General features: G+C 43.9%; 3 protein-coding genes across 6 annotated transcripts; 1 reads left to right on the top strand and 2 right to left on the bottom strand.

The window, feature by feature from the left end:
• Nucleotides 1-4,972: 4,972 nt before the first annotated feature.
• mRpS10 (mitochondrial ribosomal protein S10) lies at nt 4,973-18,513 on the bottom strand. The gene is made up of 5 exons (XM_068377703.1): nt 18,356-18,513; nt 15,931-16,095; nt 6,861-7,000; nt 5,684-5,882; nt 4,973-5,090 (listed from the first exon to the last, which is right to left on the bottom strand). The coding sequence occupies exons 1-5, from the start codon at nt 18,404-18,406 to the stop codon at nt 5,034-5,036; spliced, it is 612 nt and encodes a 203-aa protein (XP_068233804.1). The 5' UTR covers nt 18,407-18,513; the 3' UTR covers nt 4,973-5,033.
• Nucleotides 18,514-20,731: 2,218 nt separating this feature from the next.
• On the top strand, nt 20,732-70,265 carry LOC137645623 (26S proteasome non-ATPase regulatory subunit 10-like). Its single transcript, XM_068378434.1, has 5 exons — nt 20,732-20,956; nt 58,361-58,459; nt 59,387-59,533; nt 66,844-67,013; nt 70,045-70,265. Exons 1-5 carry the CDS (start codon nt 20,837-20,839, stop codon nt 70,196-70,198), a joined length of 690 nt encoding a protein of 229 aa, XP_068234535.1. The 5' UTR covers nt 20,732-20,836; the 3' UTR covers nt 70,199-70,265.
• A 7,600-nt stretch (nt 70,266-77,865) lies between these two features.
• Nucleotides 77,866-143,734, bottom strand: Strip (striatin interacting protein). 4 transcript variants are annotated; one of them, XR_011045317.1, is made up of 18 exons: nt 143,598-143,734; nt 125,200-125,319; nt 122,679-122,840; nt 122,379-122,500; nt 112,621-112,770; nt 103,171-103,364; nt 102,673-102,818; nt 100,059-100,230; nt 99,614-99,768; nt 97,967-98,083; nt 97,380-97,507; nt 95,558-95,785; nt 88,154-88,457; nt 87,069-87,185; nt 86,780-86,914; nt 84,701-84,745; nt 79,523-80,479; nt 77,866-79,220 (listed from the first exon to the last, which is right to left on the bottom strand). XR_011045317.1 is itself a non-coding variant. In XM_068378432.1 (17 exons), exons 1-17 carry the CDS (start codon nt 143,673-143,675, stop codon nt 80,321-80,323), a joined length of 2,532 nt encoding a protein of 843 aa, XP_068234533.1. In that variant the 5' UTR covers nt 143,676-143,734; the 3' UTR covers nt 77,866-80,320. The 4 variants fall into 4 exon arrangements, 2 of the variants coding, with proteins under 2 accessions (XP_068234533.1, XP_068234534.1); XR_011045318.1 differs by having other exon boundaries at nt 77,866-79,817; nt 80,088-80,479; XM_068378432.1 differs by having other exon boundaries at nt 77,866-80,479.
• Nucleotides 143,735-144,179: the final 445 nt, after the last annotated feature.

Raw genomic sequence — 144,179 nt, 5'->3', positions numbered from 1 at the left:
GCATGCTGTATGCAGAGCATGTTGTATGCAGAGCATGCTGAATGCAGAGCATGCTGAATGCTGAGCATGTAGGAAGTAGAGCCTGCTGTAAGCAGAGCCTGCTGAAAGGAAAGCAGAGCGTGTGCATGGCGTTTAACATTTCTCAGAAATTCCATGACCAGTGCTAGAGTGCTTAATGCATGCTTGCATGGGGTTTAAACCATGGTATGCTGAACAGCAGAGTCAGAACGAGCTGGAACAACAACAGAGGTTTCCTCAACTTGAGGGAAAACCTGAGGTTCAGACTGCATAGGCTGAACAACAGACGGAGCAGAAGGCAGGTGCAAGGGTGAAGGAGGTTGACTCCTAGCAAGAGTTGCACCCAAGGATTGTACCAGCTGAGCGGAGGACGGAGGCGGAGTAGTCCGTTCCTGTCCCTGAGAGATGAGTGGAGCATGAGAAGGTTGAGGCTGCGCAGAACAAGGTAAAGTTCTAGCAAGCTGAGGCTCCTGAGGCGCAAGTGCATGGTGTAGATGAGCTTGCCTAGATGAGGGTTGAACTCGGTGCAGCGCTGGTTGAGCAGACAGACTCACGGAGGGGAGAGGTTGTTGTACCCCAACCGAGAGTTGCACCACTGGAGGAGCAGCAAGGGGAGGAGGAGGAAGAGTGTAACTCTCCTGATCCCAAAGCAAGGGTTGCCTTAAAGAAGGCTGAGGCTGAACAACACTGTGAACAGCAAACTCCGAAAGTGGTTCAACATCGTACGCCTGGCAGATGGAGCTGCGACTGGGTGCAGCGAGTGCAGGCGGGTGCAGCACAGGCTGAACGGGTGCAGGAGGTTGGTGCACCACCGGTGCAGGCGGGTGCAGCATAGGCTGAACGGGTGCAGGAGGTTGGTGCACCACCGGTGCAGGCGGGTGCAGCACAGGCTGAACGGGTGCAGGAGGTTGGTGCACCACCGGTGCAGGCGGGTGCAGCACAGGCTGAACGGGTGCAGGAGGTTGGTGCACCACAGGTGCAGGAGGTGCAACACTCTCAGCACGACACTCACGCATCAAGTCCGAAAGCTGTGCTTGCATGGACTGTAGTAGAGTCCACAACATCATACGCCTGGCAGATGGTACTGTGATCAGGCGGAGCGAGTGTAGGAGGAGGGAGTGTAGGCGGAGGCGGTGGAGCAACACTCTCAGCCCGACACTCACTCATCAAGTCCGAAAACTGTGCTTGCATGGACTGTAGTAGAGTTCACAACATCGTACGCCTGGCAGATGGTGCTGCGACCAGGCGGAGCAGGTGCAGGCTGGGCGAGCACAGGTGCAGCGAGAACAGGTGGAGGGAGTGCAGGCGGTGCAACACTCTCAGCCCGACACTCACGCATCAAGACCGAAAGTTGTGACTGTATGGACTGCAGTAGAGTTAACTTGGGGTCGGTAGACACTAAGTTCTGCTGAGGTAAAGCCTTAACAGCAGAGATCTGTTGTGGCAGAACCTTACTCCTCTAAGTCGGAGTGTAATCAACTGATGACTTAGGAGAGTCAGAGCTAACCCAACGACTGCATTCGGGTTGTGAACTTTAACTTCGTACGTCTGGCATAGGTCTGGACTTAACGTTTAAGAAGTCTTGAGACCTGAGACCAGCGTTACTCTGCCTTTATTTTCTCCCCTAATCTCTTCTGCAGACGAGCAAAATAAGGGCTCAATCGTCTGCGGGTGGGAGTGACGGTCTCGGTAAGACACGCCCACAACCACCGAGAATACTTCTGTGCGCCGATCAAGGCCTGCTGAACCCTTATGCCCTTCGACATTGCTTCTCCCCTGGGCTTGGGAGCTTGCAAGAGGTCCCGGACTGGGAGGACGACTGGCGCGCACAAAAGTACCCTCACGCACTAATCACTTATCACTTTGATTTCTGTTTGCACTTATTTCACTGAACTCGAAACTTAAGTGGTTTGTACCTGAAATACGCAATTCTATCCTTTCTCAAAGTTAGTAATTGCGAAAACAGAATTACAATGTAACAGAAAAATCTAATGAAAGATAAATCAGTGGTTGGAAAGAGACTAAACACTAGATCACTCTAGAAACGTTTAGTTTCTTCCCCTAAAGAGACTAGGGAGAAGAGCAAAAATCGATAATGACGTTACTCGTACGCCTGGCAGGCTTGAATGAAACGTTTATCCTCTTTCTCCCTCCGTCTCTATCTCTCTCTCTCTCTCTCTCTCTCTCTCTTGACTTAGAACCTGAGAGAAGAGCCCAATCATATATATCGTTAAAACATATTATTGTTAAAGGAAAAAACTGAAAAGTTCCTTTATTAGGATCAAAACCATTAAGTTAAGAAAGAATGAACAAAACGCTAGACACGGTTACTCTTACTGCAACGTGAAACCGTGAACATTCTTTCTCTATCGTAACGATAGAGTGCAAGTTGAACGTTCTGAACGTCAACAACTGCAGAGACAAAACAAAACGTTAGTTCAGCTTTGAAAACAGTACGAGACTGTCAAAGAAAATCTTTCAAACTCTGTGGCGGAAATAGCATAATATGTTAACAGGTAAAACCGAAATGACGGGCTCAAAGTTTATTAACTTCGGTAAAAGACCGCCTATTATTAGGAAGGTCGAATATAAACAAATATAAAAATTAATTTTAATGAGTTTATAATAAAAGGAAGTTAATCGAAGAGGCCTATAAGAGGCGGAGAGATATAAAATAAATCTATAACTTTGTTAAGCAAAATTAAGAAAGAGAGTCTATACTCTCTTAGACACCAACACTTCCGTCTAAGGGAAGGGTCGGCCATTGAAAGGTGAACGAGAGTTCATACTCTCTCGTCACCAAAAATAATCAAAATTAATCAAATTAATTCCAAAAGCTAACTAAGCTAATATAGAAGTTTTCCAGTAAAGCGACAGCCGAAATCAAAGAGAAATACTTCACCAAAGTCGTGAAAATACTCCAAGAACATAAGCGTATCCCAGAACGTCTTGCCGGAAGCACGACAGAGGAATAATTGAGGAGGTGTCAACAAGAAGTACTTGAGTACCTGGCCACAGGTGGCGCTGGTAAATACACCCCCTTCTAGTATTGTGATAGCTGGCGTATCCCTCCATAGAATTCTGTCGGGCAACGGAGTTGACAGCTACATGATTATCGGGTAAGTTTAATATTGAAAAAAGCTTGTTGCTTATGCAGATGATGCTACTCTCTTTACATCAATTCCATCTTTGGAATGTACTAGACCTGTGGTTGTTGAATCCCTTGGCTAAAATTAGTCAGGGATACCAAATCTCGCTATCCATCCTCAGAGTAATACAGATGTACATGAGTCAGACATTGCAGTTTCTGTGGGAATGGCAGTCGATGACAGTAAACAGGTAACGATGTCCATATAGGGTCTGGGAGAATTAGGGCTTATGGCCAGGGTACCTCAACTCTTATAAAGACAATACAGAAATAACATGCCATGATGGTCACGTCTGAATATAACTTTAGCTTTGTTCCCATACTGCCTGGCAGCTAAACCCATAAATCTTCTTCTTTGTCTACATCTTCTCCCACTAATATGTGGGGTCGATGTTCCTGGTCAGCTTTCTCCCTCTGTCCCACACTTCATCACCGGTTAATCCCTTTGATCGAAGGTCATCCTTGATACAGTCCATCCACCTTCGCTTTGGTCTCCCTCTCCTTCTCGTTCCCTGTACCTCCATTTCCATCATTCTCCTCCTAATATACTGTTCATCTCTTCTCATGACATGACCATACCACCTCATTCTACTTTCTTGGATCTTATCTGATAGTTAATCATGTGTATTTTAACCAGCCTAAAGAGTATACCATAAATACATCGTTTTTGACGGTTGAATTTTATTATTATTGAAGAATTCAATGAGACTGTCATAAATACTAGATAAAGATACAGGCTTTAGTGGGAGGTGAGGAATGGAAGGTTGGGGAAAGAGATAGAGGTGTGTTGGAATCAGGCAAATTGGAAATTCAAACTCATGAATGTTAGATAAGTTAGGTCATTTAAAAGGATGAATAAAAAGAAAAGAATGATTCTTGCGTTAATGTCACTCATCATGTACTCCATGGATCGCCTTCCATTTTCATAACCTAAATGCCCAATTTAGATGAAGTACAGTATTGAAGGTCTGATCTTATGTACAATAAGAGACAACCCAGCTAATTTGAACTTATTATGGAAGATTGCTCAGTTTCTACATTCAAGGTTAATTATGGTTATTCTCATTATTGATTTTACATCATATTAATTCCCTTGCATGTTATCCTCTTCATCAGCCAATCAGGGTGACAAGCAAGTTATTGTCAGATGAAATATAGCTATCACCTCACGGCAAGAGAAGACACATGGACCTCTCCTCTTATTTGTTGTACTTGTACTCTCTTTCAGCAACATTTAGTTTGGCTTCTTTAATTCCTTGAGGTGGAAACTAGTTTACTGTACACTATTCTATGATAACTATTACAGTTATAGTTCCAGACTTCACTAACAAGGCTTTGTTCCTTATGAGACTCTTTGTTAATCTACAATAGTAGATTCTGTCTGCTGAATATTTCTATTCAAAGTCATAAACCTCCGCACTTACCTAGTGATAAGTATTTTATCACAACTCCATCCTACCTAAATTGTTACCAAAGCCAATGTCTACTGATGGTATTTAGTTAAAACAAAGGACATTTTTTGGAAAAGAAAATTTAATCTTATTAATGAAAATCCATCGGTTTGCATGTTTAAGCTCTTGCCATCCCAACTCTTATACCAGAATAGATTACTGGTTCTTTCTTTGAGCCTGTCTGAAGGATTGGATTAGATTTATCAATCTCGTCTGTTACTGGGACCTGGAAGGCCATTCAGTACCCATGTGCAAACAGCTGAAAAATCATTCGGTTAGAGTACTAAGTATCAAAATCATGATGGAAGAAAAAGTTTTATAATTATAAAACTTAGGCAATAAAATAAACACGAGGTACTCATTTACTTTTATTTACAAACATACGCAACTTTAAGTTTAATGCTTAGGAGTTTCTACTACTGAATAACTTCTGACGATGGTGTCACATGCTCGGGAAGTTTTTGAAGTTCATGCTGTAAAGATGTAAATTGAGAAAATTAATAATTCAACAGTTTCCATATAGAATTTTATATACCAATAACCATCAGAAAACTACATTAATTGCACATTTAAACTTCTCATCTAGTTTTTCCCTGTTTCCTTTTCTCACAGGGCTATTTTTCCCTATTGGAGCCCTTGGGCTTATAGCATCCTGCTTTTCCAACTAGGGTTGTAGCTTAGCTAATAATAATAATAATATAAATAATAAATAATATTAAATAAATAACAATAAATAATAATAATAAATAATAATATTAATAATAATAATAATTATTATTACTAATATTAATATTAATAATAATAATAATCATAATCATCATAGAACAATAATAATAATAATAATAATAATAATAATAATACAGCTTGGCTGGCTGCGATAAGAGCAAGTAAGAAGTAATACGTAATAAATAATAATAATAATAATAATAACAAATAATCTTAATCATACTAAAACAATAATAATAATAATAATAATACAGCTTGGCTGGCTGAGATAGGATGTACAATTAAGAATTAATTTTTGTTGTAAGAAAGTCCTGTATTGTAATTAGAAAATAATTCTTACCTTTGTAACTTTCATTGCCATACCCTCTGGCAGGTTTCGCTGAATGTACTCTAAGAAAGTATCAGCAGTGGACCCCGTCAGCTTCACAAACCTCATGATCAGGAAATGAGTGCGAATTTCATATTGGACACGATGTTTCTTGTAGATGTGTATTGATTTCAATAAAGTCCATCTTACGATATGTTTCTTGGGCCATTCACTATAAAATAACAAAAAGCTCAATAAAGATTATGGTAAGGTTAGCCTAATCCTAAATGGTTCTCAATGCTCCAATGTCAACCACTTCCTAAGGTCAGCCTAAGCCTAAATGGTTCTCAATGCTCCAATGTCAACCACTTCCTAAGGTCAGCCTAAGCCTAAATGGTTCTCAATGCTCCAATGTCAACCACTTCCTAAGGTCAGCCTAAGCCTAAATGGTTCTCAATGCTCCAATGTCAACCACTTCCTAAGGTCAGCCTAATCCTAAATGGTTCTCAATGCTCCAATGTCAACCACTTCCTAAGGTCAGCCTAAGCCTAAATGGTTCTCAATGCTCCAATGTCAACCACTTCCTAAGGTCAGCCTAAGCCTAAATGGTTCTCAATGCTCCAATGTCAACCACTTCCTAAGGTCAGCCTAAGCCTAAATGGTTCTCAATGCTCAAATGTCAACCACTTCCTAAGGTCAGCCTAAGCCTAAATGGTTCTCAATGCTCAAATGTCAACCACTTCCTAAGGTCAGCCTAAGCCTAAATGGTTCTCAATGCTCAAATGTCAACCACTTCCTAAGGTCAGCCTAAGCCTAAATGGTTCTCAATGCTCAAATGTCAACCACTTCCTAAGGTCAGCCTAATCCTTAATGAAATCTTCAGTTTTTTCTTAATGACTTTCTGATTCTAGAACCTAATTTTACTTTCCTTCTGCTATTGTCTTGAAATAGCTACATAATGTATATTGTAGTGCTTTTGTTGTTGATTGCAAATTACACTCCTCTCATTTTCATTTTCATAATTTCATTTCCACTTGTCAATAAAACCTCTAGCATCATACAAGATGCCAGGTCTACATTGCAATGTTATACTGTCCTGTTTTAACATTAAATCTAAATAAAAAAACATGCTTGACATAGTATGCTCCATCAATAAAAAATGATAACCCATCATTAGTTTATACAAATTAAAATATACAAAAATACTTACACTTCTTGTAAATTGACATCCAAATGGCTAGCAGCTGTAGATACAAAAGTTAGGTATGAACGAAGGACTGCTGGTTCATGCCCTCTACATTCAACTTCTACCATACTGTACAGTTTATCAGGCTCTGCTGGAGCTAAATCCTAAAAAAAGAAAATACATAATCATTGGGAAAGGTATGTGAGGAAAATACAATGAGCAACACTTAAATGTAAAGTGAAGCAAAAGATTTATTTTGAATAATTCTAAAACGCAGTAAGTTTGGCTTACGAAATCCTAAATTTTTTCCATGATAGTTTTGGGAAGGATTTCCTGATTGCCTATAGAGTACAGTATACTGTACAGCAATACAGTACGTCGTTTTAGGCTTTATGCCGTTCATCCTTCAGTATTAAATACAAAGATAAAATCCACTTTACTCTACATTACCTGATTTTACATTGATTTAAGTTGTACAATAACGATGAAGCATCATATGATACTTTACATGGAAGCTCATTAATGTAGGTATCTGATACTGTATTATAAAATGTTAGGTCGTAAGTACTTTTTCACGTTAAGTACAAGTACAGAGATTATATGTCACTTTATAAGGCAAAATTCTAACCTATGACAGTTCGCTTGGAAAAAGTTAACATTGTAAAGCGGTGTATTACTGTATATAATTTCCATTTATCCCTTAAATTGTTTTTATTATTTTAAATAATATTCCCCTATATACATATACTTACTTCAGGTAGGAGCTTGACAAAAAAAAAAAAAAAGTGGGGAAATGAGTTGGCTTTGTTTTTCTTCTCATTAACGCGCCCGTTGGCTTTGTTTATCTTCTCATTAACGCGCCCGTTGGCTTTGTTTATCTTCTTATTAACGCGCCCGTTGGCTTAGTTTATCTTCTCATTAACGCACCCGTTGGCTTTGTTTATCTTCTCATTAATGCGCCCGTTGGCTTTATCTTCTCATTAACGCGCCCGTTGGCTTTGTTTATCTTCTCATTAACGCGCCCGTTGGCTTTGTTTATCTTCTCATTAACAGGCCTGAATTCCTAACACTTGTTTACAACCAGCCTTTTTGCATCTTGCTACTAAGGGGCAAACACAGATTCCATACCAAGACTGAGATGCAAATTCTGTAGTGTGTTCAAAAGTTTATTCTGAATTACAAGACAAAGACTTTTCTACGGGGTTGCCATCATTACTTGTAATTTGAATAATTTTTTAAATATCTTCTCATTTTGTTACAATAAGCAAAACGCAGCATTGTGTTATCAAGTATGACCCTCCCTCAATGTGTATAAAATGTGGAGGTCAGGTTTGCAATTTAAAGAACAGATGTGAGGGTTGTCATGGGTTTTCTAATAGTGAGATGTTATCCCTTATCAAATATGAGGATTGGTGAGCAAACGATTTAATTCAACTTTTCAGATGATTAGATTTCAATTATTGTTCTTTCTCCCTCCAACCTTACGTATCCCTCTTCTTCTTTTATTCCTGTTTCCTTTCACCATCATAGTCTCTTCCTAAAATTCTTCATCAAGTTCAAGCTATTGTTCAGCAAGAATTTTATGCTAAAGGAAATTGTAAGAAATTTGAATACTGCTATTGTAATAGTGTGCGTCAGTGTCCAGTTTTTAGTTTGCCATAACACTAGTCCTGTCTGCAGCGAACACTAGAGAACAGAACCTATCTGTAAACACTTCTCTTTAAGGAAGATTATGGAAAGTGTGTGAAATCTTTGATTTATCAACAGCCACTGTTACTGCATCAGTATTCCTGAAAACTTTGGATAGTTTACAGGCTGCAAGATATATTTGTTGGCTTTCAACTCTTTTTGTTTCATTATCTTTGTCTGACATTGTTTATGAGCCTTCTTGCTTGTTTCGCACTGCCACAGCTCAATCAATCAGCACATTCCTGAATCCTTTGAGTTTTAAGACTTCTGTGCCTATTTTTATTCCTGCCCTTGGGTTTGTATATAACATGATCCTGAATTTGCTCCTGCTTTTAGCCATGCACTTCCACAAGTGGCTACTCATGTTCATACCTCAGCAAGTTCCATGTTACCTCCTTCATTGGCACAGGCAGTTGTGGAATCTCTTGACTCCTGCCTTTATACTTCTGAAGCAGAAATGATATTTTAATTATAAAATAAATTTTTGAATATACTTACCCAGTGAATATATAGCTGCAACTCTGTTGCTCGACAGACAAACTGTACAGAAAAAAACTCGCCAGCAATCGCTATACAGGTTGCGGGTGTGCCCAACAGCGCCATCTGTCGGCCAGATACCAAGCTCTATGTAAACAAAGACTCAATTTTCTCCTCGTCCCACTGCGTCTCTATTGGGGAGGAAGGGAGGGTCATTTAATTTATATATTCACCGGGTAAGTATATTCAAAAATTTATTTTATAATTAAAATATCATTTTTAAATATTTAACTTAGCCGGTGAATATATAGCTGATTCACACCCAGGATGGTGGGTAGAGACCAGTAATATATGTTTACATTTTATGAGCTAAGAGTTTTTATTTCATTTTAGAAGTTATCAAAATAACAAAAACAAAATAAATAGGTACCTGGTAAGGAAGTCGACTTGAACGATTACTCTGCCTTATAAGTACGTCTTCCTTACGGAGCCTCGCGATCCTCTTAGGATGCTGATCGACCCCTAGGAGCTGAAGTATCAAGGGTTGCAACCCATACAACAGGACCTCATCAAACCCTTAATCTAGGCGCTCTCAAGAAATGACTTTGACCACCCGCCAAATCAACCAGGATGCGAAAGGCTTCTTAGCCTTCCGGACAACCCATAAAAACAACATTAAAAAACATTTCAAGAGAAAGATTAAAAGGATCTGGAATTAGGGAATTGTAGTGGTTGAGCCCTCACCCACTACTGCACTTGCTGCTACGAATGGTCCCAGTGTGTAGCAGTCCTCGTAAAGAGACTGGACATCCTTTAGATAAAAAGACGCGAACACTGACTTGCTTCTCCAATAGGTTGCGTCCATTATACTTCGCAGAGATCTATTTTGCTTAAAGGCCACGGAAGTTGCAACAGCTCTAACTTCGTGCGTCTTCACCTTAAGCAAAGCTCGGTCTTCCTCACTCAGATGTGAATGAGCTTCTCGTATTAACAGTCTGATAAAGTATGATAAAGCATTCTTTGACATAGGCAAAGATGGTTTCTTAACTGAACACCATAAAGCTTCAGATTGGCCTCGTAAAGGTTTGGTACGCTTTAAATAGAACTAAGAGCTCTCACAAGGCATAAGACTCTTTCTAGTTCATTGCCTACAATCTCCGATAAGCTGGGAATATCGAAAGATTTAGGGCAAGGCCGAGAAGGCAGCACATTTTTGGCTAGAAAACCAAGTTGTAGCGAACAGGTGGCTTTTTCTGACGAAAATCCGATGTTCTTGCTGAAGGCATGAATCTCACTGACTCTTTTAGCTGAGGCTAAGCATACCAGGAAAAGAGTCTTTAGAGTGAGATCTTTCAGGGAGGCTGATTGTAGCGGCTCAAACCTGTCTGACATGAGGAATCTTAGTACCACGTCTAAATTCCAACCAGGGGTAGCCAAACGACGCTCCTTGGTGGTCTCAAAAGACTTAAGGAGGTCTTGAAGATCTTTATTGTTGGAAAGATCTAAGCCTCTATGCCGGAAGACCGATGCCAACATGCTTCTGTAGCCCTTGATAGTGGGAGCTGAAAGGGATCGTCCTTTTCTCAGGTATAAGAGAAAAACAGCTATTTGAGCTACAGAGGTACTGGTCGAGGATACAGAAACTGACTTGCACCAGTCTCGGAAGACTTCCCACTTCGATTGGTAGACTCTAATGGTGGATGCTCTCCTTGCTCTAGCAATCGCACTGGCTGCCTCCTTCGAAAAGCCTCTAGCTCTCGAGAGTCTTTCGATAGGCTGAAGGCAGTCAGACGAAGAGCGAGGAGGCTTTGGTGTACCTTCTTTACGTGAGGCTGACGTAGAAGGTCCACCCTTAGAGTAAGACTTCTGGGAACGTCTACTAGCCATCGAAGTACCTCGGTGAACCATTCTCTCGCGGGCCAGAGGGGAGCAACTAACGTCAACCTTGTCCCTTCGTGAGAGGCGAACTTCTGCAGTACCTTGTTGACAATCTTGAACGGTGGGAATGCGTAGAGATCCAGATGTGACCAATCTAGGAGGAAGGCATCTATATGTATTGCTGCTGGGTCCGGGACTGGGGAGCAATAGATTGGAAGCCTCTTGGTCAGCGAGGTTGCAAAGAGATCTATGGTTGGTTGGCCCCAAGTGGCCCAAAGTCTCTTGCACACATCCTTGTGGAGGGTCCATTCTGTTGGAATTACTTGCCCTTTCCGACTGAGACAATCTGCTATGACATTCAAGTTGCCTAGGATGAACCTCGTTACTAGGGAGATGTCTTGACCTTTTGACCAGATGAGCAGGTCCCTTGCGATCTCGTACAACGTCAGTGAGTGGGTACCTCCTTGTTTGGAGATGTACGCCAAGGCCGTGGTGTTGTCTGAGTTTACTTCCACCACTTTGCCTCGAAGGAGAGACTTGAAGCTTTTCAAGGCCAGATGTACTGCCAACAGCTCCTTGCAGTTGATATGCATGCTCCTCTGACTTGAGTTCCACAGTCCTGAGCATTCCCGACCGTCTAGTGTCGCGCCCCAGCCCACGTCCGATGCGTCCGAGAAGAGAACGTGGTTGGGAGTCTGAACAGCCAGGGGAAGACCCTCTCTTAGGTTGATATTGTCCTTCCACCAAGTCAGACAAGACTTTATCTTTTCGGAAATCGGGATCGAGACCGCTTCTAGCGTCTTGTCCTTTTTCCAGTGAAAAGCTAGATGGTATTGAAGAGGACGGAGGTGTAGTCTTCCTAGTGACACAAATTGTTCCACGGATGACAGCGTCCCTACCAGACTCATCCACAGCCTGACTGAGCAGCGTTCCTTCTTCAGCATCTTCTGGATGGATACCAGGGCTTGATCTATTCTGGGGGCTGATCGTCTTGTTGTTCAGCAACGTCCTCATCAGATAGTTCCTCATCCGAAAACTGATGAGGAAACGGCAACGGAGTGGGCAACGTCTGGCTCGCTGAGTCCGGTCGCACTGGTGCATGCGTGACGGAGCCGGACGCAACATCATGGAACTGCTGCACAGTCTGTGAACTGTCAACAACCATGGGTGCGCGAGGAAGCACAGCGTCCACCCGAGACTGTCTAGACCGTCTGGGTTGTGCAGTCAACACCATAACGGGTTGCTGAGGTTGACGCACTGCGTCAAAACAAGTCACCTCTGCTGGTTGTTGAACGTCCTGAACGTCAACAACCACCTCCGAGCGTCGCTTAACGTCAACGTGCGGCTGGCAACCCACACTGGGTCGCATCGGTGGAGGAACCACCTCAACTGGCAGACGCGAGAAGGTTACCTCAGCGTCAACAGGACGCATAACCGACCGGTTGGAAGGTTGTTGGCCAGAAGGTTCGGCAGCAACCTTCTCCGCATTAAAGTCCTCTATCAAGGACGCAAGCTTGGACTGCATGTCTTGCAGTAAAGCCCATTTAGGGTCTACGGGAGCAGGTGCGGCAACAGACGGGGTTAGCGACTGAGGCGGTACCGCTTTCCATCCCTGAAAGCCTTGTTTATGCATGACATAATTGTACAGCAAAACTTCAAAGGCTCGAAAACAGCTGTGAAGTTGACCTGTAAAAAACTTGGAGCGTCTCCTGGCCAGGCGCCAGGGAGAGTCTACGAGATTTGAGAAGTCTATCTGGGCAGAGGCATGAACTCCCAAGCCGAGAACTTCTCTCGTATCATATCAGACTCTCACTCTATAAGCCAGTTTAAAAGAAGGGAAAGCAAAGGCTGTATCCCCCAAACTCCTCCTGGTGATAAACCAGTCGCCTAGCAAACGTAAAGCTCTCTAGGAGAGCGAGAGAGCACTAGCTTAAAAACAACGGCTTCGAAGTAGCTAGGCCTAGTGTAAGCTCTGACGTTTAGGCGAACGAGGAGCAGCAGTTACAAAAAGATCCGGACAAAGATCCTTAAAAAAAAATCATCATGATTTAATTAAAGTCCATAGAGGGCTAAGCAGCTTTAGGCTCCTCTCCATCTGACAGAGTCCTCAAGGTAATATCAGTAGGAGGGGGAACAGCAACTTCCTCATCTACAGGAACCTTGTCCGATAAAAGCTGAGTCTCAAGCAAGGGAGAGACCTACCGTGGTGGCAATGCTTTACAAGCAGAGTCCACACTCACTGGTGCATTAGTAGCGGACCAGGACGCAACGTCATGTAACTGCTTGACAGTCTGTGAACTGTCAACAACTGAACTGTCAACCACAACAGGTGCGTGAGGACGCACAGCGTCCACTCGAGACTGCTTTGACTGCCTAGACTGAGCAGTCAAAACAACTCTAGAATGCGGAGGTTGACGCACAGCGTCAAAACAAGTCAACTCCGATTGTTAGCGAACGTCTTGAACGTCAACAGGAGCATCAGCAAGTGGCCTAACGTCCAAATGCGGCTGAAAATCCACACGAGACCGCATCGAGTGTGGTTCTAAACAACCTGACTGACGTGACTTAGCTACGCCAACGTCAACAGGAAGCACAAAGGAACGTTAGGTTGGCTGAAAGCCAGGATATCAATGAGATAAACGGCTAGACTCAACGGACTAATCGGCAGAATAGTCTTCCATAAGGGAGGCAAGCATATTCTGCATGTCTTGCCGTACAACCCATTAAGGATCAACGGAAATGGTTGTGGTAAGAGACGAGGGTAACGTCTGTGACCGCAACACTTTGCCAACAAAAAAGACTCTCGGAGTCTGTGTTACGCTTTTGTTATGCGGCGAGCAGTTATCCGATGACTGCATAGGGTCAGAGCTGTCCTAATGGTTGTAACCAGGACGCTGGACCTGTCCTGAAAGGACTGACTTTCGCTTAAGGGCTTCGAAACCTTGTGACAGGTTTCTTATGCGAAAAGCCTTCGGATGACGAGGAGAAAAAACGTCTCTCTCGTCTTATGGTAGGGGAGATCTTGGTAAGATACACCCGATACCATAGAGGGAAACGTCTGTTCGTTGATCAAGGCCTCTCGAACCCATAAGTCGTTCGACATTACTTCTCCCCTGTTTGGGAGCTTGCAAGAGGTCCCGGACTAGGTGAACGACAGGCACGAACAGACGAACCCTCGGACGCAACACTGTAACACTTTGCGCAATATCACTTTATCACTTCGATTTTCTGTTTTGCACTTATTTCACTGAAATCGAAACTTTTACTGATTTCTATCTGAAACACGCAATTCTACCCTTCATTAAAAGGTAGTAATTGCGAAATCAGTCGTATAATGCAAGCTCATTAATACCAGCAAAAAACAGAAAACATATTTTAAGATAAAAAATTCAGTGGCTGGGAAAGAGACTAAACACTAGTTCATATAAACTACGTTTTCAATCTCTCACCGCACATAGCCTGGGGACGAGAATAAAAAACTAAAAACGTTTTATCCTTTCTCCCCGTACAGAGACTAGGGACGAGAGTAACTCGAGAACAACGTTACCCGCTTGAACGGAACGTTTTCTCTCCTCTCTCTCCCTCCGTCTCTATCTCTCTCTCTCTTTCTCTCTTGATTTCGCACCTAAGAGAAGAGCCCAATTACATTTCGTCAAAAAAACATGTTATTTGACCAAAGGAAAAAACTGAAAGGTTTTTCAATTAAACAGTTCCTTTAAAAAAGAATTTAAAACATTTAAGCTTTGAAAGAATAATGAACAAAACGTCAGAATCGATTTACTCTTTCTGCAAAGTGAAACCGTGATACTCTCTCTCTCTATCGTAACGATAGAGCGCAAACTGCGTAGTATAAATAAACTAAACGTTAGTTCATCTTTGAAAACAGTACGAAGACTATTCAAAGAAATTCTTTCATAAAATATTTATTAAAAATATTCATTTAAAAGGTTTTAAATCATTAGCTCTTTAAAAGCTATTTACGATTGCAAAGGGCTCAACGTTGTTAAACTTCGGTTTCCAAGTTAGGACCGCCTACTCTCAGGAAAGGTCGCATATAAACAAAACATTAAAATTTATTTTTATATGTTTATAATAAATGGAAAGTTAATCGAAGAGGCCTAATAAAGGCAGAGAGATATAAAATATATAGAGGAAAATCTATAATTAATTTATAACGTGATAAGATAATTACTAAAAGCCTAAACCCACTTCCGTCTAAGGGAAGGGTCGGCCATTTAAAAGTGAAAGAAAGTCCATACTCTCTTTGTCACCATAATTAAATCTATCCAAAACGAGTTCAAGATTTAAGATGAAGATAAAACACCTGCACTGCGAAAGCTCAAACCAGAATATAGTACTTCACCAACGATGATGGGAAAAACTCCAGGTTTCAACAGCGAGTAAAGTACGTCTTGTCGACACGTCGACAGAGAGAAAATTGAGTCTTTGTTTACATAGAGCTTGGTATCTGGCCGACAGATGGCGCTGTTGGGCACACCCGCAACCTGTATAGCGATCGCTGGCGAGTTTTTTTCTGTACAGTTTGTCTGTCGAGCAACAGAGTTGCAGCTATATATTCACCGGCTAAGTTAAATATTTAAAAAACCATTTTTCCTCCCCTTTATGTTCCTCATTTGAGTGTTGCTGCTATTGTAGCTCCTATTGCTTCTGCCTCTCAGTCTACAGGTATGGGCCCAGTTTTGATACTTGCCCCTACGCAGACGAAATTAGATTGTGTCCAGTCATGGCCTTAAAATCCTTCTTGTTAAAAACTTTGCCTTTTAGAGACCAACGTCTTAGTAGGCACTACCATATTATCAATGATTCTAATGTTGTCTCCCAACTGCTGTCAGTCAAAAAAAAAAAAAGAGAGAGAGAGAGAGAGAGAGAGAGAGAGAGAGAGAGAGAGAGAGAGAGAGAGAGAGAGAGAGAGAGAGAGAGAGAGAAAACACAACATGGTTAAAGCATGAGGACTGCTAGGTCAGATTCAGTAATATAAATTTCTTTATAACAATACTATATGGTAATCAAATCTTTTTAATTTACTTACATAAGAATATTGAGAATATTTTTGGTGAGGGTATCTTATTGAAAGTGCTGTCAAGACATTGTGTTTTGTAGGACGACATATTTGGTTTTCATATAAGGAGCCTGGTCCAGGAGCTACTTGGCTGAAGTACTTTTGCGCAATGCATCGCCCGAGTAATCTTGATAGCTGGAAATGTAATATAATATTTATAGTTAGAAATTCATTGCAGTAATGAATTATTTTTTTCAAAAAAACTAATAAAATACATCAAATGATTTTAGACTGCAGACTAAAACTTTAAAAAACATCTAAAAAAAATACTGATTTTTTCAGCATTAAGAAACAATTTTTCTTTAATGATATTAATGTCATTGTTTACTGTATATAAACCCATAAAATATTTCACATGTACTTTAGCAAGTAAAGATTGATTATTAATATTATTATTAATAATGTTACTATTAGTATTAATATAAAATTAAACAATAATTGGTTTTATAATAAAATATATTAAAGTGCAGTATTAGTTATGACATAGTAAATGACATAATTGAACAAATCTCTCCAAATCCACTATTTTGAATCCCATATCCTATACGTAGTCAGCTGCTACTAACCCTAGAAACTTATTTCTGCTAAAAGTTCCCTTTTACAGTAATTCCCTTTTATTCTTATAAAAACAATATAAGTTTTGTCTTTATCTTCTCGCCTGACATGGGAAGCCCCTGAAAACTTAATAAAATTCACTATAGGTAGTGTTCTGTCCCGACTTTGATTCCTAATATTCTGTATTATTAGTACTGAGAACATTTTCAATCACCAGTCAGAGACATTTTTACTGTCAGGTGACTTTTTCTTGACCAACCTCCTACCTCCACAACAAACTAATGCTAGCTTTAATTTACTTTTACTTCAAGGGCTACTTATCTGGTCCTGCACAGCAGGAGAACCCCACTCTCTACAGGACCTCCACGGTCGTTTTATGATGTTCATTCGGGAGCATTTAACATTTCACAATGCATTTTATTCGCTTACTGTTTGATCATCACTGTCAAAACACTCGCAGAATAAGAAAGTCTTCAGTTTCCTCTTGAAAGCTTTAATATCTTCAATTATTCAGATGTCTTGTGGGAGCCTAATGTATAGTCTCGAGGCCGCATATTTAAATGTTTTAGAGCCTACAGTAGACATGTATCTAGGCTCTAATAGTTGGAAACCATCTCTGACTATGAAAATGACAAATTTGAAATTGTTCTCATTTGCTACTCATCTAAACAAGATATGTTTGTTGGGAACATTGTTCTTTTGAAGGGGATGAGAAGTGTTAAGTTAATTGATGAAAAATTTACATGTCATGTTTTAAGGCCGGATTAAACTAGGACATACAGTATGTATGAAAATCCAAGTTTCAGCAGTGAAGCTATTAAGAAATTAAACACAGATTTGTTTTAGGATAAGTTAAGGACACAGAATTCTAAGCAGGTAGGTAAGGATACAATTCGTTAGTTAGGTTAGGTGGGGAACCGTAGGTTAGGTTCACTTGTATTGGATTCACTACTAGAATTCTTAAAAAATCCATAATTTGACAAATAGTGATTTCTGCCAAATATTTTAATCATAATTATTCAAAGTACCTTAAAAATACACCAAGAACACCTCTCAATTTCTTCATTAGGGTTACTGTACTGTAATATAATTTTACCCAATAGGAGAGGGTGAAATGGAATGGATTTATGAATTTAGGCTCTAAAGTCCAGCAATGGGGGCCATTTAGTGGCCAAGTTGGACAGCAAGAATTAAGAGAGGAAGGGGAACGGAAGCAAGTGCAGCTCGAGGCTAAAGGAATGCTTCATGGGCCTGAGTAATGCCTGGAGTACACTGATGGCACTGCCGCCCTACGAGGCAAATGTGATGAAGTGTGAAACCTGTTCGTAAAAAATCCATACTGACCCAAAATTTAACTTTGCATAAACTTCCCAACCTAACCTAACCTACAAGCCGTGCCCTCACCTACTTGCCTAACATTCCTCTTAAATTGCCGTATTCTGAGTGATAGGGTTGAAAATAGGACAGTTATAGGAGGCTTTGTATATCAGTGGCCAGTTCCTCCGAGCATAAAATATGGACACCAACTAAACTAAACTTTCCCCCATAACCTAACCTGCATGCCGTGTCCTTACCTAACGCCCTGTGAGCCTCTTTACCCTGCTATATTCTTAATCAGCCGTCATCATACATACATGTGACCCCTATACACCCCATCTATTTGAACATGTTTTGGGGTGAAAATGGCTTTTATTATTTATAGTCTACATGGTACAGTAGCCAGACAGACAATACAGCAGACTTATATTGAACATCGTTTAGAAGTTAGGCTAAACTATGGTAGCAAATAAGACTTTTTTCATGTTAGACTATTACATTAAAATGACCTAAGCCTACTTACAGTATATTTGCTTTTGACATCGAGGAGAGCACCTGTTAAAATACTCGTCATTGTTAATATTTACGGCAGAAACACAATAGAATAAAATATTGTAAAAGGTAAATTGGATTTTGATGACGGTGGTGGACTCGAGGGTTATGCCTCTGTAACAGCCCTTCTCTACCTTTAGGCTCTAAAATGTTTCCATCTTACAGGTGTTACATGTATTATAAAAAATTCAAGCTGACTTAAGTGTTTTTATAGTTTATTTACTATGAAATATTTGTTGTAATCTTGTTAATGTTTTAAAAATATTTTATTTTATTTGTTCTTTACTTCTTATATCGTTTATTTAGTTCCCTATTTCCTTTTCTCACTGGGCTATTTTTCCCTGTTGAAGCCCTTGGGCTTATAGCACCTTACTTTTCCAGCTAGGGATGTAGCGTAGCTAGTGATAATAATAATAATTATAATGATGATAATAATAATAATAATAATAATAATAATAATAATAATAATAATAATAATAATACTAATATTACCATCACAATTCACTGTTGACATTTCTTCTGAAATATCCGATATAGTTTTATATATATATATATATATATATATATATATATATATATATATATATATATATATATATATATATATATATATATACAGTTTTGATGTTTATACAGTAATTTTAACTTGTATCTTAACTTTATAACTTATCTTTTATTTTAATTAAATATGTCCTGTTGTATATAAAGTTTCACGATCCACTTAACCATAAATATTTTATTCAAAATAAAAAGATTATTTAAAATCATTCAAGTTAAAGTTGTTCTTACAGTTATTTTATTATTATTATTATTATTATTATTATTATTATTATTATTATTATTATTATTATTATTACTAGCCAAGCTACAACCATGGTTGCAAAAGTAAGATGCTGTAAGCTCAAGGGCTCCTACAGGGAAAAATAGGCCAGTGAGGATAGGCAATAAGGAAATAAATAAACGATACAAGAAGAAATTAACAATAAAATATTTTAAAATCAGTAACATCAAAACATGTCATAATATGCTTATAGATAACTGTAGGCCTAAAAAGAACTTCAACTTGAATTATTCTAACTAACCTTTATTATTTAGAGTTTAGAACTAATATAGTGTTCGTTTTTTTAGCTTTAATGTAACTCCAAATAATTTTAATCTGATTTTTAAAGATTATTTACCATATACAGCATTACTTTTGTTTGTAGCCATATGTTCGCCATTTTGATTCCAGTAAAATTCTACATCCTGTTGATCATAGCTGTTATTCTCTCAAATAACTGCAATCCTATTTTATCTCCGTATAGATAATGATGTAATCACTTTCTTATGTGACATTGTCACAAAATATTATTTCAGCCGTTCCCACTTTTCTTGTTGTTGGGGTATTAAAGCCAACACTTGTTGTTGGCACGGGCCTTTCCCTTGGTTGGCCCGTAGGACTTTTCTTCCTTCTTGCTGTTCAATATCTTGGAACTTTGACTTCATCATTCAACTACTGTATAGCCCCCCCCCCCCTGTTGCATTCAACCCCTGAATGGTCTCACAAGCCACAACGCTGGACTATATAGCTCAAATTCATAAATCCAATTCTAATTTTTTGATAATTCGATGGTTATGAATATCACAAACTTGAAAATCTAGTTCCCTGCAAGTTTTTCTGTAAACAAAAATTGTTTAAAATCTGTTTCTGAAACTTAAAACTGAATTTATATATAAAATTTAAATGAATTTTCTGTTATAAACTTTTTACTTTATTTTGTCAAAGCCGCGTAATTATATTTGCAATTATTCATCAACGAAATGTATTGCTTAAAGGCCTGTTACTTAAACATAGTTGGATAATGTACAGTATAATATCATGTTCAATTATTCTTTATTTATATGCTAGTATGTGCCACTGTAAAAGAAAAACTCGCCAAAGTTATACTATAAGAAAAAAAAAATATCTGGGATTTATGTGCCTACACAAACAGCTTCAATTAAGCCGAATCATTTGTGAACGGTGTATAGGAAATGATCCTATTGTCATGCTCAAATTTTTTATTTGAATGAAACTTTATGAAAGCGGATTTTTATTTTATTTTGTTCTCAAACAAACACTGTAAGAAAAAAAGTATTTGACAGTCTTTGAGAGTCTGGGACAGCTTTTAATTATGCCGAATCATTCGTGAATCATGTATAGGGAACGATCCTATTGTCTTGCTCAAATATTTGTATTTAAATTCAATTTTATGCCGATCTAAAGAAAGATTGTATTTTATTTTCAACCAAGCACTGTAATAAAAATATTTTTATTTACTAACACAGACAACATTTTATTATGGCTAATAATTGGAGACTCGTGTAGTTGTAGAAAACGACTCCATTGTCAACAAAGTCAAATTCCCTAGTCTGTAGTCTCCAAATTCAACTGATCTTTGTACAGAAAACACTTATTACTAAAGTTTCCAAAATGCAAATAATTAATGAAATTAACACGTTCAATGTACACGATGCTTGTCGTTTGGGGAAATATGAAGAGGTAAAGACAAGAGTATTGAGTAACAATCGTCTTCTGACCACTACTGACGACGTAAGTAAAAAATCTATATGTGATCTTAATACAGTGAAATAATATATGATAATTTAAGGCGTAGGTTATTTGGGGTAGTTTGTAGCGCTACGGCCAAGCGTCCTAATTTGCTTAATGTCTCTCCGACTGTTATCTTGTATAGAATAAAAACGTTTGGAAATGGTCTACGGATCTTAAATATGTTGTGTAAGGGGGGGTCCGGGGGGCGCAGCCCCCCTGGGTAAGGACACGGCTTTTAGCATAGGTTAGGTGGGTTTTTTAAGTTAGCTTCTCCCGTCGTACTCGCAGGTAAGGAAACTATTGTGTAAGGGGGGGTCCGGGGGGGGGGGGGAAGCCCCCCTGGGTAAAGATACGGCTTTTAGCATATGTTAGGTGGGTTTTTTAAGTTAGCTTCTCCCGCCTAAATCGGTTTTAGAACGACGGCCACAGTTCAGAATATTCCCGTTTTCTACGAGATCTGGCCGTCACCCTACAAAGGCTCCGTTATTTGTTCCCCTCTTTATGCCCTCCAGCAGACGTGGCTTATTCCAAAGACAGTTTCCCACTGTTTATCCCATCATTGTTTTATATAGTATATGTTTACCCTGTTACTGACATTGAAGGGTAGATATGTGGCATTTTAATTCTAGTGTATTTATGTTGACGGCCATGTCCCATAACTTCCTCCATTTAAAACCCAATTGCTAAGAATATGGGAGTCTAAGGGGGGTTGAAGGGGGTTGTTATCCCCCATCAGCTAAGTAGGTAAGGACATGGCTTGTAGATTACGTATGTCAAAGAAATCCTGACCTGCTGGTAAATATATGATACTTTAATTTCTAGCGAAATACCTGAACCATATATTTTTCCTACTCGCTATCTTGTGTTTTATGCATTTCTGACATTGATTATTGGGGCAAACCACCCGTTCGTGAGTTTTTGGATCCCCTTATGTAAAGACTATTATGGGGGACCCCAGTGGGAAACTAGGTTATTTTGGGTGAGGAAATGTCATAAACGTGTGATTTTCAACAATAATAATGATCATAAATTCGAAATAAGTATAAGATAACCAGTTGGAAAAATATATGCTTTATGTAAATGGTTGAAAATAGGCCATAACATGATTAGGTTCCATTGTAGTGTATTACAGGGCAATGTAACCTAGAAAAACAACTACTTTTTCTTATAGAAAAAATTACGCTCTCTTCGAAAATGACACTCGTTCCCGTCGCAAATTAATAGTTTCAGAAATATATATACATCTATATCCTCCAATAATGGGGGACCCCCAATGGGAACTCGGGGTTTTGGGTGGGGAAAACATACTGGGGAATCGATATATAAACGTAAAACAAGCCTTTTCTTCTCTATACATTACCTTCTTGAAATTATAATAACCGGAGGAAAATACGAACCAGTATATCTGGATAAACTTTGGAGGCGCCGTTACAAAGATTGTGTCATGAAAAAATACAGTAACCAGTGCTGCCAACGTCTGATGTAGATCAAATGTTATTTTGTGACCTGTCATACTACTAGGCTAGGTTAGGTGGGTTTGTTAGGTTCTGTGCCCTTTTTGTACTTTTTATATATTGAGTAAAAGGAGAAATTATTTAAAATACATATGGAAAAATCTATCATTACTATCTTTAGTAATGTCAGCGTGCCGTTGGTAACTCTGTGTACCATACGTCAACGTTGGTAACACTGTGTATTATTGGTAACGTTGCTAATGTTATCGTACGTTCGTAAGAGAACCGTGCAACTCAAAGTTATCCGAATTGGTTGATCTGTTTGTTTCCTATTGAAATGAACATCAAATTCGGTTAATTCACGTTATTTACTATAGGAAAACAATTATATATCGTTTCCCCAGTATGTTTTCCCCACCCAAAACCCAGAGTTCCCACTGGGGGTCCCCCATTATTGTAGGATATAGATGTATATATATTTCTGAAACTATTCATTTGCGACGGAAACGAGTGTCATTTTTGAAGAGAGCGTAATTTTTTCTATAAGAAACAGTAGTTTTTTTCCTAGGTTACATTGCCCTGTAATTCACTACAAAAATACCCACGATTATTTAACTTTGGAGATTTGTTAAAAGGTACAGAACCTAACAAACCCACCTAACCTAGTAGTTCCCAGGTCACAACCCCTAGCCCGGGGGCAAACCCCCGCACCCCTCTTCCCAGGTCACAACTACTACCTGGTGCAAGCCCCCTGGACCCCTCTTCCCAGGTCATAACCGCTAGCCGGACACCCCCTTCCCAGGTCACAAATTAGAAGTAAATCACAAATAAATCCTTAGATTATGATAAAGTAAATCACAAATAAATCCTTCCATTAAGAAAAAGTAAATCACAATGAATTCCTTACCTTATGATTGATATCGTCACCTTTTTTGTTTTCTTTGCAATCATTGCAAAAGCTTTGCAGTAGAGAATGTGCTGGCCTTCCCTGAAAACTAAGTCAGAATCTGACCTTTGAGGCATTATTTCGCTGATATTCTTTAATTTCCCATGAGTAACAATAGCTTTACACTGAAGGGAGAGCATTTCCATCATAATCAATTGCTGATATAATCGTAATTACACTTTCGAAATAGATTGATGTACAGTGGAACCTCTACACACGAACGTATGTACATCAGAATTTTCCAACACCCGAAGTAAAATTCGAGCAATTTTTCGACTCTACACCCGAATTTGATTTCGACACACGAAGTAAGCAATTTTCGTCGTACCGATTGTATCCGAATTTTTCGACACGTGAAGTACAATTCGAACACGTTCCTACTCTACACCCGAATTTTATTTCGACACACGAAGTAAGCAATTTTCGTCGAAACGGTTGTATCCAAATTTTTCGACACGTGAAGTACAATTCGAACACGTTCCTACTCTACACCCAAATTTTTTTTCGACACCCGAAGTAAACATTACCCGTACACGTAGATGGTACTCATAGTGCCGGATGTATTTTTTATTTCCGCCGATAGAAGGCAGCATTTCTACCTCGGAGGGACCCTCAATTAGCGTGGCTTGGGACATTCCTCTGTTCTCGTCGGCTTCGTGTGGTTGTGCCTTGTGCGTTCTGCTATTAACTGTGTTTTAATCGGGATTTTTTACGTTCATCCTTTTACGATATTTTACGTAAATCATGGGTCCTAAAAGGCTTAGTTTCGCAAGTGGTAGTGGTAGTGGTGAGATAAGGAATAAGGAAATGCTTTCTTTAGAAGTAAAGCAAGGAATTATTGAGTGAACTTGCAAAAGAACATCACGATGAACTTACTACAGAGGAGCTCAAGGAACTCCATGCTATGTCTGAGCACATGAGTGATGACAAGGAAGGGATCGAGGAGGTAGAGCATGTGTTAGGTTCGGCGCAAATAAAAGAGGTGTTAGGTAAATATCAAGACGTGGTCGACTTCATCGACAAATACCATCCAAAAAAATTGCAGGTTTGTCGTGTAGTTGCGCAGTTCGATGATGTTTCCCTAACTTATTTTCGAAACATTCTGAAAAGCTGTACCAAGCAACTTTCTATCGATAGCTTCTTTTAAAAAACTACGAAGCGAACTCGTGATGAAGAGGAAGGAAGTGGTTCAAAGAAAACGGCAAAGAGTGAAGCGAAAGAAAGTGAAACAAAGAAAATGGCAAAGATTGAAGAGAAAAAAATTCAATCAATTTTAAGTGTAGAGTGAAAGTGATTAAAATTAATCATCAAAAAGAAAAAAAGAAAATGTAAAAAAGAAATATAAAATATAAAAATAAAAAAATAAATAAGCTAAGTTAGGTTAAAGTTCACTTAGTGTAAGTTAGAATAAGTTACGGTAGTGTACGTTTATCGTAGTCACCCTCTCTACCTCCTCGCCGCCCGTCTGTCTCCTCGCCGCTCGTCTGTCTCCTCTCTGCATACCAAGACCGACACCTGCGCTGGACTTTCTAAGGTAAAGTGACGCTAAAAACCCGTTTCTTATTTATTATTTCTTTATAATTATTATTTTTTACATGTCTATTATCTAATTTAGTGTGCATTATTGTCATGTGTAATTATGTGTAGTAATTTATTAAGGATTTATCATAGGTTTTTGGGCTCAACCACGGATTAATCCCATTTCAATGTATTCTTATGGGAAAATTCGTTTCTACAACCGAACATTTTCTACACCCGAAGTCGGTTGTGGAACGGATTAAATTCGTATGTAGAGGTACCACTGTACTTTCCTTAAGTTCACCCTTCCAGACATCTTTACGAGATGGTGGTTAACTTAAAACTGAAGGCAAAGGTAGGAAAAAAATGGCTGTTGTAGAACAACATCCGGGAACTTAGGAAGAAGTAATTGTAAGCTGTTAATTGGTGTAAAAAACACCACCTGACAAATACGTCATTGTAAATGCACAGAAAGCGCCGCAATCCATGGAAAAAACACATGCACAGTAAGTCCCCTTCAGTCCCTCAAATGTAAACAATGGGCTTAGAGTGAAAAACATACTTCACATTTAAATCGACTGATATGTAAGTTATTATGCCCCAGCCCCCATTAAACATATACAGTAGAGAAAAACAACAAGCTAGCCAGCACTCATCCATTTCTTATAGCATATTTCATTTTCGCTAGCAATTAAACTATCATATATTAACCCTTCTGCCTATGACCCCCTGTACAGTACCCTCCAACCCTTCTTCATTGATTTCCTCTGAAACCCATTTGAGTAAGAATGATGTCCCTTTAACCTTACAGCAAACTTGAGGGGAGGAAGACTTTTGGTAAAATTATAGTTACAGATGGAACAACATTTTGAACAGAAAAAATAGTTTGTTCCGTAACCGAAATACAAACCACGCTTTGTTCCGTAACCGAAATACAAACCACGCTATTTACAAAGGGTTATTACTTTTAGCGTAGCTGAAATGGCGAGCCATTAGAATTTAACGAGGGTGTATTACCCCCGCGCTAGTTAGCGGGGGGGTAGGGGAGTGGTAGCTAGCTACCCCTCCTTCCCCTCACACACAGGTGAATACTCACTTTCACTTTTGGCTCGGACTGTGACAGACGTCTCTGTCTTGGTCCTCGCTTGGCAGCCATTGTCTGTTTTGTCTTTACTTAATCGCTTACTTTTCTTTTACTCAATATATATGTAAACATGTTTTCATGTTTGTATATATATTTGAGTATAGAAATAAGTAAGTTTCCTTTTCAGATGTGTGTGTGTAGTGTACGATATCTACGTGGAGGCCTCGGCAGTTAGGCCACCACGGCCTAATTTTATGGGTTGCGATCGAGTTTGACTTCGGTCTTTCTCTCTCTCTCTCTCTTGAGGTCGTTCACCCTTTTACTATGTTTTACTACGCCCTTGTAGCTTCCTTCCCGTGTGGGTGGGGTTGCTACGCCGTACATTTTGTCTCAATTAGTTTATGAATCTAATTGTAGTTGTTAATTTTTCAGCTTGTAGAACGATTCCTTTCGGGGTTTTCGTTTTTTCTTTAGTGTTCATTCATTTTTAAATTACATAATTACATAGTTACATAATTATAATTGTTATAATTCTGTTTTGGTTACAGCTCTCCTTCCGCGAGTGTAAGTGGTTGTGAGGGCACGTGCCTGTTGTGTAATTCTTGTTCCTTTTCCTCGGGATTCCTCTTCGGAGCCTTCCCGGGGGAATGAATGTGTACTAATATTATTTGTTTTATTTTTTTACAGTTACCGATCTAGTTCGTTTCTGTAATATAGCAACGGTGTGAGCTGTCTGGTTGAGTCCTGGGGATTCGGCTGTTGCTGCCTCCCCCCTTGTATTGTCGTCAGGGGCGTGTCTCCTTCTACTGGTAGTACTCCCGTGTCGACGGACAGCTCTCCAGTTCATTTTAGAACAGTCAGGAGGCTTGCCTCCTTGGGCGGATAACTTTCCTTCCGAGGGAAGTTTTTTTTCCTGTCCAGGCTTGAGCTTTTCCTCTTTTGGGGGGTTCTTCTCTTGCCTTTTTTTCGTGCGACTATGCTCTTGGTGCTGAGCGGTCGCACCTGCAGTTTCGCTCAAGGGGCTGGGCAACTGCAGGAGCTCCTCTTCGGAGGATTGCCCCTTTTAGGTCACTGGCTGACCAGTCTCTTCCACGAAGTGTTTCTCTTTCGTTCGCGAGAGAGTACACTCATAGAGACTCCTCTTCGGAGGTTTCTTCTGTTGCTGTTGGCCTCCCTCGCCGTAAGGCCCTCCGTCCGCCTCGTCGTAAGGGCCTCTCATCTCCCTATAAGGGTGCTTGAGGCGCCTTTTTGAATCTCCGTTTGCAGCCTACAACTTCTTTTTCTCGATCTTCCGTCTTGGTGCAGATGGACAGCAGTCTAATCTCGTCTTCCGACGGGCAACGGTCTTCCCGACGGACAACGGTCTTCCCGACGGACAGCGGTCTTCCGACGGACATCAGTCTCCCGGCGGACAACGATCCCTTCGGGGCAAAGGGTTGCCCCCCCGGGGGTTCTTCCCTTGCGTGTCAGGGTTTCCCTGCGCGCCCTTCTGTTCGTCAGCGCGCTCCTGTTCGTCAGCGCTTTCAAGATGATCTTCCCTGCGGTTCCTGTTACGTGCCCTGTGCGCCCACGTTCGCCCTCGCGATCTAGAACTTCGGTTCAGGTCGGGGTCAAGGCCTCTTCTTTGCGCAGGCTTCCACGCGTAGCCTTCTGCTCGTCAGCGATCATCAGCTCGTCAGCGATCATCAGCTCGCCAGCGATCGTCAGCTCGTCAGCGATCATCAGCTCGCCAGCGATCTCCGGATCGCCCACGTGTGTTACAGCTGGCACGCCAACGTTCTCCAACACTTCTGAAGGAACATGGTTCGCCAGCTACTAGCTCAACTGCGGATGCTGATCGCCATCGCGCGACCCTCAACTGCAGATGCTGATCGCCATCGCGCGACCCTCAACTGCGGATGCTGATCGCCATCGCGCGACCCTCAACTGCGGATGCTGATCGCCATCGCGCGACCCTCAACTGCGGATGCTGATCGCCATCGGATGCTGATCACCATCGCACCCTTTCACGCGATCATTTACCTGCGCATGCTGCTCGCCATCGCACAACCCTGAACGATTGCCCGCTTACGCATGCTGCTCCTCATCGCACCACCCTGAACGATCGCCCTCCTGCAGATGCTGATCACCATCGCACCCTTTCACGCGATCATTCACCTGCGCATGCTGCTCGCCATCGCACAACCCTGAACGATTGCCCGCTTACGCATGCTGCTCCTCATCGCACAACCCTGAACGATCGCCCTCTTGCGGATGCTGATCACCATCGCACCCTTTCACGCGATCATTCACCTGCGCATGCTGCTCGCCATCGCACAACCCTGAACGATTGCCCGCTTACGCATGCTGCTCCTCATCGCACCACCCTGAACGATCGCCCTCCTGCAGATGCTGATCACCATCGCACCCTTTCACGCGATCATTCACCTGCGCATGCTGCTCGCCATCGCACAACCCTGAACGATTGCCCGCTTACGCATGCTGCTCCTCATCGCACAACCCTGAACGATCGCCCTCTTGCGGATGCTGATCACCATCGCACCCTTTCACGCGATCATTCACCTGCGCATGCTGCTCGCCATCGCACAACCCTGAACGATTGCCCGCTTACGCATGCTGCTCCTCATCGCACCACCCTGAACGATCGCCCTCCTGCAGATGCTGATCACCATCGCACCCTTTCACACGATCATTCACCTGCGCATGCTGCTCGCCATCGCACAACCCTGCACGATTGCCCGCTTACGCATGCTGCTCCTCATCGCACAACCCTGAACGCTCGCCCTCTTGCGGATGCTGATCACCATCGCACCCTATCACGCGATCATTCACCTACACATGCTGCTCGCCATCGCTTACCGCCAGCGATCTTCTTCACCTACGCGGCAGCACGATCCCTCGCCGTCACGCCCATTCGCCTGCGCGCCCGCGCGATCGCTCGCCTGCGCGCCCGCGCGATCGCTCGCCTGCGCGCCCGCGCGATCGCTCGCCTGCGCGCCCGCGCGATCGCTCGCCTGCGCGCCCGCGCGATCGCTCGCCTGCGCGCCCTCGCGACCGCTCGCCTGCGCGCCCGCGCGACCATTCGCCTTTGCGCGACCGTTCGCCCTCGCGCGACCATAGTTCGCGGCGAATTCCACAGCCGGTGGTAGCAGCAGGGACGCGTGCTCCTAGGCGGCACTCGGGATCACCTCCATCCAAGCACAGGTTGGTAGTGCAGGACGAAGACAGGTCAGTACAGCATTCTTCCCACCTTTTTTTCAGGCAGGAACCGTCGTGTCCTCTCCAAAGGATCGCCCGATCCCTTTCACCTTAGCGAGGATTTCGGACTCTGTGTCCTTGGAGCAGCAGACATGGTTTGATCCGCTGGCACGGGCGTTAATGAGGGTTATGAAACCAGCACTCACCGGCCAGGGTAACAAACCAGCGGCTGTCTCTCCTACGCTGAAGAGAAAGAGAGGAGTGGACTTCGTGGTGACTTCCCCCAGGGCGAAGTTGGTTCCCAAGAGGTCGGTCTCGAGGGTCCCCTCTCCTGCACGAGTACTCTCTCCTTCTCCCGCCCTGGAAGGATTTTTGGCGGGGGGGCTTTCCGTTGAAGATTTCTCCATCGGACAAGGGGTGACTGCTTACCTCTTCCTCTGGGAGCTTACCAGGTTCTTTCCCTCCTCGGTTACGGCCCGAGGTGTGGTTCAAGGAAGCTACAGGAAGATCAAGGGTACTTTCCTCCTCTCGAGCTCAGGCACCTTGGCCTTTCGTCGTTAAGTATCTACTTGCGGACAAGCTCGATGTTGTACCATCTGGACGCACTGACTGAAGGCTTCCTTCGGGTGTCTCATCTGTGGAGGTCAACGACCTCAGACACCCTTTCCATCCTTGAGAAGAGTTTTGTCTTTGCCCAAGGACAGAGACTTAAACATCTGCTGTGCGGAGTAAATCGACTTCCGGTTTCACTCCTCCAAGGCGCTTTCTTCCAGACTCTGCAGGGCTCCAGCTCCCTTTTCTTTCAACCACGTCGGCCTAAGTTATCGGCTACGACAACTGGGACAAGGTGTCCAATTGCAGTTTCCTCCTGTCAGGAACAGATGGCACGGGAGACTCCCCCGGGGGGGCATAGTCCTAAAAGGAGTTCACGAACTCTAGGATTGCAGGTTTTTTCGCTGGGAGGATGCTTAAGGTTACTCATCCGAATGACAGCTTCCCGATGCCCATTCCCGCACAATCTCTGTGAGTAGCCAAGGATATCGCGCCTGCCGTCTCTGTCAGCGAATTCAGTGTCTCTGAACCTCTATGCCATAGCATCAGCAGAGTTGCCCGGTTGGGCAGAATGATCCATACCTTAGGCGAAGGTCTTCCTTAGGATCATCGACGGCTTCACCCCCGGCCCCCTCAGTCGATCCTTTCTTGTAAGGAAGGATCTGAGAGGGGATGTCCATAGTCGACCTCTCAGCCCTGATCAAGTTTGTCGAACAAACTTCGGCCAGCGTAGACCAGCAGAATCGATCAGACTGGTAACGAGGCGACAGGACTCCTTTAACCCTGGATCGGAAGGACGGGTACTTTCAGTTTCCATTCCATCCATCTTCCAGGGTGCTCGTCGAATTCAGCCTAAACTGCAAGTATTCCTGCTTATGATGCAGTGTGGCTATCCCGCCGTGGCATAGCAGGTTTGTTTCCCCAGAGAACTCTCCCTGCCTTCCTCTTGGCCGCTCAGGTGCAGACTTCCGCCTCCTCTGCTGTTTGGAGGGCTGGTCAACTCCGGTAGGCTCGGGTTTCGACCTTCTTCAGCGCCGGGAAAAGCTTCCGAATGCTGACCATGAGTGTGGGCTCATGGTATTTTGCTTGGAGCCTTCTCTTCCTCTGCCTCAACATCTGGAGTATCTGGCCATGATATTGAGTCAACCGCCTTACCACGTTGGAAACCCCGCTTCTCGTCCGTCCAGCGAGGTTAAGCAACGTCGGTACTTGGATGGGTGACCACCTGGGGACGCCAGATTCTGTTACCACATCCTCCGAGCCTTCCTTTCGGTTGACTGTGGCAAGACTGAGGAGAGTCGCAGTACCTGTTCTCAGTCAAGCAGAGTTTTCAGCCCTACCTTGGAACGTTTCCTAGTTCTTCTTTCCTCATTGACCCGTTTATAGTCCGAACGGTCGCCTCAGGATAAGTTCCATGTGGGGCGATCCAAGTTCCGGTGGCTTCAGGCAATGTTTAACCGGACTCCCTGGCCCTATGGGACCAGCGGAACTATTAAACCTGCAATGGGTGTTGACCTATGGAGCCTCTTGATGGTACAGTGAACCCTCGTTTATCGCGGTAGATAGGTTCCAGACGCGGGCGCGATAGGTGAAAATCCGCGAAGTAGTGACAGCATATTTACCTATTTATTTAACATGTATATTCGGACTTTTAAAACCTTCCCTTGTACGTAGTACTGTTAACAAACCACCCTTTACACCCTGTAATGTACAGAACACTTAATGCATGTACTACAGCACCCTAAACTAAAACAGGCACAAATATTAAAGGCGATTTTATATCATGTGTTTCCTAAACACCTAAAAAGCACGATAAAAAATGGCAACCAATGTTTTGTTTACGTTCATCTCTGATCATAATGAAGAAACAAACTCATTTAGTGTACACATATATGTACGTATGGTTAGTTTTTGCATCGATTATATTGATTATACAGTACTGTATGTTGATTTTTTTATTACCAATGTTTTAGTTTACGTATTTTTCTTAGGACTTCCAAATGAAATCTTTTTCTTTATGACGCCGCCTGAAACGACGGCGTGTACGCTCAGTAAACAACCACGCTCAGAACAAACAAGGCATTTAACACGCATGATGATAGTGATAAATAATGATACAGTACATACAGTATTTACAGTACAAAGCATTTACAAAATATGTTACCTTACAAATATAAATTATACAGTACTTGTACGTAGCAAAGCAGGAAAACAATTTGAGAGAGAGAGAGAGAGAGAGAGAGAGAGAGAGAGAGAGAGAGAGAGAGAGAGAGAGAGAGAGAGAGAGAGAGAGAGATTGTTTTACGTACGTAAATGTAAATTTTAAACAAAAAAAATATGATAGGTTACAACATGTAGACTTTTAAAACCTTCCCTTTAACTTAATGCATACAGTACGTACAGTACTAAACTATAAAACAGGTTAAAGTAAAAAATAAAGATTGTTACTGTACTCACCACGAAAGAAGTTCCAGAAAAACTTGAATGACGATGGCGATGAATTTGCTGCACAGTAGAAATGATGATGATGAAGCTGATGATGTGTTCTACTGTGCAGTCAATGATAGTATTTTACGTCTCTTCAGACGGAGGTGTCTTTTCCTGGGACACCTCTTCAACTTCTTCAATTTCTTCCGAAGGCGTACTAGCAGGAGGAACTGGCTCTTTTTTGCGAGGCTGAAAAAACATTGTGATCGGAAGTTGTTGCCGCTGCTTCTTTTTTCGATCCAAGAGCATCCTGTAGGGAGTCGTGATGTCATCGACCTTGTTGCAGAATTGCATCGCGCGAACCATATCCTCGTCCCACTCTTGCAACATTTCTTTCGCCTCCTTCATATGGTTGCAGAACTTGGCGAGCCGTTCTAATGTTAAGCCCGTTTCTTCTACATTTTCTTGGGTCTCTTCCTGGGTACCCTCACTCTCTTCCTCACTTGCCGATTTCGTCAGGTCTTCGAGATCTGCGTCAGTTAGGGGCTGGGAATGGCAGTCCAACAACTCGTCGACGTCTTCAGTCGTCATGTCGCCAAACCCGTCACCCCCAATTATGGCAGCCAACTGCACAGATTTCCGTATTGCAGAGTGTTGGATTTCCGACGGAGTAAATCCCTTGTCGTCGTAAACAATATCGGGCCACAGCTTCTTCCAGCTCGCATTTACAGTTGCAGGTTTCATCTCTTGAAGTGCCTTTTGAATATTCTGCAGGCACGTGGCTATGGTGTACTGCCGCCAGTACGCCTTCAAGTTGAAGTCTTCATCCTCGTCATCTTGGGCAGCATCCACACACGCAACGAGGTCCGCCAAGGTATTCTTCGTGTAGAGGGCCTTGAACGCCCTGATAACCCCCTGGTCCATTGGTTGAATTAATGACGTGGTGTTGGGTGGCAGGAACTCAACCTGAACGCCCTCACGCGACAGGTCAGTTGCGTGTCCACCAGCGTTATCCATAAGGAGAAGGATCTTGAATGGCAAGCCCTTCTCTAAGAGATATTCATGGACTTGCGGGATGAAACACTGGTGGAACCAGTTGGAGGTCAGCATCTTCGTAATCCATGCCTTTTGATTATGCATCCAGTACACGGGAAGGAGATTCTTATTTTTGTTTTTCAAAGCGCGAGGATTTTTCGACTTATAAATAAGCCCCGGCTTTAACAAAAATCCAGCAGCATTGCCACACATCACGAGGGTAACGCGATCCTTGAATGCCTTAAAGCCAGAGGCTTTGGCTTCCTCTTTGAACAGGAAAGTTCGCGACGGCATTCTCTTCCAAAACAAGCCGGTTTCATCCATATTAAAGACTTGTTCCGGCTTGTATCCACCTTCAGCGATAATGTTCTTGAAAGTCTGGTTCACGTAAGTTTCAGCAGCGGCAGTGTCAGCGGAAGCAGACTCCCCATGCAGGGAAACGCTTTTCAGGGCGAAGCGTTTCTGAAACTTCGCGAACCATCCTTTGCTGGCGGAAAAACGTTGTTTCTGACGCTGGGAATCAGTGGAGGTCCCTGGTTGAGGATCATCTACATCATCATCTTCTTCAGCATGGTCGCCATCGTCGTCATGAGGTTCCTTTGCCGCAAAATTCTCATACAAGCTCAAAGCCTTTGTTCGGATGGTGTTCGTATCCAACGCTATGTTCTTCTTCCGACAGTCGGCAATCCACACAGCTAAAGCACCTTCCATGCGTACGATCGTTTTATTACGCGTTGTAACGACTCGCTTCGCTGATCTGCTAAAGGTGATTGCAGCAGTCTTTCTAATGTTCGCCTCGTCCTTCCTGATGTAGCGAACGGTGGATTCGTTGATGCCAAAATGGCGGCCGGCGGCCGCGTAACTTCTACCATCTTTTAACATGTCGAGAAGCGTAACCTTCTCAGCTATCGTCATCATTCTTCGGTGGCGTTTAGGCTCACTACCAGCCTTACTAGAAGCAGAACGCTTGGGAGCCATTGTAACAGAAAGTTCAACAAAAAGTTCAACTTAAAACAGTCGCACACAGCACAGATTCAACTTCACAAACTTAAGAACGTCTACTCAGCAATACGCGGAAAGAGAAAGTGAACGATGCAGTCCCGCGAGAACTCTGATGCTGCGGGTTGGAGATGCGGGCCAAACACCAATCACAGGCTAGATAACAAAACTTGAGTTTTGATTCGTCATCTATCAGCGCTTGAACCAATCACAACCCGTCTTATACAGTACTATGGTGCGTTGGTTACTCATAGAAGATGTCCCGCGCACACTGAACGTACGTAGATTAAGTACAATACCGTAATAATAATAAATAATGATAATAATACTGTACAGTAATAATAATAATAATAATGATTAATAATAATAACAATAATAATTTTATTAACAACAACAACAATAATAATAATAATAACAATAATAATAAAAATTTACGTACGTACGCTATTTTACGCCTCTCTCTCTCTCTCTCTCTCTCTCTCTCTCTCTCTCTCTCTCTCTCTCTCTCTCTCTCTCGTACGCTTACAGTACTTATTCGAAATGTGATTTTTGCAACAAAGAATATTATTGGATGCAGTACTGTACTACGTACGTATACATACAAAAGATTCATGGAAAAGAAGCACATCCATTACAGTACACACCATTCTAATATGGTATGACTGCATCTGATTTGCGTTTCATGTTCGATTTAATTTTACTACGTACTGAATTATCGTATGATCACATTCTCTTTTCGTGTTTTATTTCTTTCTGTGCTGAATTATATATCATATGTAATGCAATGAACAATCAGTAAGAGCAGATATTACTATAATTACAGTATTAATGGAATTACAGGTAACAAAATATCGTATTTGGTTATCTTCAGATTTCGCGGTATTTTCGAATTTTCCGGAAAATCCGCGATATGTATATATATATGGGTTATGGGAAAACCCCGCGAAGTGGTGAATCCGCGATTGTCGAACCGCGAAGTAGCGAGGGTTCACTGTAGTGGATATTCTCGTCCTTTCCCCACATTCTTGATGCGGTTCTCGGACTCGTCAAAGGAAAGGGGGGGGGGGGGGGGCATGTTCCGGTCCAGGCCTATGGTCAAGACCTGAAGGATACCTCTCCATCATTCAGGCAGGCTTATGGGCCTTAGTCTGGCCCCTCTTCAGATCCTACCGCTCCTGCCAAGTCGCCCCGTTGCGTGTCGACTTCATGCTAACCAGCAGGGGACGCATTTTCACACCTTCACATCTTGCAGTAGAGATACCGGGATGATTGAGATTCTCTCAATTCCACCATCGGCTCTCTCATTCCAGGCAGGGGAATGTTTCTCTCAGACTATCCGAGCAGAGCCTCATAGAGAGAGTGTACCTAAGGGTCTTTGACCTTGGGTAACCAGCAAGTGCTGGTCTGGGGGACCTGATCGCGACAGCTTGGAACCTCAAGCTTCCGCTAGTTTTCCCCCCAGTCTCAGACCCCGAGACTCTGGCAAGATGCATTCCGGTGATGGTGGGACAACTTCGACGCCTGCGTCTTCCCTCCTTTTTGTCTGCGGACAATGGGTCTCGACAAAACCAGGTTGTCTGTCAACCTTTCAATGGGAGAGCTCCACTGGGACTATGCGCAGAACGGTTTCTGGACCCTCTGCTTCCCCTGACGGAACTCCCGGGAGAGCTTCTCCCACGGCGCAGACTACTCAAGCAACCACACTGCGACATCTCTCCCGAACCGGGGCGTCGCTTCGGCTTCATGCCTGGAGACACTACGCTTCCTCCTCTAGAAGAGACAACCCGCTACAGTCGCGGTACGGAGGTCGCGTCATCTGCGATAGTCATCCACAGGGGTCTCCCAGGCAAAGTGAAGAGTCTAAGGTGGTTGGTGCCGTGGGAGATATACCTCTTCCCGTGAGGCCTCTTCTCCAGCAATAACGGTCTTATTGCCTTTCGGCGGGAGGAAACTCCTTTCCGCTCTTGGCAATGAAGCCTGTCGCTCAGCCTTTCCCTGACCTTCAGGCTTAAAGGAATAACTTTTTCCTGCCCGCTGGATCTATCCTCGCTCATGCGAAGCTACGATCGTCCCTGCCCTAGTCGGAGGAAGACCTCCAACTTGGAGCATGGCTCGGACTTTTAGTCCTTTAAGAGATCTTCTCAAGACCCTTTTACGACAGGCCTCGGATTGTATTCCGCCTTGGGTCTTCTGCTCACTCTGGCCACGGCCAGTGTGTAAGCAATCTTCTTGGTCTCTTACTACTCCCCCCCTTTCTAAGGAAGAGGGGAAGGCAACATTCAGGCTCGCTCCTGAGTTGTTGGCTAGACTCAGAATCTGAGGGTCCCGACCCTTCGGTCCGATTCATTCAAGATTTTGAGTCTCCATTCTGTGTCTGATGTCCCAAGACCTTCTCTTTCTTGCCAGTACAGGAATCGAGAGGTTAGCGCTGGGAACAGCTGCAGTTTGGCCTCAGTTGCAGCCGATTTGGGAACACAAGGAGGACATGGGGGGAGAGTCACCAGTATACCTCTTCAGCCCGGACTCAAGGACATTCATCTCGACCTGTCTTCAGACCCTCCCCCGTCACGTCGCCCTACAGCACGATGTTGGATACATCGCAACGTCCCTCGCCTTCGAGTAATACTACTCTGTGACGCAGGTGCTACAAGCTGGAGTCTGGAAGCGTCTGATGACCTTCGCAGCCCGCTTCCTGCAGGGCGTGACCCACAGGAGTCTCGATACGTTTTCTATCGCTCTGTGGTGGCTACACAACAGCTGGTCTAACCTCAGGCTCCTTTTTGGACAGGTAGCAGAAGGTTGAGGGCATTGTTATCAGGTTTTAGTCTGCATGAACGAAAGAAGTATGTCTGGCCCTTACTTCTTTCTTCATCATCCCCTCTACGGGGAAGCAGCATCCTGGTCTCTGCATAGCTGACCTCGAACCTCTGCAGGTAAACCATGCTTCCTTGTGTTCCGAGTATTGAGTCAATACTGTCGCGTCCCCCATACCCTGACGAGGTGGTATTGGGAACGTCCTAACCCAGAGTTCCTTCTGGAACTCCAGGTCAACTGCCTAAGACGGGTCACACTTCTTCCTTCACACACAAGCTTACGTAGGCCACATGGTTCCTTGCGGTGCAAGGAACTTGTGAGATGCAGGGACTCCTTTTCTCGAGTGCGACTCACTCGGATTCTGAGTCCCCGGGTAAAGCCAAAGCCAGTATGGCTGGGGACTTTCCACCCTTCCTAAGGGATAAGTCACCCTTTGTAAATAGCGTGGTTTGTATTTCGGTTACGGAACAAATGACAAATTCGAAGATAATTTGTATTTTTCCTAACCATACAAACCTTAGCTATTTACACATATTTGCCCGCCAGCCCTGTCCCCCAAGACAAGTCCTACCTCTAAGTGAAAGTGAGTATTCACCTGTGTGTGAGGGGAAGGAGGGGTAGCTAGCTACCACTCCCCTACCCCCCCGCTAACTAGCGCGGGGGTAATACACCCTCGTTAAATTCTAATGGCTCGCCATTTCAGCTACGCTAAAAGTAATAACCCTTTGTAAATAGCTAAGGTTTGTATGGTTAGGAAAAATACAAATTATCTTCGAATTTGTCATACAGTATTTACATTGGGTTTACCTTTTAGCGTAGCTGAAATGACGAGCCAATAGTTTTTAACGAGGGTTAATTACCCCCGCGCTAGTTAGCGGGGGGTAGGGGAAGGTTAGCTTGCTACCCCCCCCCCCCCCACACACACACACACACACACCGGTGATTTGCTTCACTTCACTTTTGGCTCCGGCGATGAACAGACGTGTCTTTCCATTGTCCTCGTTGACAGCCTTTAATCTTTTTTCTGCTTTTTCTTTACAGTGTGTGTGTGTGTTAGAAGTTGACCACCTTTATTATTACTATGCGTACGTGCCCTGGAATTACCGGCCGCCCTTGTGGTACCTTTATGTCGGCCACGGACACGGATCCTCACACCCTTTGCCCGCAGTGTCGAGGCCGACGGTGTGATCAGGAAAATATGTGTAGTGAGTGCAGGGAGTGGTCTGCCTCCCAGTGGGAGAGGTTTGGCCGCCGGCATAAGAAGAAGTCCAAGAGAGACCGTTCTCCTTCCGGGGTTGCCTTGAAGGAGGAAGGTTCTCGGGACTCTTCTTTCGCCGCCCAAACCTCCTCCGAAGCTCCCCCTCGTTCGACTCCTAAGGAGAGTCGGCCGAGTGGGAGCGCAGGCCCTAGTTCTGTTTCCCGTCCTTGGGTGGGGGGAGAGGGCGTCGCCTCCCATAGCGGGGCGGTTCCTTCTCCTCCTCCGGGGAGGTTATTGATGAATCTTTGTCTAATGATGATCTTTTACAGATTTGGGCTTCCCTGGGGCTGAAGGGCTTGCCCTCCAGGGTTGCCTTGATTGACGTTGTCCAGTTGGGGGCCGCCGTTAAGCAGTCGCCGGTGATAGCAGAGGTAGACCCTCTGTCTATCGTCGACGTCGTGGTGGCAGAGGCCTCCGACGGGGCGGGGCAATCCTCTGCAGATGCAGTTGGGGATGTTGGTGCTGACGGCTCTCCTCCCCCTTCCGTACATCCTTCGAAGGGGGAAGGGAGTCCTACGGGCTCTTCTGCTGTCCAGCTTCCCTCTAAGGGGAGTGCCTTGACTGAGACTCCCCTTTGGAGGACTGATGGTCCTGACGATCTTCCTCGTGGCCGCCTTCGCCGTAAGGCTCACTGTCCGCTGCGTCGCAAGGGCCTCCCGTCTCCTTATAAGGGTGTTAAGAGGCGCCTTTTTGGATCTTCTTCCTCCGAAGGGGACTCTCCTCGCCGTAATCAGCCTTCAGCTCCAGCTTCATTAGACCTCTCTGGGGATCGGTCTCCTACGCCTGGTAGACCTTCTCCTTCTGGGGCAGATGTTCAGCAACCTGACCTCGTCACCCGACGGGCAACGGTCCCTTCGGGGCAAAGGGATTCTTCCCTTACATGTGCAGTGTTAGCGCACAGGCGCTCTCCTGCTCGTCAGCGCTCACCTGCTCGTCAGCGCTCACCTGCTCGTCAGCGCTCTCCTGCTCGTCAGCGCTCACCTGTTCGCCGGCGCTCTCCTGATGTTCGTCCTTCTTCTCGCCAGCGCTCTCCTGAGGACATCCTTCAACCTGTTGTTCCTGAAGAGCGCCCAGCGCGCCAGCATTCCCCTGCTCGCCCTTCTGCAGTGTTAGCGCACAGGCGCTCTCCTACTCGTCAGCGCTCTTCTGATCGTCAGCGCTCACCTGTTCGCCGGCGCTCTCCTGATGTTCGTCCTTCTTCTCGCCAGCGCTCTCCTGAGGACATCCTTCAACCTGTTGTTCCTGAAGAGCGCCCAGCGCGCCAGCATTCCCCTGCTCGCCCTTCTGCAGTGTTAGCGCACAGGCGCTCTCCTGCTCGTCAGCGCTCTCCTGCTCGTCAGCGCTCACCTGTTCGCCGGCGCTCTCCGGATGTTCATCCTTCTTCTCGCCAGCGCTCTCCTGAGGACATCCTTCAACCTGTTGTTCCTGAAGAGCGCCCAGCGCGCCAGCATTCCCCTGCTCGCCCTTCTGCAGTGTTAGCGCACAGGCGCTCTTCTGCTCGTCAGCGCTCTTCTGATCGTCAGCGCTCTCCTGTTCGTCAGCGCTCTTCTGAGGATCATCGCCCTTCTGCTCGCCAGCGCTCCCCTGTGGTCTCCGAATATCCTGCAGTTCCTGTTGTGCGCCCTGCGCGCCATCAGTCTCCTGAGCGCTCTCGCGATCCTCAGCTTGTTCCTGCACAACATCGCCCGCGTTCTCCAGCGCGTGTTTCTAAAGCACATGTTCGCCCACGCGCCTACGCGCTTCCTGTTCCTGTTCGTGAACGCGCCGCGCCGACTGTTCCTTCACAGGATTCCACGCGTCGCCCTCTTGCTCGCCAGCGATCACAGACGATTCAACAATCGCCTGCTCGTCAGCGTTTTCCTACGCGTCAGCGATCACCTGAACATCGCCGATCTCCGGATCGCCCGCGTGACTTATCGCTTGCGCGCATGCGTTCTCCAGCGCGCCGTCGCCCAGAGATTCTGGAAGGACATGGTTCGCCCTCTGCTAGCTCGCCCTCGCGCGATCATTTGCCTGCGCGACCCACGCGCTATCGCTCGCCAACGCGCCATCGCTCTCCTGCGCACCAGCGTTCGCCAGCGCACCGCCGATCGCTTGCTCGCAATCGCTCTCCCTCGCGCTACAGGTCTCCTGACCAACGGCGCCAGCGATCTTCGGAACGTTCTCACTCGCCCACGCGGCAACGCGTTCCCTCGCCATCGCGCCAATGCATTCGTTCACCGGCTCGCCCACGCGCTCGTTCGCCTATACGCCCTCGCGCCCACTCGCCTGCGCGCCCGCGCGACCGTTCGCCTGCGCACGACCACCGTTCACTCCGAATTTCACAGCCAGTGATAGCAGCAGGAACACGTGTTCCCAGACAGCGCTCTGGATCGCCTCCATCGAAACGCAGGACTGTTGTGCAGGACAGGGAGGACACTTCAGAGAGGTCAGTGCGTCTTTCTTCCCCCTTTCCTTTTCAGGCAGGTCCAGTGGTGTCCACTCCGAAGGATCGCCCGATCCCTTTTCCTCCAGCGAGGATTTCGGACTCTGTGTCCGTGGAACAACAGACTTGGTTTGGTCCTCTGATGCGGGCGTTAGTGAGGGTAATGAAGCCAGCACTCGCCGATCAGGGCAACAAACCAACGGCTGCCTCACCTACGCTGAAGAGGAAGAGAGGAGTGGACTTCGTGGTGACTTCCCCCAGGGAGAAGTTGGTTCCTAGGAGGTCTGTCGGGAAGGCCCCTTCCCCTGCTCAAGCGTTTTCTCCTTCTCCCGTGGACGAGGCTTTTCCGTCCTCGGGTGAGTCCAGTGAAGCGATAGTAATACCCTCAGCACCAAGGGGGGAGCCTTCTCTTCATGGAGGAGAATCGTCTTGTGCGGAAGGGGCTCTTCGAACCTCTTTGTTGGGATCCTGTATCCCTCCCAGGAGGGAATCCAAGGACTCCAAGACCATCCCGAAATCATCTTCAAGGATTCGCCAGGAACCCGCTGCTCCCCGGGGGAACGTCCACGCTTCGCCCCAGGAAGAGATTCTGGGGACAGGAGACTTAGCTGCCAGCCCGCAAGGAGGAGATCAGCAGGAATCTGAACATGCCTTCTGGCAGGTCCTGAGCCTGATAAGGCAACTCAACGGATTCATGGACCCCGTGATCGCCCCCCGAGAAGGCAAGGACACAGTCTTGGACGAAGTGTTCGACGTTCAGAAAGCCCCTAAGTCCAGTGCGGCTCTGCCCTGGTCTCGGGGTCTGAAGAGTGCCAGAGCCAGGGCCAATGCCCAGCTCGCGATTCTTGCCTCTTCCAGTCGTTCCTCTGCCGGGAACAAACTCATCCCTCCTCCTCGTCTCCAGCAGAGGAGGTATTTTGAGATCTTGGGTGAGTCCAGTCTCGCTCTTCCTCTCCATCACTCCGTGGAGGAGCTGGCTAAGGGAGTTCCCCTCGAGAAGCTCTCTGCCCGGCAGGTGTCGTTCTCGGCGTCGGAGATCCTGAGCTATGAGAAGGTCGCGAAGTGCGCCATGCAGGCCACTTCGAGGTTGGATATATGGCTAGGAACTCTGGGCATCCTATTGCGCTCCGAGGACTTGTCTAAGGAGACCAATAGGAGGGCCCTGGAGACCTTCTTACTCTCGGGCACCCGCTTCATCGAGTTCCTGGCGCACCAGGTCACCACCCTGTGGGCCAACTCGGTGTTGAAGCGGCGCGATGCGGTGACCGAGAGATTCCACCCGAAGGTCCCCGCCGTGGATGTATGTAGGCTCAGACATGCTTCCCTTCTTGGGGAGAATCTGTTCGAGCCATAGGACTTGGACGAACGGCTGAGAGGTGGAGGAAATCTAGCACGGACTCCCTCCTCCATAGGGCCCTTACAGCTCGGCCCTATAAGCCTCCAGCTCTGCCGCAACAGCAGCAGTAGCCTCGTAAGGCTCCGAAGCAGGTACCGGCAGTTCAGAAAGTGGTGTCTAAGCCCCAGCCCTTTCCAGCCAAGGTCAAGAGGGGCGGCAAGTCCTCTAGGGGAGGCAAGGCTCCTAGGGGTAGCGGCCGCGGCCGCAAACCCAAGGGGTGGCAGTCCCCGTGCGTGTCCACCTGTGGGGGGATGCCTTCAGCGTTGCGTCCGCAGGTGGAAGCAACACGGGGCCGATGCTTGGACGGTTTCAGTGATCGGCCAAGGCTATAGCGTCCCGTTCACATCTCAACCTCCCCTGACAGCGAATCCAGTGTCGTTGAGCTCCTATGCCACGGGATCGGCAAAGGGGCTGGCCCTTCGGGCCAAAGTCGAGACCATGCTCAAGAAGGGTGCTCTCCAGGAGGTCGTCGACGGCTCCCCAGGCTTCTTCAGTCGACTCTTTCTTGTAAAGAAGGCGTCTGGAGGCTGGAGACCTGTCATCGACCTCTCAGCTCTCAACGGGTTTGTCAAGGAAACCCGGTTCAGCATGGAGACAGCGGACACGGTCAGACTTGCGGTGAGACCACAAGACTTCATGTGCACACATGATCTAAAGGACCCGTACTTCCAGATCCCAATCCATCCGTCTTCTAGGAAGTACTGTACTTTAAGATTCTGCCTAGACAACAAGATCTTCCAGTTCAAGGTGCTGTGTTTCGGTCTCTCCACAGCTCCTCAGGTGTTCACCAGAGTGTTCACCCTGATTTCATCTTGGGCTCACAGGAACGGCATTCGTCTCCTTCGTTTTCTGGACGACTGGCTGATCCTAGCAGACTCGGAGTCGACCCTTCTTCGGCATCGAGACAGGCTTCTAGGTCTTTGCCAGGATCTGGGGATCGTGGTAAACCTCGAGAAGTCCTCTCTGCAGCCGTCCCAACGACTGGTTTATCTAGGCATGCTGATAGACACCAATCTCCACAAAGCCTTTCCATCAGACGACAGGATAGCAAGGCTGAGGAGGGTGGCGGACCCCTTCCTCAGGCGAGAAGAGCTCCCCGCCCAGTCGTGGTTGCGTCTCTTAGGTCACCTGTCCTCCCTGGCTCGTCTGGTTCCAAACAGCCGCCTCATGATGAGATCCCTGCAGTGGCAGCTCAAGTCCCGGTGGAATCAAGGATCCGATTCCCCGGACATTCTGATCCCGATAGGATCTTTGGAACGGACGGACTTGCGGTGGTGGCTGGTCGACGAGAACCTGCGAAAGGGAGTGAGTCTTCTCGTCCTCCCCCCGGAATTGACTCTCTTTCGGACGCGTCAAAAGAAGGGGGTGCCGCACGTTCTGAACCAGAGGACCTCAGGCCTTTGGTCAGAATCAGAAAAGTGCCTGCACATCAACCTGCTAGAGTTGAAGGCCGTCTTTCTGGCTCTTCAGCAGTTCGAACGGACCCTGGCGGGTCACTCCGTGGTGGTGATGAGCGACAACACCACGGTAGTGGCTTATATCAACAAGCCGGGAGGCACTTTTTCGCAGCAGCTATCCCATCTTGCAGTAGAGACTCTGAGGTGGACCAAAGTCCACTCGATAACACTATCGGCTCGCTTCATTCCTGGCAAGAGGAATGTGCTCGCCGACAGTCTGAGCAGGGCCTCGCAGATAGTGAGTACCGAGTGATCTTTGGATCCTCAGATAGCCAACAAAGTCCTGACTTTGTGGGGTTCCCCGACCGTGGACCTGCTTTGCGACAGCGTTGAATTTCAAGCTGCCTCTGTACTGCTCCCAAGTCCCGGACCCCAAGGCACTCTGGCAAGATGCTTTCCAGCAACGGTGGGACAACATCGACGCGTACACCTTCCCACCGTTCTGTCTGATGAGAAGGGTGCTCAACAGGACCAGACTATCGGTCAACTGTTCGATGACTCTGGTAGCTCCGCTATGGCATCACGCGGAATGGTTCCCGGACCTTCTGCAGCTCCTGACGGAGCTTCCGAGGGAACTTCCTCCATGACACGAGCTTCTCAGACAACCCCACTCCAATGTCCCTCACCAGGCCGTGGCCTCGCTTCGGGTTCACGCCTGGAGACTATCCAGCGTCTCCTCACGGAGAGAGGCTTTTCGCAACAGGTTGCGGAGAGAATGTCTCGGCACCTGCGAAGGTCCTCTGAGGGAGTCTACCAGGCGAAGTGGAGAGTCTTTTGTGGTTGGTGTCGTGGGAGGGGTATCTCTCCACTCGATGCCACTATTCCAGCAATAGCAAATTTCCTCGTTTATCTGCGGGAGGAAATGCGCCTTTCTGTCTCGGCAGTGAAAGGCTATCGCTCAGCCTTAAGCTTGGCCTTCAGGCTGAAAGGCGTGGATATTTCTTCCTCGCTAGAACTCTCTCTACTCATACGTAGCTATGAGCTTACCTGCCCCCAGTCGGAAGTGAGACCTCCTCCTTGGAACGTGGTTCGGGTCCTCAGGGCTCTTAAGAGACCTCCCTTCGAACCATTACGCCAGGCCTCCGATCGCCACCTGTCTTGGAAGACGGCTTTCCTGCTCGCTTTGGCTTCGGCCAAGCGGGTTAGTGAACTTCATGGTCTCTCGTACGACATCGCCCATTCAAGGGGATGGGGGTAGGTAACGTTCAGGTTCGTCCCTGAGTTTGTAGCCAAGACTCAGAATCCTGGAGTGCCGGATCCTCGGTTCGACTCTCGGGATCGCGAGTCTCCGCTCTGTAACAAGCGACCCAGACCAGCTGCTACTATGTCCAGTGAGGTGTCTGAGGCACTACTTGAAGAGAACGGCTGCAGTCCATCCTCAAGTGCGAGCATTGTTTGTGAGCACAGGCAGGACGAAGAGGAGGGTCACCAGGAACACCATCTCAGCTTGGATTCGAAGGGTTATCCACCATGCCTTGAATCCAGACCCTCCTCCGTCACGTCGCCCTAGGGCACACGATGTCAGGGGTGTTGCTACGTCCATGGCCTTCAAGAGAAACTTCTTTGTGACGCAGGTGCTTCAAGCTGGGGTCTGGAAGCGTCAGACGACCTTCACAGCCCACTACCTGCAGGACGTGACCCACAGGAGCCTCGATATGTTTTCTATCAGCCCTGTGGTGGCTGCACAACAGCTGGTCTAACCTCAGGCTTCTTTATGGACAAGTAGCAGTAGGTTGAGGGCGTTGTTACCCGGTTTTAGTCTGCGTGAATGAAAGAGTATGTCTGACCCTTACTTCTTTCTTCATTCTCCCCTCTCTTGGGGAAGCAGCATCCTGGTCCTCGCATAGCTGACCTCTGCAGGTAATCCATGCTTCCTTGTGCTCCTAGTATTAAGCTTAATACTGTTGCGTCCCCCATACCCTGACGAGGTGGTATTGGGAATGTCCTATCCTAGGTTCCTATCTAAAGGTCTCAAGGTCAACTTCATAGGACGAGTCACACCTTCCTCCACACACAACTTATGTAGGCCACTCGTTCCTAGCGAAGCAAGGAACTTGTGAGGTGCAGGGGCTCCTTCTCTCAAGTGCTACTCACTGAGGGATTGAGTCCCCGGGCAAAGCCGAAGTTAGTAAGGCTGGGGACTTTCCACCCTTCCTAAGGGGTAAGTCACCCAATGTAAATAGCGTGGTTTGTATTTCGGTTACGGAACAAATGACAAATTCGGAGGTAATTTGTATTTTTCCTAACCATACAAACCTTAGCTATTTACACATATTTGCCCGCCATCCCTGGCCCCCAAGTCAAGTCCTACCTCTAAGTGAAATGAAGCAAATCACCGGTGTGTGGGGGGGAGGGGTAGCAAGCTACCCTTCCTCTACCCCCCACTAACTAGCGCGGGGGTAATTAACCCTCGTTAAAAACTATTGGCTCGTCATTTCAGCTACGCTAAAAGGTAAACCCAATGTAAATAGCTAAGGTTTGTATGGTTAGGAAAAATACAAATTATCTCCGAATTTGTCATTTTTCCTGTAGCAAATAATTTGCTTTCACTGAATTTAACCTTCGTTTCAACAGCAAATAAACCAAAAATGTGTTAGTCCGTCTAAGAACGGGGATATTTGTTAGAAATCTAATGGTTTTTTGCTTCGCCGTGCACTTGCTTCTCTCGCGGAAAAAGAAAAACATCATGCTCCTTTGTACTGATAAGCAGTAGATGCTGAGTTTCTTACGCTAACCCCAATGATTATTGTTTCTTAGATAATTAAGTTTTTATTTGCAGTGAAAATAAGTGTAATTTTTTAAGAAAACATGTTTTTCTTTAGGAAATGCCTATTTTTAGTAGTAAAGCTTTTTCTGTCTGTAACTTTAATAAAGCCAGACTTTTAACCTTAGAGCCAACTTTGGGGCAGGAAGAGCTTCCCGTGTCCCCTAGCAAATCGGGACAGCTTTCACTTTGGTTGGAGCCTTCTCCTTGGATTGCAAGGGCCTGTACCAACCGTGTGTCACACGATTGTACATAAATTATTTTGTATATATTATGCTTGTATCTGCGCTCTTCCCTCGCACTAAAAAGAACCAGAATAAACATGTCTGCGTTTTTCCTCTTTAACATTGTCTGTTTCTCGAACATGAAAATTCCTGTTGCCTTGAGGTTTTGTATATAAAGGAGAGTGTTCTTTAATAAAGTTACTCAGTTGATTGCATCCCGCCTTTGAGTTATAACCTTCTCTCGGCCGTCACAGGCCTCCTTCCAAGGAGCGATTAGTGGAGGTGCTTGCTTCGAAGGCACTACAGAAGTTTCTGCTCCTGCTGGAGACATGTAAATGTGTGTATATTGATTCCTATATGTATGTTCATGTGTGTACAGTATGTTGATACCTATACATGTGTAAGTGTGTGTATGTTGATTCTGAGAACGGGGATATTTGATAGAAATCTAATGGTTTTTGCTCTGCCGTGCGCTCGCTTTGCTTGCGGAAAAAGGAAAAATTCATGTTCCTGTGTACTGATAAGCGGTACATGCTAAGTTGCGCATGGTAACTCCATTGATTATTGTTTCCTAGATAATTAGGTTTTTATTTGCAGTGAAACTAAGTGTCCTTTTTGAAGAAACCAGATGTTTTTCTATAGGAAATGCCTGTTTTTCAGTTGAAAAGCTTTTTCTGTTTGTAACTATGATAAAACCAGACTTTTAACCTTAAAGCAAACTTTGGGGCAGAAAGAGCTTCCCGTTTCCTCTAGCAAAACAGGACGACTTTCACTATGGCTGGAGTCTCCTCTTTGGGACTGCAAGGGTCTCCTACCAAGGAGCAATTAGTGGAGGTGCTTGCTTCAAAGGCACTGCAGGAGAGTTCCGGCTCCTGCTGGAGACATGTAAATGTGTGTATGTGGATTCCTATACATATGTACATTTGTGTACAGTATGTTGATTCCTATAGTGTACATGTGTGTATGTTAATTCCTAATGGTACAGGCAAAACGAAATTGTTTTAGAGTCGTGATAAGATGATGGCCAAAAAGCGAACATTCTTACATAGTGTATTATTCCCTCCTCCTTGGATGTTTGCACATTGATTGGTGGTACATTTCAATTTTAAATATTTAACTTAGCCGGTGAATATATAATAGCTGACGTCTCGGACGGCTCGACAGAAACACAAAAACTCGCGAGCGATCGCCATGAAGGTTGCGGGTGTGCCCACCAGCGCCGACTATCGGCCAGATACCGCATATACAGTGAACCCTCGCTACTTCGCGGTTCGACAATCGCGGATTCACCACTTCGCGGGGTTTTCCCATAACCCATATATATATACATATCGCGGATTTTCCGGAAAATTCGAAAATACCGCGAAATCTGAAGATAACCAAATACGATATTTTGTTACCTGTAATTCCATTAATACTGTAATTATAGTAATATCTGCTCTTACTGATTGTTCATTGCATTACATATGATATATAATTCAGCACAGAAAGAAATAAAACACGAAAAGAGAATGTGATCATACGATAATTCAGTACGTAGTAAAATTAAATCGAACATGAAACGCAAATCAGATGCAGTCATACCATATTAGAATGGTGTGTACTGTAATGGATGTGCTTCTTTTCCATGAATCTTTTGTATGTATACGTACGTAGTACAGTACTGCATCCAATAATATTCTTTGTTGCAAAAATCACATTTCGAATAAGTACTGTAAGCGTACGAGAGAGAGAGAGAGAGAGAGAGAGAGAGGCGTAAAATAGCGTACGTACGTAAATTTTTATTATTATTGTTATTATTATTATTATTGTTGTTGTTGTTAATAAAATTATTATTGTTATTATTATTAATCATTATTATTATTATTATTACTGTACAGTATTATTATCATTATTTATTATTATTACGGTATTGTACTTAATCTACGTACGTTCAGTGTGCGCGGGACATCTTCTATGAGTAACCAACGCACCATAGTACTGTATAAGACGGGTTGTGATTGGTTCAAGCGCTGATAGATGACGAATCAAAACTCAAGTTTTGTTATCTAGCCTGTGATTGGTGTTTGGCCCGCATCTCCAACCCGCAGCATCAGAGTTCTCGCGGGACTGCATCGTTCACTTTCTCTTTCCGCGTATTGCTGAGTAGACGTTCTTAAGTTTGTGAAGTTGAATCTGTGCTGTGTGCGACTGTTTTAAGTTGAACTTTTTGTTGAACTTTCTGTTACAATGGCTCCCAAGCGTTCTGCTTCTAGTAAGGCTGGTAGTGAGCCTAAACGCCACCGAAGAATGATGACGATAGCTGAGAAGGTTACGCTTCTCGACATGTTAAAAGATGGTAGAAGTTACGCGGCCGCCGGCCGCCATTTTGGCATCAACGAATCCACCGTTCGCTACATCAGGAAGGACGAGGCGAACATTAGAAAGACTGCTGCAATCACCTTTAGCAGATCAGCGAAGCGAGTCGTTACAACGCGTAATAAAACGATCGTACGCATGGAAGGTGCTTTAGCTGTGTGGATTGCCGACTGTCGGAAGAAGAACATAGCGTTGGATACGAACACCATCCGAACAAAGGCTTTGAGCTTGTATGAGAATTTTGCGGCAAAGGAACCTCATGACGACGATGGCGACCATGCTGAAGAAGATGATGATGTAGATGATCCTCAACCAGGGACCTCCACTGATTCCCAGCGTCAGAAACAACGTTTTTCCGCCAGCAAAGGATGGTTCGCGAAGTTTCAGAAACGCTTCGCCCTGAAAAGCGTTTCCCTGCATGGGGAGTCTGCTTCCGCTGACACTGCCGCTGCTGAAACTTACGTGAACCAGACTTTCAAGAACATTATCGCTGAAGGTGGATACAAGCCGGAACAAGTCTTTAATATGGATGAAACCGGCTTGTTTTGGAAGAGAATGCCGTCGCGAACTTTCCTGTTCAAAGAGGAAGCCAAAGCCTCTGGCTTTAAGGCATTCAAGGATCGCGTTACCCTCGTGATGTGTGGCAATGCTGCTGGATTTTTGTTAAAGCCGGGGCTTATTTATAAGTCGAAAAATCCTCGCGCTTTGAAAAACAAAAATAAGAATCTCCTTCCCGTGTACTGGATGCATAATCAAAAGGCATGGATTACGAAGATGCTGACCTCCAACTGGTTCCACCAGTGTTTCATCCCGCAAGTCCATGAATATCTCTTAGAGAAGGGCTTGCCATTCAAGATCCTTCTCCTTATGGATAACGCTGGTGGACACGCAACTGACCTGTCGCGTGAGGGCGTTCAGGTTGAGTTCCTGCCACCCAACACCACGTCATTAATTCAACCAATGGACCAGGGGGTTATCAGGGCGTTCAAGGCCCTCTACACGAAGAATACCTTGGCGGACCTCGTTGCGTGTGTGGATGCTGCCCAAGATGACGAGGATGAAGACTTCAACTTGAAGGCGTACTGGCGGCAGTACACCATAGCCACGTGCCTGCAGAATATTCAAAAGGCACTTCAAGAGATGAAACCTGCAACTGTAAATGCGAGCTGGAAGAAGCTGTGGCCCGATATTGTTTACGACGACAAGGGATTTACTCCGTCGGAAATCCAACACTCTGCAATACGGAAATCTGTGCAGTTGGCTGCCATAATTGGGGGTGACGGGTTTGGCGACATGACGACTGAAGACGTCGACGAGTTGTTGGACTGCCATTCCCAGCCCCTAACTGACGCAGATCTCGAAGACCTGACGAAATCGGCAAGTGAGGAAGAGAGTGAGGGTACCCAGGAAGAGACCCAAGAAAATGTAGAAGAAACGGGCTTAACATTAGAACGGCTCGCCAAGTTCTGCAACCATATGAAGGAGGCGAAAGAAATGTTGCAAGAGTGGGACGAGGATATGGTTCGCGCGATGCAATTCTGCAACAAGGTCGATGACATCACGACTCCCTACAGGATGCTCTTGGATCGAAAAAAGAAGCAGCGGCAACAACTTCCGATCACAATGTTTTTTCAGCCTCGCAAAAAAGAGCCAGTTCCTCCTGCTAGTACGCCTTCGGAAGAAATTGAAGAAGTTGAAGAGGTGTCCCAGGAAAAGACACCTCCGTCTGAAGAGACGTAAAATACTATCATTGACTGCACAGTAGAACACATCATCAGCTTCATCATCATCATTTCTACTGTGCAGCAAATTCATCGCCATCGTCATTCAAGTTTTTCTGGAACTTCTTTCGTGGTGAGTACAGTAACAATCTTTATTTTTTACTTTAACCTGTTTTATAGTTTAGTACTGTACGTACTGTATGCATTAAGTTAAAGGGAAGGTTTTAAAAGTCTACATGTTGTAACCTATCATATTTTTTTTGTTTAAAATTTACATTTACGTACGTAAAACAATCTCTCTCTCTCTCTCTCTCTCTCTCTCTCTCTCTCTCTCTCTCTCTCTCTCTCTCTCTCTCTCTCTCTCTCTCTCTCTCTCTCTCTCAAATTGTTTTCCTGCTTTGCTACGTACAAGTACTGTATAATTTATATTTGTAAGGTAACATATTTTGTAAATGCTTTGTACTGTAAATACTGTATGTACTGTATCATTATTTATCACTATCATCATGCGTGTTAAATGCCTTGTTTGTTCTGAGCGTGGTTGTTTACTGAGCGTACACGCCGTCGTTTCAGGCGGCGTCATAAAGAAAAAGATTTCATTTGGAAGTCCTAAGAAAAATACGTAAACTAAAACATTGGTAATAAAAAAATCAACATACAGTACTGTATAATCAATATAATCGATGCAAAAACTAACCATACGTACATATATGTGTACACTAAATGAGTTTGTTTCTTCATTATGATCAGAGATGAACGTAAACAAAACATTGGTTGCCATTTTTTATCGTGCTTTTTAGGTGTTTAGGAAACACATGATATAAAATCGCCTTTAATATTTGTGCCTGTTTTAGTTTAGGGTGCTGTAGTACATGCATTAAGTGTTCTGTACATTACAGGGTGTAAAGGGTGGTTTGTTAACAGTACTACGTACAAGGGAAGGTTTTAAAAGTCCGAATATACATGTTAAATAAATAGGTAAATATGCTGTCACTACTTCGCGGATTTTCACCTATCGCGCCCGCGTCTGGAACCTATCTACCGCGATAAACGAGGGTTCACTGTACATGTAAACAGCCTCAGTTCTTCTCTGTCGGTCTTGTCGACAAGTTGATTCCATTACTCGCTGTTGACCTGGAGTTTTTCGTCATTCTTGGTGAAGTACTTCTTTTTGGTTTTGAGCTTTCGCAGTGCAGGTGTTTTTATCTTCAATTAAAACTCTTGAACCCTTTTTTGGATAGCGTTTATTGTTGATGACTTTGGATTGTTTTTGGATTTTCTTTGACTTTTCAAAATGGCTGACCCTTCTCCGATTCCTAAATTTCGTAAATGTAATGCTAGGGATTGTAACAAACGTCTTCCAAAGGCCTCTCTCGACCCACATACCGTGTGTTCTAAGTGCCGGGGTAAAACCTGCCAATTAGGAGATCAGTGTGATGAGTGCGTGGTACTTTCGGAATTCGACTGGCTAGAGTTTGATAAGTATTCTCGTAAGCTTGAGAGAGATAGGGTGAGGAGAAGTTCCTCTAGATCATTAGATTTTTCCTCCTCCCATGCCCCTGAACCTAATCCTTCCCCTGTAGTAGTTGTGCCTGAACCTTCTACTAGCACTCATGAACCATCCATGCGGGATATGTTGCTTGCCATTCAAGCGTTGGGCGAGAGAGTTGAGTCTTTGGCAACGGACCGTAATCAACTCATGGCGGATGTGAAAGTGTTAAAGTGTCAGAGTGCCACATTAGAAAATCGTGGGGATAAAGTGATTAGTGCGCAAAGTGTTTTTAGTGTTGCGACCGAGGGTTCGTCTGTTCGTGCTTGTCGTTCTCCTAGTCCGAGACCTCTTGCAAGCTCCAATGCACCAGGGAGAAGTAATGTCGTAGGACTTATGGGGACAAGAGGCTCTAACCAACGAACAGACTTCCCTCTATGGTTTCGGGCGTGTCTTGTCAAGACCGCCCCTACCATAAGACGAGCGAGGCGGTTTTCTCCTCGTCATCCGAAGGCTTCTCGCGAAAGAAACCTTGGAGCGAAGTTTCTAGACCCTTAAAGTGGAAGTCAGTCCCTTCAGGACAGGTCCAGCGTCCTGGCTGTAGCCATTGGGACAGCTCTGACCCTGTGCAGTCATCGGAAGACTGCTCGCCGCCTAAACGAAAGCGTAACACGGGCTCCGAGAGTCTCAGTAAAGGCAATGTTTTGCCGTCACAGACGTTACCATCGTCTCGGCCCGTACCGACTACCGTTGATCCTAAATGGGTTGTCCTGCAGGATATGCAGAATAAGCTTGCCTCCCTTATGGAGGAGTATACCGTTGAGCAGGTTCACGATGATCCTCGCCGTTACGCTGATCGAGATCCTGGCCGTCAGCCGCCCAAACGAGCCTTTACTCGTCCTGTTGACGTTACAAAGTCACGTCAGTCACGTGACTTGGAGCCTCACTCGATGCAGTCCCGTGTTGACTTTCAGCCGCTTGTTGACGTTCAGCCGCTGCCGCATGCTCGTGTTGACGTTCAGGACGTTCGCCAACCAGCTCAGTTGCCTTGTTTTGACGTTGAGCATCAAGCACCGCAGTCAAGAGTTGTTTTAACTGCTCAATCTAGGCAGTCAAGGCAGTCTCGACTTGACGTCGAGCGTCCTCCCGCTCCTGTTGTTGTTGCTGGTCAGTCCTTTAAGCAGTTACATGACGTAGCGTCCTTGACTGTTACTGATGCTCCTTTGCGTGTGGACTTTGCTTGTCAAGCATTGCCACCACGGCAGGTCTCTCCCTTGCTTGAGACTCATCAATTGTCGGACGAGGTTCCTTCAGATGAGGATGTTGCTGATCCTCCGCCTACTGATAATCCTTTGGATGTTTTATCAGACGTAGAATAGCCTAAGGCTGCGCAACCTTCTATGGATTTTAAGAAAATCATGATGATTTTTAAGGATCTTTTCCCAGATCATTTTGTTACTGCTGCTCCTTGTTCGCCTCCGTCTGAGTTTGCGCTAGGCTTAGCTGCTGCCAAGCCTTCCTTTACTAAGCTAGTGCTCTCTCGCTCTTCTAAGAGGGCTTTACGTCTACTAGGCGACTGGTTGGTTACCAGGAGGAGTTTGGGGAAGACGGCCTTTGCCTTCCCACCTTTTAAGCTAGCTTCTAGAGCGAGCGTCTGGTATGACACGGGAGAAGTTCTCGGCTTGGGAGTCCCTGCCTCTGCCCATGGTGACTTTTCAAGCCTCGTAGACTCTCCCCGCCGCCTGGCCATGAGACGCTCTAAAATTTGTTGGTCCTCCTCGGACCTTGACCATCTCCTTAAAGGGGTTTACAGGGCCTTCGAAGTTTTTAACTTTTTAGATTGGTCTCTAGGAGCATTAAGCAGGAAGATCTCGTCTGCCGACCAGGATGTTTCCTTGCTTATTATGTCTTGTATGGACAAAGCCATCCGCGATGGCTCCAATGAGCTCGCCTCCACCTTTACATCTGGAGTCCTGAAGAAGAGGGAAACCCTTTGCTCTTTCCTTTCTGCAGGAGTTACTCCCTGTCAGAGATCGGAGCTTCTCTTTGCTCCCTTATCGGCTGCCTTGTTTCCTCAACAGCTGATCAAGGACATTGCTGCTTCGCTTGTACAGAAGGATACACATGACCTGATGGCTTCTTCTGCTCGCAAGGGAGCTCCTTCTTCATCCTTTGTTGTGAGACCCAGAATCGATACTCCTGCGTCTAGGTTTATCCCGCCCTTTCGTGGCAGAGCTCCCAGCAGGGGAGGCTCTCGTGCCGACGGAAAGAGAGGCAAAAGGAGAGGATCCAAGTCCTCCCGTGGCAGAGTCTGACTGCCCACGTCCTCAGACAGCGGTAGGGGCCAGACTGAACAACTTCTGGCAGGCCTGGGAGAAGAGGGGTGCAGACCAAGAGTCTGTGTTGTTGCTCAAGGAGGGGTACAAAATACCTTTTGTACGCACACCTCCTCTAGTAACAGTGCCTCTAGACCTCTCTCCCAGGTATCGAGAGGAGTCAAAGAGACAAGCTCTACATCACCAGGTGTCTCTGTTGCTAGAGAAGGGAGCGGTGGTGAAAGTCTCGGACCTTCAATCACCGGGATTTTACAACCGTCTCTTCCTAGTCCCAAAGCATACGGGAGGTTGGAGGCCAGTGCTGGACGTCAGTGCGCTCAACGTTTTTGTTACGAAAACAAAATTTACGATGGAGACCACGAAGTCCGTCCTAGCAGCGGTCAGAGAGGGAGACTGGATGGTCTCTCTCGACCTGCAGGATGCGTACTTCCACATTCCTATACACCCGGATTCTCAACCGTATCTGAGGTTTGTTTACAGGAATGTGGTGTACCAGTTTCGAGCACAGTGCTTCGGCCTCAGCCCTGCTCCTCTCGTGTTTACGAGGCTCATGAGGAATGTGGCAAAATTCCTTCATTTATCGGGAATTCGAGCCTCCCTGTACTTGGACGACTGGCTTCTCAGAGCATCGTCCAGTCATCGCTGTCTGCAGGACCTTCACTGGACGTTGGGTCTGGCAAAGGAGTTGGGACTGTTGGTAAACTTAGAAAAGTCTCAACTGATTCCATCCCAGACGATTCTCTATTTGGGGATGGAGATTCGCAGTCTAGTTTTTCGGGCTTTTCCGTCTGCCACCCGAATAGAGCAAGCCCTGCTCAAAGTCCGACTCATGCTGAAAAAAGACTGTTGTTCAGTAAGAAGTTGGATGAGCCTCGTAGGGACTCTGTCATCCCTGGAGCAGTTTGTCTCGCTAGGGAGACTTCACCTTCGCCCTCTCCAGTTCCATCTAGACTCTCACTGGAACAAGAGCAAGACTTTAGAAGCTGTATCAATCCCGGTCTCCGAGCCAGTAAAAGCATGCCTGAACTGGTGGGACAGCAACATAAGTCTGAGAGAGGGTCTGTCCCTGGCAGTCAAGAACCCAAACCACGTGTTGTTCTCAGACGCGTCGGATTTGGGTTGGGGTGCGACTCTGGACGGTCGGGAATGTTCGGGTCTTTGGACGTCGGTTCAGAAGAGCATGCACATCAACGGCAAGGAGCTATTAGCGGTCCACTTGGCCTTGATGAGTTTCGAGAGCATTCTTCGAAACAAAGTGGTAGAGGTCAATTCAGACAACACCACAGCTTTGGCGTACATCTCCAAGCAAGGAGGCACTCACTCCCACACACTGTTCGTCATCGCAAGGGACCTCCTCATCATCTGGTCAAAAAATCGAGGCATCTCCCTGTTGACAAGATTCATCCAGGGGGACTTGAACGTCTTGGCAGACTGTCTCAGTCGGAGAGGTCAGGTGATCCCCACGGAATGGACCCTCCACAAGGACGTGTGCAAGAGTCTTTAGGCGACTTGGGGTCAACCCTCCATAGACCTCTTTGCCACCTCGTTGACCAAAAGGCTCCCGACCTATTGCTCGCCAGTCCCAGATCCAGAGGCGACCCACATAGACGCGTTTCTACTGGACTGGTCTCACCTGGACGTGTACGCATTCCCACCGTTCAAGATCGTCAACAAGGTACTGCAGAAGTTCGCCTCTCACGAAGGGACAAGGTTGACGTTGGTTGCTCCCCTCTGGCCCGCGAGAGAGTGGTTCACAGAGGTACTTCAATGGCTGGTAGACGTTCCAAGGAGTCTTCCTCTAAGGATAGATCTCTTACGGCAGCCCCACGTAAGGGATCTTCATCAAAGCCTCCCCGCGCTTCGTCTGACTGCCTTCAGACTATCGAAAGACTCTCAAGAGCTCGAGGCTTTTCGAAGGAGGCAGCCAGAGCGATTGCGAGAGCTAGGAGAGCTTCTACCATCAAAGTATACCAGTCGAAGTGGGAAGTCTTTAGAGACTGGTGCAAGTCAGCATCTATTTCCTCTTCCAGTACCTCTGTAGCCCAAATTGCAGACTTTCTCCTACATCTGAGAAATGTTCGCTCCCTCTCAGCGCCCACTATTAAGGGCTACAGGAGCATGTTGGCGTCTATATTCAGACATAGAGGCTTAGATCTTTCCAATAATAAAGATCTCCAAGATCTCCTTAAGTCTTTCGAGACCTCTAAGGAGCGTCGTATGGCAACTCCTGGATGGAACTTAGACGTGGTCCTAAGGTTCCTAATGTCCGACAGGTTTGAGCCATTACATTCAGCCTCCCTGAAGGATCTCACCCTCAAGACGCTTTTCTTAGTGTGCTTGGCTTCGGCTAAAAGGGTCAGTGAGGTCCATGCCTTCAGGAGGAACATCGGCTTTTCCACAGATAAAGCCACATGTTCACTTCAGCTTGGTTTCTTGGCCAAAAATGAACTGCCTTCTCGTCCTTGGCCTAAGTCATTTGATATACCTTGCCTGTCAGAGATCGTAGGCAACGAGCTTGAAAGAGTACTGTGTCCAGTTAGAGCTCTGAAGTTTTATTTAGCTCGTACCAAATCCTTACGAGGTGGATCTGAGGCCTTGTGGTGCTCAGTTAAGAAGCCATCATTGCCTATGTCAAAGAATGCTTTGTCATATTTTATTAGATTTTTGATCCGAGAGGCTCATTCTCACTTGAGTGAAAAAGACCGTTGCTTGCTTAAGGTTAAGACGCACGAAGTAAGAGCTATAGCAACTTTCGTGGCCTTTAAGCAAAACAGATCTCTGCGAAGTATTATGGACGCGACCTTTTGGAGAAGCAAGTCGGTATTCGCGTCATTTTACTTAAAAGATGTCCAGACTCTTTATGAGGACTGCTACACACTGGGTCCATTCGTTGCAGCGAGTGCAGTAGTGGGTGAGGGTTCTACCACTACATTCCCTTAATTCCAATATCCTTTTAATCTGTCTCTTGAAATGTTTTTAATCTTGTTTTGGGTTGTACGGAAGGCTAAGAAGCCTTTCGCATCCTGGTTGATTTGGCGGGTGGTCAAGTGTCATTTCTTGAGAGCGCCCAGATTAAGGGTTTTGATGAGGTCCTGTTGTATGGGTTGTCGCCCTGGATACTTCAGCTCCTGGAAGTCTTTCAGCATCCTGAGAGGATGGCTGGGCTTCGTGAGGAAAGCGGACTAACAAGGCAGAGTAATCGTCAGAGTCAGCTTCCTTACCAGGTACCTATATTTATTTGGGTTTTGTTATGATATAACTGTCAAAAACTCTAAGCATATACGCCGTAAACTGTATTAATACTGGTCTCTACCCACCACCATGGGTGTGAATCAGCTATTATATATTCACCGGCTAAGTTAAATATTTAAAAATGATATTTTGATTATGAAATAAATTTTTGAATATACTTACCCAGTGAATATATAAATTATAGGCCCTCCCTTCCTCCCCGATAGAGACCCAGCGGAATGAGAAGAACTGGAGCTGTTTACATGTATATGCGGTATCTGGCCGATAGTCGGTGCTGGTGGGCACACCCGCAACCTTCATGGCGATCGCTCGCGAGTTTTTGTGTTTCTGTCGAGCCGTCCGAGACGTCAGCTATTATATATTCACCGGGTAAGTATATTCAAAAATTTATTTTATAATAAAAATATCATGTTTGTTTGAGATCTTCATTTTATTTAGCTATATATATTTTCATATAACCTGCTTTTGTTTCTTGTCTCCACTTTGATGTGCATTACATGGTACTTTTGTATGATGTTTGCATGTGAAGTAACAGTATTTTATTAGTTTTGTAATACAATACTGTACTGCACTTGAAGTAACATTACTGTACCTGCAGTACATTTTACTTATTTAATACAATAGGTTAATATAATTCTAGAAAATAGAATGAATGATAAATGCACATGCTGGTAATATGATTTTTCTTACTTTTCAGAGTGGACGTCAAGCATTACATTGGGCCGCAAGTGGTGGCCATGAAGAATTAGTCAGTTTTTTAGTAGAACATGGGGCTCCAGTTGATAAAGCAGATGATGTAAGTTTTCTAATATTTAAGTATTAAAGATTCTCTGTACTTGACTTTTTTGACTAGAGCGAATGTAAATTTGCTTTTGAGTTGGTCAGCTACACAGGAAGCTATTAAAAGTACCCAAAGGTTATGAATTACAGTACAGCAGTAGTATATACTTTCCTGTGAGCTATTTTGCTAGAATTATCTTCATTATTTTTGCTAATATTTGTAAGTTAGGTTTTCCATTTTGAGGGTTAGACATGAAATGAGTTCTTCCTATCTGGTCAAGGTTATCATCTGTGATCTTTCTCCCTGTGTTTTAGCCTTTGTAACTTGTCTTCATCCATATATAATGTTTTCTGACCAACATCCTCTCCTCATTCTTATCCCATTTCTGAATCCCTGAGCTGGGAGTTTATATTCTAGCATTTGGACACCATATAACTCCTTAGCTTTCTCATTTGTAATATGATCTACCATCTGAGTTTTGCTTTAAGTAAGCTTTTGTTTTAAGACGATTCTTATGATTTTGTGGTCGAAGACCTAAAATGTTCTTAGTATTTTAAGATAGAATAATGTATGTACTTTATGTATGTATTATATTTTGCTAAATGCGTTAAACTATATCACTTTAAAAATATGCTCCCTAAAAGTTTTCAGAAAGTAGTTACAGTATTTTCATTACGTAAGTCAGATAACATCGTTTATACCCAAATCCAATGAAGATAGCAAGATCGTTATTCATGTTAATGACACACATATCAACAAATTTTGTAAGATATCATCTATTAGAAACTAAATACTGTATCTTTGTAATAATAGTGCACTCAAATTTTTAGAATATACTGTACACTAAATCAATAAAGAATTGAATTTTATAACTTAAATTCTTTTACATATTGTATTTTGAATTTATTTATACCTGATATTTAAATAATAAAAAATTTGCAGATTGGTTGGACACCTCTAATGATAGCATCATCTGCAGGACGGGAACAGGTTGTCAGGCTTCTGATTGGTCGTGGAGCTCATTTAAATACCCAAAATGATGGTGGACATTGTTCACTTCAATATGCTGCCTCTAAGGACCACCATGAAGTAGGAATTTTTTTGTTTTGTTTCTGGTGCTTATGTATTCATGCAAACTAATTGTTATACAAATTAATATTACTTTTAGTTTTATGGTTAGTCGTTTATTCATGTAAGTTATGCTTTTTTTCCTGTTTAATATGACTTTTATGAATGAGAGCTACATACTCACCAAGTTGTCAAACAGTATGGAGCTTAGTTTGTTGTTTAAGAGATATGCAATATCCCTTAGCTGTGATTTTGATTAGATTTTCACTAACTAGTCTCTACATTATTTTTTTTTTTTATATGATCTAATGCTACACTAAAAGTGTAAGGGAAAAAAAATACATTTATAAGTTATCCAGTATTTTGATAATGGACGGAAAATACAAAAGTACAGTATGGTACAGACTTGTTCGTTACGTACTTGTGTAAACAGAAGTAGAGAGAGGGAAGTGGTGCAAAGTGAGCTGGGTGCAAATTAGTGCGGTCAGTTTGAAATTGTCTCACCGCGAGAGGTACGAGAGTATGTGATTTTTATGAATAGTACTTACCTGGCAGTTATATATATATATAGCTGAGTCTCCGACTGCGACAGAATTTAATCGAAAATCGCGGCAACCGCCTTGTGGTGGTTGTGTGGTTAGATGGTTAACAACCCTTACATGGTGGTACTTGGAATCATTCCCGTTTTCTGTTCCTCAGATTATCTCTGCCGGCCGGATCGACAACATCGTTGGTCCGCCATTTAGAGTTTTTTCGGATCGCTTTCCCTTCATCGCCTTTTTGGACTTCGTTTTTGGTGAAGTACACTGTGTTGGGATTTGGCAATCGTGTTTGTTTTTTGTTTTTTTTCCTTTCTTATCATGAGTGAAAAAATTCATTTTCGTATTTGTGCGAATGATATTTGCAAGGTGAGGTTGCCAAAAGTGTCGGTTGACCCTCACACTATCTGTATGGGTTGCAGGGGGTTTGAATGTGCTCTAGATAATAGGTGCAAGGAATGCGAGGTTTTAAATGATGATAATTGGTTAGCTATGAAGTGCTATGTGCGCAAACTTGAGGTTGATAGAGTTAGGAGAGCTAAATCAAATTCAAAGTCTGCTAGTGAGCCTAGCTTAGATTTATCTATTGACCCTTTACTTGTAACCTCTTTGGAAGTTATTCCTTCCCCGAATGAAGTAACTCCTGCCCCTTCTACAGGATCTGTGCCTATGGATGACCCTGGGTATGCTAAATTAGCTGCTGAATTAGAGGCCATTAAAGCACAATTGGAGGCCTTTAAAGGTAAGGGTGTAAGTGAAATTAGTGCTTTTGGAACTTTATGGGGAGGAATTTCAACCTTCGGCCCCTCGTTCTCCTCAGTCTCAATTTACCAGGAAGAAAGCTACTAAGTCTTCGGCCTTTATCAAAATGAAACTTTCAATTTCGGCTAGGAAAGCTCTCGCTAAGGTGGATGATTGGATGAAGGAACGGAGACAAGCTGTCAAGACCACCTTTTCTTTTCCACCGTCTCGGCTCGCTTCCAAGGCCGGTATGTGGTATGAGACAGGGGAACCTTTGGGGTTAGGAGTGCCTGCCTCCTCCCAAGGTGACTTCTCGGCTCTTGTGGACTCGGCAAGAAGGCATGCTTTAAACTCTGCCAAGGTGATGTGGTCCATGTCGGAGCTTGATCACCTCGTCAAGGGAATTTTCAGGGTTTTCGAGGTTTTCAGCTTCCTGGACTGGTCTCTTGGGACTCTGGCCAGGAAGTCTGAACTCCTGGAGGACACGAAGGACCTGACGAGTATCATGTCCTGCATGGACAAAGCTCTAAGGGATGGAGCGAATGAATTGGCTTCCCTTTTCTTAGCAGGGGTCTTAAAGAAGAGGGCCCTCTTGTGCTCCTTTACCTCTAGATCTGTGACTATTGCCCAGAAGTCGGAGCTGCTTTACGCCCCTTTTTCACGTCATCTTTTACCTGAAGCTCTGGTCAGAGATATCTCCCTTTCTCTGGCACAGAAGGCTACTCAGGACCTTTTGTCTCGGTCTGCTAGGAAGACCTTACCTGTTGCTCCTGCTCCTCTGAAGAAGGAAGAGAAGAAGTTTCAACAGCCCTTTCGAGGCAGGATCTCCTCGAGAGCGGATTTTAGGGGGAGAAGACAAGAGTCAGGGCCAAGGACCAGCAGAGGTGCGTTTAGGCCCCGGTCCAAAAAATGAGATGGAAGTCCTCCAGACACCAGTAGGGGCAAGACTGTTTCGTTTTTGGCAGTCTTGGAAAAGGAGAGGGGCGGACACCTGGTCCCTCTCAGTCGTCAAGGAAGGTTACAAGATCCCCTTTTTAAAGAAACCACCTCTCTCAGACACTCCCCTGGCCTTAGTGGCTCAGTACACCGACGCGGGGAAACGAGAGGCTCTTCTGGAGCTAGTCGACCAGATGTTGGTCAAGGGAGCAATAGAGCCGATTCAAGACCTCGCCTCCCCAGGCTTTTACAATCGCCTGTTTCTGGTTCCCAAGAACTCGGGTGGATGGAGACCAGTCCTAGATGTCAGCTCTCTGAACGCCTTCGTGGAGAAAACAAAGTTCTCCATGGAGACGACTCAGTCAGTGCTGGCTGCAGTTCGTCCAGGCGACTGGATGGTTTCTCTCGACCTGCAGGACGCTTATTTTCACGTCCCCATTCATCCGTCTTCGAGGAGATATCTGAGATTTGTGTTCCAGGGCAAGTGCTTCCAATTCAGGGCACTTTGCTTCGGTCTCAGCACAGCTCCCCAAGTTTTCACCAGACTAATGGCGAATGTGGCAGGCTGGTTACACCAGGAGGGGATAAGGGTATCCTATCTAGACGACTGGCTGATCCGATCACAGTCGAAAGAAAAATGTCTGGAGGACCTAATGAAGACGTATACGATGACTCAGGACCTGGGACTCATCGTCAACTGGGGGAAGTCTCAGACCGAGCCGAATCAGACTATTCTCTATTTGGGGATAGTTCTGAATTCAATTCTTTTTCAGGCTTCTCCCTCCCAGGAGAGGCAGACCAGGTGCCTGGACAAAGTCAAAGACTTTTTGAGGAAGCAGGAATGCTCAGCGAAGGAGTGGATGAGTCTGCTGGTAACTCTATCCTCCCTGGAGCAGTTTGTCCCGTTGGGGAGACTGCACCTAAGGCCTCTGCAACACTTCCTCGCAAAGGTTTGGAACAGAAAGATCCAGGAGGACACTTTTTCTTTTCCCATTCCGACAAAGATCAAGGATCTTTTGATGTGGTGGCTGGACTCAGCTCTGTTGGGAAAAGGGATCTCCTTGTTCAAGAAGAACCCCGACCTAGTGTTATTCTCAGACGCGTCCGAGTCAGGCTGGGGAGCAACACTAGGGAACAAAGAGGTCTCAGGTATTTGGGAAGGGAGTCAGATCAGTTGGCATATCAACAGGAAGGAATTGATGGCCATTTTGTTAGGGCTAAAGGCCTTCAAAACCTCGGTGTCAGGAAAGACTGTGGAGATCAATTCCGACAACACCACAGCTCTCGCGTACATAAGAAAGCAAGGGGGAACTCACTCCCTCTCTCTGTTCTCAACTGCGAGAGAGCTTCTCCTTTGGGCGAACGAGAACGAGACTCAGCTGTTGACAAGGTTTGTTCAAGGGCAGAGAAACATCAGGACAGACATGCTCAGCAGGAGGGGACAAGTCCTTCCCACAGAGTGGACTCTCAACCCGCATGTCTGTCAGAGCCTCTGGAAGTTGTGGGGCAGACCTGTAATAGACCTTTTCGCCTCCAGTCTAAACAAGAGGATCCCCAACTACTGCTCCTTAGTCCCGGACGAGGAAGCTGTTGCAGTGGACGCCTTCTTGATGGATTGGACGGGGCTGGACATGTATGCCTTTACCCCGTTCAAGATCATCAATCTGGTTGTCAGGAAATTCGCTCTCCTCGATTCGGGACGAATGATCCTAGTGGCTCCATTCTGGCCTGCGAGGGAATGGTTCACCGAAGTGGTAGGGTTGCTGATGGACGTTCCAAGAAGACTCCTGGCAAGTCCAGATCTTCTCAGACAACCCTACTTCGAGAGATTTCATCAAAACCCCCTCGCTCTCAATCTGACTGCCTTCAGACTGTCGAGAAGCTCGTTAGATCTCAAGGCTTTTCGGCTCAAGCGGCGAAAGCTATTGCCAGAGCAAGGAGGATCTCTTCACAAAGAGTCTACCAGTCAAAGTGGGAGACCTTTAGAGCTTGGTGCAGGAGACACAAGGTTTCCTCGTCCTCTACCTCTCTAAGCCAGATTGCAGACTTTCTTTTGTACCTCAGGCAGGATGCTAAGCTGGCTGTATCTACCATTAAAGGATACAGGAGCATGCTCTCAACCGTCTTTAGGCATAGAGGCTTAGAGTTATCTCAGAATAAGGACTTGCAGGAACTCATTAGGTCTTTTGAGACAACGAAGCAGGTGCAGTTAAGACCCCCTTCTTGGAACCTGGATGTGGTGTTTAAGTTTTTGTGCTCCAAGAAGTTTGAGCTTATCTCGCAAGCCTCTCTGCGAGATGTGACTAAGAAAACCCTCTTCCTTTTGACTCTGGCGACTGCCAGGAGGATCAGCGAGGTCCAGGCAATCGAGAAGCGTGTAGGCTTCACCCAAAATGGAGCGGTTTGTGCCTTGAGGTTCGACTTTCTCGCCAAGAATGAGAACCCTTCGAAACCCTGGCCCAGGACTTTTGAAGTCCCTAACCTCACGAATCTAGTGGGTCAGGAACAGGAAAGCCTCCTCTGCCTGGTTAGGGCTCTTAAGGCTTATTTGGCCCACACTAAGAACGTGAGGGGTGCTTCCAACTCCTTATGGTGTTCGGTGAAAGATCCTCAAAAACCCCTGTCAAAGAACGCTTTGTTCTTTTTCCTGAGGGAAACTATTAGGGAAGCCCACCTCTTTTGTGAGGAAGAAAACTTCGCCCTGTTAAAAGTACAGGGTCACGAAGTAAGATCCATTGCTGCCTCACTGGCATACCGGAAAAATATGTCAGGCAGATCATGGACGCAACGTTCTGGAGGAGCAACTCTGTCTTCGCTTCTCATTACCGCAGAGAGGTAAGAGTGGACTATGACAAGTGTTATACCTTGGGCCCATACGTAGCTGCGGCTTCTGAATTAGGCAAAGGAGTTACTACCCCCACTCAACCTTAGTTTATGTACATGTATATGGGTTTGTGTTTTTTATGGTTGTCTGAGGTCCTCGTCTTGTGGTACGGTTCCCTCAGTCCATATAGATAGTTTATATCTATTTCTGCAAGGTTAGGTGGTTAGCTTTAGTAAGGTTGCAAGTTTTTATTATATGGGAAGGTAGTTTCTGAAGTCTAGTCAAGTTGTTGGTCCTACCACTTTGACAGACTCGATTGAGTTGTTTGCAGCGTAGCAGGTCTACTCCTGGCTGAACACTCCTAAGGGAAAGCAACTCTAGAGGCAGTTACCTTTGAAGTCAGCTACCTTAGCAGGTAAGGAATCAAGGTGTTTGTTCTCCTACAACTCTTTTGTTGTTTCCCCAACTATGTTTTTCTGTCTGTTTCCCTCCTCCAAATGTGTGAATCAGCTATATATATATAACTGCCAGGTAAGTACTATTCATAAAAATGGAGTTTTTATGATAAAACAAAGTTTTATGAATACTTACCTGGCAGTTATATATATATTTTAAAGCCCACCCACCTCCCCTCAGGAGACAGGTCGGGCAGAGATAATCTGAGGAACAGAAAACGGGAATGATTCCAAGTACCACCCTGTAAGGGTTGTTAACCATCTAACCACACAACCACCACAAGGCGGTTGCCGCGATTTTCGATTAAATTCTGCCACAGTCGGAGACTCAGCTATATATATATAACTGCCAGGTAAGTATTCATAAAACTTTGTTTTATCATAAAAACTCCATTTTTTATATAATAGGGTATACTGTTCTTTGTCGCGAAAGAGTGAAATCGCGAAGAAAGAACCGGCTGATTAGTAGGGTTGACTGTATCCTTCAAGTTCCTTAAGAAGACTTCTTGTTGGCAAACCATATGGCACTTGCCGTTTTTACCCTGAATGTAGTCAAAGAAGGGGAAGAAGGTCAGTCTCTGGTTTCCAGTCGACTTTAGAGTATGCTGTAAAGATCCGAACTGTCTGGAAGACTTTGAGCTTGGTCTTCTCTTTTGTGTTCCTACGGGACCCAAAGACGTACTAGTAGCTGGATGAAGCTGTCGGGAATGTTCCTGCTTTCTGCCTGAGATTTCTTCTGCCTTTTAGGAATATTGAATTCCAGGTCGAGGCAAAGTATATGTTGACTACCCAACCAGAGGTCCAACAGGCAACTGATTAGGCTGTTCCTGGAAGCACCTTTTATGGCAGTAGATTCTAGGCCCGAGAACGATGTGCCACCTTGTCTGAGTCTTCCATTGGGACTCTGTTATCAGAGCTGCAATCCCTGAATCAGTGGACAGTGGAGAAGGTCCACCTCTTCTGCTAGAATGTGCAAGAAGGGCATTGCTCTTCATTTCCGCTGTCCGTTTATGGTTGATAACGGCAGGAGCAGGAAATTCTTATTCTTCTTCCTGGGGAGAAGTTTCCGCTATAAACCTGTCCTGAAACCTCTGCGAAGCAGTGTGTGCCGATATTATTTCCTAATGAGAGAAGGCTCTCGATATGCACTGCTTCTTACTCTCCCAAAGAGAGATAGAGAAGAATGTCCACGAAGTACAAAGAGTCGGCACACATGAAGCAGTAGCAGCTTGTGCCTACAGTATGCTACAGTATTTTTCAGTGAGGGAAAGTTTTCAGCATGCACAGCTTTACACTCTGAGAAGGAGGGAGAGAGAACAACAATGTTTAGGAAGGGGAAGGAAGTGAGAAACTGAGCACAGATAGTGTGTGTGTGTGTGAGCACCTATACTGCTTGCCAATGTCTAGTACTTGAAGATGGGTGCATTCCTGGTATGTATCAGCGCAACTTGTGTACTAAGCAAGAATGTACTAGGATACTTTCACCAACCAGAAACGAAACGTCCTTGTAGGGGTTTAGTGCCTATACTACATACAGTACAGCTGCACTTATATATCTTTTTACTTGTATTTCTGCTTCCTTTATTTCATTTTGCTGTTCAGCCTCTTCTATCTTTTACTTCAGTTCAACTGCAAGGCTTTCCCCACGTTGCAGTTGGGGTCTGAATGGCCTTATAGGCCCCAGAACTGGCCAATATATCCCAGATTAATAAATCATGAAGTAATAGGCTGTAGCATGGCAAGGGGGGGCTAAAGGGTAACTAAAAGTGTCTCCTACATGTCGCACTGTATAAGGTATTCCTTTATTCTTTTTTAATCTTATTTTTTCATTTCCAGATTGTATCCATATTGATAATGAATGGGGCAGATTTAAATCTTCAGGACAAATACGGTGCAACAGCATTACACCGTGCTGCTTCGAAAGAAAATGTGAGATCAATGAATCACATACTTCAATGCAACATGTGCTCCCTCAATTTACAAGACTCTGAAGGCAATACTCCTTTGTAAGTTAATTATCTAGTTATGGTTTAGACATTCTTGGTATACTTATTGGTTTCTACACATAATTCAAACCCTCGACCTTTAATAGGAGCATAACATCGGTGTAGCTGAAATGGCCGTTAGACTGTTAACAAGGTAAACATGTTGGTATCTGGGTGAGCCCTGTCTACCCCAAAGGCAGAACAACCTCACTTTGACTTTGGCTGCAGCCGAGTAATGACGCATACTGTTGCACTTGCTAACTTGGCAGTTGGAATTACTAATCACTTCCCTTTTTCACTCTTTGGGCCATGACTGTTTGCAGTCATCCCCCAGCAAGGAGTGTAGGGAGTGCTCTCCTGTGGAGTGGGTAGAAATTGCAAAGGATTCTATGAGGGATTCATCTGCATATTGGGGCACACCCAAGTTGATGCCGAAGTAACTTTTCAGCTCCTTTTTTCTTTCTTTATGAACGAAGCCATGTTTCCCGAGGATTTGTCCTCTGGGGGAACATGTCTGGGATATGTAGACTACCCTCAACCTTCCGGGAGTGGTTCCAAGGTGGTGGTTGTATGGTCACCCCCCTGGGGAGGACCAATACATCCCCTGCCTTCCTCAACCATCTCCCCCCCACCCCCGTGATTACTGTTGATGAGCGAGCCTGGTGAGAATTTGGATTTGTCTATGTTGGGATTTCTAAAGGAGAAACTTCTGTGGCAGTTATGTCTGCCAGACCCCAGAAGTCTTCTGCAGCTTCCTCCTCACCGGTTACGCTGGTAGAGGAAGTGATTGGCAAGGACCAAGCTGATGATCCTTTTTCTGCTTCTCATGGGAAGGCACTTTCTCCAGTGGTGAAACTCTTGACCTATGGGAAGAAGAAAAAGGTTATGGAGAGTCCCTTAACCCCTTTGCCTTTCTCTTCTCCTGCCGAGTCTTCACCTTCTACTTCAGAGGTTCCGCCATGATCTCCATGTGTACGATCATTGCCATCTGCCCTGAAGAAGAAAAGGTCACCAATGCACAGGATAACTGTTTGTTTGGATAGGAGATGCCTGACAAATCCCCTGCATGGTTTTGTGGGGTAGCAATGTTAAACCGAGCCCCGATCCTCGGGAAAGAAGTTCAGATTCCAACGTTCACGCAAAGATTTCTAAAGGCAGGTTTACACGGTCGAGCGGCTCAACAGACAAGTGTTTGAAGTGGTTTGAATATGTGAACGTGGTATTTGGTTGTTGAACACGGTTGAATGGTTCGAAGAAAGTTTGCTTTCACCTGACTTTTGTGGGCCAAGGTTCCTTGTCCACAAACCTCTTCAATCCGTTTAACAAGCAGGTTCGACAACCGGTTTTGAAGAATCATTCGACCGTGTAAACCCCGCTTAAGGATTGGAATTGCAATGGACTTGGTCCCTCTCCAGCCTCGGGACACTTCAGAGATGCTTTGGTGGCTGCCAGTCTGATGATGAAAGTTGCTAGGAAGAAAGGTGCTCCCCCTGTCCAATGGAAGGAGGAGCAGCAGCCCCCACTCGTTCTCCTTGCAAGAAGAGATCACCACAAGCATGATCTCCACATACAAAATTGCATAGCACAATTTCCACGTGACCCAACCGCCCGTCTGGTTTTTCATCATCTCGGTCGCTCCCCATGAAATATGCTGAGCTCATCCTTCTTCTTTATCTAAGGAGAAGCTTCATACTGTACTTCTACCTCTTGCCCTAGCATTGTCAAAGAGAGTTTTATACAGTTACATGGCATTTTGTATCCCATTGGTCATAACAAGGGACGGAAGGTGGTTTCGTTTTCTTACATCCATCGATCCATGATCCTAGGTTCAAAACCTTCACTACCTCCCTTAAAAAAGCGACTAGTGATCGAGATGATCTGCTGCTGTGTCCTGTGAGGGTATTGAGACACTCTACCTCAAAAATACTGCATTTCCAACCTAAGCGCCAGAGACTTTTTTTAAGCTCTGGAAAACTTTGAGACCAATCTACAAGAACACCATTTCCATCTGGCTTCGGGACACCCCCCCCCCCTGCACAAGGTACCGGACCCTTGAGAGTGAGGGTACACGAAGTTAAAAGTATGCGCTCAACCTTAGTCTTCTGGAAGAATCTGTCCTTAATGCAGATCATGAAGGCTGGAATCTGGAAAATTCAAACGACCTTCACTCCCCCCACTACCCTCAGAAACATCCCCACATGTCCCTAGATATTGTACTTTTTCACTGGAACTGATAATAGTCTCCTAACTTACTCGCAGGACAAGTATCATCGCGTTTTGGTTGCAGTTGTGACGTAAGTCTAGAGTGGAAAGTGAGAACGGTGAAATTTTTCCTTCTTTTCCTCTCTTGCGGCACAGCAGTCATGCTGTTATGTTACTGAACCGAACACTAGATGCAGGTAAGCTACTCACTGTAGTGACTTTTAATTGGTATTTTATTGTAGTAATTTTCCCCATCTTCCAAGCAGTAATTCGCTATACTGGAAAAATATCATATGGATAGATTCTTTTTTTGGCTTATCTATTGGTTAAAGCCCACCTGCATCCTTAGACAGATATTTTGGGGGTTGACAGGAATCATGACTCTCCTCTTTGTCAGTTAGCTAAGCCACGTTTTATTCATAAAACTTCACTTTCTCATTGGGTTACAGCTACTGAAGGTCAAAGGTTTGTATTACGTGTAGGAACAAGTCAAATTTCATGATAATTTGAATTTTTCTTAACCATACAAACCTTCGTGTCATGGTCTGCCTCAATCACCCTGTAAGCACCTACGCCAAAGGTCAAAGGGTAGGTTGCGGTTACTCTGCCAGTTGGGTCGGTGGGGAATGTCCGAAACCCGTCAACCAACTGTGCTTACCATGTTAAAATTTTAACGGCTATTTCAGCTTTTCCAATGTGTAACAAGATCCTATTAAAGGTTTCAGGTTTGTATGGTTAGGAAAAATACAAATTACTTTAAAATTTGTGAATTTACATAAAAATGTCATGGATTTTGAAACTAAGAGGTAGCATACTGTATATCTTAACTGAATAACTTTATTTTGAACAGGCACTTGGCATGTGAAGAAGAGCGCACAGCAGCAATACAGCTCTTATTAGAACATGGGGCTTTTACTAACATTTTAAATAAAGCCCAGAAAACTCCTCTTCAGATGTCCTCATCACCATCAGTTAGACGCCTTATTATTACTAGTGACTTGTAATATAGTTATGTTATTCAAATATAGTGAGTTGGTTGTGAGTCCATAAAAAACTCATTGATATAGTTAATCTTTATTTTAATGATATCCTTATTTTTATATTAAAATGCCTTCAAAACTTATCCCTGAGTTTTTTATATTTCTAATGTGAAAGCTTGCCATCAACAAATTGAACTTTGATTATTTTCCAAATGTACAATGTCACCTCCCTCAACCCACATGGTATCCCCCGAATAGGATGCTTGATATTCTATTTATTAGTTACATAAACTTATAAGAGTATTAGGGACAATAAAAGGAGGAGGCCAGTAAGTATTGAAATAGTTCCTTGGATTATTTCCATTAATCTTACCTTCAAGTTCATTGCAGAATAATCACACTTATCCTCTGTCTACACGAGTGGGGCTGATTGGCTGGCATATCAGTCATTGGGATTGTTTAACTGGCAAAGCGAAAACCCAGTACCCACCTTGAGCGAAATCATCCTATGACCTGTGAATCGACTGGCTAAGATGCTGCCGGACGCAACTTAAATCTTGGCTCGGATCGCCTCGTACTTCTTATGTCATTATACCACCATTAACATCTTCACAAATAACCGGAATATTTTATGATTGTCTACCATAAACTTGCTGTTTTCTACGTCTACCTTTTCTTTACTGGCCCAAGCAAGCCAAAGGGCAGAGCAGAGTTAGTCCCTCAGTGAGAGTCAGAAAGGGTTGAAGAAGCATCCCTGATCATCAGTATTGCTGAGAACTTCCTTAAAGCAGATTTCAGAGGCGTTATCGCTGGCATTCAGGTAGTCTTTGCTGTGGTTGTGACTTTAAAAGTGAAAGTGACTTCTCGATGAAAGTACTCACTTGGTTGACTAACAGCTTAAAAGTGTGACCACACTTGATTCCTGTTCTCAGGAGTTGGCAAATCTCGAGAAAAAGCAAAGCAGGTAACTGGCCCCCAAACCAATGGACCTACAAAGAAGTCTTACAGACTCGCCATGGAGGTGGCTTCCATGGAAGCAGACTCTTTGGCTGAAAAGACAATTGCTCCAACACGGAGTACTTACCTCGAACTACTTTCTTAGGAGTATCTGGGATCTCCTCCCTAACCGACCAAGAATTTTGCGTAGTTTCCCCTTGTCGGGTCCCTCCGTGGCGGATGGATACTCGCCCTGAGGCGACCCGGGGTCAGCGTGCGAGAGCGCTGCTCGTTCTGAGTCATCAGTAAGCGTCTGGTCGCGGCGTAGATCACATCTCGACGCTCTCTCTCACATCCCGTCCGACCCGCCATTGTGTTCCACGTGTTCCCGTTGTGCTTTCCATCCTTTCCTTGTGTTGCTTGTGTGTTAGTGTATTCCCTTATGGAATCTCAACGTCGTTGGCCTGTGCCCAAGGCCGGTAAGTCTTGCGGGGGCTGGCTGTCCAGGCCCGATGTCGATCCGCACACGTTGTGCTCCTCGTGTAGAGGCAATAAGTGCTCCCCAGCCCCCACGTGTCCGGAGTGTGAGTCCTGGCCGGAGTTGCAGTGGACCTTATTCGCGACGAAGAAGAAGAAGGCGCCCAAACGGTCTCCTAGGAAGGCGGATATCAGCTCGCCCTTGACGTCGCCTTCAGAGAGAGGTTCTCCTTCCCCTTCCCCTACCCAGAGGAGGGGACGAGGTTAGTCCGTTGCGGGGAAACGGCCCATTGCCGTTCCCCGTGAGTCTGATATCGGGGATGCTAATTGTATTGTGCCTACGCAGACGTGTGGGGGCGTCTGCTAGTGTGGCGGAAGTGTGTACCGTGGACGAGGTTCTGGTGCCTGCAGGACCCGTCTCCAGTGAAGACTCGGTGTGGGGGAGGCCTGAAACAGCTCCTTCCCCCCCATCGTGGCAGTGTTTTGCAGGTACAGCGGTTTCTGGGGGCGGGCGACACAAAGAAAGGAGAACCACGTGCTCTTCAGACCCCGACTCCATTGTGTGGATGGCACCAAGGATGCCCTTCAGGTCCCCGATGCGGTAAGAAGAGTTTGAGGGCTGGTTTGCCTCTCGAGGGGCACTACGCACGCCCCCGGCGTCGCTACTGCCTGACTTCATGCAGCCCGTCACCCCGGTAGCACAATCACGAGCCCGTAGGGTAGTGGCAGAAGACACGGAGGACTCAGACAGCTCCTCTTCCTCTTCCTCTTCATCTTCCTCGGACGATTCCTCGTCCTACAGTTCGTCATCGTCGGAGGATTCCAGCGGCCGGGAGGTGAGAAGGAAGAGGAAGATGGCGAGCTCATATGCAGGCCCTTCGAGGAAGAAGGCCAAGATCACGAGAAGGAAGAGTAAGAAGAATATTTCCGAGAGGAAGTATATTAGAGTGGCTTCTCCCCCTTGCGGGTCGAGCAGGGCTCCTGCCACTCCAGTGCCTGCTGGAGCCGCTTCCGCGCCCTTGCCCAGTGTCTCTTCGGCTCCCTCCGCCCGTCGGATGCAGCCGTAGGCACACCAACTTTTCCTTGCCTTTGCCCGGCAAGTCACCGGCTCCATCCGTCCAGCGGAGACAGCCGCGACCCAGCAGCATGGCACCCACGTCCTTTGTCTCACCGGCTCCGTCCATTGTCTCACCGGCTCCGTCCAAGCTACGTATGCAGCCGCTGGCACAACAAGGCAGTTACTCTCCACGGATTTCCTCGGGAGGGGTTAGACCCATGATGGCTACCTCCACCCCAGCGGCTCCATCCGTTACGTAGGCAGCCGCTCCATCGACCCGGCCTGAAGTAAGGGATACGTCCGCCCCCGGGAATCCATCCATGATCGAGGATGCAGCCGACACGGAGGATCAAGTGGTAGAGGGTTTGTTGGACAATGGCGAGTGTTCCCCAGATGAGGTGTGCTCCTACAGGAAGGTCCTGGGTCTGATCCGGCACCATCACAGGTTAGACGAGCCTAAACCATTGTCAGAGCAGGCTTGGCTTTCGGGTTTGGGGAGGATGGTAGACAATCCGGTGCAGCAGAAGACATCCTTGACCCTACCCCTAGCGCCCGACGTAGCCCTTGGCATGGAACATGTCGACCGGTTTATAGCAGAGCACAAGAACTCCCTAAGAGCCCAAGGGTCCTTCAAGCTCCTGCCTGGACTAAGGACCCAGAAAAAGAAGTATGTACCGGACGGCCGTCATGCAGGACCCCGCACCTTAAAAGAAGCCGTCGCAACCTTAAACCAGGGCAATACAAATGAAAGGAGCCTTACTGCCCCAGTGGTCTTCTCTCAAGCAGAGGCCGCCATGATGGAGGACACTGCCCAAGATATAGTAAATGTAACCTCCTGGCTGGACTGGTGGGCGTGCACCCTAGCAGGGTTCCAGATATCCCACGACCTATCAGTGCCGGAAAATCAGGCCCTACATCAGTCATGCTTTCCCTGACTGGTGCTCTAGTTGTTTTCACAAGGTCGATAAACTCAGAGCAGCTTGATAAATATTGACCTTGTCTTTAAATCTTCTGCTTCCAATGGGGGTGGTCCAAAGTTTGGTACTTATAGATTATTGGTATCTGGACTCCTCTTGCCTGAGGGGGATTTTTTTTTTTTTTTTGTGTATGGTTTTGCCTGTCTTTTTTGCGGGTCGTAAGACTGAACCTAGTTGGTAATCCGTTAATGTTGAAGCGACATCAAGAGAGCTTGCCTCTTATGTAGCCCTAGAGGTGCCCTTTGGGCTTTGAGTGATAGGGTGGAGGCCTGTACCCCTGAAGGGCTCAAGGAAGAACACCAGGAAGACCTGTGGACAGGAGTGTCCCTGGGCTGCTTGTCCTTGGGTGATCTAGTAGCCTCAATGTGGGATGACCTACTCATCCTAATGAGAAGGTATTCCCTTTTTCCTCACAGGCATGCAGAATGAGATGGGTATCTCCATACTAGAATGTCAAGTTGTCGGCGACTTCAGCTTGCGTATTCCATGTGATGGGAAGTAGAAGGGGGAACATTGTTTGGAATCTCACTTGAGGAATACCTCAAAGGCCAGTCGGAAGGAGTTGGGTCCGTTGCTTTCTTGAGTCTATGCGTCCTTTTTTGAGAACTATGACTGAGGAGTCATGTGATGAACATTCACAAGTGAAATGATCACACGAGTACAAGTCACACGAAGACCTAGCGTGTGAAGATCTAGCACTGGGAGAAGGAGTGAGTATGCACTCTAGCAAACTGCATACCAAGATCTGTTAACTGGAGAATGTTATGTTGATGATCTAAATGAATGTGTGAAATTAAAGCTGAGGATCTTCTCCCAGGTGACCGTCACCTTAGAGGATGGAGAGTGTGAGGATTAATTGTGCAGAGACTTAGTGTGTTGAGATCCAAAGCATGGTGATCTAGTGTGTGAAGACTGCTAGCAAGGAAGCTGTACATGAAAACATGGCTTGTAGCTCTGCATGGGAAAAATTAGTACATCAAGAACTAGTATATGGCAATCTATCGTGAAGTCTTGTAGTCTTTGAATCTAACTTTACTAAGAGGTAATAGTGCCCATGTAGGTGATCATGCACGTGAAGAACTATCCCCTGGGAATTTTGCTCTCTAAGAACTCTCAGACGGCGATTGTGTGCGTGAAGATGATCATGCATTTGTGCAAGTCTCGGGTGGTGATCAGGCATGTATAGGTGTTTTGGATCATGCTCATAGAGGTGCTGTAGCATGTGGCTGTCTCTAGGTCTAACATCAAAGATCTCTGTCATATGGTATTTCGCATCCTTTACGCCGAGTCGTCTTTGCTTGCAGTAGGAGCAAACGAACCTGCAGCTTGAAGAGGTACAACACCACTCCTATGACATCGACCCCACATGGAAGTGGGAAAAGATGCAGACAAAGAAGAAGAAGGTAATCTTTGTCTTCAGACGCTGGGCAGCATTCTAATGCTCAGCAGCATACAACAAGGACTAAGGTACAGAGGCAGAAGATGGAGGATGAGGTTGTTTCCTTGCCAGTTGTTGTTGTTAATTTTCCTAACACTACAGAAGGCAAGGATCAAAGATCAACCAGACACTTCTTCAGGCAGAGATTGCTCGAGAGGTCTAACGTCAAGAGACAGACGAGGAAGCTCCAGTATCACAAGTCCTTGGGCTTTCCGTGGATGGAACAATCTCAATACCTAAGGTTGGCCATTGAGTCCTTAGGGCCTAGTTCCTGGAGGTGTCATCGGCAATTACTAGGTCAGACTTGCTTCAAGAAGGTCGGGAATATCATTTTCGCTAGGGGAAAGGAGGAGGTTGTCTCGCCTGAAACTTGCCCCAAGAGCTGGTCAGAGTCGCCATCCCTTCGGAGGACTAAGCTCTAGACTCTAGAGGAATCTGTCAAGGCCCAGCAGCTTGAATATTGGAAGGCGGGAAGCGAGAGTCAAAAGATTTTCTGGACTTAGAGGACGACCCTGAGGCTGAAGAATGCTTCTTGGCCTTCCTTCTCTTGCAGTACTGGGACCATGGCAAAGGCAGCCATGCCCTATACTCGTCATAGGGGATGACTGGACAATCACCAAGAATGGGGATTTCTTCCTTCCCTAGCTTATAAACCGGCCGCAATTCTGACCAGGTTTATGAATGTAGGACCGCATGCATAGATGTGAATCCAACATACTCTCAGTCTGCCAAGGTGGGGGGGGGGGGTTTCCTGTCACCTGCCAGTAACTACCAACACCTCATTATAAATTTAAACAGCCGATTTCCTGCGACACTTAAATATTATAGTACTCCTGTTAAAAGATGAGGGTTGTGTACTAGTACAACTTTAAGATATCCAGAGCTTTAGGGGTTGGTCTAGGTATAGGGTGTTGATGAGACACCACCTATAACAAATTCAACGTGTTTTTGGTACTCTGCTTGATTGTGTCACCTATGGATCCTCAACCAGTTTCCTTAGCAGAAATGCCTCGATGGTCACGTAGCTTGTCTTCTCCAGGGATTTCCTCTCGAAGTGATTGTGCTGGCTTGTTAGTCTTTTCCTTTCACATTTGCAAGTATGAACCGGGCATTCGCTTGGTCATATGTGACTTCACCCTTGTGGTCCACAAGTATACTTTATTATATGCTCTGGTATTAGTCCTTGGGAACCACTCAACAGTAAAGGGGTTTTGACAAAGGAAGAGCTTCTTTTTAGGGAGGTGTTGTGTGGTTCCAAAGACCCTCCTGCCTCCTTAGACGCCATTACGATGATATTCTGAATGGAAAAGATGGTTGCCGGGCAAGAGTTAGTACTGGTCCTCAAGTGGTTAATGTGTACGGTAGTTAGTCACAGAAAAATCCAGCACTGGAGGTTCTGCAACAGGCTAAATAGAGCCTGAACCCATGGTTTTCCCTTATGTACACTGAATCCATACCTTAATTACACTAGCCCTAGGGCTGGGAAGACACATCTTTGGTATAAAATGTGCTTTTTGGGTTCCTTGTTCTAGCCTTTACAAGAAAATCTTGAGAATCACACAGAACTTTCTCATAGATTTTTCCCTTTTCAAAGCACATTTTTAAATGTTAATCGCTGAAAACGCTGTTTAATCACACCTGAGGATAAAAAAAAAATTATATAGGATGATGGAGTCGGATGGCTATAGTCACTTAGACCCGAACTGTACAAAATAATTTAAATGCAGTTTAATTTGATTTTCCCCTGCTGATTGGTCGTAAGGGAATATAGCTTTGCTGCAGTTAGTGCTCTCTAAAATTTTAATAACTGATTTATATGTTTTTCAATTGCTAGATTTTCCAGTTTCCCATCTACCCATAAAATTTTTGTGAAAAGGATAAGTTTTTTGTTTATAATGTTTGGATTAACCTGGGAATCATTAGTTTTCTAGAAAACTACATTTCACATTTATATAAAGAAAACCTTATTTGTTTGAGATTTTATTATAATTAAAGCCACTGGTTTTGGCTAGGGGAAGCCAAAATTAACCAAGTATGAAATTTTTATTAAAAAAAAAGCATTTGTAAATTTAATAATTTAAGCTTAGTAAATGTATAATAAACCTAAAAATATCAGTATCTTTAAAAACTAGACTGGCTTCTCCAAGCAATTTACCACTGTACCAAATAAGATGCATAGCATGTTGCCATAACTCTTTGGTTTTATTTAAATATATGTTATGGAATACTTTGCAACACGACTATCTGATACAAAAGAATTTTTCATATTAAACCACTCTGATGATGGAGGCAGTGGGCATCTTACTAAAATGTAAAGCCATTCTACGTAAATTCTCTCAACCATTCTTACACAATTCATATTGAGAAGATTCCTTTTTTTTTATTAAGCCTACCGGTACACATTTTAACAGAAGCACCTACAGGTAAACCATGAATGAATCTTTTTGTTGACATTAAGTTTCATAATAATAATTACTAACACCAATATAAGATGACAGATTAATTAAAATGCTTATTTAAGGATTCTGAAATTACCTTTTACCTGAAATACAGTAAATAACATTATACTGTAATTTACAAAATTGTGTCCAATCAGAGGAATAAGATTATAACAAAAGTAAACCGTAAATATACAAGCTATACTACAAAGCTAATAACATAACTATAATGGGGTTAAAGATTTACAATCCCTTTGGCAAGACCACTGTAAAATTAGAAAGACATCATTATAGACATTAAGACATTGAAAATGAATACACTGAATATATTGAATGGTATAGTTTGTTTTATAAGCTTTTTTAAAAAAAAAATAGTATACAGTATATTCTGGAATTTTTCATGTACAAAATCATATTTTATTTCCTGTAGTCTGGAAAAATTGCAAATGTCAAGAAGGCACCTTTTATTGTGTTAAACAATAATTCTCAATTTATTATGCTAATTTTATGGGTAAATGTTTCATGGTAAACAAAAACTTCCATTACAGAAAATCAACATATTTACTCGATATTTTTAGGAAGAATTATACTTGAAATTAGGCAGCTTCTATGTATTGTATGACATTTTAGCCTAAATAAGCAGCGTATGTATTTAGAGAATTGATTTTGTGACTGACAGGCATTCCGTTCTTTGGGATGGGTGGGAAGTAGATGGAGAATCATAGTCTACAATCCCACTTCCCCTGTGGTCCCTACAAAAGGCACTAGGCTTCACATACTGAAAATAAAAGTTGTTTACCATCATATCAAGTACAAGAAACCCAGTACTTAGTACCTATAACTATTTTAAAATCCATAACGGGGAAATCAGCAAAAGCAACCAATCAACTTGAATATCTGTAATCGAGGTTCCGTGGTAATCAGAATTAATCGAAAAAAGAGGTAACATAGCTGTGGTACTTGGTTAGATGGAATGACTAACAGAGAGTTGAAGATGGCCAAGTCCCATGCTTGAATCACAACTAAGGCCTTTCAGCATATGAGAGTCACAACAGACAGAAGAAGCAGACCTGGTCAGTGTTCTGTGGACATCTGGAATGACCTGACAATAGATGTAAATTCAGCAAGGGTTTTATAAACTCCTATTACCCAATGAAACTTGTAGTATTCAGCTTGCCCAACTAGTGTGACAGTCTCGACAAAGATATGCTAGTATTGGTCACCTGGTATCTTCCACACAAAGAATAAGGTTTACAGCAAGGAATGTGCTCCCAAAAGTGACACCACTAGCGATGGGAAATCTACATATTTTCAAATGAAAGCAGCTATGCCAAAGCCCAACTCATGCTAGGGGATATCTATTTAACCTTTCGCACAAGGGGACCTGAAATCCTCAATAATGGTTATGTCTCATGATTCATACCACACTGGTAATGGTTGACGGGAGAAAGTGCACCTATCAGACAGTCGTTGCTTCTAGGACAGTGCCAGGTCATTTCTCATATGAATTCCGAAACTGCACGAGCAAAGGAAGCTACAGTAAATACAGTGGTACTGTAGTCAACTTGACTAGTTTGAACAAATGTCTCAATATGTAATGTTTTGGGGCGCTAGAGAAATGGATTTTACCCAAGAGCTTAAATGATTTTTTTTTTTCCACCTTCCTAGTTCTCTTCAAAGTTCGAAGCTCACACATACCTCGAGTATGTTTGTATACCATCGACTATGGTGGCCGACAGCATTTTATATGGAAGAAATCACTGCAAAATATGTTCGTTGGAATGACCTTACCACAAGAATGAAGCAACAAATACCTAGGTGAGGGATCCCCATAACTTCTGTTGATGCATAATGATCAGCAATGCCATGGAGAACTTGCCGATTTAGGAACAGAAAACAGGGATAAATTCTAGTGGAAAATGCACCTTGAAACTTAGGACTGAAGTAGTGATACAGTTTCCATGATGCTTCACTGATCACAAAATCTCCCATTGGCCCAAATACTCAGCACAAAGATATATAAACCTATGTCTTTTAATAAAAACAGTAGTCAAGCCTAAGAAGCCCTAAGTATGACTGTTCACATTACTACTGAATCCTACAAGATATGCATAATTTCCCTTATGAACAGCAATAGAACCTTTTAATTTATTTGTAGACAAATTCAAAGAGAAACAAAGAACAAAACCAGTGTTTAAAAGTATTTTTCCACAATACATCTTTCTAGGTGTAAAATGGATGTTTACCATGAAACTAAAGTATATTACCTGTATATCATATGTTGCAGCACAAGACAAAAATACTCAAATGATGCATGTACCTAAAAGAAAATTATAATAAAAGGAATATAAATATTAGATGAAAAAAAAATATACATAAAGTAAGCTGAATATTAATAGAAAGACTAGTATACAGATATAATGTAAGTTATTTCTTGCAAACTTTAACTTAATTTTTTTTTCCTTTAAAACCTGATAAGTTATTCCCTCATTTAATTATGCTGCAATATATTTCAGAATAAAACCTATGCAACTTATAGTTAATTATTCAATTCCCAGCATATAAATTTACTTGGTACAATTATACTTACCATATTCTGATGATAAAAGCTTTCAGAATCCTTGAAATAGATATTTTAGACAAAATTTTAAGCCAAGGGGTTACTAGGTCTTCCTTATGTATTTGTGCAAAATATTTTCAATGTTTATTAATTAGAAAGCACTTCCTCCACTTTCCAGTAGTTTAGTTAAATTCTAATTCTGCTTTCTGTACATAATACAATATACACATATATAAGTCTTAATTTTCACTAACTACAATATATTACATATTGGGTGCTAGAAGTTGGTCCCAATCTATCGCAGCTGAAAATACTTCTTGTTGAAGCCATACTTCATAATGACGTTTGAACTCTTCTGTTAACTCAACGGGTCGACCTAATACACTAGTAACACAATTATCTAGTGGTTCGAAGTCGGAATCCTGAAACAAAAACAAAAATAATTTTTCAAGATTAAACACAAAACATTATAAGTACTGTACAGTAGTATTAAATATTAGCTAATAAACACGCATTTACAAAAGGTCTGGTGTCCCTCCTTGATGCTCTATTTTTGTAACAAAATATCATATAATGTTGCTGTACAGTAAACCTTTGCTCATCCGGCGTCGATTTATCAGGATTAAAAGATGATCCCATACATTTTCGGATAATAAGATTGTTTTTGAAATGAAATGTTAACATTTGAATAACTTTAAACATACACTCCTCACTTGGCAAACAAATTGTTTAACCCCTCGGAGTCTACGGCATGTAAGTAAAAAACATGTCTTAAGATGTTTTGTGTATAAATTTGACAGAAAATATCGGTGTAAAAAAAAAATATATATACTCGTTGAAAAGACACAGAACTAGTGGAATATTCTAAGGAACGAGGATTTAAGAGTTAGAATTGCAGCAGTACTGTACTTGGAAAAGGATGAAAAGATGAAAATGTAACAGTACAAAAGAAGTTCACTATAAAGGGTTAGCTGGTGTGGTGCCAAAATGAAATTCAGCTACATTAGAACTAAAGGGTATACAATAATCCCTTGCCACGTCAGTTCACCTACCACTCCATCAGTACATAGCAGGTTTGTATTTACATGTAAATCTATATAGCGGACTCTTCCTTTTGGTAGGTTTCTGAGGGTAGATGAGTTTTATATTTTCATATTTTAATTATTTGCTATAAATAATTTTTAAACTTAAAATTAATAAAGTATACTATAGTAATGTATACTCAAGTAACACTTGTAAAATGCTGAAAAAAATGTGTGGAGGGTGTGCATTTGAATATAATTGGCAAATATGTGGAATAACAATCACAATCAGATGTTTCCATTTGCATAGTTTAGGTAAAAGAGACTCCAGAAATTAAGGAAAAACCCCTAATAAACAGAATTTTAATAAAAGTAGATATTCTGTAATAACCTGACATTTATAGTTCTTCTCTCAGTTGTTTAATAACGAATACCCTTAAACCATAAATTTCTCGCTTTCTTTCCTTGTGAATGTCCTATCCCTCTTGTGCATTACTGGGATCACGGGGATAGATCATATCCCTTTCTCTTTCAGTTTTAAAGTTGAAACTAGTTAAACAACCTCTTGATTTCAATAGTCAGTGTAGAGGGGCATGTATAAGAATGCAAGATATGTACTGTATAAACATGAGTGATAATTCATGATTAACATTCAGTTTATTTTAATAAACCTCCCCTGGCATTTATATTGCTGATTCCCATATTAAGATGGAGGTGGGGGAGTGAAAGAAAAGGTAAGAATCATGAAATATAAAGCTCCTGCCTACTTAGGTACTTTAAATTACTACACTTACTATTCCCTAAAAACTAGTTTAATGATAATTCACTGTAAACTAAGAAAGAGTAATAACTTACACAACCAAATTGTAATTTATAATACTAAAATCTGTATAGGAGCTCAAACAATGATAAAGGAATTTAAAATTCCATATACTCTCCAAAATATTAACATTTGACTTCTAAAACTGTTTTACAATACAGTCAGCCTTCATTATTCGTGGATTCGGTCATTCACAATACAGAGAACCGTATAACCTACAGTATTGAATTGAATAAAAAGTCACATTCGTGGTTTTTTAACAAAGTACTCTTGCGGCCTGATTATTTTAAACCAACCTTCTCCTTTGCACCACACATGCTTCGCGCCATTTCCCTCTCCACACAGAACAACACCCCATCTCTCGCTGACTTGTCCTCAGTCTTGCATTGTCTCTTCTTGTGTGTGCATCTCTAAGCATCGTCTCTTATGTGTGCATCTCCCACTAAGTCTTTTTTGTGCAGAATCACATTTTGATGTAAAGAAAACTACATATCCAATAATTATAATGATTTTTTAAAATAAAATGTGATACATACATTACTCTATCACAGTTAACGGCTCAAGAATTGCATCCTGCTTCAGATTTACTGCACCGAACTTTTGTACATAAACGATTAGTGTTGATGTACAGTGTTTTGTTGTTACAGTACTGCACATATTACATGTACATGTAAGCATGGAAATTACTCGAGTTGTGTGTACCGTAGTCTTGGCACGTACATAGTATACATATACTATACACTTACTGGAATGTATTCATTCATTAAAATAATATTCATCCTATGATAGAAACCAATTAAAAACAATATCAAGCAGTACAGTGGGTTATTTACTGTGTTAGTCGCATGCACGTAGGTAATAGGCAGAGAGTTGGTAAGTTAGGAGTTAACCCACCCTATAATTATTATTACTTGCTAAGCTACAACCCTAGTTGGAAAAGCAGATTGCTATAAGCCCAAGGGCTCCAACAGGGAAAATATTTTAAGTAGAGCAACAACATTACAATAAACATCTCCTATGTAAACTATAAAAACTTCAACAAAACAAGAGGAAGAGAAATAAGATAGTGTGTGCCTGAGTGTACCCTCAAGCAAGAGAATTCTAACCCAAGACAGTGGAAGACCATGGTACAGAGGTTATGGCACTACCAAAGATTAGAGAACAAAAGTTTGATTTTGGAGTGTCCTTCTCCTAGAAGAGCTGCTTACCATAGCTAAGGAGTCTTCTACCCTAACAAAGAGGAAAGTGGCCAATGAACAATTACAGTGTAGTAAGAAGAATTGATTGGTAATCTCAGTGTTGTCAGGTGTATGAAGACAGACGAGAGAGTGTGTGTGTGCAAAAGGGAAATGAAGCGTAACCAGAGAGAAGGATCCAATTTACTACTGTCTGGTGTGTGTGTGCGTGGGCGCAAAAGGGAAGCGAACCGTAACCAGAGAGAAGGATCCAATTTACTACTGTCTGGCCAGTCAAAAGACCCCATAACACTAGCGGTAGTATCTCAACGGGTGCCTTGTGCCCTGGCAAACCTACTGCCTTCAGTAAGTATTCACAAAATTCTTGCTTTTCACACCTGTTCCTGTTACCTAACCATTCATGGGAGGGCTGACTGTATTGTTTAGAATTATGGACAACGCAAGTTGGAGGTTCAAAAACCATCATCCTATAATAGGGAAACTCACTACTTGGTTGGTTGTAAGTCCACCCTCCCCCCCCCCTAGAACCAAATATGATAGTTCTCCAACAACATAGCCCTGTAGGGGAGAAAAGTGGCGACTCCAGCCCTCCTAACACTCTATAGTGATGAGAGGACTGATAGGACCTGGCCTGTACATGGAAACATATACTCGGTCAAATGAAAAAATCCCTTTCCAAGGATATATCAGTTTGGAATAAAATACCTGTATGATGATCAATATAGGCCTCCCGGAAAATCAAGTTAAGCAGCAAAGCTTTTCGGACTCAACTCGAGGATAAGCTCTTTCCGACTCACTCGGGAGGCTGAAAAAACTCTTCTCCCTTTTCCAACAACATCCCTCTGCAAACAAGGGTTTTCATGTCTTGTTACGTTTGAGACTAAAGTAAGAAACCGACTGGATCCCCGCCATGTCTTGTTATGTTTAGGACTAAAGCAAGAAACCGACTGGACCCCCCAACACGACTTGTCGTGTGCCGTAAAGCTCCGACTTGAGAACCTCCTGCGCAAAATGAAGCAGCTTCAATGTAGCCACTGAGAAAACTTTTAGAGTATTAGCAGTTGTAATTTTTTTCTTTAATATGGTCACTCTCAATTCCCAAACTATATTATTTGGTTCTTACACTAGCCACTTCTTTCATTGTACGGTATTAATTTTGTGAATCTGTTAAATTTATTAGCCAAGTATTAAAATGTTATTTCTAACGACAGAAGAAAAACTTACCTTTTGTGTAAATGGATATACAAATAGTTTTTTTTTTTTTAACTTTTTTTCATTTCCATTTAAAATGTATGGAAATTCATTGTGCTAGTAAATATAAACTGAAATATTTACTAGCACAAAAGAGGTTGGGAAACACTGTTTTAATGTATAATACCCTACACCGATGTAATTTACTGTACTGTTAATAGTATATTGCAAGCAATATCAACATCCCCACCTCACCTCTCTCCCCCACACTCACTCAGTCATTCTCCTATATGTATATGTTCAACATAAAAAATATAATTACTGTATAGTGCTGTAGATGATACTGTCCCATTATAATGAGAAAAAATAATAATAAAATTAAAGAAAAAACAAACAAATGCACAACAACATTACCGCCAACACCTGCAAACTATTCGGCGCTAACTGCATCATGTCATGCTGTAAAAAGATATTACCAATGAAAATTATTAAAAGAGGCTCTACGTACATACAATATATGTTTATGTAATATCTGATAACATAAAATGCATGTTAAAACTATTGTAGTATGTAATATAAATGTTCTTTGTTCATCAGATACTCCAATAATTTTCTCATTCGATAAATTTTGTGATATCAGATTGAAGCACTATGAAGTTAGAACTAAGTTAAAATTTATGATAATCTAATAACTTTCTCATAAGTTTACAAAACAGTTTGCAATCTTTTTTAAGAAAGCTCTTTCACATTATCATAAAATGATATGTAATTATGTTCAACTCTACTTTACAAAGTTTTTCTACTTCTAATAGATCTATAATAAAATATCCCCATGTGTATTAAACCACAACTTCCCACAGTCAGCTGATGGAAAGTCGCACTGTCAACAAGGGTGTTAAGGGAACAACTGAGCAGGTGTTCAAACATACTTGGGCTAACATAGACATATATATCACATTACAGTATTGTAATATGTGTTACAGTAATAAGAAACCATTCTAGTCTCTCTCTCTCTCTCTCTCTCTCTCTCTCTCTCTCTCTCTCTCTCTCTCTCTCTCTCTCTCACATTTGATAATCTAGGTAAAACTGCTTACTTATATAAATAGAGCCCTTTCAACATATAAAATTATTTCGCTAGATACGTTCATCTCTAATCATCCTTTTTTTCATAGGAGTATGATATCTAAATGATGACTTTCCTATTCTTTAAAAACCAACGTCTTAAGGTGAGGGAGGGGTATATTGGGGAGTTTCCTTTTGCTCTGGGAGAAAGGGAAAAAATCTGTCTCTGTTTGTATTTTTCATGACCATGCAAGAATGAATTTTCATGAATAATAGTATCTCAAATTGGTATCAATTAGTCTACTGTGGATAAGTGACTCCATGGCAAGAAGGGAGGACAGTACAGTACTGTAGAATTTAAAAAACTGGTAAAAAATAGTTCATACAATACATACTACTATACAGTATACATTACTTTAAGCCAAGAAGTATTCCTTAGTTAGGTTAGGACTTTGTTTGATTTATGAGTTGATGTATTTATGAATACACTTTGGGATCTTAACCTGCTTCTAATTGAGAAAGCACCAGTACCTTTTTTTGTTGAATATACTGCTACAACTATACTGTAAACAACACAAAATGCTTATCAGTTAAAAAGGAACTTTAATTTAAAATTATGATAAATTCTGCTAACAGGAAGGTAACCTTCTCTTTATCAAGCCCAGAAGGGAGGGGAGAAGGGTGGGGATAAACTTTTTCAATTGTAAATAATACGTTCATCACTGGAAAGATAGAGAGTATTTTGAATAGTTGTCAAAATACTCAAAGGAAAGAAAAAAATTTGTGTTGGTAACAGTCACCAAATCAAGAAAATAATCCCAGTCTTTTTTCTAATTTACTAATGTGAGAAGGGATACAAAGTAACCAAATCAAAAAAAAATTAGTCAAATTTTTTTTGCAAATTTACTAATGTGAGAAGGGATAGGAGGCAACCTGAAAGTAGGAATTGAAGGGTTGTAGAATACGTACCAACTGCAATGACAAGTCTACCTTATGGCAGAGATGAAATTTAGTAATGGTGGGAATGGTCAATGATTACATAAATTAGCTTGTTGAAAAAGTAAATAAAATGAACAAGTTTAATTTACTGTAATTACAGCAACATTCATAAAAGGAACAGAATTAGGGATGCAAATTTACCTAACTGAATTTTCATATCTTTAAATGAAAACATTTTGGGAATAACTTGCATATTCAACAAACAAAATCAAATAATTGTATGGAAAAGTAGACATAGAAGCAGGTGTATAATTAGTCCGAGTGTTACTGCACTTACCAAGAGGAAAATTTTTAAATAAACAAGGAAAACAAAATAAAAGAAAGGTTTTCTTATACAAATTATAACCAAGATCCCCTTAATAAGTGGGATTTCAATACAGAATTCAATAGATTTAGAGGAACAACTTTAATTAACCAGGAAAAACAACTTACAATGGTGTTGTTATATCTGTGGGAGTTAAATCTGTCAACACATGCTCTCAAAGCACATTCTTCTGCTTGGAAATCCCAAGGTCTTGCATCAGGATCATTGCCATACGCCCAATCATCATTTAACCTGTGACGTACCTGAAATTCAAAACAAAATAAGAATTCTCAAGAATCCTTTAATTTCTTCATATATAAAATAGGATATAACTCAGTGCATATCATAATACCAATAAGTAGATTATAAAGGTCACTAAGTAAAAACCTTGATTCCACCTTGAACAATAATACTAACCTTTTGGTAAATGGCACTCATAGTTTTCATGTTTGTTTTCCTCCACTGTCTCCCTAAATATTTTGTTTGCATCTTCAACAACTTAAGTACATATAACTGCATCATTGCATGCTTTACCTGAAAGCAAATAAAAACATTAGATTAAAATCAACGATCTCAGTAATTACCAAATTTTAATGCTATTCCTACTTTGGAGGGGACACCCTTGACCCTTAGATATAAAGTAAAAATGTCTACAACTTTCCCCGATACAAATCAGTGTCTTGTGTAGTACTCCCCAGTGACATCGGAGGTTCCCACCTTGACATTTGGCTATCCTTGTTCTCATCTCATTCTAAACTGGGAGTGTACCCATAGCTTCAAACAACCTTTTCTTCATCACTATGCATGGGGACGAGTGAGAAAAACACTAATGAACTTTGGTTGACAATGAAATATTTAATCTTAATCTAAAAGTTATGGTTATTTCAATCAGTCTTCCAAAATTTCACTGGTGCCGGCTACAAATAACCAAGAAAAATTGAAACTTAAAAATTTCAAATCATATAAAAAAATAATAAATTTGAAAAGTAACTTTCACTTTTTAAACTACACAAACCCGGTCCTTTAAAATAAGGAACGTCTTCAACAACGCTGGAATGGTCGTTGAATTTGTTAATGGGGTAATTAACAACAGGTGGTGCAAAGACTCCGCTTTTGACCATCGGCTTAGGACTTTGAGGGGTGATTAAGGTAGGAAGACTTAAGTGAAGTGTCTTTGACAGCCAGTTGGTGATGTTACTTGCATTACTCACCCATGCGTACCACCTGTCGTTACTTAAGTATAATAAATTCAATAGCTGTTCCAGCTCCAATGAAGTCATTCGATATCTTAAAGGATGAAAGGTTTGCTTACGCATACGAACAAACTTCTTTCTTGCGTGGAATTAATCTTTAATGAGTTGATGTATTGCACTTATCCAGATCTTTGTAAGAAAAATAACATTCAAAATTACTATTCTTTACAAAATATGCTAAGCATTTAAGATGGAGAACATCAAGAATACAAATCCCCTAAATTTAACTAATTTTACAAATTAACTCACCTTTAATGTTCGTTTAAGTATTGGTGCTGACTTGAATACCACTAGCATCATAATACGAGAATGTTTCCACTTGCATAACTTGTTGAGTATTCTGAGAAGATTAGTACAGGAGAACATGTTTCTCCAACAACAAACTCCAGTGCATGAATTCATGTTCCCTTCATTACATCCACCACTGGGACTTCCATTTCCACCAGGACTTACATTGCCACTCATTGGACTGCCACTACCCGCTTCCAATGCTTCAGCAGTCATTTCTGGTGGATCTCCAATAACACATGCAGGGAAATCTAATAGTGCTATCCTGTGGTAAAGATAATATTAATGGTAAAGTTTAAAAACTGATATATCATGTGCTCTAACTTCATCCTTTCATAATACAGTACCTATATACCTATACCATACTTGAATCTAAAAGAAATATGATATTTTAATTATAAAATAAATTTTTGAATATACTTACCCGGTGAATATATAGCTGCAACTCTGTTGCTCTACAGACAAACTCTACGGAAAAAACTCGCCAGCGATCGCTACACAGGTTGCGGGTGTGCCCAACAGCGCCATCTGTCGACCAGATACCCAGCTCTTATGTAAACAAAGACTCAATTTTCTCCTCGTCCCACTGCGTCTCTATTGGGGAGGAAGGGAGGGTCATTTAATTTATATATTCACCGGGTAAGTATATTCAAAAATTTATTTTATAATTAAAATATAATTTTTAAATATTTAACTTAGCCGGTGAATATATAGCTGATTCACACCCAGGATGGTGGGTAGAGACCAGTAATATATGTTTACATTTTATGAGCTAAGAGTTTTTTATTTCATTTTAGAAGTTATCAAAATAACAAAAACAAAATAAATAGGTACCTGGTAAGGAAGTCGACTTGAACAATTACTCTGCCTTTTAAGTACGTCTTCCTTACGGAGCCTCGCGATCCTCTTAGGATGCTGATCGACCCCTAGGAGCTGAAGTATCAAGGGTTGCAACCCATACAACAGGACCTCATCAAACCCCTAATCTAGGCGCTCTCAAGAAATGACTTTGACCACCCGCCAAATCAACCAGGATGCGAAAGGCTTCTTAGCCTTCCGGACAACCCATAAAAACAACATTAAAAACAATTCAAGAGAAAGATTAAAAGGGTATGGAATTAGGGAATTGTAGTGGTTGAGCCCTCACCCACTACTGCACTCGCTGCTACGAATGGTCCCAGTGTGTAGCAGTCCTCGTAAAGAGATTGGACATCCTTTAGATAAAAAGACGCGAACACTGACTTGCTTCTCCAATAGGTTGCGTCCATTATACTTCGCAGAGATCTATTTTGCTTAAAGGCCACGGAAGTTGCAACAGCTCTAACTTCGTGCGTCTTCACCTTAAGCAAAGCTTGGTCTTCCTCACTCAGATGTGAATGAGCTTCTCGTATTAACAGTCTGATAAAGTAGGATAAAGCATTCTTTGACATAGGCAAAGATGGTTTCTTAACTGAACACCATAAAGCTTCAGATTGGCCTCGTAAAGGTTTAGTGCGCTTTAAATAGAACTTAAGAGCTCTTACAGGGCATAAGACTCTTTCTAGTTCATTGCCTACAATCTCCGATAAGCTGGGAATATCGAACGATTTAGGCCAAGGTCGAGAAGGCAGATCATTTTTGGCTAGAAAACCAAGTTGTAGCGAACATGTGGCTTTTTCTGACGAAAATCCGATGTTCTTGCTGAAGGCATGAATCTCACTGACTCTTTTAGCTGAGGCTAAGCATACCAGGAAAAGTGTCTTTAAAGTGAGATCTTTCAGGGAGGCTGATTGTAGCGGCTCAAACCTGTCTGACATGAGGAATCTTAGTACCACGTCTAAATTCCAACCAGGTGTAACCAAACGACGCTCCTTAGTGGTCTCAAAAGACTTAAGGAGGTCTTGAAGATCTTTATTGTTGGAAAGATCTAAGCCTCTATGCCGGAAGATCGATGCCAACATGCTTCTGTAGCCCTTGATATTGGGAGCTGAAAGGGAACGTCCTTTTCTCAGGTATAAGAGAAAGTCAGCTATTTGAGCTACAGAGGTACTGGTCGAGGATACAGAGACTGACTTGCACCAGTCTCGGAAGACTTCCCACTTCGATTGGTAGACTCTAATGGTGGATGCTCTCCTTGCTCTAGCAATCGCACTGGCTGCCTCCTTCGAAAAGCCTCTAGCTCTCGAGAGTCTTTCGATAGTCTGAAGGCAGTCAGACGAAGAGCGAGGAGGCTTTGGTGTACCTTCTTTACGTGCGGCTGACGTAGAAGGTCCACCCTTAGAGGAAGACTTCTGGGAACGTCTACTAGCCATCGAAGTACCTCGGTGAACCATTCTCGCGCGGGCCAGAGGGGAGCAACTAGCGTCAACCTTGTCCCTTCGTGAGAGGCGAACTTCTGCAGTACCTTGTTGACAATCTTGAACGGTGGGAATGCATAGAGATCTAGATGTGACCAATCTAGGAGAAAGGCATCTATATGTATTGCTGCTGGGTCCGGGACTGGGGAGCAATAGATTGGAAGCCTCTCGGTCAGCGAGGTTGCAAAGAGATCTATGGTTGGTTGGCCCCAAGTGGCCCAAAGTCTCTTGCATACATCCTTGTGGAGGGTCCATTCTGTTGGAATTACTTGCCCTTTCCGACTGAGACAATCGGCTATGACATTCAAGTTGCCTTGGATGAACCTCGTTACTAGTGATATGTCTTGACCTTTTGACCAGATGAGCAGGTCCCTTGCGATCTCGTACAACGTCAGTGAGTGGGTCCCTCCTTACTTGGAGATGTACGCCAAGGCAGTGGTGTTGTCTGAGTTCACTTCCACCACTTTGCCTCGAAGGAGAGACTTGAAGCTTTTCAAGGCCAGATGTACTGCCAACAGCTCCTTGCAGTTGATATGCATGTTCCTCTGACTCGAGTTCCACAGTCCTGAGCATTCCCAACCATCTAATGTCGCGCCCCAGCCCACGTCCGATGCGTCCGAGAAGAGAACGTGGTTGGGAGTCTGAACAGCCAGGGGAAGACCCTCTCTTAAGTTGATATTGTCCTTCCACCAAATCAGACAAGACTTCATCTTTTCGGAAATCGGGATCGAGACCGCTTCTAGCGTCTTGTCCTTTTTCCAGTGAAAAGCTAGATGGTATTGGAGCGGACGGAGGTGTAGTCTTCCTAGTGACACAAAATGTTCCACGGATGACAGCGTCCCTACCAGACTCATCCACAGCCTGACTGAGCAGCGTTCCTTCTTCAGCATCTTCTGGATGGATAGCAGGGCTTGATCTATTCTGGGGGCTGATCGTCTTGTTGTTCAGCAACGTCCTCATCAGATAGTTCCTCATCCGAAAACTGATGAGGAAACGGCAACGGAGTGGGCAACGTCTGGCTCGCTGAGTCCGGTCGCACTGGTGCATGCGTGACGGAGCCGGACGCAACATCATGGAACTGCTGCACAGTCTGTGAACTGTCAACAACCATGGGTGCGCGAGGACGCACAGCGTCCACCCGAGACTGTCTAGACCGTCTGGGTTGTGCAGTCAACACCATACCGGGTTGCTGAGGTTGACGCACTGCGTCAAAACAAGTCACCTCTGCTGGTTGTTGAACGTCCTGAACGTCAACAACCACCTCCGAGCGTCGCTTAACGTCAACGTGCGGCTGGCAACCCACACTGGGTCGCATCGGTGGAGGAACCACCTCAACTGGCAGACGCGAGAAGGTTACCTCAGTGTCAACAGGACGCACAACCGACCGGTTGGAAGGTTGTTGGCCAGAAGGTTCGGCAGCAACCTTCTCCGCATTAAAGTCCTCTATCAAGGACGCAAGCTTGGACTGCATGCTTGCAGCAAAGCCCATTTAGGGTCTACGGGAGCAGGTGCGGCAACAGACTGGGTTAGCGACTGAGGCGGTACCGCTTTCCATCCCTGAAAGCCTTGTTAATGCATGACATAATTGTACAGCAAAACTTCAAAGGCTCGAAAACAGCTGTGAAGTTGACCTGTAAAAAAAAAACTTGGAGCGTCTCCTGGCCAGGCGCCAGGGAGAGTCTACGAGATTTGAGAAGTCTATCTGGGCAGAGGCATGAGCTCCCAAGCCGAGAACTTCTCTCGTGTCATATCAGACTCTCGCTCTATAAGCCAGTTTAAAAGAAGGGAAAGCAAAGGCTGTATCCCCCAAACTCCTCCTGGTGATAAACCAGTCGCCTAGCAAACGTAAAGCTCTCTAGGAGAGCGAGAGAGCACTAGCTTAAAAACAACGGCTTCGAAGTAGCTAGGCCTAGTGTAAGCTCTGACGTTTAGGCGAACGAGGAGCAGCAGTTACAAAAAGATCCGGACAAAGATCCTAAAAAAAAATCATCATGATTTAATTAAAGTCCATAGAGGGCTAAGCAGCTTTAGGCTCCTCTCCATCTGACAGAGTCCTCAAGGTAATATCAGTAGGAGGGGGAACAGCAACTTCCTCATCTACAGGAACCTTGTCCGATAAAAGCTGAGTCTCATGGCTGCCTCCTCCACACTCACTGGTGCATTAGTAGCGGACCAGGACGCAACGTCATGTAACTGCTTGACAGTCTGTGAACTGTCAACAACTGAACTGTCAACCACAACAGGTGCGTGAGGACGCACAGCGTCCACTCGAGACTGCTTTGACTGCCTAGACTGAGCAGTCAAAACAACTCTAGAATGCAGAGGTTGACGCACAGCGTCAAAACAAGTCAACTCCGATTGTTAGCGAACGTCTTGAACGTCAACAGGAGCATCAGCAAGTGGCCTAACGTCCAAATGCGGCTGAAAATCCACACGAGACCGCATCGAGTGTGGTTTTAAACAACCTGACTGACGTGACTTAGCTACGCCAACGTCAACAGGAAGCACAAAGGAACGTTAGGTTGGCTGAAAGCCAGGATATCGATGAGATAAACGGCTAGACTCAACGGACTAATCGGCAGAATAGTCTTCCATAAGGGAGGCAAGCATATTCTGCACGTCTTGCCGTACAACCCATTAAGGATCAACGGAAATGGTTGTGGTAAGAGACGAGGGTAACGTCTGTGACCGCAACACTTTGCCAACCAAAAAAGACTCTCGGAGTCTGTGTTACGCTTTTGTTAGGCGGCGAGCAGTTATCCGATGACTGCATAGGGTCAGAGCTGTCCTAATGGCTGTAGCCAGGACGCTGGACCTGTCCTGAAAGGACTGACTTTCGCTTAAGGGCTTCGAAACCTTGTGACAGGTTTCTTATGCGAAAAGCCTTCGGATGACGAGGAGAAAATTCGTCTCTCTCGTCTTATGGTAGGGGAGATCTTGGTAAGATACACCCGATACCATAGAGGGAAAACGTCTGTTCGTTGGTCAAGGCCTCTCGAACCCATAAGTCGTTCGACATTACTTCTCCCCTGGGCTTGGGAGCTTGCAAGAGGTCCCGGACTAGGTGAACGACAGGCACGAACAGACGAACCCTCGGACGCAACACTGTAACACTTTGCGCATATCACTTTATCACTTCGATTTTCTGTTTTGCACTTATTTCACTGAAATCGAAACTTTTACTGATTTCTACCTGAAACACGCAATTCTACCCTTCATTAAAAGGTAGTAATTGCGAAATCAGTCGTATAATGCAAAAAACAGAAAACATATTTTAAGATAAAACATTCAGTGGCTGGGAAAGAGACTAAACACTAGTTCATATAAACTACGTTTTCAATCTCTCACCGCACATAGCCTGGGGACGAGTATAAAAAACTAAAAACGTTTTATCCTTCCTCCCCGTACCGAGACTAGGGACGAGAGTAACTCGAGAACAACGTTACCCGCTTGAACGGAACGTTTTCTCTCCTCTCTCTCCCTCCGTCTCTATCTCTCTCTCTCTCTTTCTCTCTTGATTTCGCACCTAGGAGAAGAGCCCAATTATATTTCGTCAAAAAAACATGTCATTTGACTAAAGGAAAAAACTGAAAGGTTTTTCAAATAAAAAGTTCCTTTAAAATAGAATTTAAAACATTTAAGCTAAGAAAGAATGAACAAAACGTCAGAATCGATTTACTCTTACTGCAAAGTGAAACCGTGATACACTCTCTCTCTATCGTAACGATAGAGCGCATGTTGAACGTCCTGAACGTCAACAACTGCGTAGCATAAATAAACTAAACGTTAGTTCATCTTTGAAAACAGTACGAAGACTATCAAAGAAATTCTTTCATAAAATATTACATTTAAAAAGTTTTAAATCCTTAGCTCTTTAAAAGCTATTTACGATATAAAGGGCTCAACGTTGATTAACTTCGGTTTCCAAGTTAGGACCGCCTACTCTCAGGAAAGGTCGCATATAAACAAAACATTAAAATTTATTTTTATATGTTCATAATAAATGGAAAGTTAATCGCAGAGGCCTAATAAAGGCGGAGAGATATAAAATATATAGAGGAAAATCTATAAATAATTTATAACGTGATAAGATAATTACTAAAAGCCTAAACACACTTCCGTCTAAGGGAAGGGTCGGCCATTTAAAAGTGAAAGAAAGTCCATACTCTCTTTGTCACCATAATTAAATCTATCCAAAACGAGTTCAAGATTTAAGATGAAGATAAAACACCTGCATTGCGAAAGCTCAAAACCAGAATATAGTACTTCACCAATATGATGTGAAAAACTCCAGTTTAGCAACAGCGAGTAAAGTACGTCTTGTCGACACGTCGACAGAGAGAAAATTGAGTCTTTGTTTACATAAGAGCTGGGTATCTGGTCGACAGATGGCGCTGTTGGGCACACCCGCAACCTGTGTAGCGATCGCTGGCGAGTTTTTTCCGTAGAGTTTGTCTGTCGAGCAACAGAGTTGCAGCTATATATTCACCAGCTAAGTTAAATATTTAAAAATTTTTTATTTAAATCAGCCTAATTTTTATAACAAAATTACTTAATTTCCATAATAATCCAAAATTCATAATGCTTAAATAGTTTGGAAGTTCAACTTTCTTGACTTGAATTCTTTTTAAGAAAGTTTGTTGTATATACTTAAATCTTCTCACGTATGGGTCCACTAATCACCAAGATTGTAATCTTACATAAGATTCAGCAACTTCACTTCTTTTACTCTCTCTTATGTACAGTTGAACACAGGAATTCCGGGTATACCTCGCTCTGAAGAAGTGCACCCAGCGACACACTTACTGCGCAGCAAGTTCCTCTGTTTAGCCCTGCCCACCACCTCTGCCATTTCTTCCTATTCTATCTGTTTGGTTACTCACCGCGAAGTAAGGGTGTGACAGGGTGCACTCCTTCAGAGAGGGGTGTGCCAGGGATACCTGTGTCCAACTGTACATAATTACAATCACAACTATATAACTACTGGTAAGAATATACATATCAAAGAACATATTTCCAGACAACTTACGTATTTTTTGCTTGAACATAAGCCATGATATTTTGATTGAAGAACTTCAAAATGAGTGGAATGCAGTTTGCAAAAACAAGGTGTTGAGACATGAATTCAAACTGATATATATGATTGATACGAAAGTGTTTGAGCAAAAGCAACAAGGTTGCAGAGACAGCTTTTACAAGGACTTCTTTATGCCGATTAACATCTATACCCAACTTCATGCTCTGGACTACAGTCATTCTGAAAGGAAAAGGAGAAAATTAATGGATTTTCATCATAAAACTACTATTTCCTTATTTACCATCGAATCATTAGCTTCTGATTTAGAATAAATATAAATAAAAAAAATTTCCTAATCACCATCCTCCGCCCATAATGTCACTACACCATTTCCCTTAGTAACTTGGCAGCATAGCTTGCAGTATTTGTTCTGTTTATCATATCAACTTGTGTTGGGACATCTTAAAAATAGAAAATATTCCCACCACTTTATTGTGGCACCTTTTAAAACTTGAAGGCAAGTATGGAGACACAGGTAAATGATTTATAATAATAACCTTGTTTATTGCATTGTCATAAATCTTGACTTTGAATCATAAACTCAGACACTCAAGTGGGTAAGTGATATAAAGACTTGGAGACCACAGAGCAAATCAACCCCAAGATATGCATAAATAATGTTAAAATAAACAAGGAAAAAAGTACAGTACTAAATTACACCCAAAAAATATACAATCTCATCTTGGTACTAAAAACATGACAGAAAAACCATTCCTGAAATAACTTTGTTGTGCAATTCAAATGCAAATTATACAGAATATTCTCTCTCTTTCTTATCAAGTGAGTCCAACCACGAAGAATTTGAACGCTGGGCAGGAATACATACAGAATAGGAGACTATTTTATGTCAAATACATAATCAAGACCATCCTAAAAATGCAAAAAAGAATGCTAAATCCTTATATCACTACACTACCAAGTAAATGAAAAACACTAACAGTGTACATAACCATAAATTAATGTAAAAAATCAAATTATACGTAAAAAAAAAAAATGGCTAGTCAGAATATTCTCTCCCCCCCCCCCATTAAAATATGACCTAGACTATAAACATTCTTATTTTAGAATAAAGCTTTAACAAGGTGAGTGTAAAAAAAAAAAAAAAAACGTCCTCACAAGTTACACATATAAGCTATATTGAGCACCGTCACAAGTTACACATATAAGCTATATTGAGCACAAATATTCATCAGAAAATCATTTCTGCCTCTAACACCACATACAAATACATTTCTTAACCCACTGAGGATCTGATGATTTAATTGACGCATCACCCATTCATGTAGCTATTCAGCTTTTTAATGCAGATTTCAGTTTATCTCCATATATACTTCTTTGATAGTAAGCTACAAAAACATCAACATATGTAGGTAGGTTGATACATGATGTCATTGCTCATTGTAAACAAGGTTTGCAAGGCATGAGCCTGACAGATTTTGTCAGGGCCAGGATCACCAGAGGGTTGAGTGTGGAGATCACAATTGTGAATTTCTAATATCAAAATTTACCATTTTCTCTATATCTTAAAAATAAAACCATAATGATCTTAAGGAATAATTAAAGTTCATGTGAAAACTTGTATATAAAACCATCTTATATATAAGATCAACTGCATTACATACAAACAAATATTATATCTATAATGTAATTTTCACCATAAAAAATTACTGATGAAACAGTATAAATGTGCAGTACAGTACTTTCCATTTTGCAGCTATACGATTTCATTAATTACACAATTCACTTCTCTAACTATGATGTTTTAAATACTTACGGCATTTCTTCAGGAAGCACATCAGCCATTATGTTTATAGAGTCTGTCTTTGCCTTTGATGTAGGTGCAGCAGCTAGAAGAATCTTCAAAAGGGCAATCATACACTGAGGTAATGTTGGCAGCATAACCTGTAACATGAAAAACAATCTTAAAAACCTACTTCTTCACATTTTCAGTCTAGCATGAAACTATAAAGTTTCCAAGCCCTCTCTGTTTGGAGGATTAAATATACAATTTTAAATTTTCTACATCTTAATTCATACACTCGACAATCCTGATTTTTTTCTTTTATTGAGATGCTGACTCCATCCATCCTTCATCATGTGCCTCTGCCTCACTTCTCTTCATTTAAACCTCACTATTATCTTCTCTGTCTTCTCCCAAAGCTTTAAGATGCCTACCTTTTTTGTACATATTAAGCCATACAATTCCAAACACAGTCATAGAAGAGTAAATATAAATTTTAAGTTTTATTTACACATTATTAACCAGAATATTTTAAGGATGAAAATTCCATATCTAGAGGATACAAATGCATGCCATCATTCATGTATAGAGTACTGGAAAAAATAATTAGAATTATTTACCTGATATAAAATTTCAGCCGGCGTTTGTGGAATGTCTAGTTCAGGCTTGGACATGGGATTTCTTGTCCTTTCTTCTTCTTGCCGTATTTGAACCTCACACAATGAAACATAGACATGCTGAAAGCAGAAAGTTTATTCCTTCTAAAAGCTTTTAAAGTACAGATATCCATTAATGATGCTGTAATCAAAATAAAAACGCTGTTAATCCAAATCTATAGGACTTGGAAGAAACAGTACCTAATGCATATTAGGAATACATACTTGGAATAATTCTTAGTACAGGTCATCAACTTATACAAACATTCAGATACAAACACAAATGCAACTGAAAATAACAACGATAAGATAAAAGAAATACTGTAAGAAAACAATATATAATTTAATACAGTAAGAAAAAAATTGTAATAACCTGATATCTATTTCATATGAAACCCTACTATTTGGTGACTTTTGTAGATGGAAATTATAGGCATGGAATTCAGGATAGGCCTACCCTAGGCCAATATTTGACTTACAAACAGCTTTTTAGAACCAATTAAATTTGTAAGTTGAGGACCTTCTGTACTGTTAAAATTCAACTTCTTAATACTTTTGGTCACAAATTTTACAAATATACAACATAAATAGATGATTATTAAAAAAAAATAATGCAAAAAATTGTGTATCATATAAATGGAAAAGAGAGGAAAAATTCATCTAAATGAAGAAACACAACCCTATCTCATATTGTTCTTGCTTTACAATTATAAAATTTCATCAAAAAAAAAAAAAAAAAAAAAAAAAAAAAAAAAAAACTTACACAACAGACAAAAGTATATTAACTACATAGCATTATCATCTTTCATTTGGTAAGATTCTGCAATTATAAGGGTCATTACTCTCGTTGTCTACATGCTGTGTTTACAGAGAAGGAAAATTATGACTTAAAAAAGTACATTAAGAAATTGATCACAGCAATTATCATTTTGGAAGCAATTAATTTTCCAGATAAATTTCTAATACTGAATAAGAGTGGATATCAATTAATATTCCAGGAATTGCTCTAAAGATTAGGTGTTGGTTATGTGGTAGCATGTGTTTGCTACACCATTGGGTGTTAATTACTTAGTGGGAAACCAGACCAATAATTTTTACAGTAAGTTGAGACACTAAGGTATCAGAGAAAATTTAAAGAAACGTGAAGGGCACAAAGCTGGTAACTAACCATTGAAACTGCCTTGCTTCATTTAGCATTAAATCAATATATATATATATTTTTTTTTCATGATAATTCATTCTTCACCAAAGGAAGAAAGGGCATATGGAGACATTACTCTAGAAATAAATGATTCTTCATAAAGAAAGCTTGCTAGTTATATCATGAAAATGATAATTTTTCTTGATGGTAAGGAAGACAAGGAAGGGGTTGATAAGTGTGCAGTGAAATTATCCTTTGTAACACTTGTTTAGATACTCCACCTCATCTTCCAATCAGAAAAAATATCAGTGGCCATGGACACTTCGCAACTTCAATATTAGGCATATCAATGATTCATAGTGTAGTGATAAAAAGTAAATTTTGGAAACCATAGGTGCTCCTAAGCTAGATATACTGTAGTATAATGGAACCATTCTTAGGTTATAAAGATTTGTATAGTCAGAAATTACCTTAGAGAGGACTTTGACTCCCTCATGAATTGGTTGAGGCAATCCAGCTAATGATGTTCTATCGCCTTGTAGTTGAAATCCCACAAACTTTACACGTGTAGAATCTAAAAACGAATCTATATCTTTCTGTCTAACCTTTGGAGTCCATGGGAGACCTGAAAACAACATAACAAGTACATTAAAATTGACAAAATAAAAACCATTAGTGGATAAACCAATATTATGGTGTATCACTACTGCCTCATTATATCAGACAGTAAATTCCTGCTAGAAACTTCTGTGGCTGACTATGTGAAGACCACCTTTGTAACTGACTGAATAATATGAGTTTTACTGAATTTATTCTTTTTATGAAAAACATTTATTCTCCTTTATGAATCTGCTATTAAGTCATAACACAATTATCTTGAAAGAGCCATGGACATCTGAAAAAGGGGTTGCCAACCTTTATTTGTAGTATTATCAAGATTAGGTGTTCCAGGACGAGGTGATGGGGGCTGCGGAAGATCTGGTGGCTCATCCAGATCATTTGCTGGCTGTTCATCATCGTCTGCTGCAGCTGTAAGATCCAATTCTCCAACACTATCATCCAAGCTACTCTGTTTCATAAGACCTTGCTGCAAATAAATTATAATAGCTTACTCTATTTTTACCCGGAGAGAAAAATAATGTAGAAAATACAATGGATCTTGTTTATTAAGGATATTTGTCATTAAATTTAATCATAAATGTAAATTAATTCTAATAATAAAATTTATTTCTATTCTCACCTGATGTTCACATTGCTTCTTCTCTAGATGCTTGGTTTATTGAAATTTATGCCTGAAATTCAAAACTAACTTCCGTTTTCTTTCTATTCAATAGACACACGCCTCTATAAACGTAATGAACCACCCAACAGTAGTGGTTACTGGCAAGAAAATAAATAGTGACAAGCCAGAGGTTCCTTGTTATTTCAGTCTATCAGACCTCTTTGGTGCCCTCTTGGGTATTGCTAAGACATACCAAGGAAAAGGGTCAGTTCTCTTCCTCCCTCTCATGGATTACAATTTTCACTGTACAGGAGGCCATGACTTGCACTGAGCGCACAAGGATGATTGCAAACAATGATGCCCCGTACAAGAAGCACACAAAGAGAGTGAATCTACAATTGGTTTACACAAAAGCCAGTTACAATGTCCACTCTTTCCACAGCAAGTACAATCATTTGTTCTGCATCCATAGCAATCAACAGCCAGCATTGACTTCCCAAAAGAAAAGTTAAGTGAAAAGTTTGATTAAGGACACAATAGTTCGTCCGTACTTGCTGGGGCAGCAAAAGTGAACAGCTTTCGACAAGTAGAGGGGCGAGGCTTCTTATCCATGCTCACTACCTATCGTAAGCTACAACATTAACGATTTCGACAGCCGCTCCAACGATAGGTTTTTAAAGAAAAGATACTGAAATTTCAGGCACGCAAAATAGAACTAGGCTCACCCATTTCTACACAAGGTCTAACTCTCGTTAGTGGTAAAAAAAACACAGTCACCAAACAGGGGAAACAAATGCCATCCTGCCTTAGGAATAAAAGGCAGTACAGACCCCTAAACTATTGCAAATGGTGGTCTTGTACTTTATCAAGCAGACTAAGCTTTTAGAAGTTAATCCTCTCTTCAATCTATAAGAACAATAAGATAAATCTTACCACTTAAATACTGTACTGCCTTTATGAGACTGTTTCCCCTATGTAATATACATGGAGAGAGGAAAATGTAAACTAACAACTTGGCTACCATGCTGAATAATAATAATAATTATAATAATAATAATAAAAAAAAAAAAAAAAAAAAAAAAAAAAAAAAAAAAAAACACCTGACATGGAATGATGAAAAATAGCCCAATACTTCCAAACCAAACCGATCATAAAAGATGAAACCAGATTTGACATATACAGTACACGATGGGAAGGTTTATAGAAATGAAATTATTTCCTCAGGAAAGATGTCTCCAGAAATATTTTCCCAACATAAAAATTAATTTTGCAATTGCAAAGAGATGAACCACATATATCTTTCAAAAGTGAATTACAGGTCGAATATGACAAAAATAAATATTTAATATCTTAATTGTAAATAAAGAAACAATGTTACTGATAAGATCTGAGTGTGGAGGATCCAATTTCCAGCATCTATATAATCAATCATAATATGAGTTTTATTTGTGTCAAACTTAAATCCTAATAAAATGCAACATCCACTATCTTTAGTTTGCTGGCACATGAGTTGGGAATAATACATGCAATCTTCACACCATGTGGATTTAATAAATTTCAGTAATAAAATTATTCATTTCTATGAACCTCACTTAGAATTTACATAGCTTCTATCTTGAAGCTGGTTAATTGCAAGCAATCATGCAAATATGGTAGAGTAACTGGATCTATTGCCAGTTTAGCCATAAACTTATGTTGTATCCAACCTACACTTTCATCTTGCTTTGTTTCATTATACCATGAAGTCAGTATCAACCATTTAAAGAATGAAAGAATGAAATAGGTTTAAGGATTGTGCGCAACAGTACGACAGTACTCATTGCAGCCAAACACAACAATCGTTCCAGCTCTGCTGAAGACATTCCATATTTCAAAGATCGATAGGTTTGTAAATGATTAAGGACAATTTATTTTTCAGAATATCCAAACCTGCCACAAAATCCCATAAGGTATAAAATGCACAGCAAATATTCTAAAATAAAATACGACATAGGACATTTTGCCAACACAAATCTCCACCTATGATAAGATCGAGTAAAAAAAAATTGAGACAGCTGGAGAAAAGGTCTATTTTTCCTTGTCTACAATTTCTGATTTGGAGTTTAATTTCCTCACCTGACGAGCAATATGGCCATAATACAGTAAAGTGAGATGTTTGGTCTTCATATAAACACAAGTACATATCCAGTACTGTACAGTATTACTAAAATCATATAATTATAAACTTTAGAAGGAAAAGCAGAATACAGCAAAATAAAATCAGTAAAGCACTATCTGAGCTTCTGTTACCTTGAGTTAACCACTCACCCGTCTTAATGGCCGTCGCTTTTGATTATTTTGTTGTTCTATGAGATCAGCAGCGGAAGCTGGTGGAGATGAAGCCCTCATAGTACGTGCTATTGTAAGAGTATCCTCTTCACAAGGAGGCAACCCATGTTTTATTCTATATTCATCTGTTAACATAAAGCAAAAGCTGTAGATACAATATTCAATAAAGGTCCTGACATTAAAAATTGTTTAACTTTTATTTTTGTCACAAAGCAACAACAGGAGTTACCAAGTCACATTAATATAGATTTATACAAGATTACTGGTTTTAACTTTCTGCTTTACATAAGCTTGAATCTATGGGCAACTTCTTGTCAGGCAATAATCAATTGAATTACCTTTAAAAAAATATTAATAAAGGAAAGTACCTTTCTGTAGCCCAGCATATAAACAGGCTTTTGGTTAATTCATTAAACTGCACGGAGGTAGGAAAATTTATAAAATATTTCTGGTCATGCTACAAATATCACAACTTACTTTTTAAATTAGCCAAATGTTGAGTTCCTCCAAGCGAAGATAATAAAACCTTCCATAGTAATAATAGGACCTTTCTGATTGGAAAGTGTGGTGCTGATGAATTGCAGAATCTTGTTACCATCCCAAGGAGGGTCATAGCGACTAATTCACTCGATTCCCCTTGTGGCTGCCCCAATTCTTCACAGAAGCATAACCTGAAAGTTTACACTTCTTTATTGTTACATTAAAAAAAATGACATACTCTAAAATAGTTGCATTGGGGTTCTAAATTAGTATTAAAACTTGTTAGTCAATATTTATTTCAATATTTTCAAAGTAGTGTTCATCTGTAGATTTACCTCCTGTGGTTTTACTTTTACGGGGTAAGCCGTAAAAAATCATACATAAAATTCATTCAACTAGAGTGTCAACTACAGAGGGGAGAGGGGAATTCAATAATTAAGAGAAAAAAAATTAGCAACAGGCTACTATTCCATACCTTCTTCCCCAGCCAAAATAAACTCCACCTTCCTTGCCATGATGAATGCATCCAAGTTATTAATCTTCAATACAAATAAAAAATGGAGGGTAAAATTGAGTATATTTGATGTTATTGGTTTATCATATCCTAAAATATCTTTCTCTTGCAGAGGTGTAAGGCTGCACAAACCTAATCTTAGTACAGGCCCTCCTTTCGTACTGATAAGGAGTGTGGTCAAAATGTTTACAGGGTTGAAAAATTTATGGGTGAATCTCGTGGCACCATTCTGGCTTCAAAGGGAATGGTTCACAGACATCTGGCCTCGACAAGCAGATTGTACTACCCAGACCCTACTCACATGGAAACACCTCAAATAACTACATGGACCTCTAATAAACCACAATCCTCTCGATGACTTGTAAAACCACCTGGAGACTTCTGAAATTATGCATCAATAGGCGTTGGAGGAGATGATGATGAAAAGGTTTCTAATAGCTTCCCTTCCATAAAATGGAAGATGTTAGATAACTCATAAAACTTATTGAATGAAAACCAGAGGGAACAAGACTTATTAGTAGGCTAACAATAAGATGGAAGGAAAATTTAGACATATCTCTGAGAAAATGGGGTACTTCATAGTTGGAGGTTGAGAGAGTTGGACTACCTGAAGACAGGCAGCAGTGGAGGGAAATACTTAGGCAGGATGACTGACAAGCTAGTTAGCTTATATGGAGTCTAGTGAGAAAGGCAAGGAAGTAGAAATTCAGCCATAATCAAATTTAATCAATCTTAATCTTTAATTATTGGTCTTGCAAACATTCACATTGGCTAAACTCCGTAAGTTCAACGTTTCTATGGTGAAGGGTTACCGTACCTGCTTCAAGGCCAAAGAATGTAAGAATATCACTGAATATTCTTTTTCATTCTTTTTATATATGCTTGGGTGGAGAGAAGTATTGTATCCAGATGATGTCTCTCTGTCCAATTAGGGCCTGAAGGAGTACTTGAAAGTGATGAGCTCCCTTATATAAAATTCACAGAATTTTGTTTGCAGAATTCAGAGGTAATTCTCTTTGTCAAAGAATGCTATGTCCTTTTACATGATGAGTTTAATTATAGGTGCTTACCCTAGCAAAGAAGAATACATATACTGTACAGTATTCTTTATCATTTCAAGGTTCTAACAAATGACATTAAAGGAATGGTTACATCAGTTAATTTAATGAAAATCCTTCCCCATAAAAAGTAACGAGTCCAGGTTATTGGGGGTGTGACCGTTATTGCTTCCTCTTACTTAAATGAAATTAAAGTGTATGATTCACGTTGTTCATTACGTATCCTTGTTACAGGAGGGGAGATCTTAGACAAGAAAAGTAATCTCTTTATTTCTTTCCTTTTGTTTGGCAGTTTGTTTGCATCAGGTTGGGAAGTTGAGGTACTTTGACTTCTTCAAATGATCTGTTGACTAGACCTCATTTTGTTTCATGAAGGTGGCAGTCCTTTTTAACAGGGGTGATACTCTAAATATAGATTTGCAGTGATGGAGTTCTTGTTTTTGTTAGTCTTCTCTCATTTCAATGGGGTTACGAGAAGTTACAAGTCCTTTGTTAACCTTAGATTGCCTTAGGAGATGGAATCTGGTGGTTGAATCCCAAGAAAAAGTCTTATGGAGTATCTTTATTGTGAACTCCTTATTTCAGGGAGAATATGTTATTTTTATTAATAAAATAAATTTTTGAATATACTTACCCGATAATCATGTAGCTGTCAACTCCGTTGCCCGACAGAATTCTATGGAGGGATACGCCAGCTATCACAATACTAGAAGGGGGTGTACTTACCAGCGCCACCTGTGGCCAGGTACTCAATCATTTGTTGTTGACACCTCCTCAATTATTCCTCGGTCCACTGGTTCTCTCTGGGGAGGAAAGGGAGGGTCGATTAAATCATGATTATCGGGTAAGTATATTCAAAAATTTATTTTATTAATAAAAATAACATTTTTCAATATTAAACTTACCCGATAATCATGTAGCTGATTCACACCCAGGGAGGTGGGTGAAAACCAGTGTACAAGATTAAAGGATAGCTAAGTATCCCATATTTCATATAACAGTTATCTCAAATAACAATGAAATAATAAGTACCTGGTAAGGAAGTCGAATAGAACCGTTACTCTGCCTCTTTATTTAAAGTTCGTCTTCCTTACTGAGCGCAGCGTTCCTCTTGGAGGCTGAATCAACCCAAAGGTGCCAAAGTACACGGGGTTGCAACCCCTACTAAAGGACCTCTACCAAACCTTTAACCCAGGCGCTTCTCAAGAATGAATAGACCACCCGCCAAATCCAAGGATGCGGAAGGCTTCTTAGCCTACCGTAACAACCATAAAAAACAACAATAAAAGTATTCAAGAGAAAGGTTAAAAAAGGTTATGGGATTAAGGGAATGTAGTGGCTGAGCCCTCACCTACTACTGCACTCGCTGCTACGAATGGTCCCAGGGTGTAGCAGTTCTCGTAAAGAGACTGGACATCTTTCAGATAAAATGATGCAAACACTGACTTGCTCCTCCAATAGGTTGCATCCATTATGCTCTGCAGAGAACGGTTTTTATTAAAGGCCAACGAAGTAGCTACAGCTCTTACTTCGTGGGTCCTTACCTTCAGCAATGCAAGGTCTTCCTCCTTTAAGTGAGAATGTGCTTCTCTGATCAGAAGCCTTATATAGTACGAAAGCCCATTCTTGGACATGGGTCTCGAGGGTTTCTTGATGGCACACCATAAGGCTTCTGACTGTCCTCGAATAGGTTTAGACCTCTTCAGATAATATTTGAGAGCTCTGACAGGGCAAAGAACTCTCTCTAGTTCGTTACCTACCATGTTGGAGAGGCTAGGTATTTCGAACGATCTAGGCCAAGGACGTGAAGGAAGCTCGTTCTTTGCTAGGAATCCAAGCTGAAAAGAACATGTTGCAGATTCGGTTGTGAAACCAATGTTCTTGCTGAAGGCATGAACCTCACTGACTCTCTTAGCTGTTGCAAGGCAAACGAGAAAAGCAGTCTTGAGGGTAAGATCCTTGAAGGAAGCTGACTGGAGAGGTTCGAACCTAGATGTCATAAGGAACCTTAAGACTACGTCTAGATTCCAGCCTGGAGTGGAAAGACGACGTTCTTTAGACGTCTCAAAAGACTTGAGAATGTCTTGAAGGTCCTTGTTGGAAGACAGGTCCAAACCCCTGTGGCGGAGAACTGAGGCCAACATGCTCCTATATCCTTTAATCGTAGGTGTTGAAAGGGATCTCTCATTCCTAAGATGTAGAAGGAAGTCAGCTATTTGAATCACAGAGGTATTGGTAGAGGATATTGAATTGGCTCTACACCAGCTTCGGAAGACCTCCCACTTAGACTGGTAGACTCTACGAGTGGAAACTCTTCTAGCTCTGGCAATCGCACTGGCTGCCTCCTTCGAAAAGCCTCTAGCTCTAGCGAATCTTTCGACAGTCTGAAGGCAGTCAGCCGAAGAGCGTGGAGGTTTGGATGCAACCTGTCTACGTGTGGTTGACGTAGAAGGTCCACTCTTAGAGGTAGAGTCCTGGGGAAGTCGACTAGCCATTGAAGTACCTCTGTGTACCATTCTCTTGCAGGCCAAACGGGAGCAACCAGCGTCAGCCGTGTCCCTTCGTGCGAGACGAATTTCTGCAGAACTTTGTTTATTATCTTGAACGGAGGGAATGCGTACAGGTCGAGATGGGACCAGTTCAGAAGAAAAGCATCCACATGAACCGCTGCAGGGTCTGGAACAGGGGAACAATAAAGCGGAAGTCTCTTGGTTATGGAGGTGGCAAACAGATCTATGGTAGGTTGACCCCACAAGGTCCAAAGTCTGTTGCACACACTCTTGTGGAGGGTCCATTCCGTGGGAATGACCTGATTCCTTCTGCTGAGGCGATCCGCTGAAACATTCATATCGCCCTGGATGAACCTCGTGACCAGAGTGAGGTTTAGACCTCTTGACCAAATGAGGAGGTCCCTTGCGATCTCGTAAAGGCTCCTCGAATGGGTCCCTCCTTGCTTGGAGATGTAAGCCAAGGCTGTGGTGTTGTCTGAATTCACCTCCACCACTTTGCCTAGCAGGAGGGACTTGAAGTTCAACAGGGCTAGATGAACTGCTAACAGTTCCTTGCAGTTGATGTGGAGTAATCCTTGTTCCTTGTTCCATACTCCTGAGCATTCCCGTCCGTCCAAGGTCGCACCCCAGCCCGAGTCCGATGCATCTGAGAAGAGATGAAGATTGGGGGTCTGGATGGCCAATGATAGACCCTCCTTGAGAAGGAGATTGTGCTTCCACCACAGGAGAGCGGTCTTCATCTCTTGGTTGATAGGGATAGAGACTGCTTCTAGAGTCGAGCCCTTGTCCCAATGAGCAGCAAGATGGAATTGAAGAGGGCGGAGGTGGAGTCTTCCTAGCTCGACAAACAGGGCCAATGATGAGAGGGTCCCTGTGAGACTCATCCACTGTCTCACTGAGCAATTGCTCCTCTTCAGCATGCTCATGATGCACTCTAGGGCTTGGTTTATCCTGGGGGCCGATGGAAAAGCCCGAAAATCCTGACTCTGAATCTCCATTCCCAGGTACACAATGGATTGGGAGGGAATGAGTTGAGATTTCTCTATATTGACTAATAGACCTAGGTCTCTGATTAAGTCTAAAGTCCAATTGAGGTTCTCCAGACAACGACGACTCGTGGAGGCTCTCAACAGCCAGTCGTCTAGGTAGAGGGAGGCTCTGATGTTCGATAAGTGTAGGAATTTCGCTACATTCCTCATCAGATGAGTAAAGACCATAGGAGCTGTGCTTAGGCCAAAACACAGGGCTTGGAACTGATAGACAACCTTTCCGAAAACGAATCTCAGGAAAGGTTGGGAGTCTGGATGAATGGGAACGTGAAAGTATGCATCTTTCAAGTCCAACGAGACCATCCAGTCCTCCTGTCTGACCGCTGCTAAGACCGACTTGGTCGTCTCCATCGTGAACGTCTGCTTGGTGACATACTCGTTGAGAGAGCTGACGTCCAGCACCGGTCTCCAACCTCCTGTCTTCTTGGCCACAAGAAAGAGACGGTTGTAGAAGCCCGGGGATTGATGGTCCCGGACTATAACCACTGCCTTCTTCTGCACAAGTAGCGACACCTCCTGTTGCAATGCTAGCCTCTTGTCCTCTTCTTTGTAGTTGGGAGAGAGGTTGATGGGCGATGTGGTCAGAGGTGGTTTGAGGCAGAATGGAATCCTGTAACCGTACCTCAGCCAACTGACAGACTGTGCGTCTGCACCTCTCTTCTCCCAGGCTCGCCAGAAGATCTTGAGTCTGGCTCCTACTGTTGTCTGGAGAATCTGAGAGTCAGTTCTTTCCCTTAGATGTCCTGGATCCTTTCCTAGACTTGCTCCTGTGAGAGTCTGGACGGGAGCTTCCTCGGCTGGGGGCTCTACCACGAAAGGGCGGTATGAACCTCGTAGCCGGGGTATCAGCCACTGGGGAGCGATAAGTCTTGGGGACTGAGGTGGCAACCTTAGACTTACGAGCCGATGAGGCTACAAGATCGTGCGTGTCCTTTTGTATCAGGGCAGCCGGCAAGTCCTTAACTAGCTCCTCGGGAAAGAGGAACTTTGAGAGTGGAGCAAAAAGGAGTTGTGACCGTTGGCAAGGTGTAATGCTGGCGGAAAGGAAGGTACACAGTTGTTCCCTTTTCTTCAACACCCCTGATACAAATAACGACGCTAGCTCACCCGATCCATCTCTGATGGCCTTATCCATGCAGGACATTATTAGCATGGCAGAATCTTTGTCCGCAGGAGAGGTTTTCTTGCTGAGGGCTCCCAGGCACCAGTCGAGAAAGTTGAACATTTCAAATGCTCTGAACAATCCTTTCAGAAAATGATCCAGGTCTGAGAAGGTCCAACAAACCTTCGAGCGTCTCATAGCAGTTCTCCGAGGCGAGTCCACCAGACTTGAGAAGTCAGCCTGGGCAGAGGCAGGTACTCCTAAGCCTGGTGCTTCCCCTGTGGCATACCAAACGCAACCTTTCGAAGCGAGCTTCGTTGGAGGGAACATGAAGGAAGTCTTGCCAAGGTGTTGTTTAGACTGCAGCCACTCCCCTAAGATCCTTAAAGCCCTCTTGGAGGATCTAGCTAGGACAAGCTTAGTATAGTTGGACATAGCTTGTTGTACGCCCAGCGAAAACTCAGATGGAGGAGAGCGGGGAATAGCAGAGACGAAGTGGTCTGGGTAAATCTCCCTGAGTAGAGCCAAGACCTTACGAAAATCAATCGACAATGGAGAAAGCTTAGATTCGTCCACGTCTGATGAGGGATCAAGGTGTGCCTCCTCATCATCCGACACCTCATCAGCAGAGGGTAGCGAAGCGATCGGACCAGAATGCTGAACCGCAGAGTCAGAACGGGTAGGAACAATAACAGTGGTTTCCTCTTCCAGTAACTGTTGAGGGAAAACCTGAGGCTCAGACTGCAAAGGCTGAACAACAGACGAAGCAGAAGGCAGGCGCATGGGTGAAGGAGGTTGACTCCTAGCAAGAGAGGTTGAACCCAAGGATTGCACAAGCTGAGCGGAGGACGGAGGCGGAGTAGTCCGTTCCTGTTCCTGTGAGATGAGCGGAGCATGATGAGGTTGAGGCTGCGCAGAACAAGGTAAAGTTCTCGCAAGCTGAGGCTCCTGAGGCGCAAGTCCAGGGTGTAGAGGAGCTTGCCTTGAGGAGGGTTGAGCTCGCTGCAGCGATGGCTGAGCAGACAGACTCACGGAGGGGAGAGGTTGTTGTACCCCAACCGAGAGTTGCACCACTGGTGGAGCAGCAAGGGGAGGCGGAGGAAGAGTGGAATAACTCTCCTGATCCCAAAGCAAGGGTTGCCTTAAAGAAGGCTGAGGCTGAACACCACTGGGAACAGCGAACTCCGAAAGTGGCTCAACATCGTACGCCTGGCAGATGGTGCTGCGACCAGGCGGAGCAAGTGCAGGCGGGGCGAGCACAGGCGGAGCGAGAACAGGCGGAGGGAGTGTAGGCGGAGGAGGAGGTGCAACACTCTCAGCCCGACACTCACGCATCAAGTCCGAAAGCTGAGCTTGCATGGACTGAAGCAGGTTCCACTTGGGATCGGCAGAAACGATAACAGACTGAGGTAAAGTCACAGTCGGGCTCTGTTTTGGCAGAACCTTACTCCTCTTGGGCGGAGTACAGTCGACAGATGACTGAGGCGAGTCAGAGCTGAGCCAATGACTGCAACCTGGCTGAGCACTCGCGGACTGGACTCTACGTTTAAGCGGTCTCGAGACCTGAGACCAACGTTTCTTCCCTGCTAGTTGATCAGCGGACGAGAATAAGACGGGCTCAATCGTCTGCAGGTGGGAGTGACGGTCTAAGGAAGACACGCCCGCAACCACCGAGGATAGTTCTGTGCGCCTAACAAGGCCTGTCGAACCCTTAAGCCCTTCGACATTGCTTCTCCCCTGGGCATGGGAGCTTGCAAGAGGTCCCGGACTGGGAGGACGACTGGCTCGCACAGAAAAATCCTCACGCACCACACTGGCACCACTAGCACTTGGCACTGCACCGACACTAGCACTCGTCACAGCACTGGCACTAATTCCACCCACTGCACTCTTGACCTTCAGTTCTTTAACTTCGGCCATCAGAGACTTATGGTCACTTACCACTGATTCTACTTTATCGCCTAAAGCCTGAATAGCACGCAAAACAACTGACATATCAGGCGGAGGGCACACAGTAGGTTCGGGGGTAGCCACTACAGGGGTAGGAAAAGGTAGGGGATCATGAGGTGAGGAAAACATAGAAGAGTGAGAAGAACTTCTCCTAACTCTACCTCTCTCTAACTTAGATGAATATTTTAAAAGACGGACAAATTCCAATTCCGAAAGTCCGGCGCATTCCTCACATCGATTTTCTAATAGACAGGGCCTGTCCCTACAGTCAGAACAAGCGGTGTGAGGATCTACCGAGGCCTTCGGAATACGCCTATTGCAAGACCTACATCGTCTATGGGAGGGGGCTTGCGAAACGTCAGACATCTTGTTTCAAAGAGTTAGCCAAAGGGTGATCCAAAAACAAGCAAAATTCGTTAACCGTTATATCAGTATTATATAAAAGCTATCTAGCTAATATAAGAAGGATTCCAGTAAAGCGACAGCCGTTAATCTGAGAGAATACTTCACCAAATATCCGTGAATAAACTCGAAGACCATAAGCGTATCCCAGAACGTCTAGCCGGAAGCACGACAGAGGAATAATTGAGGAGGTGTCAACAACAAATGATTGAGTACCTGGCCACAGGTGGCGCTGGTAAGTACACCCCCTTCTAGTATTGTGATAGCTGGCGTATCCCTCCATAGAATTCTGTCGGGCAACGGAGTTGACAGCTACATGATTATCGGGTAAGTTTAATATTGAAAATCCTATATTCCTAACTATTTACCACTACTACCTTCCCATCACAGTAGGAATCAGCTCAGTGAATGAGGGGTAAGACTTATTGAAATAAACAATTTATATGAAATTTATCATTTCAATACTTACACAAAATTCATTCGATCCTGACCTCCTCTCCACTTCCACTGGTGACACAGTGATAATAAGTTTTTCCAACATGCAGCCCACAGTGGCCATACAGTGAAGTAGTAGTATTGAGATATGGAATGACTTCTCATACAAATGCACTACTAATCTTCTAATTTTGAGTTTGTCAATCAAAATTGCACAGTGAATGTTGAGTAAGTATTGAAATGAACAATCTTGCTTCAAAATTCTTTTACTACAGTACCATAAATACATACATACATACATATACCAAGGCACTTCCCCCAATTTTGGGGGGTAGCCGACATCAACAATGAAACAAAACAAAAAGGGGACCTATACTCTCTACGTTCCTCCAGCCTAACCAGGGACTCAACCATACAAAATACAAACCTTGTTTGAGTTTGGGCTTCAGTGTCCTCATCTCCAGCTACTCTCAGTGTTTCAACAATAGTATATAGCACAGATAAAATTACTCTCAGATCCGCTGAGTCGGCAAGACTGGCAGTAATCTTGCGTTGGCTCTCTGCAACACCTGTATTCCTAAAAGGAGAAATGAATCATATTACATCAAGAATCATAAAAAATAATGTGCAAAACTCTTCATACCATTCAAGTTTTATGAACATACTTAAGACACTCCAGTTTCAGAAAAGCATACACTTCATAAAATGGATCAAAAAGGTTACTCTAGACAGGATTGAACTCACCGGCCTTTATCATAAAATAAAGAAAGATATCAAACAAGGAGAGTTTATTGCATTTACCAACCTTGGTCCAACTTTCATCTTTCATTGCAGAATAAATCCTTCATGTAAACCCTATTAATCTGAATATTTCACTCATTGATCTCATTACAACAATACATAAAAATAAACAGAGTAATACTACTAAAGTAATTGGCTTTTAATATATGTAAATAACAGAACTTTTAAAATAGAATTAATCATTTAAATACTTATGGCCACAAAACATAACATCTTTCATAATGTTATTAGTTTAAGCTATTTACCTTAAAATAAGAATAAAAATAAACTACTCATCTAAAACAATATGCCAGGTCTCCTCGTCAGTACAACACGATGAGCTTCTCTTCTCATATTGTCAAAGTTGCTTAATACAAAGCATTTTCAAATGAGAAATAAATGATTTATACATAAAGTGGGGAGGAGTTGGGGAGACTTAAGAATAGCATGTAAGTATTGAAATAATAGATTTTATCTTATAATATCAGGTAAGGGTACAAAATATACCTGAATAATTCCAGCACTAACATTATTATTATTATTATTATTATTATTATTATTATTATTACTAGCCAAGCTACAACCCTAGTTGGAAAAGCAGGATGCTATAAGGCCAAGGGCTCCAACACGGAAAATAGCTCAGTAAGGAAAGGAGATAAGGAATCATAAAAAAGGTGCCCGAGTGTACCCTCAAGCAAGATAACCCTAACCAAAGACAATGGAAGACTATGGTACTGAGGCTACGACACTACCCAAGACTACAATAATTTATTTCTATTTTGGAGTGACCTCCTAGAAAAGCTGCTTACCACAGCTAAAACGTCTAATACCCTTACCAAGTGAAAAGTAGCCACTGAACAATTACAGTACAGCGGTTAGCCCATTGAGAGATGGAGAATTTTCTAGTTACCTTAGAATTGACAGGTGTATGAGAAAAGAAGAGAATGTGTAAAGAGGCCAGACTATTCGATATATGTGTAGGCAAAGAATAAATTAACTGTAACTAGAGAGGGTTCCAACATAAAACATTCTGGCCAGTCAAAGGACCCAGTGACTCTATCAGTGGTATCTCAATGGGTGGCTGGTGCCTTGGTGAACCTAGTACTTATAAATTTTACTTTAAAATAACCAAAGAAATACTGTATGATAAACTTTTATCACACACTATGGGGAAAAATTACTAGACATTGTAAAAATGATTGTGTCGGTATGGTGACATACACATTGAGGACGAAGAGGTTAGGGGGTGCCTCCCTAGGGGGTGGGAACACCATTCAAGGACTTTGCACCTGGCTTGGAGGCAGGGTACGCAAAGAATTTTTTCTTTAGGTAAACGTCAAAAGCTCACTCTTCGTAGATATAAGCAATGTGACCTAAAGGTAAAAATTCATCACAATAATTATGCCTATTTCAATAAATTTTATCTGTCGTTCATACTGGCAAGTCCCACATGGGACAGTGGTAATATGACTATGTACAGAAATTCTTGGTAAAAATATGTTAACACTGTTATTAGTGCTCAGTACTTAGTTTAAATATAAATACAAAATAATAATGTAGGTACGGTAGTAGGTTGGCCAGGGCACCAGCACCCGTTGAAATACTACCGCTCGAGTTATTGATCCTTTCACTGGCCAAACAGTACTACACTGGATCCTTCTCTCTGGTTACTGCTCATTTTTCCTTTACCTACACATCAACCAAATAGTCTAGCCTATTTGTTCCATGTTCTCATCTGTCCTTACACAAATAACAGCATTGAGATTACCAAACAATTCTTCTTCGATCAACGAGTCAATGGGTTATCTACTGCACTGTAGTTGTTCAGTGGCTACTTTTCCTCTTGGTAAGGGTAGAAAACCCTCTTTAGCTATGAGAAGCAACTCTTTTAGGAGGACACTCCAAAATCAATCCTTTGTTCTCTCTTGGGTAGTGCCATAGCCTCTGTACCATGGCCTTCCACTGTCTTGGGGTAGAGTTCTTTAGCTTTAGGGTACACTCAAGCATGCTATTCTATCTTATTTATCTTCCTCTTGTTATTTTGAAGTTTTTATAGTTGACATTTGAAAGACTTATTTTAATGTTGTTATTGTTCTTAAACTTCTCGTAGTTTATTTCCTTATTTCCTTTCCTCACTAGGCTATTTTCCATGTTGGATGCCTTGGGCTTATGGCATTTTGCTTTCCTAACTAGTGTTTTAGCTTAGGAAGGAATAATAATAATAATAATAATAATAATAATAATAATAATAATAATTATAATAATAATAATAATAACGATAATAATAATAATAATGTGTAAATAAATCTCACCCAAAGGAGTACAGATATCAATCTTCATTTTCCACAAGTTACTTCTGTCAGAACAATGACACTTTTGCCAATTGTTTGTTTAAATACAGTACTAGATGCATTAACTTGTCATTGTTTAAGGTTGCCTACAATGAGGTGTACACAACCAAAATTCAATAGATACAGTAATAGGCTACTCCAAACTTATAAATGCCAAAACTCCCATACAACTAGATTTGACATTTCCCCAAAAATGATATTTTGATTATAAAATAAATTTTTGAATATACTTACCCGGTGAATATATAATAGCTGACGTCTCCGACGGCTCGACAGATTCCAAAAACTCGCGAGCGATCGCCATGAAGGTTGCGGGTGTGCCCACCAGCACCGACTATCGGCCAGATACCGCATATACATGTAAACAGCCTCAGTTCTTCTCATTCCGCTGGGTCTCTATCGGGGAGGAAGGGAGGGCCTATAATTTATATATTCACCGGGTAAGTATATTCAAAAATTTATTTTATAATCAAAATATCATTTTTAAATATTAAACAGCCCGTGAATATATAATAGCTGATTCACACCCATGGTGGTGGGTAGAGACCAGTATTAATACAATATAGGCGTATATGCTTAGAGTTTTTGACAGTTATATCATAACAAAACCCAAATAAATATAGGTACCTGGTAAGGAAGCTGACTCTGACGATTACTCTGCCTTGTTAGTCCGCTTTCCTCACGAAGCCCAGCCATCCTCTCAGGATGCTGAAAGACTCCCAGGAGCTGTTGTATCCAGGGCGACAACCCATACAACAGGACCTCATCAAAACCCTTAATCTGGGCGCTCTCAAGAAATGACATTTGACCACCCACCAAATCAAAAAGGATGCGAAAGGCTTCTTAGCCTTCCGTACAACCCAAAACAAGATTAAAAACATTTCAAGAGAAGATTAAAAGGATATTGGAATTAAGGGAATGTAGTGGTAGAACCCTCACCCACTACTGCACTCGCTGCAACGAATGGACCCAGTGTGTAGCAGTCCTCATAAAGAGTCTGGACGTCTTTTAAGTAAAATGAAGCGAACACCGACTTGCTCCTCCAAAAGGTCGCGTCCATAATACTTCGTAGAGATCTGTTTTGCTTAAAGGCCACGGAAGTTGCTACTGTATAGCTCTTACTTCGTGCGTCTTGACCTTAAGCAAGCAACGATCTTTTTCACTCAAGTGAGAATGAGCCTCTCGGATTAAAAATCTAATAAAATACGATAAAGCATTTTTAGACATAGGCAATGAAGGCTTCTTAACTGAGCACCACAAGGCCTCAGATCCACCTCGTAAGGATTTTGTACGAGCTAAATAAAACTTAAGAGTTCTGACTGGACACAGTACTCTTTCAAGCTCGTTGCCTACGATCTCTGACAGGCAAGGTATATCAAACGACTTAGGCCAAGGACGAGAAGGCAGTTCATTTTTGGCCAAGAAACCAAGCTGAAGCGAACATGTGGCTTTATCTGTAGAAAAGCCGATGTTCCTACTGAAGGCATGGATCTCACTGACCCTTTTAGCCGAAGCCAAGCACACTAAGAAAAGCGTCTTGAGGGTGAGATCCTTCAGGGAGGCTGAATGTAATGGCTCAAACCTGTCGGACATTAGGAACCTTAGGACCACGTCTAAGTTCCATCCAGGAGTTGCCATACGACGCTCCTTAGAGGTCTCGAAGGACTTAAGGAGATCTTGGAGATCTTTATTATTGGACAGATCTAAGCCTCTATGTCTGAACACAGAAGCCAACATGCTCCTGTAGCCCTTAATAGTGGGCGCTGAGAGGGAGCGAACATTTCTCAGATGTAGGAGAAAGTCTGCAATTTGGGCTACAGAGGTACTGGAAGAGGAAATGGATGATGACTTGCACCAGTCTCTAAAGACTTCCCACTTCGACTGGTATACCTTGATGGTAGAAGCTCTCCTAGCTCTCGCAATCGCTCTGACTGCCTCCTTCGAAAAACCTCGAGCTCTTGAGAGTCTTTCGATAGTCTGAAGGCAGTCAGACGAAGCGCGGGGAGGCTTTGATGAAGATCCCTTACGTGGCTGCCGTAAGAGATCCATCCTTAAAGGTAGACTCCTTGGAACGTCTACCAGCCATTGAAGTACCTCTGTGAACCACTCTCTCGCGGGCCAGAGTGGAGCAACCAATGTCAACCTGGTCCCTTCGTGAGAGGTGAACTTCTGCAGCACCTTGTCTAGGATCTTGAAAGGTGGAAAGGCATAAACGTCCAGGTGAGACCAGTCCAGCAGGAAAGCGTCTATATGGGCTGCCTCTGGATCTGGAACTGGAAAGCAGCAAGTCGAGAGCCTCTTTGTCAGAGTCGCAAAAAGATCTATGGTGGGTTGACCCCATGTCATCCATAGCTTCTCGCACACAGTCTTATGCAACGTCCACTCCATGGAGATGACTTGTCCTCTTCTGCTGAGGCCGTCCGCCAAAACATTCATTTTCCTTGCACAAATCTCGCCAAAGGAGAGATGTTACATGCCTTAAATGGAGTTCCTTCTGATCCGTGGATCAAAGACCCGAGTATTCCAGACTGTCCAGTGGAGCTCCCTAACCCAAATCCGATGCATCTGAAAACAACACATGGTTTGGGTTCTTGATCGCAAGAGAAAGACCTTCTCGAAGTCTGATGTTGCTGTCCCACCAAGTCAGACATGTCTAGACTGAGTTGGAGATTGGGAAAGAGATACTCTCTAAGCCCTTCTCCTTGTTCCAATGGTTTAGGTGAAATTGGAAAGGGCATAGGTTGAGTCTCCCCAGAGAGATAAACTACTCCAGCGATGAAAGAGTTCCCACGAGGCTAGTTCAAACTCTTACAGAGCAACTGTTTTTCTCTTGCAAGTGAAGGACTTTTAACAGAGCTTGTTCCATTCTTGCGGGAGACGAAAAGGGCCGAAAAATCAGACACTGTATCTCCATTCCCAAATAAAGAATAGTCTGGGATGGGGTACTGTAAGTTACGACTTCTCTACGTTCACTATGAGACCTAGCTCCTTGGTTAGGTCTAATGTCCATTAGAGGCTCTCCAGACAGCGATATAATGACGACGCCCTGATTAGCCAGTCGTCAAAATAAAGGGAGTCTCTGAATCCTCAAAAAATGTAGAAAACTTGCTACATTTTGCAAGGGCCTTGTAAAAACAAGAGGAGCAGGAATGAGGTCGGAGTACAGTGGTCGACATTGGTACATTACTTTCCCGTCCACAAACCTCAGATGTAGTTGAAAGTTTGAATGAATCGGGATGTGGAAGTATGCATCCTGAAGGTCGAGAGAGACCATCCAGTCGCCTTCCCTTAATGCTGCCAAGACAGATTTGGTAGTCTTCATCGTGAAGTTTGTCTTGACAATGAACACATTGAGCGCACTTACATCTTAAGTACTCCTGCAGTGAACGTGGCTGCCAGATCATTGGAGCCATCCCTGATAGTCTTGTTCCTGCAGAGAACGTGGCTGTCAGATCATTGGAGCCATCCCTGATAGCCTTGTTCATGCATGACATAATTGTACAGCAAAACTTCAAACGCTCGAAAAACTCCTAACAGGAGATGGTCTAGCTCTGAAGCCGACCATAAAATCTTGGAGCGTCTCATGGCCAGGCGCCGGGGAGAGTCTATGAGGCTTGAGAAGTCTCCCTGGGCAGAGGCAGGAACTCCCAAGCCGAGAACTTCTCCTGTGTCATACCAGACGCTCGCTCTATAAGCCAGTTTAAAAGGAGGGAAAGCAAAGGCTGTCTCCCCCAAACTCCTCCTGGTGATCAACCAGTCGCCTAGCAAACGTAAAGCTCTCTTAGAAGAGCGAGAGAGCACTAGCTTAGTAAAAGAAGGCTTCGAAGTAGCTAGGCCTAGCGCAAACTCTGACGGAGGCGAACGAGGAGCAGAAGTTACAAAAAGGTCTGGGAAAAGATCCTTAAAAATCATCATGATTTTCTTAAAGTCCATAGAGGGTTGAGCAGCCTTAGGCTCTTCTCCGTCTGAAAAACACCCAAAGGAATATCAGTAGGCGGAGGATCAGCAACATCCTCATCTGAAGGAACCTCGTCCGACAATTGACGAGTCTCAGGAAAAGGAGAGACCTGCCGCGGTGGCAATGCTTGACAGGCAAAGTCCACACGCAAAGGAGCAGCAGTAGCAGTCAAGGAAGCGACGTCATGTCGCTGCTGAAAGGACTGACCAGCAACAACAACAGGAGTTGATGGACGCTCGACGTCAAGTCGAGACTGCCTTGACTGCCTAGACTGAGCAGTCAAAACAACCCTTGACTGCGGTGCTTGACGCTCAACGTCAAAACAAGGCAACTGAGATGGTTGGCGAACGTCCTGAACGTCAACACGAGACTGCGGCAGCGGCTGAACGTCAACACGAGGCTGCGGCAGCGGCTGAAAGTCAACACGGGACTGCAGCGAGTGAGGATCCAAGTCACGTGACTGACGTGACAAACTACCGACATCACGTTTCATAACGTCAAAAGGACGAGTAAAAGCTCGTTTGGGCGGCTGACGGCCAGAGTCTCGAACAGCGTAACGGCGAGGATCATCGTGAACCTGCTCAACGGTATACTCCTCCATAAGGGAGGCAAGCTTAGTCTGCATATCCTGCAGGACAACCCATTTAGGATCAACGGGAGTCGGGACGGGCCGAGACGATGGTAACGTCTGTGTCGGCAAAACATTGCCTTTACTGAGACTCTCGGAGACCGTGTTACGCTTACGTTTAATCGTCGAACAGTCTTCCGACGACTGCAAAGGGTCAGAGCTGTCCCAATGGCTACAGCCAGGACGCTGGACCTGTCCTGAAGGGACTGACTTCCGCTTTAAGGGTCTAGAAACTTTGCTCCAAGGTTTCTTTTGCGAGAAGCCTTCGGATGACGAGGAGAAAACAGCCTCGCTCGTCTTATGGTAGGGGCGATCTTGACGAGACACGCCCGATACCACAGAGGGAACGTCTGTTCGTTGGTTAAAGCCTCTCGTCCCCTTAAGTCCTACGACATTACTTCTCCCTGGTGCAGGGGAGCCTGAAAGAGGTCTCGGACTAGGTGAACGACAAGCACGAACAGACGAACCCTCGGACGCAACACTAAAAACACTTTGCGCACTTATCACTTTATCACTACGATTTTTTTTTTTTTTTTTTTTTTTGCACTTACTTCACTGATATCGTATTTTTCAATAATTTCACATTAGGCATGAATAAAACTGATTTCTACCTTAAGCACGCAATTCTCCCTTACATCAAAAGGTTATAATTGCGAAATGAGTCGTATAATGTAAGCACATTAGTACATGCAAAAATCAGTAAACATATATATCGAATAAAAACGGAAATATATAAAGTTAAAAAGGATCAGTGACTGGGGAGGAGACTAAACACTAGTTCATTAAAGACTACGTTTTCAATCTCTCACCGTACAGTGCCTTGAGACGAGAATAAAAACTAAAAACGTTTTATCCTTTCTCCCCGTACAGAGACTTGGGACGAGAGTAAAAAAAAACTGAATCGAGAACAACATTACTCGCTCCCAAACTCCTTACTTGGGACGAGAATAAAGATCGGATCGTTCTCTCTTTCTCTCTCTCTCCGTCTCTCTCTCTCTCTCTCTTGTCACACACAAGAGAATTGCCCACTCACCCTTCGTCAATAAACAGGTTATTTGACCAAAGGAAAAAACTGAAAGGACTAAGAAATTGAAAATTAACAAGTTCCTTTAAATTAGTATTTAAAACACTTCAGTTTGAAAGAAGAATGAACAAAACGTCAAAATCGATTTACTCTTTCTGCAAAGTGAAACCGTGATTCTCTCTTTCTCTATCGTAACGATAGAGCGCAAACTGCGTAGCATAAATAAACCAAACGTTAGTTCATCTTTGAAAAAACAGCACGAAGACTATTCAAAGAATATCTTTCTTAAAATATTTTCTAAAAAAAAAAAAAAAAATATTCATTTCATAACTCTTACAGAGCAAATGATTTAAACATAACGACAATAAAAGTTGAATGGGCTCAACGTTGTTTAACTTCGGTTTCCAAGTTAGGACCGCCTACATCTCGGACTAGGGGAGGAATAGGTAAAGGCCGCATATAAAACAAAACATAAAATTTATCTTGATGTTTAGTATAAATGGAAAGCTAATCGAAGAGGCCTAATACAGGCGGGTGAGATATAAAATATATAGAGGAAAATCTATAATTATCAACAATAATTTATAACGTGATAAAATAATTACTAAAAGCCTAAAACACACTTCCGTACACTGAGGGAAGGGTCGGCCATCTTTACTCTATGGAAAAACCAGAGATAAAAAAGCAAGGGCAAAACACTTTTACTCTCCTTTCAAAAGCATTTCTTTTGAAGATAGTATTGAATAATCCAACACGGCGAAAGCAATAAAACCAAAACCAAGTACTTCACCAATTCGGTAGAAAACTCGAGGTCATAATAGCGAGTGGAATCGACTTGTCGATGAAACCGACAGAGAAGAACTGAGGCTGTTTACATGTATATGCGGTATCTGGCCGATAGACGGCGCTGGTGGGCACACCCGCAACCTTCATGGCGATCGCTCGCGAGTTTTTGGAATCTGTCGAGCCGTCGGAGACGTCAGCTATTATATATTCACCGGCTAAGTTTAATATTTAAAACTAAAAATTCATCCCTATGTGGGGAAATAATAACAAACCTATTTAATCTAAATTCTAACCTAATATTAAATGCTGTATATAATTTGAATACATCACTTAAGAGCATAGCATCCCAAGATATGTGACCCAAAGAACAGAAAGCTATATGAAAAGTTTCATTTATTTTTTAATAAATTGAATAAAAAAATTCAAATCAAAAGGCAATAATGATTCTTCTATTTCTTTGAGAATTAATGTCTAAACTTTCCCAAACAGAATTACATAGCATTCTTAGATAAAGGCCTTTTCGGAATTCTGACTCAACGCAGACATTCTTCTCATAAAGGTAGTATAAATTATAACTAAATTAGCTCCTAAAAATACTCTATTCTGTATGAAAAAGATCAAAACTGAGCTTATTTAAATCAATATATTCCAAACTCACTCTATCTCCAGGTTTAAAAGTTGAAGAAAGGAGTTCCATATGCCACACTGCACAAGCAGAAATACATTTTGACGAGCCCATGTTCCTTGCTCTCTGTCACTCTGCACCTCACCCCAGCATCCCTGCAAAAGATTCTTTAATCTTAAAGAAAAAAAATTACTTGATCATGCATATACTATATCTACTGTACATAATTACATTACCAAGAAATGGCAGGAAGTTCTTAAATACAGTAGCAGACACTTTCTCAAATAAATCTTGCGATAATGTTACAACTTTCAAAATAAAATTCTGTCTTACTTGAGCAATATACAGGATGGCTCTGCTTGCCCTCATTCGCAAAGTCCTTTGGCATAATTCTAGGTGATCTGAGAGCCGAATAATAAGCGATCGACGGCTGGCATCCGATACTGACTGCCATAAGGGTACGACCCCTAGTTCGCCGCAAACTTCTTCCCATGCCTGTTGAATATCCAAGCTAATAAAAACCAGCATCACTTCGAAAAGATACCACATGCCAATAATTATCAAAGATAATCTAAGCCACACACAATACATAACAGTTAACCCAGAACACGATAAATCAAACACTATGACAATTGTTAACATCCAGTCAATATGACTATTTTTTTTATCAATTACAGTTTTAAAACAACATTGAAGGATATCTTCGAAATAAATTTAGTATTATACCCTATTGAGTAAACAAATGTACTATGACTATCATGCACCATTTATCCATATTTGAAGAAAAAAAAACTTTGTCCACGAATAATAATAAAACACTGGGTTAAAACAATAAAAAACCTACTCAAATTTCAAAAATAAATTCCCATACTAACACTGGTGAAAAATCATTCTAGTTTAATGTAGTTTTCTCTCTATTTTGCAAAAATAAAGAACTAGACTACTACTGAATATTGAACATTACTAATCAACAAAATCAAATAATATAATGCATTACAGTATTTTGATACTTGTGAATCATACTGGTAACACCATCAAAACACAAGCTTTTCATATCTTAAAGTAATAAACCAAATTCTTCTCTCTCTGCCCAACATCCAACCTTCGAGACGACCACAGCACAGCATAGTATTGTACTCATACTAAGGGATATAAACTACACCTAGTCGTCTGCGTGAAGCACTCCCTATCATAGTAATGCAAGACACGTACGTACTAACTAATAAATCATTTTAAATCCATGTAAGTGGAGAGAAAGGAGGGTGTTGTGACTCACATGTAAGGATCAACATGATAAACTAATGTACGCGACCCATCAAAAATGACGGCTAAATATTTAGAGATATATGCACAAACATGCAGTGCCCTGTTACCAGGGTATGACTAATTCCTCTCCCCATAACCGAGGGACGTGAGACTGAGCGTGACCAAAAATAAATAAATAAACATATATATATATAAATACATATATATATATATATATATATATATATATATATATATATTTATACATGTACAGTATATCTATATATCTATACATCATCATCACCAACCATTACTGATCCCCTACAGAACAAAGGCCTCAGACATCTCCTTCCACTTGCATCTGTTTATGGTCTTTCTGTGCCAGTCCACGCCTGCAAAATTTTTTACTGTGTCAATCCATCGTGTTCTCTTCCTTCCCCCGCTTCTTTTACAATCTTTAGGGACTTATTCTGTTATTGTTAATGTCCATCTACTGTCTGTCATTCGCAATACAATACAGTATACGCCATGCCCGTGTCCATTTCTTTTTCTTACAGGTTGTTAGAATATCCTCTACTTTAGTTTGCTCTCGTATCCATGTTGCTCTTTTTCTGTCTCTAAGTGTTATTCCCATCATTATTCTATACATAGCTTTTTGAGTTGTATCTATCTTATATTCCAAGGCTTTAGTAAGGTTCTAAGTTTCTCATGCATAAATTAACACTGGTAGACCATCTCACTAAATACTTTTCTTTTTAGAGAAAGGGCCATTTTACATTTCATAATCCCATTTTGTTTACCAAATGCTCTCCATCCCATGCTTATCCTTCTTTTAATTTTGGTCTCATATCCTGGGAAACACTTACTGTCTGTCCTAAGTATGTATATTCATTAACAATCTCTAGAGGTTCATCCATAACTCTTATTTGAACATTATCTTAGTTTTACTTATATTCATTTTCAGTCCTACCTTAGTGCTTTCTCTATTTAAATCTTCTACCATCTTTTGTAATTCTTCCCATGATTCACCAAACACAACAATGTCATCTGAGAATCTTAAGTTGTTGAGGTATTCCAAATTAAAATTAATTTCTACATATTCCTAATCTAAATTTTTAAAAACTTCTTCTAGGTATGCTGTGAATAAAGTGAAAGATTCTCTACGATAGCTGAGAAGGAATGCCATTGGAACACCTCATAAACTTCAGGTACTCCAAGGATTTTGACACAAACCCAGAAAATTGGAATAACAGGTACAGGCTTACTGGAAATTAGAGACAAAAGCATACATAAAGGATAAAATCCTGTTGTTCTTGTATCCCTAACATACAGAACAACCACAATACAAGAAAAAATGGACATAACGTATCTGCACAAACACTGACGAGTTCCATGAAAACACTTCAACAAAGGAGACATCTTGACTCAATACTAGCAAACAAAGATAGAAAATTCAAGCAGTGAACATGGTATCTTTACCTTGTTGACTAGCTTCAACAACCAAACCAGCTATAACCAAAGGATAAACCTAACATAGTGAGCTTTATATTCTCGTTGAACACTACGTACAAGAAAACTATAAAATCTAAGACAGATATTAGATTCTCACCTTGAGGTTAAGTTGGAACTCTGGACCCTCTGTGTATGAGTAGAGCTCTGTTATCTCATTTTCTGATGTATCAGCATCATTATAATTAAATTCTATATCTGGACATTCTGTCATACTTGCCTGAAATAAATCAAAACACCAGTAGTGTCAGGGTAATAAAAACTAAAATATCTATAAAACATGCATAAAAATATGATTTTGTGTTTTACATTATTTCTTTTTTTTTCTATATATAAACTCCTAACTTTGTTAGAAAGGTCTCAGGTCTGTATACTGTATCTAGGAAAGACACAAATTACTTTTGAAACTTGTGATTTGTTCCTACACAAATAACAATCCTTGTTCTTTAATAGCAGACTCATACTTACGGTGAGGTGGCACTCCCTTAGAAGCGAGCGAGCACTTAGTACAGTAGCATGCGAAGTAGCTCATAATCTCACCATCCTTTTCTTTGTCCTTGGTGAATGGTTGGGCAAGAAATGGTAGGAGTCACAAATGTCTTAGGATCTAATTATTGAAAAAAAAAAAAAAAAAAAAATGAAAAGAAGGGCAGAGCCCTTTTTCCTTCCAACTGGCAGTGGGTTCTAAATCCAATGAATGAGTGGATCTGCTGACGGTGCTACGAGAAGAAAGTGCAGCAGAGGTGAAGGAATAACTTAGTTATTTATCAAAGCTATATAACCATATTTTATTCCTCAGTTATAACAAGCAGTTACTGTTGCACTCTAGGAAGAGACTGAACAGCAATGGGAATGCTGTCAACAGGAATAAAAAGTGTATATTGGCAGGTTTCAAAGAAACTGTTAGTCCCCTGCAGTTATTGGGAAAACTTCTGAACCTTTCATCTTCCTTAAATTCCCTTGCACACAAGGAATTACCAACCATAAACTAAAAGAAAAAAAATCAAAAATTTTAAATAATTTTTATTTTTCCTAACATACTCACCGAGAACTACTTTTCTGTGGGAGTCACTTGGTGATCTCTCAATCTCGACTAAGGTTTTCCCGCCGTTACCCCCCCTTACCCCGCTCTATATAGGTTTACCCCCGCCGCCAGAGAATGCGCCCTGAGGGCAGGATTAGGGCAGGTCACTGCCTCTCTGGGTCAGCATTGTCATTAAGTTCGTCGTTTAGCCCAACTTGGCAATGGAAGGATGGCACTCGGGGACGGAAGGGAGGGCCATTACCCGAAAAGTAGTTCTCAGTGAGTATGTTAGGAAAAATAGAAATTATTTAAAATTTTTGATTTGTTCCGACACAAATACTCACCGAGAACTACTTTTCTGTGGAGACTTATACTTTAGGAGGCGGGAGTGCCATTCTGCCACTTGGTTCGGCACATAGTGCCTAGAGGGCTATGGAATGCGGGGCCTATCAGAGAGCGGAGAGAGGGTAACTGCGGAACCTTACGCTATTATCTAAGACTCACCTCTTAAAATTTCTTCTGTTGATTTTCTCCTGATGAAGTAGCGAAGAATTTATTCCCCGTTGGGGACATCTTCTAGCCTACCGCTACACAGATTGGAGGGCGGCGATGACTGTCCCAATGGAGAATCCGTCCAAGGATTTCCTTGAATAATCCTTGAGATAGTGGGTAGTAAAGGTCGACTGGTGCGACCAAGTGCCAGCTTGTAGGATCTGTCCCACCGCCATGTTTCTCTCAAAGGCCAAGGAGGTGCTCAGGCTCCTGATGTCATGGGGGTGGGGAGTGCCTGGCACTGCCTTTTTATCCTCTTCATAGGTTCTAGCGATGACTTGTCTCAGCCAGAAGGAAATGGTTTTCTTGGAGACTTGTTTCTTATTAACACCTGTGGAGACGAAGAGGTTCTTGGCACCTGGTCGGAGATGAGCCGTCCTTTCCAGGTACTTTCTGAGCGTCCTTACTGGGCATAACTTCAAGTCTTCCGTATTGCCTGTCTTGGGAATGGCCGGAATTGAGAAACCTTCAAACCTCGGGTCCCAGACTGCTGGGTTCTGAGTCTTCGCCACAAAGGAGGGTACGAACCTGAAGGACACTTCCTTCCACCCTTTGGAGTGCGCAACGTCGTAAGACAGACCATGGATCTCACCCACTCTCTTAGCCGAAGCCAAGGCTAGCAAGAAGACGGTCTTGAGAGTGAGGTCTTTGTCCCCGATATCTTTGAGGGGTTCAAAGGGAGGACGACTTAGCATTTTCAGGACCTTGGCCAGGTCCCATCTGGGCACTCTCCTAGCTTGAGGAGGGCAGGACTGCTCGAAACTCCTAATCAGCATCGCTATGTGTCTCGAGGTCCCCAGGTCGATGCCTTTCAGGAGGAAGACTTGGCCTAAGGCTGCCCGTACTCCTTTAATGGCTGGGATTGACATCCCTACTTCATCCCTAAGGTACACGAGAAACTCAGCTATGTCTGGGACCGAAGCTTTAAGAGGTCTTATGTGTTTCTCCGAGCACCACTTCGTAAAGGCGGCCCACTTCGCCTGGTATACCACGGTAGAGGATTTTCTTAGGTATAGGGACATCCTCTTAGCTGTGGAGGAGGAGTACCCCTCCTTCTTCAAGAGCCGCTCGATAGTCTCCAGGCGTGAAGGCGAAGAGAGAGAGGGTTGTCGTGGAACTTGAGGAAGTGAGGTTGACGCAGCAGATCTGACCTGGCGGGCAGAGGCCAAGGCGGTTGGCTTGCCAGTTCTTTTAGATCCGCGAACCACTCCCTCTCCGGCCACCAGGGCGCTACCAAAGTCATCCTTAGGTTTTGGGAGGCAATTACTCTGTTGAGTATCTGCCTTATCAGCGTGAAGGGGGGGAAAGCGTACACGTCCAAGTTGTCCCACTTGTGCTGGAAGGCGTCTTCTAGGGCTGCTCTCTGGTCTGGTAACGGGGAGCAATAGACCGGTAGTTTGGCGTTGAGCTTTGTTGCAAAGAGGTCCATCACTGGGGAGCCCCAGCGTTGAATGATGAGTCTGGCTACTTCCGGGTGTAGGGACCACTCTGTCCCCACTATCTGACCCATTCTGCTGAGGCCGTCGGCTAGCACGTTTCTCTTCCCAGGGATGAACCTTGCTAGCAGTACCACCTGCTGCTCGTCCGCCCAATGCAGGATGCTTATGGTGAGGTCGCACAGTTCCTTCGATCTCATGCCCCTTTGCTTCTTTATGTAGGCTACCACCGTGGCGTTGTCGCACATTAAGGCCACGGTGTTTCCCCTCAACCGACTTGCAAAGTGCAGACATGCCTTCTGGACTGCTTTTAGCTCTAGGACGTTGATGTGGAGATGCTTTTCGTTCTCCGACCAGGTACCGCTTGCTGTCTCCTCCCGAAGGTGGGCTCCCCACCCTAGGTTGGAGGCGTCTGTGAACAGGAGGTACTCGGGGGGACAGGACCCGAGGGGCATCCCCTTGAGGGAGTTCGACTGGCAGTGCCACCATTCTAGGGCTGTTCTTGTGTCTGGAAGGACAGGAATCAACGCCTTCTGAGCGCCTGTCTGGGACCAGAGGCCCTTGAGGTTCCATTGCACGGGTCTGAGCCGCATCTTCCCTTGGGGAACCAGTTTCTCTAATGAGACCAGGTGACCTATCAGTCTCTGCCAGTCTTTCGCCCTCCTGGAATGTTCTGACAGGAACGGCTGAATGATGTGATTGAGGTTCCGTATCCTGTCTTCCGAGGGGAAGACCTTCCCCTGCACGGTGTCCAACGTCATCCCCAAGTATCCCATTCTGTTGGATGGCGTTAAGTTCGATTTTTCCAGATTGATTATGATTCCCAGATTCCTGCAGAACTGGAGGAGGTTTCTCCCTTGCTCCTCCAAGAGGGCCTTTGAGTTGGAAAGGAGCAACCAGTCGTCTAGGTATCTGATGAGACGGATACCTCGTTCGTGAGCCCACACTGAGACTGTCGCGAAGACCCTCGTGAACACTTGAGGGGCCGTCGACAGGCCGAAGCAAAGGGTCTTGAACTGCAGGATCTGGGAACCCCATTTTACCCGGAGGAACTTCCGACTCGACGGGTGGACAGGGATCTGGATGTATGCGTCCTTGAGGTCGACCGTCATCATGTAATCTTTCTCCCTCAAGGACATCAGGACGGATTTCGGGGTGTCCATCTTGAAGTCCGTCTTCTTGACGAACTTGTTGAGGGCCGACAGGTCTATCACGGGTCTCCACCCCCCCGTTGCTTTCTCTACCAGGAACAGGCGGCTGTAGAAGCCCGGGCCTGGGAGAAGGACTTCTTCCATGGCCCCCTTCTCTAACATGGAGGAAACCTCTCCTTGAAGGGTGGCCCTTTTCATCGGGTCCCTGGGGGCCAACCATTCTGTCTGGCTGGCTGGAATAAGAGGGGGTGGGTCCGCTATGAAGGGGAGCCTGTAGCCTTCTTTCAGGACGGACACCGTCCAAGGATCCGCCCCTTGTGTTTTCCATGCTTGCCAATGAGGTCTGAGGCATCCCCCAACCCGAGGCTTGGGCGGGAGTAGGGGGCCTCTCCCTCTACCTTCTCCTAGAGGGGCGGCCTGATCTGCCTCTCTTCGAGGCGGAGTAACCCGACCTGAAGGAGCTGGCAGAAGCTGGTGCTCCTCTGCGGGAGGGCTGCGGAGTTGTTGTCCAGGAGGAGGAAGGGGCGTCCCTCCTCGAAGAGCTGGGGGCGGCCTGAGGAGTCACGGCGCTATCCGAGGCTGATCTCCTGTATGGCGGCCTTCTGGAAGACGCTTGTCTGGGGACGTTGGCCTCTCTCCTCTTGGACACCTTCTCCATTAGAACTTCCAGTTCCTTTAAAGGGAACAGAGACTCACCCCCCAAGGGTAGGCTACGCACAGCTCGGGCCTCCCTGTCCGGGATTTTCTTCGACAACTTAGAGAGAACTGTGTCACGTTTCCTAAGTACCCAGTTGGCCGTCAAGGCGAGCGCTTGGTACGCCAGAAACTTGAGAGTTTTCCCCCCGGAGTTGAGAAGGTCCGTCAGGAGACTCTGCTGCTTTGGATCTTCGGGGTCGATGGAGGCTTGCACGTTCACCAACGTGGAGGCCCACCAGTCCAGCCATGAGGAGACGTTCACCTGGTCCCTCGACATCTCCTCCATCATGGCGGCTTCTGTAGGCGAGAAGGAAACCGGGGCTGAAGAGACCCTTTCGTCCGAGCCGCCTTGTCCCAGGATGTCTAAGGCCGGGTCCACTTTACAGGGGCCTGGGCGCCGCCCTTCAGGAATGTACACCTTCCCTTGCGTCTTGAGGCCCTGGAGCAGTTTCGAGGCACTCTGGGACTTGGGGGCCTCCGCATTGCTGGCCACCAAGTTATCTATGTACTCTTGTCCCAGTACTAGGTCTGGGGCAAGAGGAAGGGCCAGGGAGGACTTCGGAAGGGCGTCGTGATGCGTGAATCTCAGGAGGCTTGACCTCCAGGAATTCACCTTAGGTGTCGAGGGTTCTGCGATCCCATGGAGCCTCCTGATGAGACCCACCACCCTTCTGTACGCGGAGTCCTCCGACGGGGGAGCTTCGCCTCCGTCAGCCGAGGCCTCGGCCTGGCGTGGGGGTGCCGGGTTGCTTGACCGGTAGACCGGTCGTCGTCCTCTTGGGTCCAGGGAGGTCTACCCGTAACCGTAGGGAGCTCCGTAGGAGGGTGGATCTCGCCGCAAGGCGGGTGCCACCGGCTCAGGGAGGGCCCTCGGTTGCCCCAAGGCTCTGGAAGCCGAAGTCACGGTCCCGGTGGGCTGAACCGACAACGGGAACCGATCCTTCTTGCTCGATGACCGCACCAGCTGGGCTGGTTCGGTCAGGCTGCCTTCAAAGAAGCGCGTTTCCCCCCGCTGGGCGGGGTGAACCGGAGGCCTCGAGGACTTATGCTTCTGAGCGAGGTCTTTCCTGCGTGGCAGGTCGAGCGGATCTAGGCTGTGCGTAGGGAGCGGCAGCCTAGACGCTCGTTCACTGGAACGAGAGTCTGGAGAGTGGAGCCTCTTGGACTCTCCTGAAGGGACGTAGACCCAAGCGCCGCCGGGAGAGGCATCTCTCCTATACTTACGGGAGTGAGAGTGGGGGCGCTTCCTGCTATGTCGCGACCTTGACCTGGAGCGGGAACGATCGCTTTCGGACCGCTCTCTCTTCCCGCGCCGTTTCTCCCTGACTTCTCCCCCGGAGGATGAATCTATCTCTGACGAGTCCGAGGGCGCCACGTTCCTCGTGTAACGGCTGCCCGCGTGATGCGTGGGGGAAGCTCTTCGCCGTCGGACGTCCGAGATTGGATGTTGGAGGAAGTCTTCGGGGACCGCTGTGGAGATCGTCGGCACTGAGTCTACTCTATCAATGCCAGGGGGCCAGGGGTCCAGGGTCACGTCCATTCTTAGCGGTGACCTCCCCGGTGTTTTCGGCAACTTCCACCCGAAGGCATCGCTACTCGGGCGGCGAACTCTAGCGTGGCTGTCCTCTGGCGGGGGAGAGCCCGACGCACCGACCCACGAGGGCGGTGGAGACTCTGAAATAACAACACTGCCCCATACGGGGTCTTCTGAGGACGCGTGGTCCCCTGCCACGAGGCCTGATTCACCAGAAGCACTACCGGACCCTCCGTTATCTCTAGAGGGGCCTGCCCTTGGTTCTTCCCTCACACTGGGTTCACCGGGAAGAACGCTATGACTAATCACAACACTGGGGGCTTGCTGCCCTCTCCTCTGCGAAGGAGACGGAGAAGCCGAGGCGCTTCCTGCTATGTCGCGACCTTGACCTGGAGCGGGAACGATCGCTTTCGGACCGCTCTCTCTTCCCGCGCCGTTTCTTCCTGCTATGTCGCGACCTTGACCTGGAGCGGGAACGATCGCTTTCGGACCGCTCTCTCTTCCCGCGCCGTTTCTCCCTGACTTCTCCCCCGGAGGATGAATCTATCTCTGACGAGTCCGAGGGCGCCACGTTCCTCGTGTAACGGCTGCCCGCGTGATGCGTGGGGGAAGCTCTTCGCCGTCGGACGTCCGAGATTGGATGTTGGAGGAAGTCTTCGGGGACCGCTGTGGAGATCGTCGGCACTGAGTCTACTCTATCAATGCCAGGGGGCCAGGGGTCCAGGGTCACGTCCATTCTTAGCGGTGACCTCCCCGGTGTTTTCGGCAACTTCCACCCGAAGGCATCGCTACTCGGGCGGCGAACTCTAGCGTGGCTGTCCTCTGGCGGGGGAGAGCCCGACGCACCGACCCACGAGGGCGGTGGAGACTCTGAAATAACAACACTGCCCCATACGGGGTCTTCTGAGGACGCGTGGTCCCCTGCCACGAGGCCTGATTCACCAGAAGCACTACCGGACCCTCCGTTATCTCTAGAGGGGCCTGCCCTTGGTTCTTCCCTCACACTGGGTTCACCGGGAAGAACGCTATGACTAATCACAACACTGGGGGCTTGCTGCCCTCTCCTCTGCGAAGGAGACGGAGAAGCCGAGGCGCTTCCTGCTATGTCGCGACCTTGACCTGGAGCGGGAACGATCGCTTTCGGACCGCTCTCTCTTCCCGCGCCGTTTCTTCCTGCTATGTCGCGACCTTGACCTGGAGCGGGAACGATCGCTTTCGGACCGCTCTCTCTTCCCGCGCCGTTTCTCCCTGACTTCTCCCCCGGAGGATGAATCTATCTCTGACGAGTCCGAGGGCGCCACGTTCCTCGTGTAACGGCTGCCCGCGTGATGCGTGGGGGAAGCTCTTCGCCGTCGGACGTCCGAGATTGGATGTTGGAGGAAGTCTTCGGGGACCGCTGTGGAGATCGTCGGCACTGAGTCTACTCTATCAATGCCAGGGGGCCAGGGGTCCAGGGTCACGTCCATTCTTAGCGGTGACCTCCCCGGTGTTTTCGGCAACTTCCACCCGAAGGCATCGCTACTCGGGCGGCGAACTCTAGCGTGGCTGTCCTCTGGCGGGGGAGAGCCCGACGCACCGACCCACGAGGGCGGTGGAGACTCTGAAATAACAACACTGCCCCATACGGGGTCTTCTGAGGACGCGTGGTCCCCTGCCACGAGGCCTGATTCACCAGAAGCACTACCGGACCCTCCGTTATCTCTAGAGGGGCCTGCCCTTGGTTCTTCCCTCACACTGGGTTCACCGGGAAGAACGCTATGACTAATCACAACACTGGGGGCTTGCTGCCCTCTCCTCTGCGAAGGAGACGGAGAAGCCGAGGCTTCGTCGGACCGATCACTGGCCGACGGTAACGAAGAAACGCCACTAACTTTTCTGGGGGAACGCTTAGAAGACTTCTTCTTTTTGGTACTGTACCGTACCCACTGTATATCATCCCAGCTTACGCACTCCGGACACGTGTCCGCGGTGGAGCAAACTTTCCCCCTACACGTGGAACAAAGGGAGTGAGGGTCTACTTCTGGTTTAGAGAGGAAAGCCCCACACGACTTTCCGGCTCTAGGACCAGGGCAACGACGCACATGCTCCATCGTTCGCACACGAAGGGCCAACACTAGCGAGTTATAAGTACACTGGGATATACGCAAGGAGAACGCATTGTAACACTTGCGAATAACGCACTACGCAAGAAAAACACAAGTCCCCACACTGGAAACTCGTGGAATCACAAACGCGCCAAAGGATCGAGAGAGCGAGAGAGTGAGATGTTTTACAGCTCAGGACCAAGAACTTAATGACAATGCTGACCCAGAGAGGCAGTGACCTGCCCTAATCCTGCCCTTTGGGCGCATTCTCTGGCGGCGGGGGTAAACCTATATAGAGCGGGGTAAGGGGGGTAACGGCGGGAAAACCTTGGTCGAGATTGAGAGATCACCAAGTGACTCCCACAGAAAAGTAGTTCTCGGTGAGTATTTGTGTCGGAACAAATCAAAAATTTTAAGTAATTTTTATTTTTCCTAACATACTTACCGAGAACTACTTTCTTAGGAGTTACCTGTAATCTCCTCTCTACCGACCAGAGTTTTGTGTAGGATACCCTCAATCCCGTTTTCTATGAAGGCCTACCTCGGCATTAGAGAATGTGCCCCGAGGGTAGGCTTTGCGCTAGGTCGAGGTCCGCTTGGGTCGATAACGCCAGTAAGTTCTATTGATGTAGCACAATACTTGCAAGGGCAGAGAGGTACTCGGGGAAGGAAGGGAGGGCCATTACCCGAAAGTAGTTCTCGGTAAGTATGTTAGGAAAAATAAAAATTACTTAAAATTTTTTATTTGTTCCAACACGAATACTTACCTCGAACTACTTTCTTAGGAGACTTACACTTTAGAAGGCGGGAGTGCTATTCTGACCTACAGACCCAGTAAGCGGAGGCCAAGAGGCCTAGGTATAACGGTACATACTAGAAAACGGACGAGAGGGTAACTACACAAAGAGCTCACGTTAGTGTCTAAGTACTCACCCTTTGAAAAACTTCTTCTGATGTTGCATCCAGTAACGTAGTTGCGGAGAACGTGTTATCCAATGGTACAAGATGGTTATCTCCGATGAGGATAGGGAACAACTGGGGAGGATGAAAGGAAACGAACCTGTGTCTCCCGGTTTGCTATCCGCGATTGAGCCTGGGGCTTTTACCGTTAAACCACTTGGAGGGCGGAGATGACTGTCCCAATGGAGAACCCGTCTAAGGACTTCCTCGAGTAGTCCTTGAGGTAATGGGCAGTAAAAGTCGACTGGTTAGACCAAGTACCTGCCCGAAGGATCTGACCCACTGCCAAGTTTTTCTCAAAGGCTAAGGACGTGCTCAGACCCCTGATGTCATGAGGTCTGGGGACGCCTGGCACGGCCAGATCTTTTTCCTTGTAGGCCCTGGCAATAACTCGTCTCAACCAGAAGGAAATGGTGTTCTTGGATACTTGTTTCTTAGTAACACCCGTGGAGACGAAGAGGCTCTTGATGCCTGGCCGGAGATGAGCCGTTCTTTCAAGGTATTTTCTAATGGCACGGACCGGGCACAATTTTAAATCCTCAGCATTACCCGTCTTAGGGATGGCTGGTATGGAGAAACCTTCGAATTTAGGATCCCAGACAGCTGGGTTCTGGGTCTTCGCCACAAAAGAAGGAACGAACTTGAAAGAAACTTCTTTCCACCCCCTCGAATGAGAGACGTCATATGACAGCCCATGGATCTCTCCTACTCTCTTAGCGGACGCCAAGGCTAGCAAGAAGACTGTCTTGAGAGTGAGGTCCCTGTCTAAGATATCTTTCAAAGGTTCGAAGGGGGGGCCACTCAACATCTTCAGGACCTTAGCTAAGTCCCACTGAGGCACCCGAGCTGCTTGTAGGGGGCAGGACTGCTCGAAGCTCTTGACAAGCATCGAGATGTGCCTAGAGGAACCTAGGTCGATGCCCTTCAGGAGGAAGACTTGGCCCAAGGCGGCCCGTACCCCTTTTATGGCTGGGATTGACATTCCCATTTGTCTCTGAGATATACCAGAAAATCCGCTATGTCTGGGACTGAGGCTTTGAGGGGTTTAATGTGCCTCGAAGCGCACCACTTCGTGAAGGAGGCCCACTTAGCTTGGTAGACCGCAGCTGAAGACCTTCTCAGGTATAGCGACATTCTCTTAGCAGTAGCTGATGACTACCCCTCCTTCTTCAGGAGTCGCTCGATAGTCTCCAGGCGTGAAGACGCAGAGACTGTGGGTTGTCGTGAAATCTGAGAAAATGTGGTTGGTGTAGAAGGTCTGACCTGTCGGGGAGTGGCCACGGAGGTTGACTCGCCAGGTCTTTTAGGTCTGCGAACCACTCTCTCTCCGGCCACCAGGGCGCTACCAAAGTCATCCTTAAGTTTCGGGCCGTCCTTACTCTGTTGAGCACTTGCCTTATCAACGTGAAGGGGGGAAAAGCGTACACGTCTAGGTTGTCCCACCTGTGCTGAAAGGCATCCTCCAAGGCTGCCTTCGGATCTGGTACAGGAGAACAATATACGGGAAGTTGAGCGTTCAGTTTGGTTGCAAAGAGGTCCATCACCGGGGAACCCCAACGTTGGATGATGAGCTTGGCTACTTCTGGAAGGAGGGACCACTCTGTCCCTACTATTTGGCCCACCCTGCTGAGACCATCGGCCAGCACGTTCTTTTTCCCGGGGATGAACCTTGCTAATAACACAACCTGGTTCGTTTCCGCCCAATCTAGAATCTTTATGGTGAGATCGCACAACTCCCTTGACTTCAAACCTCCTTGCTTCTTTATGTACGCTACTACTGTGGCGTTGTCGCACATTAACGCCAGTGTTTCCCCTTAGTAGATCTGCAAAGTGTAGGCAAGCCTTCTGGACTGCCTTCAACTCTAGGACATTGATGTGGAGTTCCTTTTCCCCGTCCGTCCAGGTTCCTCTCGCTGTCTCGTCGAGGAGATGGGCTCCCCATCCCTGGTTGGAGGCGTCTGTGAACAGCAGTAACTCGGGGGGGCGTTCACGAAGGGCATCCCCTTGAGTGAGTTCGACCGGCAATGCCACCATTCCAGGGAGGGCCTCGTGTTTGGTAGAACTGGGATTAGTACTTGTTGCGAGTCCAGTTGGCACCAGAAGTTCTTCAGGTTCCATTGGACGGCTCTGAGTCTGATTCTCCCCTGGGGAACCAGTTTCTCCGACACCAGATGCCCTATCAGTCTTTGCCAGTCCTTCGCTCTCCTGGGGTGCCCCGATAGGAACGGGCGAATGATCTCCATGAGATTGTTTATTCTGTCTTCTGAAGGGAAAGCTTTTCCCAGAAGGGTATCTAGCGTCATCCCCAAGTAGGTCATTCTGGTGGAGGGGGATAGGTTTGATTTTTCCGGGTTGATCACGATGCCCAGATCCTTGCAAAACTGGAGAAGTTTCACCCCTTGCTCCTTCAAGAGGTCCTTTGAGGAGGAAAGAAGCAACCAGTCGTCCAGGTATCGGATGAGGCGAATGCCTCGTTCGTGAGCCCACACTGAGACAGTCGTGAAGACACTTGTGAATACCTGGGGCGCTGTTGACAATCCGAAGCAAAGGGTCTAGAATTGCAGGATCTGGGAACCCCATTTCACCCGGAGACTCTTTCGACTCGAGGGGTGGACCGGAATTTGGAAGTAGGCGTCCTTGAGGTCTATGGTCATCATGTAATCTTCCTCCCTCAAGGACAGTAGGACTGACTTCGGAGTGTCCATTTTGAAGTCTGTCTTCTTTATGAACTTGTTGACAGCCGACAGATCTATAACTGGCCTCCACCCCCCCGTCGCCTTTTCTACCAGGAACAGACGACTGTAGAAACCCGGGCCCGGGTGTAGAATCTCCTCCATGGCGCCCTTCTCCAACATGGAGGACACTTCCTCTTGAAGGGTGGTCTTCTTCAACGGATCCTTGGGGACCAGCCACTCCGCCCGGCTGGCCGGGATTAGAGGGGGTGGTTCTGCTAAGAATGGTAACCTGTAGCCCTCCTTCAGTACGGACACTGTCCAGGGCTCCGCTCCGTGAGCTTTCCATGCTTGCCAAAATAGTCTGAGGCATCCCCCAACCTGAGGCTTGGGCAGGGATAGGGGGCCTCCCACTCTATCTCCTTCTGGAGGAGCGGCCTGAACGGCCTCTCCTGGAGGCAGAATAACCTGTCCTAAAGGAGGCTGAAGCTGCTGGGGCCCCCCTACGGGGAGGCTGAGGTGCTGAGGTCCAGGAGGAAGAAGGAGCTTCTCTCTTCGTCATGCTAGGAGAGGCCTGAGCCGTCGCGGCACTGTCTGAGACTGACCTCTTGTAGGGCGGTCTCCTTGTAGACGTAGGCCTGGGGGTGCTTAATTCTTTTCTCTTAGACACCTTCTCCATAATGGTTTCTAAGTCCTTTAAGGAACAAGGAGTCACCCCACAAGGGAAGGCTCCTCATGGCCCGCGCCTCCCTGTCTCGGACCTTTCAGGACACCTTTGCCAGGATGGTGTCCCTCTTGCGGAGTACCCAATTCGCTGTCAGGGCGAAAGATTGGTATGTCAGGAACTTAAGCGTCTTGCCCCCGGAGGTGATAAGTTCCCTCAAGAGGTTTTGCTGTTCCGGGTCTGTAGGATCAAACGTGGCTTGCACCCCTACTAAGGTGGAAGCCCACCAGTCTAGCCAAGAGGAGACGTGCACCAGGTCCCTCGACATTTCCTCCATCATCGCGGCCTCCGATGGAGAAAAACAAACTGGGGCTGAAGAGGCTCTGTCCTCCGAGACGCCCTGGCCCAGGATGTCAAGAGAAGGTTCTACTTTGCAGGCTCCTGGTCGACGTCCTTCTGGTACATAGACCTTGCCCTGCGTCTTAAGCCCCTGGAGTAACTTAAAAGAACTCTGAGTCTTGGGGGCTTCGGCGTTACTTTCCACCCCTCTATCTACGTATTCCTGTCCCAGGACGAGATCCCGGGCTAGAGGGAGAGCCAGGGAGGCCTTAGGCTGGGTAGGGGCCTGCATTAACCGTATAAGGCTGGACCTCCAATAGTCCTCGTCGGTAGCTGCCGGTTCCTCTATTTTGTGATGCCTCCTGATAAGGCCAATCACTCTTCTATAAGCCGAGTCCTCCGTCGGGGAACCCTCCCTACCGTCAGCCGAAGCCTCGGTTTGAGCCCGGGGAGCCGGGTCACCGGGCACTCCCACCGGGCGCCTTGTTCTAGACACAACAGGCACTCCTCTGCCGAGGTACTGGTCCTCCCCGGCGGAGGCTTCCGCACCAGGGGCGGGGGTTAGCACAGGCATCGCCGACCCAGCGAGGACTAGTGTCCGCTCAAGGTTTCTGGGGGACGAGGACGCGGATCCCGTGGGCTGACCCGACAGCGGGAACCGTTCCTTCCGGTCCGAGGGCCGCACCAGCTGGGCTGGTTCGGCCAGGCTGCCCGTAAGGAAGCGCGGTTCCCCCCGCTGGGCGGGGTGAACCGGAGGCTTTACGGTCTTATGCCTGCATGTAGAGTCCTTCTCGCGAATCTGCCTGCGAGGGTCAAAACTGTGCTTGGAGGACGGTCTCCTTGGCGAGAAATCCTTGGACCGCCGGTCCGGGGAACATCGTATCTCTGCTTTACGGGGTACGAAAACCCAATCGCCATCGGGTGACCTACTCCTCCTGTGTTTTCTTCTTGGAGAACGGGAGCGCTTCCTGCTGTATCTGGAACGCGATCTTGAACGGGAACGCCTGCTCTTGGACTGCTCCCTCCGACGTCGATGTTCCCTCCTGGCTTCTTCACCCGACGAGAAAGACTCCTCTGAAGAGCCTGACGTCACTGCACTTACCGTATGGCGGGCGGGAGCGGGGACCGCGGGGGACTTCGCGACTCGTTGTGTACCCGAAGTAGAAGGTTGCAGGAATTCTTCGGGAACTTCCGTGAGCGGGGTTGGGAACGAGGGTTGGCGCCCAACACTAGGGAACCAGGAATCCAGGCCCTCTTCCATTCGCATAGGGGACCTACCCGGTGTCTTAGGAAGCTTCCACCCGAAGGCATCACTCCCTGCAGAACCTAACTTACCCTGGTTGTCGCCGCCTGCCAAAGACCCTGAAACACAGGCCCACGAAGGGGGCGAAGACACAGAAACAACGTTACTACCCCACAAGGGGTCATCGGAGGAAACGTGCCCCCCAAGCACAAGGGCCGAGTCTCCAGAGCACCCTGACACAGCACTACCGGGGTCCTCACTAGCCCGAGAAGGACCCGCAATCCCCACTGCACATTCACCAGATTCCTGGGGAAGAACGCTCGGTTCTTTCCCCACGATGGACTTACCTCGGCCCCTACTCTGGGTAGGGGAAGGCGAGACAGAAGCCCCGTCGGACCGTTCACTGGGCGACGGTAGCGGCGAAGAAACACTAGCCTTCCTGGGTGAACGTTTCGACGATTTTCTCTTCTTCGTGCCGTAACGTACCCACTGGATATCACTCCAACCAACACACTCGGGGCACGTATCTGACAACGAACAAACTTTGCCCCTACAGCAAAGGGAGTGAGGGTCCACTTCAGGTTTGGAGAGGAACGCTCCACACGATTTACCGGCTCTAGGCCCAGGACAACGGCGGATTTGCTCCATAACGCACAAACGCAAGACACAGGAACGCAGGAAATCAAGGAATACACGGGAAGCACAAGGGCGGAAAGTGAACACACAGGAACACAAGGGATAAGTACAAGTTACCACGCGGTAAACACGTGGGACACACGCGGCGCACACAAAGGGTTGAGAGAGAACGAGAGCGACGTGGTGACACGTCGCGACCAGAAAACTTACTGGCGTTATCGACCCAAGCGGACCTCGACCTAGCGCAAAGCCTACCCTCTAATGCCGAGGTAGGCCTTCATAGAAAACGAGATTGAGGGTATCCTACACAAAACTCTGGTCGGTAGAGAGGAGATTACAGGTAACTCCTAAGAAAGTAGTTCGAGGTAAGTATTCGTGTTGGAACAAACAAAATTTAAACAGCCAGTTGACAGCACCAGGAGTATGTCAATCAGCCACCAACACCACTGAAACTGAAAAGTAGGGAAATTGCTGGTGGCTTATCAGTGATGCTTCCAACAATCCTGGAGTAATTGCTGGTGTGGGAGCCTATGTAAAACATGTGCCCTAATGACGGGGAGGTTTACAAAGATGTTGTTATCCATATGGAAGTTCTTGGTCATGTGGGAGAAACTAATGTCCAGTGTGTTAGCATAGTCCAGTTCTCAAGTTCTGCCTGGCCACGAGGAGGGGGCTACAGATTGAAGAAGATTCTCAGCTTGTGGTAAAAAGTGAATTGCTCCAGACAAGTCAATGTTGAGAAAACCCAAAGTGAGTCTCGATCAAGTAGGCACCGAAAAGGTGTATGTGAATACTCAAGGTAATAGAGAGTCTGAAGTTCTGACTTTGAACTGAAAACCAAAGCCTTGAGGACAAAAATTCTGTTCTACAGTATGATGGTATCTAGATATACGTATCCTTTAGGTTGAATGAATTTGCAGTCTTCCTTTTAAAAGGGGAGAAGGCTGGTTACCGAGTCCAAATTGACCTCTCCACTGTATGAGAAGAGTTGACTGTAAAGACCTGGAGAACCAACAGGAAGACTTCGAGTGTGTCTTCTCCCTCGTATTCCTTCGGAATCCTAAGACTCACTGGCATGCTGGCTGCAGTGTCAGAAAAGCCCTTGCCTTCTGCCTGTTTGGAAATGTCAAATTTTGAGAAACAACACAAAGCCCTTCCCTACCTAATAGCAGTGTATGACAAGACTAGGGAGTGTGCTCAGGTCATCGTCTCCCAGGGTAGTCTTAATTTTCGTCTTTTGTGAAGAGAGTCACAGGGACTCCTGGAGCAGCTCTGTCTCTCCCAAGCAAAGAGAAACAATTTTAGTCACATACAAAACTAATGATCTCTCTTTAAGGACTTCTTTGATATAGGGGAAAAGATTGTTGAGTCCCTTCCAACCGGACCACCAGTGTGTGAAGGCGAGGCACCAGTGGAGGGGGAACTTGAATTCTCTTCCAGTGTTCTATCCCAAGACATCAGAGATGACACTCCAACAAGAAAAAAACCCTAGGAACCCTATGAAGAGACAGTATCACCCAGAGATGTTTCTCTAGCATCTTTACGAACGCAGGAAGACACTAACAAAAAGCCTAAAGCCTGTTCAACTCAGTAGCAGTAGACACTCCTTCCTCTGACAGTGCAATGATATCCAAGGAAAGCCAACATCCTGTTATGATGACATTATTGTCACTAGTCCAAACTCACAAGAGAATAAACAACAACAAACAGGAGTATATTGGCAAGTTACATAACTTTCAGTCAGCTAATGTAATTGAAAAAACTGCAAAACATTTTCTTCCTTAATCTCCCTCTCACACAATGATCTGACAACAATTATCTAGAATAAAGATAAAAGATTAAAAAGGCCAATGGAATGAGCCGGGAATAGGGCTGTATTCTCAGCCTGATGGAAAGGGGGTGGTGCTCCCCCACTACCCACTAATATCTACTGACATCGCGTTAAAAGTTTTAATAGTCACGTCCAGCTTTTCTGAAAATATAATCCTATTAAAGAATGAAGGTCTATATTTGTGTAGGTACAAAAAAGGATTACACTTGACTAGCCATGTGCAGACCTAAGTATGAATATAGTTTTGCAAACAGTTGTTAACAAGTGGACGCGTAAAAAAACAGGAAATTCAATCACGTTTACTATGCCAAAGCAGACTATGTTTATTGTTGGGTTACAATTGTAATTAAATCCTAGCCTATGGTATCCCACTTATCCTATCTTAAATTACAATACCTGCAGTTATTGTCAAAATCACGGCTTAATAGCATTTCTTGAACAAGAAAGTCTTCAATTTGGTTTTGAAAACCTTTCAGTCTTTCGTATGTATAAAGCTAATAGTTAGATTTAATGGCAGGTCACATTCCAAATACAGTACCGCTCTATCGAAAAATTGGATAAGGTCAAAGTTGCTCAGCGTATCTCAAAACTTCATAGAATCATTTTATCCGGGGGGGTTACTGCCTACTTAAATTAGATTTTACATCAAAATATTGGGAAGCTTGTAAGATTTCTACATTTGTCAGAACTCTTTCCTCTGTCACACACCATTCTGTTCCATCATTCTTCAAATGATTGATATGAAATACTGCTATGTGAAGGACGGGTGGTCGCAGATTGGGGTAATATTATAGTTACGGACAGAACATTTTGAACAGAAAAGTTTTTCCTGTGGTAAATAATGTGCTTTCACTGAATTTGACCCTCATATCAACAGCAACTAAACCAAAAACCCTTTAGGCAATATAAGAATGGGGATATTTTTTTAGATATCTAAAGGTTTTTGCTCTGCCGAGCGCTCGCTTCGCCCGCGGGAAAAAAAAAATAACAAGTTCCTATGTATTGGCAAGTGGTACATGCTGAGCTGCATGCTATCATTTTTGAAGAAAATGGTAGTTTTTCTATAAGAAACACCTATTTTTTAATAGAAAAGGTTTTTCTGTCCCTGACTAAAAAAAACCAATAATGTAGAGAAGAAAAGGTTTGTCTTACCATTATATACCGTTTTCCCCACCCAAAACCCCAGGTTCCCCCTGGGGGTCCCCCATCATCGACGGATATAGATATATGCATATATATATATTTCACTAAGCATTTATTCGCGGTGAAAATGAATGTCAACTTCGAAAAAAACCGGCGTTTTCTGAAGGAAAAGGATGTCCGTAACTATAATAAAACCAAATGCTACGTCTAATAAATATTATAGCTCTTCCAGAGCACGGTGTTTCTCCATGTATGACATATGAAAACAGCCCTTAAAGTAGGTTAGTAAAGTAATTAATGACATTTAATACTCAACTTGTAATTTGATCTAAACTGGCCTCTAAATGACCTACAGAAGAAACAAATCTCTCTCATTATGTACACAAATGGAACTACCATAAGCATACAAGTTGTCAAAAATTATAAATCAGACTAAATATCTTTGAAATGGTGACATTTCCTGTTAATAGACTATTATCAAACGTAACAGTAGGCACATACTTAAATATAGAACAATTCAAATACACTCTTACATCCGAATCCTGCCGTTGTCGGGTAAATATTTCTCTCAATTTTGGAAGACTTCTTTTGCAGTCGCCATTATTCTCCATGGTACAATTATTCCACCATTTCGAATAAGAGGTTGACAGAAATAAATATTACCTCTTTCAAGCTTATTATTATAAAAGATGTAATTTTTAAATATTAATGTTATTCACTATACTATAAGAAATAAAAAATCGTTTTTCAAATCATATTCATTTGTTTTTGAATATACAAACTCTTCAAAATTCCGTACAAAGTTTAGACACCTTACTATTTTATGCAAGCCTCTCCCTTTTCTGCTAGGCTGAATTGTTTATCAACAAATGATGCTATGGTCCGTTCTCTATGAATGAATACAAAGTAGCTAAACTTGAAACTATAATAAAGTTTTTCATACTAATTTTCTTATACCACTATTATCATATATCAATTTCATCTCAAAAGGATACAGTACGATGGAAACAAACATGAATCAAATTGAGTAAACATTATTATTATTATTATTATTATTATTATTATTATTATTATTATTATTATTATTATTATTATTATTATTATTATTATTATTA

This window comes from Palaemon carinicauda, chromosome 8 (assembly GCF_036898095.1).
Source record: "Palaemon carinicauda isolate YSFRI2023 chromosome 8, ASM3689809v2, whole genome shotgun sequence".
NCBI lineage: Eukaryota > Metazoa > Arthropoda > Malacostraca > Decapoda > Palaemonidae > Palaemon > Palaemon carinicauda.
This window is presented reverse-complemented; position numbering and strand designations above follow the sequence as displayed.

Bases quoted from the DNA above. Each gene is read 5' to 3' on its own strand.
- Strip (XM_068378432.1), bottom strand. From the start codon at position 143,675: ATGGAGAATAATGGCGACTGCAAAAGAAGTCTTCCAAAATTGAGAGAA. The intron at 99,769-100,058 runs GTTGGCAACCCC...TGTTGTTTTCAG, and splicing joins TGATAATACTACAAATAAAG to GTCTCCCATGGACTCCAAAG. The intron at 80,480-84,700 runs GTAATGTTGTTG...TTTTTGTTTCAG, and splicing joins ATAGTTTGCAGGTGTTGGCG to GATTCCGACTTCGAACCACT.
- LOC137645623 (XM_068378434.1), top strand. From the start codon at position 20,837: ATGCAAATAATTAATGAAATTAACACGTTCAATGTACACGATGCTTGT. The intron at 20,957-58,360 runs GTAAGTAAAAAA...CTTACTTTTCAG, and splicing joins TTCTGACCACTACTGACGAC to AGTGGACGTCAAGCATTACA. The intron at 67,014-70,044 runs GTAAGTTAATTA...TATTTTGAACAG, and splicing joins TCTGAAGGCAATACTCCTTT to GCACTTGGCATGTGAAGAAG.
- mRpS10 (XM_068377703.1), bottom strand. From the start codon at position 18,406: ATGACGAGTATTTTAACAGGTGCTCTCCTCGATGTCAAAAGCAAATAT. The intron at 16,096-18,355 runs GTAAGTAGGCTT...TTACATTTCCAG, and splicing joins ATGTCAAAAGCAAATATACT to CTATCAAGATTACTCGGGCG. The intron at 5,091-5,683 runs GTAAGAATTATT...ACATCTTTACAG, and splicing joins TGGCAATGAAAGTTACAAAG to CATGAACTTCAAAAACTTCC.